At 34.2% G+C, this 144,179-nt stretch overlaps 1 protein-coding gene and 1 long non-coding RNA gene across 3 annotated transcripts; one reads left to right on the top strand and one right to left on the bottom strand.

Moving 5' to 3' along the window:
• Positions 1-12,215: 12,215 nt before the first annotated feature.
• LOC311590538 lies at positions 12,216-15,556 on the bottom strand. Of its 2 annotated transcripts, none has more exons than XR_014776905.1 (3): positions 15,475-15,556; positions 14,012-14,156; positions 12,216-12,402 (listed from the first exon to the last, which is right to left on the bottom strand). It is a non-coding gene; the product is annotated as an uncharacterized lncRNA (long non-coding RNA). The 2 variants fall into 2 exon arrangements; XR_014776906.1 differs by having other exon boundaries at positions 15,494-15,508.
• Positions 15,557-37,923: 22,367 nt separating this feature from the next.
• Positions 37,924-126,925, top strand: SI (sucrase-isomaltase; the record flags this gene model as incomplete). Its single annotated transcript, XM_084769074.1, has 47 exons — positions 37,924-38,041; positions 39,411-39,499; positions 44,918-45,035; positions 45,318-45,427; positions 48,445-48,596; positions 50,074-50,245; positions 54,049-54,148; positions 55,460-55,572; positions 56,280-56,405; positions 58,095-58,226; positions 58,313-58,432; positions 60,943-61,056; positions 66,203-66,287; positions 68,157-68,274; positions 70,006-70,177; positions 73,963-74,079; positions 76,639-76,793; positions 78,021-78,105; positions 80,278-80,334; positions 82,087-82,211; positions 83,116-83,204; positions 85,060-85,109; positions 85,939-86,109; positions 86,342-86,497; positions 91,834-92,040; positions 92,252-92,406; positions 94,392-94,560; positions 97,494-97,590; positions 97,698-97,810; positions 97,896-98,021; positions 99,426-99,554; positions 101,522-101,632; positions 103,747-103,809; positions 105,508-105,624; positions 107,296-107,383; positions 109,109-109,247; positions 112,233-112,366; positions 113,300-113,334; positions 113,421-113,537; positions 115,868-116,016; positions 118,341-118,425; positions 118,508-118,564; positions 119,120-119,244; positions 122,555-122,643; positions 124,204-124,253; positions 124,451-124,618; positions 126,857-126,925. The coding sequence occupies 47 exons, from the start codon at positions 37,924-37,926 to the stop codon at positions 126,923-126,925; spliced, it is 5,436 nt and encodes a 1,811-aa protein (XP_084625200.1).
• Positions 126,926-144,179: the final 17,254 nt, after the last annotated feature.

Below are 144,179 nucleotides of genomic sequence, written 5' to 3'. Positions count from 1 at the left end.
CCAAATATCCAGTCCTAGATATTTAAACTTGTGAATTTTACTGAACATGTCTGAAATAATTAGTAGCATTTTATTTCTTTCCCCCAGAAAACAGAAAAAAATACTTTTAAATAATTTTATTAAAGTAGTGGTACCTAGACATAAAATTAAAGACAATAAACATTTTGAGAAACATTTCTAGATTATTTTTATTATTTTATGTGAATTAGTTTTGCCTGCATACATATATTACTGTTTGATGAACTCTGAAAAAAGGCATCAGATCCCCAGAATTGGGGTTATCAGATGGTTGTGAGCCACCAAACGAAGCTGGGACTCAAACCTTGGTTCTCTCCAACCCCAGTAAGCATTTTTAAACGATTGAGCTAACTCCTTAGCCGGTGAAGATGATTTAAAGTCTATACAGTTGCATATCCTGTGAATAAACGCATAATGTACAATTTATAAAAACTATATGCCAAAATATCATGTGATTTATTTCAAAGAATCAAGGATGACTTAATATTTGAGAAGCAATTAATGAAATCCATGATAAAAACAAACAAAAGAAAAAGAGAATAAGAAATTCTATCAATGAAGAAAAAAATGTATTGGCAAATTTCATCAGGCAAACATGATAAAACAGAAACAGACCAAGACCCAGAGCTAACGTTACAGTCAGCATTCCATACCTGTGGGTAATACACTTATATATTCAATAATGAGAATACGCTAATTTCTTTTTAAAAACAATATATTATTAACCACTAACCACTTATACTCTATCAACTGCACATATTAAGATAAATACAACTGGAGAAGATGTCATAAACTGGAGAAGTTAGGTGTACAGTGGAGGAGTTGGGGGAGGAGGATAATATAAATGGAGTGTTTATTTAATTATTTAATTTAATTATTTAATTTAAAAAATAATATATAACAATTTTAAAAATAAGAGCCAAAATTTTAAAAGTGGCTATGATTTTTAGGAAGACCAGTAAACTCTGTGTCAGAAGATCATTGCTATTTTATTTTATTTCACTATTTTATACATATATATATATATGTTTATAGGAATGATTACTTGGGGTTTTATACTCAACTAAAGGCTTATCCTTCAGAAAGACTGTTACTCTATTTCTCGACAGCAATTAATACCTGATGTTCTTTTTGTAACTTTGCATTGTGAAATTTCTCCCTTTCATTTTGCCCTATCAGCTGGTGCTGCCATTGCCTCAGTCTGATTTAGGCAAGCATAATGTTGAGGTCATTAGTGCAGCTTCCTTGTCATATCTAGAAGACACGAAACTTCAGCAGACTTCCTGTTTCTTTGGCTGTTAGAAACTTTCCTGCACTCTCTTCAGAGATATTCTCTGAACCTTAGCTGTGAAGGATGTATTTAGGTGTGTCATTTGGGGCTGGGCACCCATGATTAGTTCTTCCTTGTGTTTTGAGCAGTTGTGGATTTCTAAAATGCCCTTATTCTGCTTAAAAAAAAATCATCTTTAATGGGTTATAAAAGCTACATTTATCTGTGGGAAAAAGGATATTTATATTTATAACTTAGAACAAAGAAATAATATAGATTTAAAATGGAGAGAAGAGTGGGTTCACCACCCACGGGGAGGCAGCTAGCTTTACAGTATTAGGCAATAATTCTCTTCTGTTGAGCACACCGTAAGCCTAATTGGTTGTCTATTGTTATTCTTATGCTGTAAGTGCATCTTCTCCACCTTTGTGATATCTTGCTGTGGTGGTCAGTTTTGTGGTTTGAATACATTATTTCTGAACAAGATATATTGATTTTCTTCTCTGGCAGCTTGCATAACATCTTCAGACATGTGAGAGCTGCTTCTTAGGAAGGAGGCTTCCAGATCTGATCCACTTTGATTCTTCCAAATCCTGTGTCCAAAGTATATGAAATATATGGTGTCTTCAGCAAGTGGAAGATAACTTTCAATTTCTGCAAGGTCATCCAGGGCAATGGCAATACCGCATGTTGGTTTTGATAGCAGTTATAATCACACAGTTCTTCAGTATGACTCAAAGTCCAGAAATCAGTGATAAGCACTAAGCTTTTAAAAGCATGTTTCAAGTGTGATTTTTTAGCTTATTTCTACACTAATACCACTGTACTCAATGCAACATTAGTACAGAAGACACAAGCCCTTAAATAGAGCTAGCCAGAACCTCTTACGTTTGACATTACATTGTTTAGGTATTTAGGTTTTCTGACTGCTTGAAAGTATGACTTGAGAATTGTTGTTGATAATAAAACCGAAAGAAAGTCTCTTGAAGACTGAAAGATGGCTGTACCTTCCTTGGTACATTTGGCTGTTATAGCCGAAGCAGAGGGAACTGAAAGTGATGGCAGGAAGCTTATCTCACTGAAGAACTGGTTCTCTGGCGACTTACAAGATACAGTCAACTTAGTGTACACTGGAGACCATGTGACTATCATCATTACACTGGAACTTTTACATGTGGGCATGGCCACAAAAGAGAAGAAAGCTGCCTAAACCGAGTCTAGAAGTTAATCAACACATATGCTCACAACTGCCTTGTCTGAACTAAGCAAGTAAATGTCTCCAAAGAAGAGTGTAATTGCCTGTATCAGCTACACCCCAGTTACACATATACTTATTTACACATATGTATTGCTGGAGACATACAAAAACACTCAATCATCATATCTAAAAATGGGTGATTTGAAGGCTGGTTGCTGGTAAAATCCTGAAATCCCAGCACTTGAGAGGAGAACAGGGATCTCAGAATTGTATTATCTACAAAGTGAATTGGAGGTCTTATTGGGCTGTATAAGATAATGCCTCAAAACAAAGCTAACTAAGCAAACGAAAACCTGTGTCTTTACTAAACCAGCATATTATCTAACTAAATATTTGTCTTTATACACACACATAAATGTAGTCCTCACTCGTAATCAATAAGATTTCTCCTTATAACAGACACCATTAAAGAAAAGGACAACCAATCAAAATGCGAAGTTGTATAGCTCAGGGCCATCTGAACTTAACCCCTCCACGTAAAGTTCAGAGATGATTGTAAAAGGTGGAGCATAAAGATTCTAGAAACCAGAGGACTGAGTTTGCTGTGGGATTATGTCTCCTAGTAATGTCAGAAGCTAACCCATAATATCTCATCACACAACTGCCCCAACATATCCTGAATAAAACTGTTAACAGTGCACAGGGAAAGGCCCAGTGTCTCATCTCTCCATTAAGAACTACAGAAAAGACAAATAAAGAATGCTGAGAGAGGAAAAGTAGTTTTTCTGAAGGAGCAGTACACCAGTTAGTTACATAATGCCAAGTGATCAAACCTGAGAACATATAAATACAATTAACATTTATACTGTGCATTTTATATTTGTGTATTTGGGAATACATTCAGATATATAAACAGGCTTGTGTAACATGCATATATGTATATAACAACAATTCAGAAGAAAAGAGCTATACGGGAGGGTTTAGAAGAAGGAAGTGAAAGGGGAAATAATGTAAATATATAATAATATCAAAAATAAAAATAAATAACAAACCCTTTGTGGATAAAAAGTACTTTTATAACATTTTATTTCATTTTTTAATTTTTTTATTAATTTATTCATATTACATCTCAATGGTTATCCCCTCCCTTGTATCCTCCCATTCTTCCCTCCCTCCCATTTTCCCCTTATTCCCCTCCCCTATGACTGTTCCTGAGGGGGATTACCTCCCCCTGTATATGCTCATAGGGAATCAAGTCTCTTCTTGGTAACCTGCTGTCCTTCCTCTGAGTGCCACCAGGCCTCCCCATCCAGGGGACATGGTCAAATATGAGGCACCAGAGTTCATGTGAAAGTCAGACCCCACTCTCCATTCAACTGTGGAGAATGTCCTGTCCATTGGCTAGATCTGGGTAGGGGTTTGAAGTTTATGGCCTGTATTGTCCTTGGCTGGTGCCATAGTTTGAGTGGGACCCCTGGGCCCAAATCTGCCTATCATAATGTTCTACTTGTAGGTTTCTAGGACCCTCTGGATCCTTCTACTTTGCCATTCTCCCATGCTTCTCTCATCTATAGTCCTAATAGGATGATTTTATAACATATAAATAACACGAGTGTGAAAATCATCTCCAAGTAAAAATAAAACATTGTCTATGTTATTTATTAAGGAATGCTGTGTAAATAATGTCTGTTTACTTTTAAATATTCCTCAATAGTATCCTGTATATACAAGTTTTAATTAGTAGTTTTGTCATGATTTTAGTTGTGTGCTTTCCATTTTTTTCAATATCACTAAAGAATTTAGTTTATCAAAATGATTCTGCCCTTATGACGGCACTTTTGTTTCCAAAATATTTTGAAAGAAATTAGGTCATATCAATAAATAATTTAGTCTGTTTTGAAATGGCACTACACCAATATCCTGCTGATCCTTCACTGACTTCTGGAATAATCTCCATCTGAGATGCGCTGGCTGCCCTGGGTCATTAATGTGCTCTTCAGTAAATGGCATCATCTTGGGGCATCCATTTCAGTGGCAAACCAGTGTTTAGTGCTTTTATTTGCTATTAAAGAGCAGGAAAAAAAAAAGAATAGAATGAGGAACTGAACTGATTTTCTCTTGGTACAACTGAAGAGTGGACGCCATGTCTATCATGAGACTTTGTATTTTGATTTGATTCTTTTGTTTGAGTGTGCACTTATGCTACATGCACTTAGGCACGTTTTGCCTCACGTGAAGAAAAGCTGTCCCGTAGTTGGCTGCACTATCTAGAGCATTTTATGGCAGTAATTATACAATTTGCCAAACGGTCAAAGATCACTTTAAAGACATCTCAGGAAAATGTTATTGTATCGATTGTGATAAAAAGGGGACAGCATTAGTTCCAATCTTATTAAAAAGACAGGAATGGAAGGTATGTCATAAAGTTTGATAAGTTGGTCACCTGAAATATGTTTGGTCATTTTGCAACAATGTAGAAAATACAAGCACGAGAATCTTGTATAGCCTACAGTGAAAACTTCCAAGTCAGAAAGCAATGGTGAAAGAGACGTTTGGTAGGTATGGAACAGAGGACACAGCATTTCATACTATGAGATTTAAGGAAAGAATAACCACTAACGTTAGAAAAAAAAATCAATGTTAAATGATTCTCAGGTAAGTTTTCCTAATAGTTTAGTTATTATGAAAGAGAAAGAGATGTTCAAAGTCCATGTGTATTACAGAGTCAGAGTTGCCTCTACGGATGGCAGTCTTTGGGATTATATGTGCTATCTGGACAAGCACCAGAGTTCCCTAAGTACAAAGAGAGTCCCTCGGTAGTTTCGTCACATGCCTTGCCTGAGAATCTGGTGAAGAGGCAGATTCTTGAGCTGCTGACTTCATGATTTTGAGACTTTCTGTTTGGGGCCAAGAAGCTTGTTTTGTTTTTGTTTTTAAATGACATTCTAGGCTTTCCCAATGCAGTATATTTGTCCACTTTAAGGAAATCTTAACACACTTGCTACTTATAGACATGGGGAGGTCACTTGTCTAGTAACGACTCTGGTGCCAGACACTTCAGGTACTTGCTACTCCTTGTACTCAGACCAGATGATTTTTTTTAAACAATAATCAAATTGCTACAGTTATTTAGAATCTGTCAAGATGATAAAATATTAAATAAAAACATCATTGCTACACCACTTATGATGGCCATATTCTTGCATATATAACTGCAATAACTGCTTATAAGAACAATAATTCTCACAAAATTGAAACACAAATTAACAATGTGGCATCACTAAATTATGGTTTTGAATTCATAAGTATTACTTTTTATTTGTAGTTCTAGAGACTCAGCACAGTGCCTTGTAAGGCTACCATTGAGATGGATTCTCATACTCGTGACATTTCCGCTTCCTAATGACCAGTGCAATGATAAAGCATTATCTCACTGTGCTTATTAATCTTGATTTCCTGTATAGATAGTAATTCACCTTCAAGGTGTTTGAAGTTTTTTCTTATATTTTTGGTTGTGAGCTTAGCCTTTAATGGCCGAGCCATCTCTCCAACCCTTGAAGCCTTTTCTTAACTTTTATTTTATTTTATTTTTTACAGAATATATTGTAAGTTGAGATGTAAGAAGCCTAGTATTACTGCTCTGCTAAGCTTAGGAAGGTGACATTGGAAGTGACGGTGTCATATTTTTCTCTTCTTTCACTCCATTACCTGATGTAATGAACCAAAGGAAGAGATCTTTAGTTTTTACTCATATTTATTCTCCCTTTATTTATTTATTTTTTGAATTCCTGATTGCAGTGGATCTATGCATACTGCTACATCTAAAATCCAAAAAAAAAAAAACAAAAAAAAAAAACCCAAAAAACCAAAAAACAAAAAAACCCAGGTCCATGTAATGTTGGTTAATCTGAAAGATAATATAAACTCTAGCATGGTGATTTTATTTGGAAACCTTTGCTGAGCAATTGATTTATATTAAGAGGGGGTGACTTAATTAACAGTTTTGTAAAAATACTTATCCCAGGAATCATTTGATAACGTTGATAGACATAGACTTGGTTAGTCTTAGATGGACCACGGGATTCCTGTTTAAGACGTCCCTATCCTTGCTTATAAGGACATAATATGGTAAGAACTGTGCTAGTAATTAATGCTGGGTTTGTTTTGTAGGTGTATATTTGTATAAAAGCCTTCATAACTAAATCAATGAGGAACCTATAGCCCTAGCTAGCAATTTTGAGAATGTCTAAACAAAGCGTTCTGTAAACTTTCACTCTCTTCTTTTTTATGAGTTTATATTAGTTATATAAACTTTTGGCTTTTATTTTGCCCTGTGTATAATGCATTTTGATTATGTTTACCACTTCTATTGAATCTTCTTCCCCTGTGGTTCTCATACACTAAATAATATACTTTTTTCTCAGCACCTCATGTGACTTCCTTCAAAACTGACACAAAGTAAATCTCAGCAAATAAAAGGAAATTGAAATATTACCTTGAATCCTATCTGATAACCATGATTTAAAGCTGGATATCAACAATATGACTTGATGAGCTGGGATGGACAGAAATGGGGGCTTTCTTTTTCTGAGGGATATGAGAGAGGGCATGGGAGAGAGGAAGTGAAGGTGGAACTGGGAAGTGAGAAAGGACAGGAATATGACCAGGATGTAAGTGAATAATAAATAAATAAGTAAATAAATAAATGTATTAAAGCACTAGAGAAATACTCTATTAATAACTTTATGAAGTAATGGAGAGTTTTAGAAAAACAAAGAAGAAATTATACCCAAAATAAATTGACAAGAAAAACAATTTTAGAATGGAAATCAGTGATATAGAAACAAAGAAATTACAAATCAAGGAAATGAAGACTTGGTTCTTAGAGAAAAATTTACAAAATTATCAAACAGTAGCCAATTTTTTCTTCTTTTTTGAATTACTTTGTTTTTAAATTTTTTTATTTAAGTAATTTATTCAGATCACATATAAATTTTGATACCCTCACTTGTATCTTCCTGTTCCTCTCCATCTCTCTTTTATGTTATTCCCCTCCCGTAGGTCTGTGACAGAGGGGACCTACTCCCCCACTATAAGATGACAATTTAAAGAGGAAAATATAAAGTCACATTTATTTGGTGCATTTAAGTTTGGGCCCAGCATCAGTCATGATATATAGCTACACATTTAAGTTCATCAAGAAACTACATGTGTGTATAATATATAGATTTTTAGCAAAGTCATTAAATTGATAATATTGTCCAGTTATGTTTTTTATCAAAGAATATATTTATTAGTTTATTATACAGATTTGATTAGTCTAACTAAATTTATCTCAGTAGCTTAGTTCAGTTTAATTTAGAGAAAGTAAACAAAAGTTTTCAGAGCTGTATAAATCCAAGGTGGACACAAATAAGTTATAGGTGGAGCAAAAACTCAACCAAAGTTAATACTAATGTACATGGTATTAATTTTAAACTCATGACTTGCTGCAACTGTCATATAACATCTTCAAATTCCATCTCTTCTACTTTCCAAGAATCCAAGACAAGCAAAATCTTCCTTAAAAATATCTAAAGGAAAATTATGTGATAAAATGAAAACCAGGTGTTTCAGGTTATCCTGTTTAATGAAATCAATAGTTAATAAGAAACTCAAAAGTCAATATACTGATAGTGTCAGTCTTTAAAACCACTTTAATTACATAATAACTATGAGGTTCATGTCAATATAACAAACTGCACGTGTACATATCTCTGTGTATTGACAGAATGGATATTGTATTTGAGAATGTATTCTATGTAGTTGTGAATACATTATTAAAATTAGACCAAGATTTCAGCCGGTTGTGGTGGCACATGCCTTTAATCCCAGCACTTGGGAGGCAGAGGCAGTTGGTTTTCTGTGAGTTTCAGGCCAGCTAGGTCTACAAAGTGAGTCCAGGACAGCGGAAGCTACACAGAGAACCTCTGTCTTGAAAACAAAAAAAAAAAAAACAAAAACAAAAACAAACAAACCAAAAAAACCAAATCAAACAGACACAAACCTAACCAAAACAAAATAATTAGGACAAGATTTTATTGCCTGTTAAAATCTCCTTCAGTAAAAAGTATTTATACGTTCTGACTTTCTGAGTCTTATTATTTTTCCTGAAATTGCTTTGAAATAGATACAATTATTCTCATAAATTTATAAAAGATTTGAAAACCTAAGAATGTACAACTTATATACCTAACCAGGAAAGTTCATTAAAGAACTATGATATGGGAAATATTCAACTTTTCATTCAATTGTCTGTTGACTACCAGTATTTTGAATCATGAAGATGGTTCTATTTTTTTTCATTTTCTTTCACAATTTTATTTTATTTTATTTTCGCTGCAAACAAAAGTGAATTTTATTTTTTTATTTTTTTCCATTTTTTCTCCTTTATTAATTTATTCTTGTTACATCTCAATGGTTATCCCATCCTTTGTATCCTCCCATTCTTCCCTCCCTCCCATTTTCCCCTTATTCCCCTCCCCTATGACTGTTCCTGAGGGGCATTACCTCCCCCTGTATATGTTCATAGGGTATCAAGTCTCTTCTTGGTAACCTGCTGTCCTTCCTCTGAGTGCCACCAGGTCTCCCCCTCCAGGGGACATGGTCAAAGGTGAGGCACCAGAGTATGTGAGAAAGTAATATCCCACTCTCCACTCTACTGTGGAGAGTGTTCTGTCCATTGGCTAGATCTGGGTAGGGGTTTAAGGTTTACCGCCTGTATTGTCCTTGGCTGGTGTCTTAGTTTGAGTGGGACCCCTGGGCCCAAATCTGCCTATCATAATGTTCTACTTGTAGGCTTCTAGGACCCTCTGGATCCTTCTACTTTGCCATTCTCCCATGATTCTCTCATCTAGAGTCCCACTAGAATGTCCTCCCCTTTGTCTCAGTTTCCTGTGGGATGGTTCTATTTTTAATCCATTAAATTTCTCAATGTTGTTCTTTGTAAAACCCTAGTCCTAAAACACATTTAGATACAATGCTGATCAAGTGCTTGTTTTAATAAAGAAGTATATGGGTAAGACAGTGCTTCACTATTTTTCTATTCCTTATATAGTTTAATACTTTGATACTTTTTCCATCTCGGAGATCTTTAAAAATACTATATTGCTCTAATGTTAGAGAGAGTGTTGTGTGACTGTTCAGGCAGTAAACTGTCTCAGTCATCTTTTCATTTTGGAAACTGGTAACCTGCACTTCCAATTCACTCAGGGGTTGAGGACCAGGTAGTTTAGTCTTACAATCAAATTTAGTTGGTTAGGGGATAAGATCTTTTTAGATCAAGATAGATAATTTAAGTTAATAGAGATGAGATGTGATAGATGTTGATTTTCACTTATAAATTTAGACCCAACAAAATAGGAAAGATGTTTACTTCAAGTTTGGTAAATACAAATAGCCAAATCACTATGAATGTAACATTTATATAACTCATGATTGTCTCATAATATAAATGTATATGTTAAAAACATAATAAAATAATTTAAATTTTATATGGCTATTTCGGGGGGCAGGCATACCAACTGCACATATATTGAGGTCATAGTGCAAGTATCAAGAGTCTATTCTTTATTTACATATTTTGGTTCCTTGGACTCAAACTCAGGTCTTCTGACTCATCAATAGCACCTTTAACACTGAGCCACCCTATCATTCCCTGGAAATTATTTTTTACCATTTCTCATGAATCAAACAGATTATGTTTAATTTTCTAGATATAAGTTCATTTAAATGTAAATGCCACCAGAAACATTTTTCATATTATTAGAGGTTAATAAATGGCAAATAATTTCAGTATGAATGCAATGTATTTTAAAACCTTAAATTATATCAATATTTTAAGAAGATACCTGATTACTACCTCATTACAAAACACAAACATTTAAATTAGACCAATGTGGTGGTATATACTGCCAGATACCACAGGAAGCTAAGGCAAAAGGTATTTTGAGTTTGAGGCCAGCCTGGGATATATAGCAACTTACAGGCAAACAAAAACAAAACAAGAAACAACCTCAGACAAAGTCTCAGAACCTCAAATAAAATAAAATGAAGAGACAAAATAAGTTAAACACACTTATTTATAGAAAACTTCCAGGCTTATTACATATAACAAGTATCTTGTGGTAATCTTTGATGAACCAAGGCTGTAATATTCCTGGGTATATGCTAAATTGTCATTATTATATTATTATTTTTAGTTCTGTACTTTATTGTGATTCTGCTGGCTGTTTGACATGAGCTTTTAATTGTCCTCCCAACATCCCTCTGTCCTACTCCACTGCTAACAGAAGTATAATTCTATTCTGCTACCTCTTCCTCACTGCCTTTGGTCAGTTAGACTGTGACAGAGCTTGTATCATTTAGTAGGTTCTCCTATTTCCCTTTCTAGAGAATCCTAGAAGTTGGCAATCTAAGGCTGGGTAACTCATAGCCATGGCACTATCTTCAGTGTTGGTTCTTCTTACTGCTTCCCTACTTTCATGGACCAGTTTTGGCTTCATAACTACCACAGCAGTCACACGATGTCTGCAACAGCTTACCCACATCTTACACTTGTCCACACTGCCTACAGCAAGGCCTTCTCCATCGTCGAGCAAGCCATTTTCTGAAGTCCCACTGCACTCTCCCTCATGACTCACCAGTTACAGTTGTATGGCATGCCTTTGCTTGGTAAATTAAGTTATTTGCTATTGTTTATGTTTTAGGCAACATCTTTTTTTATGCCCAGGCTGGTCACCAATTAGCTCTGTAGCTTATGATGACTTTGAAGTACTGTTATATATGGTTCCATCCTCTGAGTGCTAGTATGATTGTACTGTGCCACCATGCCTGGTTTTTGTGGTATTAGGCATTGAACCCACAATATCATGCATACTAAATAAGTACACTGTCAACTAAAACATATCGCTGGCCCGGCAAATTTGTCTACATCTTTAGTCATCTTTGCTTAAGTCTAATCTGTTCTCCCTTTCCAGTGTTTTAATGGCTATGAAAAAAAGGGAAATGAAACTTGTGTTGATAAAGAGCTTGGTTGGAAACCACTGCATGAAAGCACGTGCTTCCTGCATGTGTGCTATCACATTAAGATAAGGAATTCTTCTAAGTTAATGTGACCCAGGGAACTTTGGGACTTTACTCGGGTTATTTCAGATAATGGCAAGAAGTTTTCTAATATCAACATTGTACATGGATCTACAATTTATTATTTAAAATATATGACAGGTTAAACTCCAAAGTTGCCCATAGTTGATGGAAAGAGCATTGCCTTTGGAGATATAAATCAATGAAATTTCCCCTGACTCTGGACATTGAACTATGGAGCTGCTGATCAAGTGCTCAATATATCTCCCAACCCTACCTCTTTGAGTGTACAGTAAAAAGAAAGAATAATATAGTAGTTTTGTTTTTGTTTTTGTTTTTCAGAAAGGACAAGTAGCATACATATGTGACTTTCTTTTCTTTTTCTTTTCTTCACTGATACCAGTCTTGTGCCCATCTCAGATCTTCTAGTTTACCCCACGATCTGCTATGATGGCTCCCCTCATACAACACAGTTATTTGAAGGCATTTTACATTTTAAATAATTTGTGCAATCTAATTCTTTTCATATAGACTTCTTTTTCAGGAGGAAAGTAACGTTAGATAATAACTTGAAATACGCAAGTCATTTCAAGTACTTTGTTTTATTTTACAAATATGCAGATTTCTTGAAAAAAGTTAATACAGAGTCATTTAATATTGGACAATTTTATAATTTAAATGACTTTAAAATTCTCATTTTTTTTCTTGCTTTTGGTGTCCTCATTTCTGGATGTCTATGATGTAGTTTGTATTTATCTGGTTCTTCTTACTACAGGTAGTTTATTGCATATATCTGCAATAATATAAATGTATATGTAAAAAATAAAAAAGTTTAAAAATTATTTGTATATTATTAGTTTTGAAAAAGAAAAAGTGGCTAATTATTTCTTACAAAGTTACATATTCTTCCAGATACTAATCTATGTGTGGATGTTAGAATATGCAGCTTTTCTGCAAATAAATAGCAGGTAGTTTCTGTTTTCTTTTAAATGCTTCAACATGACCAATATAACACTAAAATATTCAGTTTTTCTTGAATGTTCTTATTTTGTGTTTAACGTAAAATGATTTAAGTGGTAAGCCATAGAAAAGCTACAAAATGAGTAATTTAAACTTTTTTTTTATTAATTTATTCTTGTTACATCTCAATGGTTATCCCATCCCTTGTATCCTCCCATTCTTCCCTTCCTCCCATTTTCCCCTTACTCCCCTCCCCTATGACTGTTCCTGAGGGGGACATTATGGTAGGCAGATTTGGGCCCAGGGGTCCTGCTCAAACTAAGGTACCATCCAAGGACAATACAGGTGGTAAACTTTAAACCCCTACCCAGATCTATCCAATGGTCAGAACAGTCTCCACAATTGAGTGGAGAGTGGGATATGACTTTCTCACGTAATTTAAACTTTTTAATCTTATTATAATTCATACAGATTACATTCAGATTGTTATTACCTCACTTGTATCATCCCATTCTCACCCTCCCTCTCTCTTCCCCCTTATTCCCCTCCTCTAGACCTCTAACAGTGGGGGACTTCCTCCCCCACCATCTGACCACAGCCTATCAGGTCTTATCTGCTTTCTCTTTCTCTGTGTGCCCACAAGGTCTCCCCACCAAGGGGAAGTGATCAAATAAGGGGGCACCAGAGATCATCTCAGAGGCATTCCCCACTCTTTCCACAACCCTGGAGAATGACCTGTCCTTTGGCTATACCTGAGCAGGCGGTCTAGGTTAACTGCAGGCAGTGTCCTTGGTTGGTGCAAAAATTTGTACAAGTCCACTTAGGTCTGGATCCGATGGCCTTGAAGGTCTCCTTGTGGGGTTTCTGAAGGCTATGGGCAACTCTGTGATTCCACCTGACACCTACCAGAGTGGTTAAGATCAAGAATGCAAGTGATAGCACATGCTTGCCAGGATGTGGAGAAAGGGAAACACTCCTTCATTGCTGGTGGGAGTGCAAACTTGTACAACCACTTCGGAAACCAATCTAGGTCTTTCTCAGAAAACTGGGATTAGTGCTACCTCAAGACCCAGCTACAACACTCCTAGGCATGTACTCAAAAGATGCTCCACCATACAACAAAGTCGTTTGCTCAACTGTGTTCCTAGCAGCTTTATTCTTAATTGCCAGAATCTGGAAATAACCTAGATGTCCATCAGCTGAGGAATGGATAAAGAAACTGTGCTACATTTACACAGTAGGATACCACTATTAAAAACAAGGAAATCTTGAAAATTTCAGGCAAACAGATGGAATTTCAGTTGATCATCCTAAGTATGATAACCCTGACCCAGAAAGATACATATGGTACATACTCACTTATAAGTGGATATTCGCCCAACATAGATGTTCTCTGATAGATTTTTACCCAGCAGGGGATTGGAAAAGATACTGTCACTTACTGATGGAATCCTGATGGAGTGCTGAAAGTGGTAAGGAAGAATGAGAGGTCGGAAAATATGTAATTTTGAATGACGCTTTTCCACATCCAACTTGCTAGAGACTTCTTTTCTTGTATTCATTCATGTCTTCAGGCTGACACTGAAACTAGAAACACAAATAGATGAGCTACTATTTATTTAGTAGAATGTGCTCTCTATTTTTCACTAAGTTATGATTCAGTCACAATGGCTAAAATTCTCCATTTTTGAATCCTCATCAATATAACCATTTTGATATTCTTGTATTTTTTGTTTCCTGCCCATATCCGACCCAAGTTTGTGCTTTTCCTAATCAATCAAGCTGAAACAGCAGTAGTCAGTTTAATGTGCAATCTCTCCTAATTTCTTTAGTCATCCTAACTGCAAAAAAAAAAAAAAATCCCCTTTATCTAACAGCTACTATGCACCAGTAGGCATATTATTAGAAGGATGATGGGCTAGAGAAAAATGCAGGGATTAATGAGCCACAGAGGATAACTGCAGAGTTATGAAGAACAAAGATGTGGGTAAGGAATATGAGACACAGTAAGAAAGAACGCAGAGGTTGGAATTCATGTTTGCTGTTATAGGTGGATCTACAAACACCAGACTCACACCAATTCACAAAATATACATAAATTTGGATTATATACATGAAACAATTATCTAATTTTAGACATAGTACTTTATTGTAGCAGCAAATGATAAGAATAGTTGAAAAGTAATATTGATCTGCCACTCACAAAGCTAGCTTTCAAAGGATGGTGCACCTTTATTTGAACTAGAACTTAGAATATCAATTTAAAAACAGAGATTTAAGTGAAACGAGCTGCTTAAACTTAAATGTAAACGTTCAGTTGTTTAACAAGGTCTTCTGTCTCCAGGTTAGTTGACTGGCTAGGACAGTTAATTCCCATAGAGATAGAAATGGATATTAACTAATCCAGGTTCATTCTGGCCTTAGAAATACATTCAGAAACCTAATACAGCAATGAGTGCACTCTTCCTTCAATTCTATAACATAAATACAGCATTAAATAGCCCCTTCTGGATTAATCATTAATCCTCATTTAACTATTTTTGTTGAGTGTCTACTATCTAAACATCATATAATCTTCAAGAGTAAGTATTAAATTTAATTTGCATAATTTCTCTACTTCACATGTGGTGTATATGTATTTGTGCACATGAATGGAGATAGTTTCTCTGTCTCTGTCTCTCTGTCTCCCTCTTTCGAATAATCATCAATTAACTTCTTAGTATTTTATGTATATTGAAGAACTGAATATTACAGTAAATTGTATCGGTTCGGCCTAAAATGGCTAATAACTGACACAGGTTCTGGAAAGGACTCTAAAACTGTTAGTACTATGTGCCAGGCAGAATCTAACCTGATACAAAGCTACTGGTAAACTAAACAAACTACTCTAAACCTCATAACATACATATATATCATGCACTTGCCACTATGATCCTTGGGCCGTTTCTCTGTTCAGTCCGGTCCTAGTGCACTCTCAAGGATCTCACCTCTCAACCGCAAACTTGTCCCCGCCCCTATCCTAGGAAGTCCCGCCTTCCACTTCCTGTCTTTCTGCCGAGCTTATTGACTAAACAGAGCTTAATTGACAGTTGTTACATCCACTCAAGACATTGCTCCACAACTGAAGGTTAAAAGACTATCATGATTTATTTATAAATTTTGTTTTACTAACCTTTAAATCAATTTTTGTGCTATTAACTGCCCCTGTGAACTCGAGGTATATCTTCATCTGCTATGCTATAATCCTCTAACATTAATGTGTTTTTGCCACTTTGTAACAGTATTGTCAAACCTATGACATTTCGTATGCTTACTGGCCTAACAGTGCTACATACATACACTTCCATTAATATCTTCTTGAATAGCCAGAAACTAAAAGCGGGGGGAAAAAAAAACCATTTGTTAATGATTTCTTTTCTTCCTATGGACATGGTATTGTTTGTTAAGCCAAAGTCATTTTTGGCTCTGGTAGCCAAAGAAGAAAAGATGACCCTCAATCACCCACCTCTAAAAGAACTGGAACAGCAAGCTTGTGTTCACACACTTGGCTCATGTGGAAAATCTTTTAAGATTTTCCATGCAAAGGAAAGATGTTTATTGTGATATCTTCACAGTACATACAAGGAACGGAATGTAATGATACATACATCATTACATTTTGTTCTTTTTTTACACCCCATTACCCTCTCAGGTTCTTGTCCCTTGTCTTGTTGATCATCTGTCTTCCTGTTTCTATATCACATATATCTCATTACCCTGTATTTTTAATTTCACCCTGACCTTTATATATCTTCTCTCAAGTCTCCTGTATACTTTTATTATAAGCCTTTAAAATCATCTTTATTGGGGATTGTTTATTTATTCATGCTTTCAAGTCACATTGCAAAAGTACTTGTTTTTAGCTCAAGGTTTCTGTAGTGTTACCACTTTAAAGATAGTGGAGCCCTAGGATAATGGAGCCCATAAATGAGGTGTACTAAAATTTCAGGCAATACCCAACTTTATTCAGAACATCAGACAGTTTATACTTTAATGGTTAAGAATGGTGTCATGAGTAAAGTTCTCATGAGTTCAAGCAATATACAATCATGAGAACAAGCTGCATTTGAGAAACAAACAAACAAACAAACAAACATGTTTGCTTGTTTTTACAAAAGATAACAGCAGCAGAAATAATGAGTAATCTGAAACAAACTCACTCTTTTACCCTAAGCTGGGAGGAGCATGGAAATATATTCCAAGAACAACTCCATGCTTTAGAGAATCTGAATCCTTAGTACTCTTGTTTTGCTTTCTTGGAGTTTTCTCACAAGCACTTGGAATTCTCTTCACATGACTCCATTCCTGAACCATATTCCCACACTTTTCTATCTTTTCTAGGATGCATGGGCCTTCTTACAGTGCATTTTGTTTTACCTCCATCTAAAAATTACTTAAATAAATTTAAATTTAAATGTATTTTGATCATACTCTTTATCTCCTCAAGTTCTTCCAGGTCCTCTCCATTTCTTATTCACCCAACATTAAATTCTTTCTCAAAATGATACAAAAGTACAACACACCTACAACGCCCCCCCAAACAAAATAAAACCACATCCAAGATAAAAAAGAACAGCAAAAAAGAAAAACAAACTATCCACCAATCTGTAACCAAATAAAAGCACGCACACACACACACACTGAGGGGTCAATTATAATTTTGGTAATTAATCTTGAATATGAGGCCTATACTGGAGTGGCTGAAGAAAACTGATTTTCTATCTCCCACCAGGTATAAATAACAGTTCAGCTTTTAACATTTACCTGGATAATTTAGAGTTTCTTTCATTCATATTTATTCATTAATTCATTTATATTCATCTATTCATTTATTCATTCATTCACTCACTTTTAAATGTACTGATGTGGCACTGCTTGGAGTCTGAATCAGGAGTTTGAACAAAAGCTTGAAATTCCCAGAGCTCGTTAACTTCACCTTCACTATCCCCTCCAATAGCATATGGACCCTGACTCTGAACTCTAGTTAGAGGCACCTTTAGCCAGTTCCCTCCTCATTAACCTGCTTATATATCTCCCACACTTTCCACCATCTCATACCTCTTGGAGTGTGAACCAGAACCTAGAAGGTTCTTGGTGGCTATTATTAAATGATCTGTTCCTTCTAACGTCTAGATGTCTAAGAGAGGGGCGTCTAACTTCCCTGATTTGGTAAAACTTAGATATTGAAATCCAGCGTGTATTATGTGCTACTCCTCCCATCACTGGCACGTTCTTATATTGACTGATGATATTCTGGGATTCTGGTGACCAAGAAGCCTCCTCTCTCACTTGTGGCTAATGGTCTCTAAGAAATCTTTGAATCTATGATTGCTGAGGTAAATGAACTGATGTGGATTACAGAAAGACTGTCATGTTCAATGAATTTTGTAGAAAACACTAGTGTCAGGTATGGATTAATACATTTAAATAAAAGTACATTTTTTAAATAAAGATTGACCTTAATGTGACATTTTTATATTAACTCTGAAGTCACATTGAGAACTGAGCAGAACCTTGTAATCATCAAATGGAGTCAATCACTTTTTATTATCCAATATTTTCCATATCCTTTAAACATTGGGATTAGGCGTGCATACTTAGGCAGCAAACCTAGATTTTTGCATAGAATCTTTAACAGGCACTAGTTTTGTTGTTAGTAGGAATAGAAAACTTGGGCAATGCTTGGAATCCAGAGTGCCCTAGTTAGTGTTTGAAGACACCCATGCTAAGGCTCTGGGAAGGACTTTGGACTCTGCCCATTCTCTTGCCCTATAACTCATCTGCCTTTGTCTATCATAGTAAATGTAGACAGCAAAGGAGACTCTATGGAATGGTCATTATTTGTAAGGTCACATGAATTTCAAGATGCCAGAAACAATGCTCTCTTGTGGATGTCTCTGAGGTTGAGACTGTTATGCTGCTTGTTTTACTAAGGTGGTAAAACAACTAATGTTATGTCACATCATAGCTTGTGTACAGTTCAAATTGATCAATCCTGTCCTTTAGTATCTTTTACAATATCATGTTTTATAGCCTTTTCACATGTTGATGTTTGACAGGCTGTCATTTGGTTTCAGATTTTATTACTTTTGCATATTACATATGATTCAATGAGTCTTAATTCTGACTGTAGAGAACGCACAAAATTTTATTATCCAGGCAAACTGGTGTCTCCTTCATTATCGAGTAGAAACATTTTGTTTTCCAAGCCTCACATTCATCAATAATTAATAATAACCATTTATTTAATATCTGAATTATTTTAAGAAGTACAGTTTAATAGCATGTTTTCAGATATATTTTATAAGATATGTAAATCACAGTAGATTTAAACTGAACTTCTATCATGTGATTTTGAGACAGAGTAGTTTTCTCGTAAACCTATGAATTATTGTATAGAGGAAATTATAATTCTACTTAGTAAGACTTGATATGAACTAATGATTGTATAAGGAGGACAACATATACTACTTATAGCTATAGTCCATAACTTAAATCACTAAGTAACAAAATAAGATATATCTAATGTTTAATGCATTATATTTAAAAGTAATTTTAATTTGTTGGCTCTGTTTTTTAACAATTAGACTTGATTATATAACCCAACCATCTTATACAAGAGGGAAAAATGTTAGAGGAAAACAAGAATAAACCTTTTGGCATCTGTCTCATGGGACCAATATCTAGGTGTCTCTGGCCTGCACATTGGTCTGGCCTATAAGCTGGTCATCTCCCCAATACACAGGAGGGGAGGATATAGGTTTATAGAGTAATAGGTACATTATTGAATCTATTAGCTTCAAAACTCTTAAATTGGTATTGCAGATTGATGAAATTTTAAGATTATTTTGATTGATGGAAATTTAAGACTATTTTATTCAACTTTTGCTTCACATTGATAAAAATTAAATTGCATATTGTTATTCCTCTTTTGCCTTATGTATTATATGTTGACAAAATATATATTATATGTTAGTAGACTCTTAAGATCATTTTGTTCAATGTTTATTTAATGTATTATTTATGTGCCACTCATCCAAAATGGTAATGTATTATAAAAATAACTATTAATAACCTGTTCAGGAAGATCAGAGATAAAAGTTGGTATTCAGTTACCTATAGATCCTACTAGGTACTAATTTACCTGGTTATAGAACAGGTTTGTTCAGTTTCTTGTATATGTCATCATATTTTATCTCATATATTAATAAAACACACACACACACTGATACAGTGAAAATTCTGAGGAGGGAAAATTCCTTGAGAGCTGAAATTTGTTATATGTATTTGTGCAACAAGGTTGGGCATGTGGCATAAAGTGGATGTGGACGCCAGAGGAAAACTTACGTAAATGAGTTATTTTCTTCCTCCTGATATTTGGCATTAATGACCAAACCCCTTGTGACAACAGGCATTATTTTCTTACCAAGGCATCCTCCTGGCCCAAATGATCAAATCCAATGAAATAATGAAAATGTGAAAGACAAGAGGTAAATCCTTAATATTTTCTCTAATAATGGTGGCACAAAAAAATTATTGGAAAGTTTTAGGAGAAAGACCAGAGAAAAGATGTAGAGTTTGATTCCAGACCTTGAGGGATGAAAACACATTCAAGTAAAAATGTACAGTGTAATGTTATATATATGTGTGTGTGTGTGTTCTCTGTGAGAAGATGAAAGTAGAAATAATAGCAGAGAAAATTCAGAATGCTGTAGTTTAGGTGAGAAGAAAAAGTAGAAAAACAAGTTTAGTTGTTTTCAAAAAAGAGATGACAATTGAAGGATGAGCTCTCTGAGAAATAGGATTGTAAGAAAAAACATGGGTCTAAAGTAATTTTAAAAGCCAATAAAATTTTTTGTTGATCTATCTTTTGATATCCAGCTCAATATTCTCTTGACAATCATGAAAAATATGAAGAGTCCATGTTCAGAAAGCAAAATCTTCTTCCTGAAACACTTCTCTCTAGAACAAAAGCCTATATCAAATTCCATTTAAACCAACATACTTTTAATAAAGCAATAAATTGTCTCTATATAAGATAGCCACATCTTTTCTTATGGAAGAATTTATTTCATCCAAATACCTTATCCCTTTGGCACAGAAGACTTTAGAGAAAGAAGAAAAGTATCTTTATTTTCCAGAAGTTATTAGGTAAACTCTACACAGATATATTTTTATCCAAGATCCAAAATTGGATGTGAACATGAATTTCCCATTTTTATAACCAGTTCTTGATAAGAGCTATATTTTTCAGCTAACTCTCTCTTCTCATAATTTTTTTAAAATTATATTAATTTATTTTTATTATATATTGAGTATGTGTGTGTGTGTCTATATGTGGGAATTGCAAAATGAGTGGTGGTGGCCACAAGGTCAGCGTGTTGTATCCACTGCTGATGGCGTTACAGGCAGCAGTGAGCCAAAAGACAAGGATGCTGTGGAACAAATCCAAGACCTCCACAAGAGCAATATGTACTCTTAATCACTAAGCTATCTCTTAGATCCATTTTAATAGGTTTTTAAATCTGCATTCCATTATTACTATAAAAGGGAATAATATTTGGATCTTTAGGCTAAGTCGTATCTGTGATATAAAGATACTTATACTAAAATGCTTAGTTAGCGGTTCCTGCTTTTTTAAAAACTGCATTTAGTTTTCTGACTTGTTTCTTATCACAAATGGTAAAAAAACAAATATTAGATAATGGCATATGTATTATTTTCTTCTTTTTAGAACCAAAAGATTAGTAGATATGCCTGATGAAAAAGCTCAGTGAGTAAAGCCATTTATGTACAAGCATCAAGGTCAGAGTTCAGACACATAGAACCAGGTGAATGCTAGGAAGAACTGACAGCACATCTGTAAGCTCAGGCTTGGAAAAACAGCTTGAAAAGCAGAAAGTATACCTCAAGCAAATTGGCCAGCCAGGCTAGATGAATCTGGAAGTCGTGGGCTCAACTGAGAGAGCCTTGCACACTCCATAAGATAGCAAATGTTGACAATGACTAGTGATACCCAAAGGCAACTTCTAGCCTCCAAGTTCTCACACACTTGTGTGTAAGCACCTTCATGAACACATATGCCAATACATATGAACGTGTACACACACAATCCTGTATATTACACATATATACTCACACAGAAGCATTTACTCTTTCTTTCAAAGTAATTTGAAGCATATATAATTTTAGTTATTCAAACATTTTCGGTGAAGACATTGATCTGAAGTTCATTTAGGGAACCTTCATTTTGTTGTTGTTGTTGTTGTTGTTCTTGTTGTTGTTGTTGTTGTTGCTTTGGTTTTTGAGACATCATTTTTCTGTGTGGCCTTGGTTGTCCTGGCTTTGCTTTGTAGATCAGTCTGGCCTGGAACTCACAGACATCCACCTGCCTCTGCATGCCCAGTGCTAGGACTAAGGCATGAACCACCACCACTGCCTGGCTAAAGTTCATTTATTAAAATTTTATCACACATCACAAGCATGTTAGGGATCTTATTTTTTTCTTAATATAATGAGGATAATATACTTACTCAAAAGAACCGGTAATGTGTTGTTAGACAAAATAGATCACCCATGTTTTCTCCTATCACTAATGACACATGAAAACATGATTTGTAGGTTAATACAATAATATGGTAAGGATTAACATTAAAAATATGGTTATATGAACATTAATTAAAATATGCACATATTGATTTGATCATAGTACTTACCTGTTGATAAACAGAATAGTTGCACTAAACAAATTGCGTATTATATATTGACAATAGTAACCAAATCTAGAAAAAATTGCTTATGAGTCAAATATGCTATACAAAGGGACGGAAAAAATTCTATTTAATAACAAAGTCTTCAGATTGATTCATGGTAAATATTACTGTTTTAATCACTGATTTTTTTCTTCCTGGTAGATTGTGTTAGATAAATCATTATCACTGGGCTTGAGAGATGGCTCAGAGGTTAAGCGCACTGATTGCTCTTCCAGAGGTCCTGAGTTCAATTCCCAGCAACCACATCGTGGCTCACAACCATCTATAATGTAATCTGATGCCCTCTTCTGGCCTACAGGTGTACGTGCAGACAGAGCACTGTATACATAATAATAAATAAAAAAATCTAAAAAAATCATTATCATTATTTTTATTTCCTGATAGACCGTGCTAGGTAAATTATTATCATAAAAAAGATTTTATTCTTTGTACTTAGAATAGCAAAGGCACCAGCCAAGGACAATACAGGCGGTAAACCTTAAGCCCCTACCCAGATCTAGCCAATGGACAGAACACTCTCCACAGTAGAGTGGAGAGTGGGGTATGACTTTCTCATATACTCTGGTGCCTCACCTTTGACCATGTCCCTTGGAGGGGGAGACCTGGTGGCATTCAGAGGAAGGACAGCAGGTTACCAAGAAGAGACTTGATACCCTATGAGCATATACAGGGGGAGGTAATCCCCCTCAGGAACAGTCATAGGGGAGGGGGATAAGGGGAAAATGGGAGGGAGGGAAGAATGGGAGGATACAAGGGATGGGATAACCATTGAGATGTAACAAGAATAAATTAATAAAGTAGAAAAAAATGAAAAAACAAAAAGAATAGAGCCTGATATTTGTAAGTAACATGTAAAATATTTAAAACTTGCCAAATTAATTTTTTTGATTTCACACTCACTTCTAATAAATGTTCATTTACATAAGTGAATATCTACTCCAGTTTACAGTAATGAAGGATACAGTGTGAGAAGATATAATTAGCATGGATAAGGCTAAAGGAATTATCCGTTATGGTATAATCTGGAGGGGTATCCAAACTGTCTTTTTAAGAGTTAGAACTTGCTCAACTATGTTCATTGTGACAGCTTTACTCTTAATAGTCAGAAATTGGAAACACCCCAGATATCCCTGAAGAATGGATAAAGAAATTATGGTGCATTTACATGGAGTATTAATCAGCTGTTAAAACAATAACATCATGAAATTTGCAGGCAAATTGACACAACTAGAAGAAAAATATCCCAAGGTAACCCAGACCAAGACAGACAAATATAGCACATATTCATTTATTAAGTAGTTATTAACTGTTAGGTAAATGATATTCAAGCTATAATCCATAGTCCTAGAAGAGTTAGGTAAAGAGGAGCGTTCTAATTGGGACACGTGGATCTCCCAGGAAAGAGGAATTAGATTGATTTTTCAGGTAGACTGGGGCAGGTGAGAAAGAAAGGAGTGGTAAAGATCAAGTCAGGGAGGGACTGGGAGAAAGTTCTGGATAGATAGTTGGAACTAGGATGCATTGGGTCATAGAGTAGAAACCTAGTTTCCACTGTAACTTCCTGAAATCTTTAAGTGTAGCCCTAGTGAGGACTCCTAGTAATGGAGCATTCAGGGTCTGAACTAGCCATCTTTTGTAGCTAGGCAAGGTTCTCAGTGGAAACAACTGAATTGCATTCTGTTGAGTTGTTGCATGAGGGTGTGTGTCCAGAGGATATCCTTAAACATCCCAGGCTGATGCTAGGACAGAAGGTCAGTCTCTAAAACTGACAGTGGGGCCACATTGCCAAGGACAACCTTTCATACACCTCATTGAATTTTGAGAGGTTGAGCTGGTATCTGAATAGAGCCTTCATATTTATGCCCTATTCTCTTTGGTACAAGAAGGTACTCTGCAGGCCAAGGAAAGAGAAACCTAGACACTATCCAGCCACAAAACCATAGACCTATGGTCTGTCAGGCCTGCCTGAAAGATGTGCTGGGGCAATGGTAGTGGTGAACTTTTAATAGTGCCATCCAATCTTTGGTTTAACTTAGGGACTATTCCAAGAGAAGGAGGCCATGACCTACATTGCCTGGTTGGCCAGGACTGGATGGCTCACAGACCTAGAGTAGAACCAAATATGAGTGTGGAAAAAATCAACAAAATGATTCTTCTGATATTCTGCTATGCTTATTGGACAGTTCTTTGTCCAGTTCTTTTCAGAGAGGCTTCCTCCTGCAGGTAGGGGTGGGGCAGGTATGGAAACCCATATCCAGACATTAGGTAGAAAGTGTACAATTGGTGCTCTCTATCAGGACTCTCTTTCTCAGAGATTTGGGAATCTTGAGAAAGATGGGGAGAAATAGGAGTCAGAGGGAATAAAGGACACCAGGGGAATATGAACCACCAGATCAACTAAGCAGGGCATGTATGGACTCAAAGAGACTGAAGGGGCAAGCAAGAAGCCTGCATGGATCCTCTGTGTATATGTTATGGCTGTCGTCTTGGTGGATTTTTGACACGCCTAAGAATGATAGCAGGTGTATCTTGATTCTTTTTTCTGCTCTTGGGACTCTTTTTCTCCTATTTGGTTGCCTTGTCCAGCTTTGATACCAGGGCTTTTGCCTTGTTTTATTTCATCTTGTTTTGTTCTGTTAGGCTGACCTCTCTTAGAGGCCTATTTTTTTTTGTTGTTGTTGTTCTTGTTTTATTTTGCTTTTTGAGAAAATGGTGGGGAGTGGATCTGGGAAAATGGGAGGTGTGTGTTAAGATATAAAAAACAGAGTCTGATATGGAGAGTTTTATTCAAGAGAAGAGAAGGGGGAGAGGAATTAGAGCATGAGTGGGCCATAGGGATAGAGAGACAGAGACAGAGAGAACAGAGGGAAAAGGGGACATGGGAAAAGGAGTGCCGTTTAGGGAGTATGTAAGAGAGAGAGCAAGAGTAAGGAGAGAACACAGTGGTGGGTTGATCCTTTTATAGTTTGGCACACATCTGGTGGCAGGTGATGGCGTCAGATGTTGCTAGGCAGCCTAGAGACAGATCAGCTTTTTGCTGATAATAAGTGGACAGACAGCAGGGTGAAGAAATCAATCTTCTTTGGCTGCTTCCTGATGAAATTGTGGTGGTGACAGGGTCAAAAAGATGAAATGTTGGTCAAGTCCAGGAAGAGCAGGCTGCTGTGTTTGCTGTCCAGGGTCTGAGAACATATGTGGCTAGGAGGGGCAATGTAGGTCCATTTGGCACACCATCTGTGAGGCTGGACTGGAGCACCTGTGGGTAGCATTTTTGGTGCTGTCTTGGATGTAGGAAACATGAACGTAGCAGAGTACTGGAACATTTATATGGGCAGGAGACAAAGTTAAGTTGGTTAGGGAGAAAGTTCTCTTTAGGTGTACAAAGGCTTGAACATAGGGAACCTCTTTCTGTTTACCCAATGTCTGGCAGTAACTAAAAGGTGTGGTTTGGATCTGTCCAAGTTTGGCTGCAGAAGTGTGTAAGGTTAGCAGCCCTTAAAGTGGGTGTAAGTATTTGAAATTCTCCAGAAGATATCCCAGAAGGAATCTTGAAGGGATGGGCAAATGGACTATTCCCATGGGGAGTTTGAGTCAGTGAGCCATCAGGGTATCTCCTGAGCAAGGTTTGACACGAAATTGATTCAGTCTGTTCCAGCAGCTGGTCAGTGCTGGTCAGAGAGCAAGGGCATAACCTGAGCAGATATGGTCTCCTGGTACCAAGATTTCCAGCACATGTGAGAGGGTGAGGGGGATCGAACATTGCTGATAGAGGGGAGATGTCACCTAGATGAAGGGTTTGGATGTAGGTTGGAAAGAACAGCAGGAAGTAGAAGGAGCAAAATCTCATTTGATCTTAATTTTAGTATAACTACATCATGTAACCAGTCTCTTTATTTAGAGGACTGGATGCATATAATTCAAGTACAATGGGAAACATTTTAAATCTAGAGTTAAAATACAATTTAAAATCTTGAGCTTGGAACTATGATAATGGATTGTCCAGTGGAATGTTTTTGACCATAGTTAGATTAGTAAATCAGAGCTCCACTGATTATTGACAAAGCTCTGAACAATCTTAATGTAGCAGTAGCATAGCAACAGGAAGAAATAAAACATCTTTTTAGATGCTTTGACCTTCTTAGCTTGCATTTACCAACTTTAAAACACCCTTTTAGATCCTCAAATGGTTTCTTTTTAGCTTTAGTTTTTAACTTAAACTTCTGTATCCTTATCTAATTATTTACAATGAAACCCAGGTGAGATTGTGGTGAGAAGTTACTATACTGTAGCTAAAATAATGGTAAAATGTTGCATCTAATACCTGCTTTTTGAGTTACAAGGTTGACGTATGTAGCCCTGACAGTAGCAGCTCTAAGAGTGAAGCTTAAGGCCTGGTACATTGCATAAGTGCAGGACTGAGGAGGCATCTGAAACCTGTTTTTCTTTAACCTGAGGTCTGTGAGTTAGGCAAGTCTGTTTGCCTTTATATAAGAGATCTAGTATCTAGTAGTTTAAAGTAGCTACTGAATTGACTAACAAAGTAACATGATGGATTACTTTGGGCTAAAGAGCTAATTGCTTGTTCCCTAGCTATCAAACTACCATTAGCTTCTCCATCAATGTGATCAGAGACCCGAGAAGGATAAATTGTAACCTAAATGAACTTATGTATCATTCAAAACGACAGAGATGACTAGTCAATCCATAGCCCATAACCTACACTGTTGTCCCAGGCACACATGGTTTTCATGGCATTATAGGCCAAGGCAGTGTGGCCGTCAGGTATAGAAAACCAGAGACTGTTTCTATGGAAGATGAACATGGAGAATCTGACCTGACCATGTTATCAGTGACATGAGACAATATCTCTCTGGGTGTCCAGTTTGTCCACAAATTAGGCTAGTCCCTAGCAGAGTGCAAGGGATTGGGGGCATGTTGCCCAATGGTTAGCATACCACAATCCAGGCTTGAATTCATCTGTTTTGCCCAAATCCTCTGGTAGATCTTTGGGAACTACTGCTAGTATACCCATATTTCTTTTTATCTTGATAAACTTACACATGTTAAATGTCTTATTCATCAGGTCTCTGACAAGAGTTATGCAACCTTTGTCTGTCTTTAGTTATTTGCTCTAAACTATGTCTTGCAAACATAAACAGAAAGTTATAAACTTAACTTACATTTGACCTTGAAAATATGTATAGTAGTCTAAGTAAAACATAATCTATCACATTGGTCATTAGTATGACTAAATGTATATTCCTGAACACTTTAAAGGATTTAATTATTTGTAAGATCTTAATCATTAAAGGCTAGGACATTAGATTTCGTTCCTGGAAAGTTGGAGCTTCCTTATGGGCCACCAATGTTATGATATAAAATGCCACAGATCTGATGTGGGGAGATTTATTTGAAGAAAGGGAAGGGGAGAGGAATTAGGGTCAGAGTGGGCCATGGTGGTAGAGAGATAGAGACATAGGGAAAAGCAGAAATGGGAAAGGAGCACCCCATTATGGAGTGTGCAAGAGAAGAGTGCAAGACTAAGAGTGTTGGGTTGATCTTTTTATAGTCTGGCACACACCTGGCAGTAGGTGATGATGTCAGAGGTTGCTGGGCAACGTAGAAACTGATCATATCAACTAGCAGCCTAGCAGATTGGCTTGTGATCTAAGAGTGAGAGTATCAAGAAGGAATGGAGAGAGTAGAAATTGTGGTCAGGATGTATCATATGAAAGAATGATCTATTTTCAGTAAAAAGAAGAAGAGGTAGCATTTCAATTTTCCCAAAGTTTATATTTTAAGCAGAAGCCAGATTTTGAAATATTAGATAAAACAGCCTACGTGAGAAGTCATATTAAAATTTATTTATGAAAATTATGTATTACAATATTTACAATACATATTTATTACACATAATGTAGTTTAAACCCAAATTTAATATCAAATATCATTCCTACTTTATATTGTATCTATAGTCCCTCAAACATTCTGAGAAGAATAATTACAAAGTTAATATTATAAGGTTTATTTTGTATATTCCTGATTAAAATTACAGGGAAGCCACTGGCATCATAAAATGCTACCATCACTCTTTGTTTTCATTTAAATTGAGCAATTTCTTTAAAAATCATTTCCTAAAGAATCTATCTTGAAACTTTTGTTCCAAGTACAAACTCCTCTCCACAGTTAACAAGCCTGTATATATTGCTCTACTCTCTCTGCCCTCACACAGTACTGGCCTTTCTTAGCACATGGATATGTAACCATGGTCACAAAAGCTCAAAATGTGGCACTTAATAATGTGTGAGCTGGGTGGTTTCTTGGTCCAATTGCTGTTCATTGATTTAGAAAATATATGAGCTAAATGACCCTTTATACCGGTCTTTTCTTCCTGGAAACATATTCCTGAAATTACTGTTGATGTGGACATAAAAAGCCTGTCTTGTGAGTTGGTGGATGTAATATTATATGGTCATTTATAAAGGTTTCCTTAAAATTATAAATATTTTAAAGTTACAATCATTTAAAATTCTCTTGTCATCACTGTGAGATAACAAATAAATATATTATAAGTTAGGTTCTGGTTTTGTTTTCTATTTCTGGAATAAAACATAGTAGAAAACAGATTAGAGGAGAGAAAATTTTGTTTTTGATTTTTTTATTTAATCTTACAGTTTATAGTCTTTCATGAAGGGAACTCTAAGCAGGAATTCATAAAGGTGTGAACCTTGAAGCAGGAACAGAAGCATAAAGAATGGAAAGTATGCTGCTTACTAAATTTGTCCCCAGGAATTACTACACTGATTTATTATATAACCTAGGGCAGCAGAAACATCTGTCCAGAGGTAATATTTCTTCTGTGAGAAGGGCTTTCCCGCATTAATCATTAATCAAGAAAACACACTACAGCCTTTCCTATAAGCAATCTGAGGGAGACATTTTCTTAGTTTGTTTTTCTTCCCAAATAACTCAACCCTGTATCAAATGAGCAGGTTGATGACAAAACTTACCACCCAGATTTGAAATGTGAGAAACTGAGCTTTTGTGCATATTTACTTGATAGCTTACTATCATTATTAAGTACTTAAAAGAACTGGAATTTAAGAGAAGTTATTTGGAGTCCTAGGAAAAGAGTAATTTAATGTTTACAGTACATCATTTACCATATAAGATTGCCTTTCATATATTTAAAATGTGAATTTTCAAAATAACTTCAGGGTTTTTAGGTTATGTGTCAAAGAAATGTGGCTTCAGGTTTCTAGATGTTTAGGTCAAAGAAGTAAATCTCACTTTATCAGTGATCAGATTAATTTCAGGGAAGTCTTCTTTGCGTTTCAAATCTTTCTCTCAACTCTTATGTGTGCAACTTCAGCATGAGTAGCTATTCCACTATAATCACCTTTAAAAGTCCTTAGTCAATTTGTTTGCTGTATCTAACACGTAGCCAAGTATTTCACAGTTCAAAAGTATTTTCTCTGTAACAAATTTCCTATGAAGTTAAAATATGAAGATATGTATAAATAAAACTGTAAATACATTTTTGAAATAGTTTTAGAAATGAGATAGACTTTAAAAAATATATATCTTCCTCATTATAAGAATATTTTCTCCAGTATTTATTCGTATAAGGTGTTTTATTTTATGTGAATTTTTAGTGCTGACACAATAAGCTTTTTACATGTCACAACTTGAATTACTACTAGGTGCAATGTATTAACCCATTTGCTGCAATGATGATTAAATGATGGGTTTGTATATTATTAGGAGTTATTTTAAGTGTTTGCATTTGAAATAATGAATTTTTTTTTTGTCAATCCGAGTTTATTCAGTCTGCTCTAACAAATAGGCAAAGACTTGGAAGCTGACAAACAAAGTTTCTAAACTATTGATAGTCTCCTCTTCTGTGGTGGTCCTTTGCAATCACAAAGCATGAATCCAAACTCTATTTCAAACCTCATGTCAAGTACCTGTACCAAAACTCTCTGCTCTTTGTTTATCTGCAGCTGTATTCCAGATAGCTTTAGGCTGGTGAGTCTTGAAAGGGAAAAGTCATCATGAGTATAAAACTCTGCTGTACATTCCTGTATCACTCTACAGTGAAGATCGTGGAGGCGCTGTGGACCAAGGAAATAAACGTATTCCTGCTCTCTACATGTTCTCAGACTCACATGCCGCCTTTGGGATGTGATGAGCTGAGGCAGCTCTTCAGTATTGCATACACATTAAGCTGCTGTACGGAAGGAAAGGTCATCCTTTTGAGCAGTATTGTAGGACAAGGATTGAGGGATTTGTTTGAAAACTACGTGCTGTCAGACAAGCTTTAAAGTGTGGATTGAACTTGCATTAAGAAAGTGCAAATCATCTACAGGACCCAATAATCATAGGTGAGAGGTTACGGAAGTCGAGCAGGGTGAGGGAGCATAGAAGTGTGTTGACAATGAGATTAAATCAAAACAAAACAAAACAAAATGAGGAGCCAAGTGCATATGAGTTCTTTAAATAGCATTTTTGGAGGGTTTTGTCTCCTAATACAATGTTTGGCCATGCTTTTGGCTTATACATTATGTTTTCTAATTTTATGTTTTTATGAGGTGTGTGTGTGTGTGTGTGTGTGTGTGTGTGTGTGTGTGTGTGTGTGTGCGTGTGTGTCTGTCTGTCTGTACTTATCTCTTGTTCTTCTACTTTGGTTCAGTTTTGTTTGTTTTGTACTATTCTGAATTTTAAATAACCTGTTTTTCTTCTAATGAGAAAGAGAAGGGGAAAGGAAGGGAGGGAAGAGCAGGGAGAGAAGGAGAGGGAGGCATGGAGGGAGGGAGGCAGGGAGGGAGGAAGAAAAAAAGAGAGAGAAGAAAGCTTGTGGATTTGGTGGGAAGCATTTGGGAGGAGTTGGAAGAGAGGAAGCCATGATCAGAATATGTTGTATGAACATATTTATTTTCAATAAAAAGTAAAGCTATTAAGAACTTTTCTCATATTTCCAAGCTGTTTTTTTAAATATGTCTCTGAAAAAAAAAGTATCTTTTTTGATAACTCAGTGTTTTGAAATATATCTGCGTTATTGCTGTGAATGTTACAATTTGGTCACTAATTCTTTCTACAACTTTAAAATCACCATTTAAGTATAAAGATTTTGTAACATCTTACTCAAATGTGCATATTTTAAATATACTTTTTGGGTCCCTAAATTAGAAATCCTGAAATGTTAATTAATATGTCTAAGCATATCAGTCTCATTTTAGAGTACAAAATTAGCATAGTTCTGTTTTGATTATAGTAGGTTTCACTCACTGTTTATTTAATTTCACTCCAATGTTTACATTTTCTGCCTATTTTCTAACCTACTCAAGTTTAGGTTGGTTTGCTTCACAATTTTATCATTTTTGTACAATTTATATTTCATCAATTGAAAACTTGGGGGCTGGAGAGACAGATCAGCAGGTAAGACCACGTACTGCTGGGATTGTTTCGTTTCTATAAACTGGACACAAACTAGTCATTAGAGCAGTTGGAACCTCTATTCAGGAGTTATCTGTATCATTTTTGCCTGTGGGCATGTCTGTGCGGCGTTTTCTTGTTTATTGATTAATTCAGTAATACAGAGACCACTATGGGCAGTTCTATGCCTTGGTAAAGATGGGCTTGTCCTGTATAATAAGAAGAGTAGCCAAGCAAGTCAGGGAAACAAACAAAGAAGTGGCCTTACCTCCTAGTCTTTGCTTGAGGTCCTGCCTCCAGGTTCCTGTCTTGCTTTCTTGTCTTGACTTCCTTCTGTGATGGGTTGTAAAGGTCAAGCATCATATCTCTTTTCCTTCCAACTTTGCTTTTAGCCACCGTTTTGTCACAGAGCTACAAAGCAAACTAGGACATTTTCCTGTAGAAAAACTGTGTTCAGCAATCAGCACCAAAGTTAGGCAGTGCAAACGTGCCTCCAGCTCCAGGGTATCCAATGCCACTGGTCACTGTGAACACCTGCACATACCAAAGCCTCCCACAAAACATAAACTTTAGAAATTAACATTTGCTTTAAATAGCAACATTCTTTCTTAAAAATCCCACAACTACTGCATATAGTTTGTTTGTAATTGAGTAACTATTATGGTTTTATCAGTCTTAACCTTTTCATCAATTTTTAAACAGATCGTTCAAGACCATTGGTAGAAGGAATGTGAGAAAACGGAGCAAAAAAGAAAGAAGAGAGAAAAAAAAGAAAGTGCTCAAGTGAAAGCCTACCTCATAATATCAGACAGATGGGGATAATTAAAGAGAATGTATGGAAACGTAATCATATACGTTTTATGGAGATTTAGCTTTCTTTAACAAACTTTTATTAACATGTAAACATTACATTTCATCATATTCCTGAAACAGATGTTTTGTGGTTTCTCTTTGTGTCCACTCATCTCCTCTTTTCTTTTTCTATCACCTCATACCTAATAGTTGCCTGTACTTCACTTGTGGCCTGTGGCCTCTCTCTTCCTCAACACCTGTGATCCATCTCACCTTGTGGTATCCTATCTGTATCAGGGTCTACACTCATTCTCATATGCCCTTATGTACATGCACATAAATATTCAAATTAGGATCTACATCTGATAGAGAACATATGATTTTATGTTTATAAGCATGAGTCAATTCAATGTAATTGAAAAAGAAAAAAACAACTACGTAAGATATATGAATACACAAAGGAAAACATGAAAGATAAGAAATACCTATAAAAATCGATCTTGATAGAGGAATAATAACAATAAAAATGCATACATACAACATTGAACTGAAAAAAAAAACTGGTTTTATGAATAGCCTCAGAGATTGAAAATTGATGCTAAGAGAAATAAATTGAATTTTAAAAGTCATTCATGTTCTTTAGTAAGACAGTAGTTTGTAATTTTTGTTGCTGAGTATTTTCCAGTTTATGGATATGTAGGCCTGGCAACTTAAATGTTTCCAGTTAAAGGAAAATATGAATCAAGTCATTATGAATATATTGAGGAAATTTTTATATGCCTCATCTATGTTTTCTGGATTTTTTAATTGTTTTTCTTATTTAATCAATGAATATTGTGTTTACTTCATTTCCACTGTCTTCCTCTTCCAACTGCTTATATGCTTCCTTAAATTTCCTTTCCTCTTTGTGATTTATTTTTTAATGATAATTGAATAAAACATAAATTTATAGCTATATCCTATACACATATCTCTCTGATCTTTAATTAGTGTTCCAGTGCACATGTGTTTACAGTTGGCCATCTCAGCACTTGGGGTTAGATAATGTATTAGGGAGCTTAAGAAAATTTTTGGGAGAAAAATGATTTTTTTCCAGCAGCAATTGATTGCCTATAGCCTTTCCTGTAAGGTGAGACCTTTTGAAATTTCTCCCCACCTTGTTGGCACACCACCTGGAATTGTCCTTATGCAGATCATGTTTGGGCAGCCACATTGCTGAGACTTCTTGGATGCAACTTCCCTATTACTCACAGGAGATACCATATTACAAAATAATCCTCCTCTTTTGGCACTTACAATCTTTCTGCCATATGACAAGGCTATAATACTCATGGTCAAATACACCAAAAATTCTATCTCCTACAGAGATACTTGGTCATCCTTGTTCATTAGTACTCTATTCATAATAGAAAATGGAAACAGCCCAACTGTCTTTTAACTAAAAAATGGATAATGAAAATGTGGTACATATATACAATAGAAATCAATTAAGTTGTAAATATAATTAAAATTATTAAATGTGTAAGAAAATTGGTAGAATTAGAAAATATACTGATACAGATATAAACATATCTATATAGATAATATTATAGATAGATGATAGATGGAAAGATATATAGCTTAAGTGACATTGAGACATATGGAGGGAATAATTTTTCCCATAAGAGCCATAGACTATATAACAAATCAGCAGTGCCTGCCTGTCATGAAAACTTACTTTTGAATTCTTAGGAGAGTTCAAAAGACTCCCAAAGCAATTGAATGTATTTCTATTGCCATTGGTTGTCCCCCAGCATTTGAGTTTAAGGCACCATTGAAAGATCCAACATACTTTGTAAACAGTACTTGAAGGAACTGAGGTGGAAATGACTTACTTGTCTCCTCTGTAAGTGTAGCATGTAATATTGAAAGGTGTTATGCAAGCTACCAAGGAAGAAAAGCAGCTGAATATCCTAGGAGTCATGCTGATCATTGATTGTCCCAGCAATATGTTCCCCAGCAATACGTCAACTACCTAGGGGAAGGGGAATAGGATAAAAGTAGGAGGGAGGGAGGAATGGGAGGAAACAAGTGATGGGATAACAATTGAGTTATAATCTGAATAAATTAATAAAATTAAAATAAAATAAAAAATACACCCCACATGGTTAAATAGTGGCACTTTCATGTAAGGAGTAGCTAATAGCTGTCTGGTTGGACTTAAGGTTCATTTAATAGGAGGGAATTCATGCATCTTCCTAAATATACAGCCAAATACCCACAGAAGAAGAGTTCATAGACCCAGAGAGAATCTACCACTTCCATTCTCCTAAAAAAAGATAGTTTCCAACTGTATCCTAAAATGTATCTTTATACACACAGATGAGGGAAGATTTCACTCCTCATCTCACTCACTTCCTTTCATAAAGAGATGGAGAGAAGTGCAGAGATCCTCAACAGGTCAAACAGAAAATAAGTAGCTATAAGGTCCTCAGTCCATATTAGTACATCTACAATACAATATCCATACACAAGGCAGCTAGATAGTAGAAATACAATCTTATTTCAGTATCTTGAAAGTTTATATTTTATTTTATAGAACTGGTAGCTTGATAATAAATGAAAATATTAGCTATACTTTTATTTGGCTTTTTTTTCATTAATAGTATGAAGTCTTCAGAATAGATCTTCTTCTTATAGTTTAAAAATACTTTTTTGCACTATGTGTCTTTTTTCTTATAAGGTGATTGAATGTGTCTTTATTTATATTCATATTTGTTTTAGTTTCAGCTTGCAAATGGTCATTGTTACATTGGAATTTAATGTACTATCGTGTTTCAACGTTATATACTTTTGTTACATTCACATATTATTTCCAGTGGACTCAGGAGAGCTGATAGGATTTCATATATATATATATATATATATATATATATATATATATATATATATATATATATATATATATTCATATGGTCTATATGTACTATATGTAGAGAGCAATAATCTCAAAATTGAGGTTATATTGAACTTATTTTTCTGCTCCTGGAGACCAGTCTAGGGCAATTCTCATCTTATTTCCTTGTAAGTAGAAGGTTTTCGTCTCTCCCCAGAGTCTGGTAATGATTCAGTCATGCTGGCTTTTTATTGTTTATGTTCACACTTATACTCAGGCTACCTTGAAAGGGAGTTGCTCTTGCCTCTGTGATCACATTATTTTAATATAACTCTGCTGGAAACAATGTGGGAGAGAGTATAAAATACAAGTACTATGTAAGAGTCAAAATAGACTCTCTTGGTGTCAGTAAAAGTGAAACAGTTGTAAGAGATTTCGGCAAATGATTTTACTCTTTCATTAAGCATATTATTAGGCAGTTTCTTTAGCTCTTTTTGGATAAACACATGTGTTCAACAAACTTGCCTGCAGATTTGTGGGCAACATAGGTCTTTTTATTCACAAAAACCATGCTCATTATATCTTCATCTAGCAACATAGTCATAAATTCTAGAAATTTAACACTGTGATCCAAGAAACATTTTCATCATGTATTTTTGTAAAGTAAATTAGTGTCATATATAAAAATAAATATATGTTACTATTCCTGAAGCCTTAGGAGTGATGATTTATGTAATTCACCCTCACATAATCAGTATTTTGTAATGAAATATTAATTTTTATAGTTTTCATTTGGAAAAGCCTGATATTAATTATTTTTCTGTAGAGGGAAATGCAAGCATGAGAATGAATAAGATCCATTAGGGAAGAAACAATTCCAGCACACTGGATGGCTGACAATGCCAGAACCTTAGAAATGCTTCTGTGCGTTGTCCTTTCGTATATCTTGTGGTTCTATGAATCCTCTTGGGGCATTTCAACACTTGTGATGTAAGATACCAGCATGAAACTCTGATTTATAACAATGAAAACTTTCCAGTTAAGTATTTCCTTGTAAATAATTTATAATTTACATTGTTGCAATGTTTCCAGGTGTCAATATAAATGTAACAGTTCAAGAAAAGAGATAAAAGTTCTCAGAACCATGCCCAAATATTGAATGAACTACAGATATTCTTCAAAGAAGAAAGCTAATTTCAAAAATTGATTATTTCCTACTATCTAGATGTCAAGAGCTATCTAAAAATGCAGTTATTAATTAACTTGGCGTGTCAGAGGGATCTATTTATATACAGTGCTTTCAGGGCTAAGGCTTCAGCAATTAAATGTTGTACAGAAGAATATTAAACATTGATAGGCTTGTGAAAGTGCAATAAAACTTTATGAGTAGTCAATATATACCTGAGCAATTTTCTCTGATCATTACTTTAACAACCGTGCCCAACTCCAAAACAACACAGCAAACAGAACGGGCTATGAGCTAAGGTGAGTCTCCAGATCCCAACATGTCACTGTGGTCTTGTGTCTAAGCAAGTAAGCTCTTAAGTTATATTAGAAATTGCTGCACTTTAAAAAATATTTAAGTAGTAATTTTTTATTCTAAGTATGATGCTTTTGCTACAGGCAGAGGAACAAATTCAAATTTTGTGAAATAGAAGCATTTGTTCCTAACTTGCTCGGACAGTTGTGTGTGTGTGTGTGTGTGTGTGTGTGTGTGTGTGTGTGTGTGTGTGCGCTCAAGTATACATGGAATCTTGGTTTTGTTTAAATATGTTCTAGTAGCAGAAAATAGATTCAACGTTTTAAAATACTGAGATAATTCAGGAATTGTGAAAGCATTTATTTAAGAATATCTACGTAGAAGAGATTTCTAGATTTATTAAACATTTAATTATTGCTACGAGACACTTAAAATAACACCCTTCATACTACCATCCAATAAAATATTATTCATGTAAAATTGGTTATCAATTGCAATTTCCCAATAATGTTTTACTTAAAATTAGTATGAGCTGAAATACAATTTCTTTAATTTTCACCCACAGAAAATGGATAATTTTAGAGACTGTTTTTGCATACTCGTGTCTAACTTGGTTTTAATACATAACTTCTACTCTGGTTTTCTAAATAAAGCAAGGTTGATATAATAATACTATGTATTTTCATATCTTGTTGTTCTATTATTGTAGATTTTTAAAAAATATGTTTTTAATTTTTTGACATTACTATATAATTGCACCACATTTCTCTCATTACCTTTATCCAACACTGTCCTCCTTGTTCTCTTGTAAGTTCATGCCTTCTTTGTCTTTAATTGTTGTTGCATACATAAATGTCCACAGTTTTGTTAGCGTAGAAATTAATATATTAAAATGTATAATTAATTATGGCTTGCTGACAAAAACTTGACATTTTAACCTGAACTCCTTTCTTTCCTTAGATGGCGAAGAAGAAATTCAGTGGGTTAGAAATCTCTCTGATTGTGCTCTTTATTATAGTGACAATAATAGCTATTGCTCTTGTTGTTGTTTTAGCAACAAAGGTGCCTGCAGTGGAAGGTACGTCATACTATCTGCTTTAAGCAGTGGGTGAAGTTCGGGTAAAGTTGCTCCATAATAGATGTGGGTTAAAAACCGTATTGGTGCCTCTGAGGTCAAAGTAATGAACTAACTCTCAGAAGTTTTAAGTTCTCCTTTTGCTTCCATGACCATGCTGTAACACCAAAGCAATGCCTTACCCTCTCTCCCTCTCCCTCCCTCCTCTCTCTCTCTACTCTCCCTCCCTCTCTCCAGTCTCTGTTTTTGTTTTCCTTTTCAGAAATGTGAAAAGTCCATGGATGATGTAGACAATATTTTTGTCCTTTCTATGATGTATAAAATAGAGTACATGACAAAGTACAAGAAAGGTGATTAAGCATTCAGGTTTCTAGTGCGTTTTGCTTTCTTAATTAGAGTCGCTGCACATTAATTTGGACGTCCAAACTGTTTCTTACTTTACTATTCTCTCTTGACGAAGTGAGAACGGAAAAAGATGATATATGCTCTACTCATGTAAAACACCTGTTACAGAGCCTGTCACTGTCAGCACCATATTCCCACCCCCAATCGTTAGCAGCTTTATAAAGTCACATTCCTTTCTTGTAGAAATCAGACTATACCTATAATATTTAAAAATATTACTTAATCCATTTGTCCACAAATTTTGGAAATTCTTTGTTTTTAATAGCTGAGTAGTATTCCATAGTGTAAATGTACCACAGTTTCTTTATCCATTCTTCTATTGAGGGACACGTAGGTTGTTTCCAAGTTCTGGCTATTATGAATAAGGCAGCTATGAACATGGTTGAGCATATGTCCCTGAGGGTCCTGGAAAACTACAGGCGAGTCTGGGCCCTGGGGTCCTCCACAAACTGTGGCAACAGCCAAGGAAAAAATAGGCAGTAAACCTCGAACCCCTACCCGGACTGGTCGATGGACATTCTCCATTGTTGAGTGGAGAAGGAGATCTAACTTTCACACAAACTCTGGTGCCCCATATTTGAACATGTCCCTTGGATGGAGATGCCTGGTGGCACTCAGAGGAAAGATAATAGGTCACCAAGGAGAGACTTGATACCGTATGAGCATATACAGGGGGAGGAGGTCAGACACAGACTTAGGGGAGGGGAGGGGAGTAGGGGGGAAGTAGGAGGAAGGGAGGAATGGGAGGATACATGGGATGGGCTAACAACTGAGATGTAATATGAATAAATTAATTAAAAAATATTACTTAAACTTTTCACTGTACTGACCAAGGTTTGAATTTTTAGGTCTTCTAGAATCAAACATTGATTTCAATTTAATTATAAATAAACTGAGTACATTTTAAAAGAAAGTATTCATTAATTTAGAAACATGTAACAATACTTTTAATATTTTCTTTTTCCAGAAATACAAAGTCCTGGAAGGTGTCCCAACCAACAAGATGATCCTGTCAATGAGAGAATTAACTGCATCCCAGATCAACTTCCAACAAAGGTCTGCCAAAAATGCTCTGGATGATTATAAAATATATACATCATTACATGAAGAAAACTACTCAGTATAGAATAATTTAATGTTATTAAAGGCGTAACATAAACTTACTTATGTTCCCATTATTTTTCTGTATAAATACATGACAGAATCGATGTTAATGAGCCTCCTTTAAATTCCTTTGGCTATTTCAAATTAATTTAACAAACTATTGTTGATTTTATAAACTTTCATGAAAAATTCATTGTTCTTTCCTAATTCTTAATGTAGAATCCATGAGAGCACAGCTTCCTTGAGTATCACTTGCATGTTTTAAATTAAACTATTTGTAGTGCAGAGCATTAAGAAGAATATCCAGAAAATTATATATAACTCTATATTTTCTAAATATATTTATGTTTTATTATAGAAAGTTAACAGAGAATATGGTTGCATTCATGTAATTTTACATTGACTCAGACATTTTTAAATAATATTTTTAATTTTTTACATATACATTTATACTATTACACATACATAAAATAAACTACATACATACAGAAGAAATACAGAACAGTCAGGAATTATATTAATGTTACAATCATAGTGCTTTGGCCATTTGTATTTAGGTATTTAGCAACCTTAAAGAAAGCATTTTCCTATCTTGGTGAGTCTAAAATTCTGAATGTAAATCACTATCAGACTTTTTAATTCATAAAATTTGTGAAAATAAAAGTCAGTGAGTCTATGTGTTTTATGTTCATTTTTTACAGTTTCTATAATATTTCTGTTTTAACATAAATTCTACACTCCCCATCACATGATTTAATGTAATATTTTTCAGACCTTTTACGCATCATTCTTTACACAACATTTTCTCATTCATTTATTAGAAACTATACAAATCAGTGATGATGTATTCATCAATAAACTGAGAGTAGTAACTTCTTTTTTCTTGATGAAGCAGCTACACAGACAGTGCTTACAGTTACATTGAGGAGAGTAGATATTCTGATTACTATTCTTCTCAAGAAATTTTGGAAGACTAATACTGAATCTCTTAAAAAGAATATGGAGAGATCGCTCAGAAGTTAAGAACACTGCTTGCTCTTCCAAAGGTCCTGAGTTCGATTCCCAGCAACCACACTTTGGTTCTCAACCATCTATGATGAGATCTGGTGCCCTCTTCTGGTGTACATTGTGGCAAAACACTGTATGCTTAATAAATAATTGAATCTTAAAAAAATAAAAAAAGAACACGAGTCTTTTAGAATGCAATACACAATCAGGCAGTGATTTAGCTTTGATGTCATCTTTAGAATTTTATTGGTAACTCAATTTATTACACTGATGAAGAGTATCTTTATTTTCGTGAGCATAGTAATAATACAAGCTTATGAAGCAAACAAATTCTGATTCAGCAAATATATTTACATTTGTCATTCAAGAAGACACTGTGAGTCCAACATCATGCTACATACTACCAGAGAGGCTGAGGCAAAATGATTATAGGTCTGATGCTAGCATGGGCAATAGAGACAAAACTACATACACATATCTGTAATGCGTCTCTGTGGTAGAGTGTTTACATAGGGTTGTACTGTCTGGGCTTGATTGGAAGGACATGAAGTGAAGGCAAGGCAGAAGGAGATTGGAACAGAAAGGGAGTGTTTTTGATATTTAGATGAAAAACTTTAAATTTAGTAAAAATAGTTTAAGTGAGATTCTGTTATTAAACAACCTGCCACTCATTAAATTTTGGACTAAACTGGAAATTCAAAGAGTTTATCAAAGAAAAATAAATACGTCAGAGACTTCCACAAGTGTGTACAAAGTTCAGTCTTAGCTTATCATCCATAAACTCAATAGGCATTAGTCACTAACAAGTGTCTTAAAATATTTTAATTAAACTTTAAAGGTAATTTTTTTACCACAGAAAACTGATAAAATAAATGATGAATCAATGAAAAATAGAATCTGCCAGAAATCAGGAAAATGGCCTAAATATTCTTTCTTCTTTATCTAACTTAAATGATAGTATATATTTTAAATGGAAAGTTTATTTAAATTATGTCACATGGATTTTTATAATCTTATTTTTAAATTATATGTTTCCAAGAATATTTTCTCAGTAATACATTAAAAAATCTTTAACATACTTGAACTATTACCTTTCCATTATCTTTAGTGATACTCTAAAACAGCAGTTTATTAACTAGGTGTAAATAATTGATTCATACTCTAAATATAAAATTATTTTTGAATAAATATTATTTATCTCAAACAAGGAAGTTAGGATTAAATTAGTCAAATAATTATTTTCTGTTAATTTCCATGTTTTCTTAGTTATAAAAATTCTTTCGAATTTTATATAGGCAAAAATGTATCAAGATTGACAAAATATTTTAAATCAAAATGTTTAAATATGAAACATGATATGTATACAAACCATGCATACTTATTGTTATATAATGACAATTAATGGCAGAGTCAAAATTGTAATGCAAACAGCAGCTATATCCTCACTCAAAGTGTTTTAGCAAGCATAGGATGCCATAACAACGATCTCAGATTTGATAGCTTCTGTACGGATTTCCCATAGCTCTGGGGGCTAGTTATTCAAAACAAAATAGCCATTTTCACTAATTTCTAGTGAGGACTTTGAATTTGCTTTTAAATATACATGCTTAATTACATTACTCCCACTCCCCCTTTTTTTCTCCCAACAACTCCCAGTCTCCAACCCCCATGGCATTCATGGTCTCTTAACCTTTAATTATTACTGTTCTATATACAAACATAAATGAATAAAAGCAACCTCCCGAGCCCATTGGTGTTGCTTGTGTGTGCATGTTTCAAGAACTGAACATTTGGTATTGGATAATCATATAGGTGGCTTCTTAATTACGAAGACTGATTCTCCCCCTTCAGTGGTCATTGATTGCTTGTGACTCTTGACCTAGGAGTGGAGTCTTGTGGGATCTCCCTACCCACACTAGCATATCCTTCTAGAACTGGTGTCCATCTTTTGTGTGGGGAACCATATTGTTCACATTTTATGCGTGTGTCTTCGCTGTTATATTTAGAAGTCATTTTTACCAAAGATCCTGTTCATCCTGAGCCTTGGGTGTAGGTGTTGGGCTGTAGAGGTATCAAATGGAGCTAGTCACTACGCCATTACTTGAACTCTACATTTTTATCAAATTGTAGCTTCCTGTAATTGTCTCTGTGTGCTGCAAAAGAGACACGACATTTGTAAGGAGTGAGGGCTCAGCCTCTTTGTGCATCTCCACAGAGAACGTCACTGCTGTTGTTGTAGATGGTGCTTCTGGCATCCTCACAGAACACTTCTTTAGGATGCACATCAGAAGTGAGGTTTTTTAAAAATAAGACCACCAATGGTTTTGAATAAGTTGAAGTAGGCTCCACGCTGTTTCTTTGCCATAGCCTCTATCCTTCTAAGGACTTTAACACCAAATAAGGTATTATGAGAAGAGGACCCAAGGCCTTCCTTCAATATTTGAATTTGAGAAGAATTCAATTTTTTTATACCACTGGTTCAACATAGTATGTATATTACTATATACATTAGAATTCTAATTATTGTATGCACATGAACTCATTCCACATAAAAGAATAAGAATTGAGGGTTTGCCATTTTATTTATGAGAACTTACTGAAATTATGCTCATTGATAAATTCTCAGTGTGCCTTAACCCCCTTTCAAGCAAATTAGAAAGAAAAATGAAATTAGAGAAGCAAACAAAAGTATTGAAAAACTCTTAAAATTATAGTTAATAGGAGGATCAGCAAACCAAAAAAATCCATTGAATTCCAAAACTAAACTAAAATTAATAAGTTACCTTTAAAGGTAGCATGATTATTAAAGTAATATTATAATTTATATATGTAGTGAGTAACATTTCTGCCAACTATTTATATCAACTTGGAGTCCCAAAACAGGATCTTATTTAACAAAAAGGCTTTGGCAGATGTTTCAATTGGTATCTTTATATGGAAGCACTATGAGGAGTGACAGACAGAATAAATTTTAATAAAGATTAGAATGCAAGACATGCCAACTCTACCAAAGGTCACTAGAAGTCGTGGAAACAAAGGCGGATTCGCCTATGGACTTTCAGATGCAACATGTCTTCCTAGACACCTTGACTTAGGCTGTCCAACAAACAGTGTTATGAAAAATTCATTTCTGTTGCTTTAACACACCTTTTATTTCATGTTTTTAATGGCAGCACCAGGAAAATACTAAAAGAATATATTTTAAGAAGTTTACTATGATTCTACTTTACTAACTTTTCAGTATGTCAAAATATGCTTACAATGTGCTTTATTATTTTATTTTGTTTATGTTTTTTCAAGACAGGCTTTTTCTGTTTATGCTTGGCTGTTGTGAACTCGTTTTGCAGACCAAGCTGGCCTCAAACTCACAGTGATCTGCCTGCCTCTGTTCCTCCATTTTTCCTTTTTTTTTTAAACATAACTTTACACATTTCTTCATTATTACATTTATGTCTGGTTCTACTGTGTCTTTGAACTAAGTTAAAACAAAGCATCTTAGAAAGACTTCTATAGTGTCCACTATTTTCCAGTAGATTTTGTGTTGCTAAGGACTTTTTGATAGGTTACATAACTACAGATGAAATTGTTCCAATAAAGTGTGCACAAACTTGGTGCTATAAGAGATGTCAACTGAACCTTTTTCTCTCTTGTGTGATACATATATGTTTCTATGTTCAAAGCATTTTTATGTGATATGGAGATAGGAGTTTAATAATTCCTGCATTTAATTAACATGTGCAATTTGAAAAATGGTTTTCAAAAAATAGTTATGAAAACATTGTGCCAAAATTGAAATTTTTATTATGTAAATATTCAGTTGCACTGTCAATAATGCACATCACCATGCCAGTCAATATTTTAAGTATGCATTTATGACTTATTCTACTTTATATGATTTTCATGTGTTTATTAAATTTACTATATAATCAATGTTTTATAATATTTATTAAGCATGGTAATTTCTTCTAGCTATTTAAAATAACTCAGCTACTAAAATATTTAACCAATAAATGGTTGAAAATATTTCATAAAACTCTGGGCTGAGAGTGTGGTTAAGTAGTAGAGCAGTTATCTAGCATGCACAAAAAAGGTTGTTTTTAACCCTAGTCATTGCTACAAAAACTATATGTGCTTGAATTAAGTTTAGATTTTTCATTCAAGTAGCCTCATCTGCATTTGATGCTTAATTTACACTAATCTTCCAATATTCTTTGTTAGTATTATGATGAAGGGAAAATATTGATTATTGAGAGGGCAAAATATCTTGACATGTGTGCTTAGAGTGATACCAGTAGGAAAAGCAGACACTAATATATATGATTACAGTGCCAATCATGTTATTTATTAAAAATATTTTGTCAGGCACAATGCGAAGAGCGCGGCTGTTGCTGGCGCCCATGGAACAACACAATCATTCCTTGGTGCTTCTTTGCAAATAACCATGGCTACAATGCTGAGGCAGTAACTCCAAAAGCTACTGGTAAGGAAAGTCCCTGTCATGATAGTTCAATATATGTTCTGAGTTGAGTCTATTTGAACTTGTTCTTTGACGATAGCATCTTCAACAGAGCCTAATAAGTACATATACCATTACTTTTAAATACTATATTGAGATTTTTCACCCCATGGGTGCATCATGTGAAATTTAAAATAGAAACTGTAATTTGCAATAGTAAATAAATTACTAACGTGAAATAAATTATTGGTGATGTTAATATCAATACATTATTTTGAAATATGTGCTCTCCCCACTTTATCTAAGGACTTGAAGCCAAACTGAACAGAATCTCTTCTCCTACTCTATTTGGAGAAGACATTAATAGCGTACTCCTCACAACTCAGAGTCAGACCCGTAATCGCTTGCGGTTCAAGGTTTGCCCTTTATGATTTTTAAAGATTAATTTATTGTTTTTTATTTTATGTGTACAAATGTGTGTGGGTGTGGATGTGCCACATAAAAGCAATACCCAAGGAGTCCAGAAGAGATCTCCTGGAAATGGAGTTATGAAGAGCAGCAAGAGATATTAACTAAGGAGTCATCTCTCTTGCCCTTGTCTTTTAGTATTTTTAAAAAATTTTTATCATAAAGTATGCTGGAAGAAAATATTCAGTTATCCTTTCCATATGTTCTCCACTCTGAAAAATATTTATTCCAAAAATTAACTACAATACTAGTTGTCATCTTTTTTTTTTAAGATTTATTGATTATTTATACAGTGGTCTACATGTACAGCTCAGGCCAGAAGAGGGCATCAGGTTACATCATAGATGGCTGTGAGCCACGATGTGGTTGCTGGGAATTGAACTCAGGACCTCTGGAAGAGCAATCACTGCTCTTAAACTCTGAACCATCTCTCTGGCCCCAGTAGTTTTCATCTTTTTTATACTTTCATTTTATTACACATATATAAAACAAACTGCACACAGCAAGGGGGGGACCATGGTGACAATTGTAGGAATAATGAGTTCTATAAATGTTACATTCATCGTGAATTGGCCATCTGTATTCAACCCGTTTGAAGTATATGTCTTTCCTGTCTTCATCTTATGTGTCTTCTTTTTGAAGGCAATATCAATAGTAATAGCATTGTTTTAATAATTCAAAAATATTTCATATTTAAAAATAGTCATGTTATTTTCTTGAGAAGAATAGGTACTCAAGAAATATTTGTATTAAACGGTAGTCAATGTTGGGGTTGTTACTTAAAATATTTTAAACAATTGTTTATCTTATGTGTGTGGATGTACTGTCTGTGTGATTGTTCTTGCATTATGTGTATGTCTGGTACCCACTGAAGCCAGAGATGCTTGTCAGACTCCTGGAAATGGTGTTGCCTTCTCTCACAAGGGTAATGAGTATTCCTAACCACAAAGACACCTCCCAAGGATTTTAATTTAAAATTTAATTTGAGAAAAGGTAATGGTACTTTATAAATGCAATGGTTAAAACTTCATACTTGAGTTTAAAACAAGAGATATTGGTTTATAAGAAAGAGTTAGTCATGTGTATGTTGTGTCAGGCACAGACACATATAATTTGGAGAAAAATGCTGACTTTGCACCTTTTCAGAAACATAGTCTAAAGTTAAATGACTTAAACTGTTTATAAATAAAATGAGTTTCAGACTGATAAGAATAGAATATGTGTGCTGGAGAGATGGCTCAGACGTTAAGAGCACTGACTATTCTTCTAGAGGTCCTGAGTTCAATTCCCTGCAACCACATGGTGGCTCACAACCATCTGTAATGTGATCTGATGTTTTCTTCTGGCCTGCAGGTGTACTTGCAGGCAAAGCACTGTGTACATAATAACAAATAAATAAAATATTTTTAAAAAGAATAGATTATGTTAAAATGAATATGAAGAATGAATGGGCAGAAAAGGTGGTCTATTCACACAATATATGACAAAAATACCAATTTGAAGTTAAATTCCTTATTCACTGTTGCAAAGACCTGGAATAAAAGAAGTTGTCCATCAACAGAAAGATGGATAATTAAAATTTGATATTACAAATATATTCATGTAACAAGACACATAAACTTGTTTGCTCTTCAGATTATAAAATTTAAAGAAATAATAGAACGTCCTCACATCTATCCCAATTTCCTGGTGGCACTCAGAGGAAGGATGGCAGGCTACCAAAAAGAGACTTGATACCCTATGATCATATAAAGGGGGAGGAGGTCTTCCTCAGTTACAGACATAAGGGAAGAGAATAGGATCAAAGCGGGAGAGAGGGAGGAATGGGAGAATACAAGGGATGGGGTAAGAATAAAGATGTAATATGAATAAATTAATTAAAGAGGACATTAAAAAAGAAATAATAGATAGAAGAAGGAATGAGCAGAGGTAATAAACAGGAAGTGTAAAAGAGGGTATATTGCTAATTGTTTTTAGTTCCAATTTTGTCTAGGTGATAGATGAATGCATAGAAAATATTCTGTACGTCAAGCTTAAAATTCAATGTGAATCTTTACAGTTCCCTTTCTAGTTTCTACATATAATCTAGAGTTTCGTTGAGATGTACAGACTTGGGATCTGGTTAATTTTAATTTACAATTTTTCAGTTTGTAAGTTTTTAAATAAATAATTATTAGAAAAGATAAATAACAATTTCCCTCATGGGAATATCTAAAGATATAGATTGTAGTGGAAGTTTTGGTTATGTTACATAAACATGATTTTGTTTTGATCCAGTGTGGGATGTGAAACGACCTTTAGCTTACCCACAGCTGACACCAATCCATTCCAATCTTAGGGAACAACTCTGTTTTGTGTAGCCCAATTACTTAATATTTATTTAACAAATGTAGAATGTATCCCATGGGAAATGATAGACTGATTAAAATGCTTTACATCTAACATTTCTATTGGATGCCATGCTACCTCATTATAATAATGACCACTATTATTAGAAGGCAAGTGTTCCCAGTTACTGGGAAAGCTGAAGGCGCTTCTATAACCACAGGCAACTCCTTTGGTGGTGCACTTAGCTCAGTATTAACCCTTTTGTCCTGTATAGTCCTCAGCCTTTCCTGGTCCCTAGCCTCACCCAGGGTCTGATATAGATACTAAAAAAGCTTACAATATTAAAGTTAAAAACCTAGTTTTAAACAACATTTAGTAACACTATCTCTCTTATCCTGACAATAAAATATTTATTCAACCATATAGAAGACTCTTAATTATTCATATATAATTATTTCTTAGTAATTTGTATTGATTATCTGTGCATAACCACTAAAATGTTAAATTTATTGTGTGGCAGTAATACATGTTTTATATAATTTTATATATTTATAATATACATTTCATATCTTGTATGCAGTAGTCAGAGGTGGGAATATTACAATCACTTCTTGTTTGTGTATTAAAATCTGGGCAGATCACAGATCCAAGTAAGAAAAGATATGAAGTGCCACATCAGTTTGTAAAAGATGGTCCTGAAATCCCAACTGCTGACGCGCTCTATGATGTCCAAGTCTCACAAAAACCATTCAGCATTAAAGTGATCAGGAAAAGCAACAACAGAATCTTGTAAGTGGTGACTGTATTTTGCATTTGTATCTGTTCAAATAGGTGGCCAACATCATCATGTTTGTAGAGAGTAAGAACATCTTAATGTCCACTCTAGTGCACAAATATTCAAATTTCTCCCAAGAAGCAAAAGTGAAGAGTTGTAAATATTATAATGATAAGATATTTGATTCCCTTGGAAGAAATAAAATGAAATAGAAATCTGAAAATGTCATTTGATGTCAAACAAAAGCAGAGATGGAGGGAATGGCTCAAAATTTTTGCATTGCCAAAATTGATTCATATGTAGGAATGGCTGCTATGTACTTTACCCTCTTTAGTTCTCCTTTTCTAAAACAATTTTAAGAATTAGATGGTTTCTATTCAGTGAAGTATGAATTTCCAAGGCAATATAAAAATAATTTTCTCACACAGATCAACTTAAATTCAAGCTGAACTTTTTCACTTAGAATGCAGTTTTCTGGGGCAAAGAATAATTCTTGGAAAGACTTTGTAAAATTCAGTAGTTTCCTATAAAAATCATCATACATAAAGGTACCATTTTACACACACACATAATAAGTATTATTAATAAATAGTTATTAACTTTAAAAAGCAAGGGCTTATGGGAAGATTTGGAGGGGAAGGAAGTGAAGGGAACTGATATAATTATATTTCAATATCAAAAAATAATTATTTTAGAAGTAAAAGAATTCATTTTTGAAAAAGTAAAAAAAAAAAATGAAGATATAGGCTCTTATGTTACCAAAAAATGTATTTAAATTTAAAAATGCTGAAACTCAAATCTCATTAATTTACTCTCCCTAAATACATTTGGACATTTTTTTTGTATTTTCCTTGCCCTATATCATAGAAAGTACTTTTTTTCTAAGCAGAATAGTTAAGCACACAGAGAGAAATACTTCACTGACTCACATGTAAAATCTGGAAAGTCTAACCATAGAAGTAGACTAACAGGATGCTTACTTATCTTGGCTTGGGGTAGTCAAGGGTAGGAGATATTTGCTAATGCCCTACACATGAAAAAATAGATAGTTTTCAAGAGTTTTTCTTGACACTTTAAATGTTTTTGGAAATACTGAGTTTTGAAATTAATTTTAGCATGAATGGAAACAGGTAAGATGATGAATTATCCAAACACATCACTCATCTCAATGAGCAAAATTTAAACCTTTTTTATTACTTATTGTTTGTTTATATGTTGCATCTATATAATATGAATGATAGTGGTAGTTATATTCTGAGACTGTAAATAGTGTTAGAGGGAAGGATACTTATGAAAACTTGTGTTGATGAAAACCAAGTTTGCTTGATGCCATAAATTCTGTGTGTGGGACAACTTTTACTATTTCTAGTAATGACCATAGCTGAAGGCTCAAACCTTAGAAATAAAATAACTCAGGTGATGTCAACATTAAATTAAGATAAGGGAGTGTTCCATTTATACACACACCTTTTTTTTTCTTTTGTGGTTCAGGTTTGATACCAGTATTGGTCCCCTGGTGTACTCGAACCAGTATTTGCAGATTTCAACAAAACTTCCAAGTTCTTATATTTATGGCTTTGGGGAACATATTCATAAGAGATTTCGTCACGACTTATACTGGAAAACATGGCCAATCTTTACACGAGACGAACTTCCTGGTGATGTACGATATTATCTTGGCATTATAGATTAAATAATTACACTGAAAAAGTCGCTTCATTCTCTTCTATTTGACAGCATTAGTTATGTGCCAATAGTGTAGAATAAATTATTTACATAACAGAAATACTTACCATAGACATGTACTTGATTTTAATTTTTTAAAAATTATAATCGGCTAGAAAAGTATCAAGTTTATAATCGCATTCTCAAACGTAAATGTGTTTGGGTTGATATTCATTCACCTTCTCGGAATGCCTCATTTTCCTGTTCCTCAGCTAGTACCTTCCTACGCCTGTAGTCTTTCTGCTTTTTTTCTGTCTTATGTGTTCCATTACCACTCTCTTTTCTCAAAATCTATTTCTCTTCTTTTTATGGTCACCTTTCCAGTTACATCATGACCTGTAACGTGAGAGAGGGATAGTAAAAAAGAGAGGATGGAGGTTTAAAGCCCGAAATCTAATTTGAGAGGAAACATATGGAAATGTGTGGCATTTGTCTTTTTTTTTTTTTTTAGGTCTAGATTACATAACTTATCATAGTATTCTTCATCCCCACTCTTTTTCCTGAAAACTTCAATAAAAAGCTGAATACAATTTTATTGTGTATGTTATTCATATTTCCTATCATTCATTCATTAGTTGAAGGGCATCTAGTCTGATTTACGCTCTTGCTATTGTGCACAGAGTAGCAGTAAACCTTAATGTGTAGCTACCTTTTTTGGAGGAAATGGAGCCCTATGTGTATATGCCCAGAATTGGTATACATCAGTAATATGATAACTTTTTAAAAATTTGTTTCAGGAACCCCTATACTATTTCCTTGATGCATCTACCAGTTTACACTCCCAACGTCAATGAATATGAGTTCCTTTTACAAACATTTTAATCTAGGATTTCAGCCATTTTTTTTCTATTGTTTGTTAGTTTAATTTTATAACATTTGTGTTATTTTTTATATGTGTATGGATTTTGCATGCACCAATGTCTATATACCATGTGCATGCAAAGGTCAGAAGAGGTGATACATAATCTGGAACTGGAGTTACTGATAGTTTTGGGTGTTCATGTGGGTATGGGGAGTCGAGTTCAGCCCTCTGAAAGAGGCCCAAGTATTCTTAACCACTGAGTAAACTCTCCCCATCTCATTTGTTTTCTTGGTGATAATCAATCTGAATCATAAGAAATAGGATCTAAGAGAAGTTTTAATTTGCATTTTCCAAATGGATAGGGATATAGAACACATTTTAAGATAATTATTGAAATTTTGTATTTCCTCCTGTCAAAGTCACTTATTTGATTGATTATCTCAATTATTATCAGATTTATTCTCTGAGCATCTCTCAATTCTTTAGATAGTCTAATTACTAACTACAATATTTGAAAAACAGCTGGTAAATATTTTTGTAATTCTTAAAATTACCTCTTATTTTTCTGATAGTTTATATGCAATGAAGATATTAATTAATGTCACCTTATGTAACTTCCTGTCTCTGTGCTATTAGAGTCTGCTTTAGAATGTTCTTATCTGTGCCTAACTCTTGAATTATTTTTCTGCTATTCTTCTTTATTAAGTTTTGCATTTATTCATTTAAAAAATTTTTAATTTTAATTTGTTCACTTTACATTTTCATTATAGCTCCGTCCCTTATTGCCTCCTGGTCCCACCCTCCCTCTCTCATGCCCCTTCCCTCCCTCACTCCTTCCATAACATCTGACCTCAGCCTATCAAATCTCATATAGACTGCCTATATGCTCTTTCTCTGTGGTCTGGCAACAGTGCACTATGAGGAGGAGGTACCAGAGTCCATGTCAGAGGTAGCCCCTACTCTCCATATTATGGGAATGACAAGGAGACTGTGCTGCTAATCTACTACATCTGAGCAGAGGGTCTAGGTCTTCACCATGCATGATCCTTGGTTGATGCATCAGTCTCTGAAGCACTACCCTTATCATGCCCTCCCCCAGATCCCTGGCCTGCATTTGTGGGTTCCATTCATCTCCTTGTGGAGCTTCTGTCCCCTCCAGGTCCTTTTATTCCCCCAACTCTTCCATAAGACCTCCTGTGCTCCATCACACAGTTTGGATGTGTTTCAGCTTAGGCTTTCATCTCCCTCTGGGTGGAGGCTTTTAGAGAATCTCTATGCTAGGCACCATCCTGTTCCTTCTCTTCAATTGCTTTAGGGTCTATTCTATTTGCCCTTCTGAATGACAATTAGGCATTTTCCCTTGGGTCCTTCTTGTTATTTAGCTTCTTTAGGTCTGTGTGTTGTAGAGTGGTTATCCGGCATTATGTTGCTAATATCCTCTTATAAAGTGAGTATATACCATGAGTGTCTCTCTGAGTCTGGGTTACCTCACTCAGGATGATCTTTTCTAGTTCATGCATTTGTCAGCAAATTATAAGATTTCTTTGTTAATAATAGCTGAGTAGTAGTCCACTGTGTAAATGTACCACAGTTTCTTTATCCATTCTTTTGTTGAGGGACATCTGGGTTGTTTCGAGTTTCTGGCTATTATGAGTACAGATGATGTGAACGTAATTGAGCAAATGTCCTTGTATGGTGGGCCACTTGTGGTTATGTGGTCAGCAGTAGTAGAGCTGGCTCTTGAGGTAGCACTACTCCCAATTCTCTTGTAGTTAAAGCCAATGAACTTGAATAATACCAAATAACTTGTTCTCCATATGATGAGGTATCTACCTACTTTTAGTCACTGTCCCTTGCAGTCTTGTCCCCTTCCTCCTGATCCACAGTGCACAATCACCAAACACATCCAGTTTTTGCAAGGAAGTCATTTCTTCGTAAATACTGCAACTTCAGATCATTTGTACTTTGCATAATCTATTATATAAAATGTCATGCTACTTTGTAAATATCTTAACTTCAGATAATTTGTACTTCATATAATAGAGTACATGAAGTGGCATGTTACAAAACTTCCCTCATACTTTCCCATAAAAAATTAAACCTTCAGAATTTCTAACAGTTTGTAAGAGGATGATATTCACAATGCTTTACTTCCGCATGGATTAGTTCCTTGTAGTAATATAAAATTCAAAATACTAAAAGATTAACCTCTACAGTAGATTTTACTTAATTGTTAGTTATCTTTATGGGTTCTATACCAATGCTAAAACTATTATTTTCCAAATGAGTAAATAGACAGGTGGTTTTAAAAAACTCTGTCCAAAACTACTGATAAATTCTAGCATTCTCTGTATTTAGTGTCAACAACATTACCATCTAAAATAAACACGAGGCTGAATGCCTCTTCATTTTGCCTTCTATATGGGCTTTTGTTTAAGCTTCTGTCTAAAACCGGTTAGGACGACTTAACTTACCACCAGTCAGCATTTTAGGATTTGCCTGTATTACCTCATGTTGTCTTAACAAATATACTGCAGAATCAGGATAGACATATTTCTGTGCCCTAGGCAAGAAAAAAATGAGTCCTGGTCCCTCTCTCTCTCTCTCTCTCTCTCTCTCTCTCTCTCTCTCTCTCTCTCTGTTTCTGTGTGTGCCATAACAACATATAGACTATTGAAATATATTTATTCTAGTAAAACAAAGAAAGACAAGCAAAATATTAGCACACATTCATGTCTCTTTTTGCTAATATTAAATTATTAAAAAAGTACATTGTACTATTTTTATACTATAGTCATTTATTTAATATAATAAAGGAAGATAATACAGAGTTATAGACAGTAAGTTACAAAAAGCTGGTGAGTTTGTAAATCCCATTTTAGCATATTTTGTCATGTTGATTCATTTCAATATTTAAAATTTGAAACTTCACCTTTCAGAATAATCATAATCTTTATGGCCATCAGACGTTCTTCATGGGCATTGAAGATAACTCTGGGAAGTCATATGGTGTTTTTCTTATGAACAGCAATGCAATGGGCAAGTACAATTTATTCAATAATATTTTTATGTGAAATTAAACATGATATATAAAGACTTGTTTGATTCCAATCACATATATTTGACTTTAAATACAACTTTTTCCAATAATTATAGACTATGAACTTTTTATTGGAAAGTTTTAAAATTAGGTTTTAGTTGTCCGTGTTTTATTTGGGAAAGGTTACATTGTGTTGTGACACATAGTTGATTTATTTCCCATCAACATAAAGCTGAAATACATTCACACAATGCCTTATTGTCAAGATAAGTTAAACACTACTTTCAGAGAAAACAAAACTAAGAAACCGGAAAGGTCTTTATGGAAATTTAAGTGGTAACTTCATTTCAAGTACTGTAGAATCTTTCGTTTTCTAAATGGTGTGACTAGAATATCTTAAAATGTGGTTCAAGTCTCTTCTTGGTAGCCTGCTATTCTTCCTCTGAGTGCCACCAGGTCTCCCCATTCAGGGGACGTGGGAAGGACAGCAGGCTACCAAGAAGAGACTTGATACCCTATGAGCATATACAGGGGGAGGAAGTCCCCCTCAGGAACAGTCATAGGGGAGGGGAGTAAGGGGAAAATGGGAGGGAGGGAAGAATGGGAGGATACAAGGGAAGGTATAACCATGGAGATGTAATATGAATAAATTAATAAAATAAAATTAAAAAAATAAAAATTAAAAAAATGTTGTTCATTGCTAATGAAAAGTTACAATTGTTCAGCAAGAGAAATTTTTGTTCAAAATTATCTGTAAATTACTTGTATAATGTTACGTTAAAACTTCTTTTTTGAGACAGGGTTTCTCTGTGTAGCCTAGGATGTCCTGGACTCGCTTTGTAGACCAGGCTGGCTGGCCTTGAACCCACAGCCATCCACCTGCTTCTGCCTCCCAAGTGCTGGGATTAAAGGCGTGCGCCACCATGCCCGGCCTGTGTTAAACTTTTTTAAAAAAAGAAATTAATTTGTGTTAATAGATATTTCAATAAATCTTAAATTTCAGTAACTAAGATACAATTTTAGCAGACATTTGTTATTATTGGGAGTCAGCATTTATGTTCTGCTCTACGATTTTCAGAGGAGTCATATCAACTCTGGAAAAGGACATCTTGGCAATCCTATCATAGACATTACAAGTGGTAGTCTTCTTCTTTCCCCCCATGTTATTCCTATTTTCAGTAGCTTACTTCTCCTTAATAATTGAACATCATGAGCCTGATATCATTAACAAGATGATCTTTAAATGTGTACAACACTTGTTTTTTCACTATATAAAACAATTTGTATATTTTCCTATTCTTATTTTGCAGAGATTTTCATCCAGCCAACTCCAATAATTACTTACAGGGTTACTGGTGGCATTCTAGACTTTTACATTTTTCTTGGAGACACACCAGAGCAAGTAGTTCAACAATATCAAGAGGTTTGTTTCACACAGAATTTGTAAATTATTTCCCACTAAATTTATTTTAATGAGTTGTTAAATAATTTGTACATATGTGGGCCTTCTTACCTACATGTATTTTGGTTATAAAAATTTAAGGACAGGAATTGATGATTTTCATTCCCCCTGTATAATGAAAACTGCATGTATTTAATGTCTAGTTTTATTTATATTAAGTTTATGTCTAGGCAGCTGAGCTAAAAATTCATTTATTTGATATATTAAACTTTACTTAGTCACCATCATTTCTGATAGATTAAAGCAAAAGAAAGTGTTTAATTTTGGAGAATAATAATAGTAAATAAAAGTTTGGCTCATTCTCAATTTTGATCAAAATAGTAATTGAGGGTATGACAAAATGTGTTCCTTTTGTGTTATAATTTTTTCACCACACTTTCAGTCTTATCTCTAGTTTTCAGTGATAGATAAGTACATCTTTGCAAATGTTATTTTCTTGGCAGTTTCATCAACACAAAATACACAAAAATCTGGGATACAACATAAACTTATGAAATGCTTTATAAGAAAGTTCTGACTGGAAAAATTAGGATTTAACTGTCATTTTGTATTTATAGTATGTAGCAAGACGAGTACTGGATGCATAGAAGAATGCAAGCCACATTAACGTTAGTAGGTCTAATGACGTGTCTCTTTGTTGAAACTAACTACTGCTCCCTTAACCTCAGCTCATTGGGCGACCAGCAATGCCAGCGTATTGGAGCCTTGGCTTTCAACTGAGTCGTTGGAATTACGGGTCACTCGACGTAGTGAAAGAAGTAGTAAGAAGAAACCGGGAAGCTGGCATCCCATACGTAAGGACAGGGAAGGGTGCTAGGGACTTGGGTATTTGAGGAAAAGCATTGTCACACAACAGAAAATTACTCCAAGTGTCAGGATATATAAATGTATAAAGTATATTAGATTGATTGTTTAGAATATTTATGATTGCAAATGTGGTGGGGCGGTAAATTTACTACATGTTCATATATGATGTACATAGGATGATTAAATTCATATACTTTTTTTGTTTTTGTGAGATTATAGTTGTATTATGCCTCTTTTTTTATTAATTGCTCAAAAATATATTTTTGAAGAAGTTATCAGGAGTTGTGTTGAAACAAAGGTGGTTTGTTATTAATTTTTAATTTAAATTTTAACAGTTCATACATGAGTGCAGTATTTAATAATTTGAACTCTCCCTCTCAGTCCTTCAACTTCTGTGTTCACACTATTCCTTCTCAAATCCATAACTTCTTATTTAATTACTGTTACAAACACATATATTTGTATATAAATACATCCTGCTGGGTACAATTAATGTTGCTTGTATGTGTTTAGGGCTGCACACTTAGGATTAAATAACCCATTGGAGGTCTCCTCCTTGGAGAAAACCTATTTCTTTGTCTTACAGCAGCCATTCATTACTGTGAACCTGGATTTGGGTTTGGGTCTTTGTTAGATTTCTTCCCTCCATGGTGATAGTTCAACTGCAAGTGTCATTGTGCTGCTCATTTTCCGGCAACCATATTGTTAAGATTTAATGATGCCATTTCCTCTCTGATAGAGAGACACTCTCAGTTCAGATGTGCTGGTCTTTTGGCTCTTATAATCTTTCTACTCATTCTTCTGCCAAATTCCCTAAGTCTGTAGGGATTGCATTGTGGATTTATCAATCTGGCCTAGGGACACCAAAGTCTGTCATTTTATGAATTTTCACCAGTTGTGGGTTGCTGGTAAGGTCTCTATTGACTACAAAAAGCAGTTTCTTTGATTAGGAGTGAAAGCAACACTTTTCTGTGGATATAACAAATAATACAGTTAGAAATTTTACATGTTAAAGAAATAACAGTTAATAGGAAATATATATATGAACAAAATCATTCTGTTTTTAAATAATACTGATATCATAAACACACATATGCAGATTTGAATAGAAATTACCAATGAAATATGTAAATGAATAGTTATTTAATGCTTCTTTTTTTAATGACAATGTCTTTTTTTTCTTTATTAATTTATTCTTGTTACATCTCAATGGCTATCCCATCCCTTGTATCCTCCCATTCTTCCCACCCTCCTCTTTTCCTATTAATGCTTCTAAACTTAAAAATGTGATAATTTGGGCAAAGATACTGGTTCTATAGGAGAGTATTACCTATATTCTCGTTTTTATAATCAGCACTGAAAAATGTAACAAAAGGAACAATTAATATGAATGAAAACACTAAATAGTTTTCTAAGCAATATTACTTCTATTTTTTATGAAATAAGCTGTTAATTTAGTACCTTTTTTTTTTCTTGAAACAGTGTCTTCCTCTGTAGTCTAGGTTCACCTGGATCCAAATCCAAATATTGAGATTAAATTATAATACCATTCTCCTTTATGACTAGGTTAAGTTCATTGTTATCACTTTCTGCATAAAACAAATAATAGCCCGAACCCCTGAGGTTACTAGAAAGCGTTTTCTACTCTAACTGAAATACATTTTCTTAAATTTCAGGATGCACAAGTCACTGATATTGACTACATGGAAGACAAAAAGGACTTTACTTATGATGAAGTTACATTTAAAGGGCTTCCTGAATTTGCTCAGGATTTACATAACCATGGACAAAAATATGTGATTATCCTGGTAAAGAAAATCGTGTAATAAAACATTTTTATTCTTATACATTTTTACTTTAACATATTGCCTACAGGATCTTATTTCTTTATCAGGACCCTGCAATATCTATAAATAAGCGTGCCAATGGAGCAAACTATCTAACATATGAGAGGGGTAGTGCACAAAATGTTTGGGTGAATGAGTCAGATGGAATTACACCACTTATTGGAGAGGTAAGTTCTCATGTCCATTAAATTTACATGGATCTGACTTCCCATTTTACAAACACTGTAAATGGTGTGCATTGTGTGTGTTTATCTGCTTTTCTCTTTGAATAATTGTGACTTTTGAAAGGCAAATTTAGTCTGATGAAGCATCCCATAAGAGATCATTTAAAGTCAATAATCAAAATTAAATCAGATAAATATGATACACTGTTTAAATTCTTATATTCTCCAATATTTGTACATAAAATTTAATATAAAATACTTATTAATACAATATGAATAACTATTTACCAGGCATGTAGTTTTATGATTTACATGTAAAATTCAAAATAATGTGTTGTTACTGTTGTTTTTAATTATCAATATTATTATCATGCCTACCATGTTGGGTACCACTTGTTGTTTTTAAAATATCAATAGGCCCTAATAATGTTTATTATCAGGCATAATATTATTATTACTTAAGTATGCCTGGCTAGTAATCAATTAAGACACAAACATTCGTTATATTTTAAAAGTGCCTTAGTTAACCTGGGGCAGGGTAGACATTAATCCTCTACTTCCCATTTTGGGCCAGGTATGGGATCTCTGCCTCAATTTTATGCCATCTGCTTCTAATAATGTGTATCAAGCTACCTCCCATTCATAACCCCTTATACTTGCTAATGTTCTTCATCTGGGCCATATCTCCATCCATGCTGGCCACGTGTTTCTCTTCCATCTAGCCCATGGAAGACTTCTCCTCCTAGGGGTCTCTGTCCTTTCTCTTTCCCAGGATTCCTCTTTGTCTCTCTACAAATCCTGGGAACCTTAGCCCCACCTATGTCATCTGTTCTGCCTAGGTGGGATGGCTTTTTTTTTTTGGTCAAAAGGTGGGTTACAGAGACAGCAAGCAGTAATTAGCATCAAAATACATCAGACCATACCCCAACAATTTACTGAAATTGTTGCAAGGAAGAAAACTGAAATATATAAAATTGGATTAAAATTTCAAAGACTATATAGCTAATTATCATCAGAAATCAAATTAATGCCTAGATTATGTTTATATATGTATTTTCCTTTGCATCTGTTTGTTCATCGATCCCTATGCATATGAGTGCAAGCATCTGTGCATTATGACATGGCATGTATGTAAGTGTCAGAGAATAACTTTGGGTGCCAGTCCTTGCCTTCCAACCTGTTTGACATGGGACTGCATGTTTGCTGCCGTGTGTGTCCAGCTAGATGTTTCAGAAGCTACCCAGAACTCTCTGGTTTCCTCTCATCGCACCTTAGGAATATTGGGATTTCAGAACATGTTAGTGTTCTGGGAATCTGAGTGCAAATCTTAGGTGGCAAAGATTTTACCAGACCTAGATGTGCATGTTTGGAGAGAGTAAATATTATTAGAAGCATAGTCATAAGTCGTGTCAAAAGCAAATAATGAGTAGACACGTTGATAATTCACTATTGTGATTAATGAAACTAAATAAAACTACTAGAGGAAATACCAATTTGAAATGTTTATTTATTAAAGCAGTACTTATAATAATGATAAATATGCTATCTATTCTTACTGCAGCTCATGAACAAAATTTTCAGGGCAACATTTCTTCCCATGATTATAAGCTCCACGAGAAATACAAATGTCCCTCCCTCTACTGTCCATTTGATACTATGATCCTGAGCAGAGCAGAAAACAATTCTGTTTATATTGTTTTTAAAACTACGTATAGTTATCCAAATTAATTAAACATTAATTAATTAAAATATTATATAATGTGGTAATTGGAGGAATGAATAAGGAAATATGGCTGGAAAGTATATACCCAAACAAGGCAACATAAAATAGCTTATTTTTGATATCATAGGGTCAAGCCTTGGATGCTCTGAGTTTAAGTTCCTGCTGACCGTCTGTGAGGAGTATGGCCTTGAACATCCCATTTAAACTCTCTGTGTGTAACTTGTGTGACCTGCAAGACGGATTTAATTAACTTACCTCTCTGTAAAATAATGACAAAAATAGCTATCTCTCAATTTCTAGTAAATAGAATGTTAACATCATAAAAATGCTTACAACGTTTAGCAAACCTCTAAGCGTATGTTGCCATAATCATGAGACTTTCTTCTCTGGACATTTTTGCAAGTAGATGTGTTTGTAAATGTGGCCATATGCCTTTAATGAATGAAACTGGAATATGTTGTAATACTTTGGTTTATTAATCTAATCTAAAAGAATACTCAGAAATACATTTACTTTTACTTCATACAGCAACTTTATCCCTTGATTGTTTTTTTTAAAATATTCATTGCTTCTTCTTCATATTTACTTAAACATTTTTTCCCTGAAGGAAATGTAACATAATGTTCAGATAATTTTGAATGTAGTATGAACATGAGTCATACTTATCTATTGAAGTACAATATTAGAAATTTAATAGTGTTAATATTATTAACAACATGTGGTTTCAATACTATTGATTTTAAAATACTCCTTTTATTCATAAGTAAATGTGAATGATCTCATCATCTAGGTATGGCCAGGATTAACAGTGTACCCAGATTTTACTAACCCCCAAACCATGGACTGGTGGGCGAATGAATGCGATATTTTCCATCAGCAAGTGGAGTATGATGGGCTTTGGATTGTAAGTAGTTATTATATACAAATTGTCTTATTTGCTGAACATAATGTGATATATCCATAAACACACACATTTTCTTTTATTATAATTTATCCACATTACATCCAGAGTGTAATCCCCTCACTAGCACACATTTGCAATAGAATGTAGTCTAAGTGAAAAGACTAGTTTTTATCACTTACTAAAACACATAAACATCATACACCTGGAGAAGAAAGGAACAAAATATAAAAACTGTAAATTTAGATTTTTTTCCTCCCTAATATTCGACTTTGTAGAATAATACCTTATATGTAAAGAGTTACATCTTTGCCCGAGAAGGTATTAATTTGGGGATAAACCTAAAGTGGCACAACTCCAAAGCACTTCTGAAAATTAGCGGTAGACAACTGCAGCAGTGGGAGACACTAATGTCCACCATAGGAGGCTCTCTTCCTAGTCAGTGATGGGCTAGAACAAGCTAAAAGTGGCAGTGGTTTGTATTTTAATTCAAAATACATGAAATTTAATTTTTAGATTTTTATGAAGTCACTAAAGAAAAACATACATTTTGGAAAATTTTTGGAATTTTTAATTTTCATAATTTTTATTAATCATTATTTGCCATTTACAGAACAGACACATGAGGTAATGTTCAAGGTAAATCTGAGTTTGTGGTGAGGGAACAATAACCCAACTGGAGGGATAAAAATGCTTCAAGATTCTAAGCCCTAAGTTTAGAATATACTTCTCAAAGATCTAAACACACGGAAAACAAAGGTTTTAGAAAAGTGTAACAACTCTATAGAAAAAAATGGATATTGTAGATGTGTTTTCTTTGGTTGTTTGGATCTGTCACTATCTTAACTCTCTCTCTCTCTCTCTCTCTCTCTCTCTCTCTCTCTCTCTCTCTCTCTCTCTCTCAAGTTACGTACTACTTTATTTAATGAGGAAGTAATTTCCTTAAAATATGTTTATTCACATTATCCACATATCAGGTGTGCTTGAGGAGGCCAAACTGGGAAATGATGTGTTTGTGATGACAGGATTCCTGTGCAGACATCACTAGAATGAGGAGGAGAGAGTGTTTCCTGTAATTCTATGAGGTCACCCTGTTTATATTTACTCAATAGAAATTATAACAATAATATGCATGATGCAATTAAGCTTCAGTGTTTTCATACTATCCTCCAAGTTAGTAATTATAATTCAAGTTTTCTATAGACTCCTATTCCAGTCACAAAACCATTTTCATTAGGAAACAATTATGTGATACTATAGTAAAAAGGCTTGATTGTTGCTGCAAGAAATAACACCCTATTTTCTGAATCGTGAACAACTGAACGAAAGAGCAGAAACAAGGAGAAACTGTATCTGAGAACAGCATTTTCCACTATCTCACTAACACAAACACATTTTACTTAATTTTCAAAACATGAAGTCAACAACACATAATCAGTATTCACTCAGCGCTCAACAGATATCAATAAATCAGCACTTACTACTTAGGAGTCCTGGATGTTTTAGTTTCCAGTTCTTAAATAATTAAATTCTACTGCTGACTTGTTTCTTTAATGATTTTTAAAAACTCTTTTTCACAATAGAATTTTGTTTTCAGTGAAAATATACTTACAGTTCAACTTATTGGGTTTTGTTTTTATGTCAAATTCAAAAAAGGTTTCTTTTTTATAATTGTTATGGTGGTAATTTATTTTTTAATTAATTTATTCAGATTACAACTAAATTGTTATCCTCTCACTTGTATCCTCCCATTCCTCCAACCCTCCCACTTTTACCCTATTTCCCTCCCTTAGGTTATGACCGAGGGGAACCTCCTCCCCCTCTATATGGTCATAGGATATCAGGTCTCATCTTGGTAGCCTGCTTATCCTTTCTTTACTTATAAGTGGGCACTAGCCCAAAAGGCATGCCCCATGAAAGTCTTCACTTACGAGGAGATTAGGATAGATGTGAGGACATCCCACTGGGACTCTAGGTAAGACAAATAGAGGAGATGGAGAAATAGAAGGACCCAGAGGGTCCTAGAAACCTACAAAAGAACATCATGAAAGGTGGAATGGTGCCCAGGTGGTTCTTCTCAAACTATTGCACTAACCAAGGACAATACAAGTAGTAAACATTGAACTCCTACTCTGATCTAGCCCAGAAAAAGTTTCTTAACTTGAAAGATTTGTGATTTTATATTAATATTTTTAGACTTGAAATTTTTAAAGTAAAATAACTTTGACAAATTATGTGAGCTAACTGTAACTGAAAACAGAATTTTGTATAAAATTCAGATACTTGAATTCTATTTTCCTCATCATTCTGGATAAGATCAGTCTCATATTTGGCAAATAGGAGCCTATTGCGTGTGATATGTTTAAGACTAAAACAGTGGTTTGATACTAATACTGATCATCAATACTCACAAGTTCAAAGGCATTTCCCATTGTCCTTTACTTACAGGCATACTTTGCACTCATATAGTGTTATTGTGGTTTAATTTTTAAAAGATGTATTACTCAATGTAGAAATATAATGATTTAGTATACAATGTTCAAAACAAATTGTATCTTCATGAGACTATATACTCAACTATATCTCACAAATAATTGGGGCTATTTGAATAATCATCCCTGAGCATAATGTATTTTTTTAAATTAAATTATTTCACAAATTCTAACTATAACTTGTACTTATTTAGATTATTTATTCATTAATTTAAGCAGTAGTGTCAGGAAAATGTTTCATTTACATTTTAGTCTGTATAAAAATATCTCTATTTTAATTCACAGAGACAAACAGAAGTGAATAAGATTCAGGGCGATTTCTAAAACCTAGGGTAGCTTCAAGTCTTTTACACTCCACTTTTCTCAACCATAGTTACATAGAACACATTTTATGAAGGTATTAAATACCTTTTGTGTTATTAATGAGTAACATGTTTTCATTTAATTCCATATAACGTGTGTCTTATACCTTCATTAGGTTCCTAACTTCAGTACTTACATGAGAGGAGTTTGAGAAATATGTATATGAATAATTGTCTTTAGTATACTTGGGTCAGGAAAATTGAACATTTAGGGAGGTTCTAAAAGAGTAAATAGTCACATTTGGATATTACCACTACAGTTTTGTGGAAAACAAAGAGCAAATTATATATGTAATTACAATGTTTCATATTTATGTCTTTGAAGGTGGCCTGTTTATTACTCTTGTAAGGATCCTACTGATCACTTAGAATAGCAAATCAATCCAGAAGTATTAGCTGTGTGCTTATGACAATTTAGAAAGCAGAACAAAAGTTGGACTAAACTGTCAAAACAGGAGTAATTAGTTTAAAAATATTATAGAGAGCTGGTAAAAAGCAAAACAAAACAAAATAAAGGAGGAATGTGAAATTATGAAGGTGAAAATGTATTTGGAGCTTAAAAGATTAAAATTGAATTAAGGCTTAGGTTATAGAGTTTCCTTTGAAAGCAGCAGAATCTGGAAATGGGGAAAAATTCATAGGCATCCTTCAACGTAATTGACATGAAAAGAAAAGGACATGACTTGACTTGAGAGATTTGATATCAAGTTACACATATATTTAAATATTTTAGCAGAAGCTTATACCACATATTTGAGATATATGAACTAATATATATGTATACATGTGTACATGTATACATACATGATATTAGTTCCAAAGGCTTACTGAAGGAAAGAGTAGATAAAGAAGGGTACTGGGAAGTTGATGATGTTTCCATGTAGTTTGCATCAGAACTTTCTGCCATCCCAGAAACCAGTACCTATCAGAGACACTGGCCCTAACATCCTAGCCAGGACCTGCACTGGGTCCCAGATCTCAGTGACTGGAATACAGAGATTATTATTTCTTTTTAACAATAATGGGATGGGACCCTGCCTTGTAGGACATTCAGGAGAGAGACTCCTGTGGTGACCCGCTGTACAGGGCAAGGTCAAGCACTTTAAGGGAGTCCGTTTTATTTTAGTGCGGCGAGCTTCATAGGGGAGAGGAACAAAGTACATTCCCTAGGATAGGTTCACTCTAAGGACTCTACAAAATCTAACCCCAGGGTGTCATGCTGATGGGCTACCTCCTGTCATCACCTGCTAGACAGTAGCCAGAGGTGATCAGGAATAGGCTTCCTTTGGAAACTTTTTATAAGCAGAGTCTCTGCTCCAAGAATCATTTGCCTCAACTCAAGCTCACTTCGTCTTTCTTTCCCACTCTCCAGATGGAAGTCTGAAGATCCAGTGGTTGTTCAGTCCACAAAGCTGGATGTCTCAGCTAGTATTCAGTGTATGTTAGAATCTTGGAAACATGTAGGCTCCAATACCAGGTGAAGCTAGAACAAAGGAAGCAGGCAAAAAGCAAACACTTTATCCTGTCCTTTATATAAGCTTCCAACAGAAGGTGTGGCCCAGATTTAAGGTGGATCTTAATTTAATGACTTTAAATGATTTAATTAAGAAAAACCCCTAAGGTGTATTGAGCTGCTTGAGTTTTAGTTAATTGCAGTTGTAATCCAATTGACAACCACGAATATCCATCACACATATCTTAAATTAATTCATCGACGTCTTTTCAAAAACAAAAATTTTAACACATTCTTAGAAGAAAATCAAGCTAAATTAAGATTTCTTATAAAACCTTTCAAGGTTTTTTATGATGCTTCTCATATTACACAGACACAGACACAGACACACACACACACACACACACACACACACACACACACACACACACATCCTATGACAGTTTAGGAGCCGTTGACTAATTTAATATAGGTACCAGCAATGGGCCGAGATCATGATGAAAACTAGATAACTACTTGTAAGCATCAAATATGTATATGAATGAATATCTGAAAATGGGCATAGGAAAATTACACTTAGAAGGCTGACAAAAGTATGTAAAAGGTGTTTGTTGAATGTGTAGGTGTGCTTTGTGTCATTTCATAATTCTGAAAAATGAGAGATACTTCCAACATTTAAAAATTTTCACTCCAGTCTAAAGTACTTGTCTCAGCATATTCATCCTGTATATATATATTTTTCCAGAAATAAAACAATTTCAAGGATGTCTTCTTTTTAAATAGCATAAAAAATAAATTATACATTATTTTTAACTACTGGTATTTTTTTCTTTTCTATTTAGGACATGAATGAAGTTTCCAGCTTTATTCAAGGTTCTCTGAAAGGGTGTACTCCAAATGAACTGAATTACCCTCCTTTTACTCCTGGTAAGTTTTAATTTCTTACCCAAAGACCCATGATTGAGAGAAAATTTTTGTTAGCTAATAAATTCTGAAAAATATTTCTAAATCACAAATTTTGTTATAATTTTAAAAATTAATTTATTCATATCACTTCTCAATTGTTATCCCATCCCTTTTATCCTCCCATTCCTCCCTCCCTTCTGCTTTCACCCTGTTCCCCTCCCCTATGTCTGTCACTGAGGAGGACCTCTTCCCCCTCTATATGGACATAGGCTATCAAATCTCTTTTTGGTAGCCTGCTACCCTTCCGCTGAGTGCCACGAGGCCTCCCCATCCAGGCAACGTGGTCAAATATGGGGCACCAGAGTTTAATCCTAAATTAATGATCTTTATTTTCTTTTGTCAAATATAATACACCTAAGGTTACATTGATGTACCACTTAGTTATGTATGTGTTGTATGCATGCATATATGTTTTAATGTTCATATATGTGATGCTCAAGTCCTTCTCTCTTGATCTCTACCTTATATTTTTATTTAATTACTTTCTCTGTGTGTTGTCTGTTCCTGTATATGATTGCATGTGTGTATATATGACCTCATGTGTAAAATAACGTGCCAGTTTCTTCCATGATTACTCCAAATGTTATTTTGTAAATTTGTTATGATTTCTTATGATTATATTAGTATATGCACACACGTATACCTGTGCCAATGTTTGGAACTCAGAAGAGAGCTTTTGCTTAATCCTCCTATCACCCTCTGTCTGTTTTACACATAGGTTTTCTCCCTGAACTTGGGGCTCACATTTTCTCAGCTAACCCTAGTGATTATTGTTCCAGTGCATTGAGTTATAGACCTGTACTGTACGTCCATCTTGTTAGGAGAGTGCTGGACCTAAATTCGGGTGCTTAGTTTTGCGCAGAAAGCATTATTAATTATTGAGACAACCTTCCTCAAAACTCATTTCTTGAGCCAAGATTTCTTCACTAAGCTAGAGCTTGTTGATAGATGTGGTGAAAGACACACACACACACACACACACACACACACACACACACAGAGAGAGAGAGAGAGAGAGAGAGAGAGAGAGAGAGAGAGAGAGAGAGAGAGAGAGAGAGAGAGAGAGAGAGTTTGTGTTCTGGGGATCCATCTGTCTCTGTGTCTCAGTGCTAGGAGGACAGATGTTCACCACCACTTATGGCTCACACGTGGTGCTGGGATCTGAACTGAAGTCCTCATGCTTGTGTGCTGAGAAGGTTCCTTACTGAGCCATCTCCCCAGATCCTAACCATAATTATATTTAAACCAAAGACTGTACTAAAAATGACGAAATTAGTATTTAACAAATGCTTTACAATATCAATGTGTAAATTGCAATTTACTTATCAATGAATATTTCCTATTGTTTTTTATTAAAATGATGTATTGTTTAGTAACATTAAAACACATTTAAATGTAATGCAATTAATGTGTAATGTGTTTAAACTTACTGTAGCTACAATAATTTTTCAATAATCACAGGAATATAAGGCAGGAACCTAATTTTATATTGTTTAAACCAATGTAGTATTTTGTGATTTTTAAATTAAGTGTGTGTAGAACACACTGTAAAAACAGTTGATAATGACAAAATATGATAAATATTGATTTACTTTCACAATTTTAGACACACCAAGACTGGAAAGGTGTTTCTTCAAGGTTGCCACATACAAATAGCTAAAACACTATGAATATAACATATATATATATATATAATTCCTGATTGTTTCATGGTTCTTTTTGCTGCGGGTAGTTTATTTATGTATGTGTAACAATATAAATGTATATGTAAAATACAAAAATTTTCATAAAATATCTCACAAGAATGTTTCTTATATTATTTTCTCAAAGGTATTCTTGATAAAATTATGTTTTCCAAAACCCTTTGCATGGATGCTGTGCAGTACTGGGGAAAACAATATGATGTCCACAGCCTGTATGGATACAGTATGGCTATAGCCACAGAGAAGTAAGTAACATTTCATGCAAGAGAAAGAAAGAAAAAAAGGGCTTTTTTTTTGTAAAACACCATAGTATTGAAATATCTTTCTATTTTACTAATACTGATGCGTTAATTTTCAATAATGATTATTAATTATCAATATTAATTAGGTATCAATAATTACCTGACATTTTTATTTGGCCAAGACTTGCTTAATTCACAGAAATGATTTTTTAAATGTTCTATTAGTTTTCTATAGAAAACAACAATATAGGTTTTTTTTTAAATTAATCATGAAATTTTCAACTGGCTTAAGAAAACGGTCATACAGCAACTGCTCTTTATCCTCCAAAACAAGTGTTTCAACTAAAATTTAGTTTCTAAGTAATAGAGCATAGTTCAATAAAGAACATGGCACAAAACAGAAGCAGGTAACCAGTATACAATGATTCTCTGTTTCTTCGCTAGTGTTCTGAAATGTTCTACAGAGCAGTAACTTATTAGACCCAGATTAATCTCAATATACTTGTAACGTTCTCTTTATGTAAGTGTTCAAATGATATTGAACTCAAACTACTGTATATTGTCTGTCTGTATAGTATTCTTATTTTTCTTTGTGCACACCTGCATATAATAATTACAACCAGAAAAATAGGCTTTGGACTTGAATATAAAGGCAAAGAATGGGGAAGGCTGAAAGGGGAAAGGGAGCAGGGAAGGTATTATAATTTTATCTTAATAACATTTAAAAGTAAATTAATAGGATCACATGCCATCTGGAACATTACTGTTTTGTTTCCTTGGGCTTTTTGTTTGTTTGTTTGTTTGCTTGCTTGCTTTGGCTTGGTTTTTCAAGACACGGTTTCTCTATGTAGTATTGGCTGTCCTGGACTTGCTTTTTAGACCAGGTTGGCCTCAAACTCACAAAGATGACCCTGTCTCTGCCTCCCACGTGCTAGGACTAAAGGCATGAGCCACCAGGCCTGGCTAAATACTACTTTTTAAAAAGTAGGTATATTATTGAATCAAAAAACAGCAGTATCTTATGGTTCACTACAAACAGCTTATAATATGGAAAATTCATGTGAAAGTGTCATATTTTTACAAAGGGAATCTTGTTGTTGTCATTTTTAATGTGCTTTTAGGTTGTTTGCTTGTTTGTGCTTATGAGCACTTCACTTTGAGAGAAATCTATCATCAATGCATAGGTGACAATAGAGGATAGAAAAATAATATTAGACTTTTAGAAAATGTTAAAATTTTCTCAAGTGTGCTAATTTCCAGTACACATTTATGCTTTCAATTTTGTAATAGATCAAACTATTCAAAATATTAGTCCTTTTCAAAGACATTATTTTTTTATTACATTTTTAAAATTAATTTATTCATATTACATCTCGAATGTTAGCCCTTCCCCTGTTTCTTCCCATTCTTCCCTCCCTCCCACTTCCCCCCTTCTTTTCTCCCCTATATCTGTGATTGAGGAAGACCTCCTCCCCCTATATATGCTCTTAGAATATTGAGTCTCTTCTTGGTAACTTGCTATCCTTCCTCTGAGACATTATTTTTATGTACTCAAATGAGCTACATTTTGGTAGCTAATAGCAAAACTAATGCTAAATTTTCACAACATTTTCTAAATATTGTCTTGTGTGAGGAAAAAAAAGGATCAAATATACAAAGCTAGTATTTTTAAATTAATGCAACTAATTATATTTTTGGAGAAATACTTATTTTTTAACTGCGCTGTATTTTTAGAGCTGTGGAAAAAACTTTTCCTAATAAGCGAGGCTTCATCCTCACCCGCTCAACCTTTGCTGGCACTGGAAAGTATGCTGCTCATTGGCTTGGAGACAACACTGCCTCATGGGAGCAGATGGAGTGGTCCATCACTGGAATGCTGGAGTTTGGTTTATTTGGCATGCCGTTGGTAAGATGGTTTACTTCTAGTCAAAAGTAGGCAGAGAACAATGTTTAAAAATTTTAAGTTAGAGAAAAAATTAAATTCTAAATATGAAAAGTCTGATAAGTCTAACAAGCAGCTAGCAAATATATATATATATATATATATATATATATATATATATATATATATATGTATATAAACACCCAAACCCAATTTAACAAGGTAACTTTCACATTCAATATTGAATTTGGAAAGTAAAGATATACATTTTATATATATATATATATATATATATATATGCATTCAAACAAATATCAGCTGACTTTCAGAAAAATAAGAATAAATGAATTTATAACTTAATGGTAGTAATTTTATATTACTTAAACAAAGAGTGTATGGTTTCAAATATATGGAAAAATATAGTCATGAATACTAAATCAATCAAATCCACAAACAGGTGATCATGGTGGGCATGTTGGCAATCTCAGCATTAGGGAAGATATAGTCATGGTCAGACTAGATTTCTGAATATCAAGGACCAGGACAAACTGTGTTCCATAGCAAGACCTTGAAAAATAAAAATTAATGAGATGAAATAAAATAAAATAAAATATATGTAGGCAAAGGAAACCAAAAATCAAACACACAAATCATGCAAATTTTAGTACATAAATTCAAATATAGAAGAATGAAAGTAATTAACGTAAAATGTATAATAAGAATCAAGTTATTTCAATAAATAAAGTGAAACATAATCAAATATACAAAGTGACTATTTGAAAATTTGAAGAAACACATCAAGTTAAATCATGTGCTAGCAAAAAAAAATAGGGTTTCAAAAATTTTTCTTTGAACAATAAACACTGATAGTAAAATATAAGACATGTATTTTTGAATTATATTTCTTACTGTTTTCATTTCTGCCACTATATTTTTGCTCATATTTATCTTCCTTTGTTCTCATCATCCTCCTTGACCCCACACTTCCGTTCTTAATTTGAAAATATCATATGTCTATAACGTCCTTTGATCAAATACACTCTCCTTTCTCTTCCTCCACACTTCCTCTATCACCCCAACATTTCCCTCCCAGTATCATGTGCCAATTGTAAAATGCTGCTCCAGGAGACCAGCACCAGGAATGACAAGGAGAAGAGAAAAGAGGTGGATCCGTGGTAGGGAGAATTGAGCAGGTCGTGCATGGCTAGTTAAGAGAAACTAACTGTTGGTTGGACAACTAGCTAGAGGAAGTAGTTGTTGAGGAGAGGTTGGGGAAAGAAGGAAGAAGAAATACTAAGAAGCTCAGGGGTATGCAGTATAAGGTGAAGGTCTTGATATCTAGCATCTCTTTTCTTCTGGCTCTCTATCTGTCTTCCTCTCTGTCTTGCTTGCTGTCTGTCTGACCCCTTGCTCCTTGCTCACTTACTTGCTTGCTGTCCTTCTGTCTAACTAACTATCTTCTTGATTGCTGTCACCCATTTTTCTATCTCCTTGCTTGATATTTCCCATCATTCTAATTTCCTTGCTTGCTCTTCCCCATCTGTCTATCGCTCTTGCTGTTCTCCATCTCTCTATCTTTCTTCTTGCTCTTCTCACTCTAGCTTACTCTCTCATGTCTGTTACGTGTTTGCCCTCTCTCCTTGGGCCAACTCCCGTATTTTATTGAAATGAAGTTCATGATTTTTTTTTCCATTTTTACAATCACTAGGGCAATCGAAAACCAACAGAGTAACATGGAAATAGAAAAAGTTCTGTAACCTACCACAAAAATCAATCAATTTTCAAGCAATGGTCAGCATGACCTGATCGTTATTTTTAAAAACAATAGACAGGAATTTTTAATCATATATTTCCCTGGGGCTAAGGCCAATATGTTTAAAAGATGGTCCTAGCGACATAGCTTGAGCTAAATGTTCTCTAAAGAGAAAACTTGACCTACTTCCAGTCCCAGACCAACAGGTGTGCTATCTAAGCCTAGGCTAACTGCCAAGGGGTCCTCTATTGTAAAATATCTGTAGATCATGATATTCCAAGTCCACCTTAAAGAAACATTTCTACAAATAACAGTATTTAGCCAGGTAGTGTTATGTCCAGGTCTTAACTTTCTTTTATGTGGTTTCTGCTTCGATGATCAGTCAGAACAACAACAACAAAAATCTATCATTGTCTCAAGCCTTTGGACAGATGCCCTCTTTCAATATTCTCTGTGGGAAAATGGTTTCCCTGTATGATTTTCTTTAGGGCTGTAAATAAAGAGAAAAGAAAGACAGTTTTAGTAGAAATAGTGGCTTTCTAAACAACATTACACCTGGACCATACATAATATTTAGGGGCAGCTGGAGATCTTTGGAACTTTGTCAACAGCTGTTATAGATGTCTAGAGATCCTTTTGACAATCAGACATCTCTGGAACTTATCCTCTATGACTTATCCTCATGTCTGCAATAGTAAAACATACTGAGTTCATATGGTATAGCCAGGATGTACATTGATGTAGGCCAATCTACAGAAGCATGGAGAGCCTCTCAATGGTAGCATTCCCGGTGTAAACTATCTCTTCTTCCAGAGCTATCTGCTACTAACTAGGCATGGGTTTCTTTTGCCCCTCTCTATCCGTGCTGGGATCCTGTTTCCTAAAGCCAATCTTTCAGGTCACCTTCTTGGTCTGAACAAGCCACACGCACTCCAATACCTACCCTCCTTTTATGCCCCTCTTCCTTTCTCCCTTTAAGATTTGTAAAGGTTAGAAGTTACAAATGTATACTAAAAGAATTGAATTAATTATTCAACAGGTGCAAATAAGAACTGCTATTCTAGAAACAAGAACTTTCCCCAAATTGAAATTCAAATTTACTGCACAGTGTTTTGCCTTGCCAGATAAAGAAATAATTAACACATTGAATATGGTCTGTAGGTTTTCAACTAGGTTTATTATTATTAAAAAAAAGACACAGACTCATGTACTTATACGTACTTTCCTAGTGATCCATATCACTGCAGATATCTAAAATAAAATATGAAGTATTCATATGAATGATCAGTTGTACATTAAAAAAACAGAATAACACATTGCAATTTTACATATTCTGTAAAACTATATCAATACCATGTAGATAAAAGACATGAGATTTAAATAAAGTTTTACTATTTTAAAGGAAAATGTAAGAGGATAATTTATGACATGTAATTAAAATAATATCTTAAAACATATTTGTCACAGTCTACACAGGAATGTTATATAAATTGGATTAAAAGTAAATTAAATTTTTGGTACTCAAAAGGTATCTTAAAGTGTATAAGTAGAAAGCAACCAACATATGAGAAAACGATAGTTTCAATTTATATGATTTTAATTGATTAATATTAAATTTATAACGTCTATTGCAAAGAAAAAAACTAAGAATAGAAAACTCTGAGTAATGTCTCTGATAAGCCATACTAAGAGAGAAACTTCCATATACTCAAACACTTTAAAAGACTTCAACCTAAACAGAAACTAGAGATATTAAAGCTAAGCATTGGTGAGACACATTTCATGTAAATCACTGATAAAATTCAGCCTGACCATGAAAAAGAATTCTGAAAATGAGAAATAAGAATGTTTTGGGTGGGGAAGTGAAGAAAGGAATGGGAGTAAGAGCAAAGAATAAGAGTAAGGTAGATAATTAAAAGAAGGATCAAACATGGAGAGAAAAACCAGTTTAGAGGATGTGTATAAACTAGTGGAGTATACTCTGAGCAATGCTAATGGTGCATAAAATGGGATGCCCTAGGCAAGGTAGAATGCCAACACTGACACTGTTGTTTAGGTAGGGGCAGACATCTGTGGATTTGTAGCTGACACAACAGAAGAACTCTGTAGAAGATGGATGCAACTTGGAGCCTTTTATCCGTTTTCTAGAAACCACAATGCTGAAGGCTATAAGGTAAGTGACCCTTGTTTCTCATTATTTGAAACTAACACAACTATATTTTTATTTTATATTTTTCATCAATTAATTTATTTACCTTATATATTCTGTCTCTGAACTTCCCCTCCTTCCTCTTCTCCCAGTCCCTCGCTCTCCTTTCCCCCCAAGTAGAACCCCATCCCTTTCTTCTAAGAAAAGGGGAGGCCTCTCATGGATATCAACCTGCCTTGGCATATCAGGCAAGACTGGACACATCTTCTATTGAGGCTGGTCAACGCTGTCCACTTAGGGGAAAGGGAGATCCAAAGGCAGGCAACAGAGTCAGAGACAGACCCTGATCCTGCTGCTAGATGTCCCATATGAGGACAAAGCGGTACATTTGTTATATGTGTGTGTTACAGGCCTAGATCCATCCCATGGATGCTTTATGCTTGGTGGTTCATTCTCTGTGAGGCCTTCTGGGCCCAGGTTAGTTTTGTTGGGTATTTTTTTTAGTGTCTTTGAACTCTCTGTCTCTTTCAATCCTTCCTCCATCTTTTCCATAAGACTCCAAGAATCCTGCATAATGTTTGGCTGTGGGTCTCTCCATCTGTTTTTATCCACTGTTGGGTAAAGCCACTCAGATGTCAGGTATGTCAGTCATGGGTTGGCTGAATGGAAAGTTTTGTGGGTGGCACAACTGTCTTTCTAAAAAATGTTCTTCCATCTTTATAAATAAGGTAAGGTCAAAAGTATGAATGTGTTTTACCAATAAATGTTTGAAAATCCGTTCTCAATGCCAATATGTTTTATGTATACAATGGACAAATTTGGAAATCACAGGACAAAATGTATTCATACCATTCTTTTGTCTTGGATTCTGACTGGAATGTTTCAGTTTGCATTATAACAAAATATCACATTCTTGCAAGATTCTTAGCTGTGTTTTATAAAAGGAAAACAGAAATTTCAAGACACTTCCAACATGATTTGATCCCAAAGTTATTTTGTGATGATTATGAAGAGTTCATTGAAGAAGTCAATAAACTTAAAACCAACTTTTAACGAGTCTGAGCTGGTAGAAATAAAGTGGCCGAAAAAAAAAATCAGCTATTCTCACGTGAAATCGACATGCTGTGGGCTATCATGAACTTTTTACATTGTAATTTCTTCATATCACATTTTTTTTCTGTGGTGGCACATGTCTTTATTTATTTATATTTGTTTATTGTTTTTAAATTTTTACTTTACATCTCACGTCCCCTCACTATTATCTTCCTGTTGCCACCCACCTTCCCTCTTCTGTCCTATTCCCCTCCCTTAGACCTCTGACCATTGGCGTCCTCCTCCTCCACCTTCTAACCACAGCCTATCCTGTCTCTACTAGATAGTCTATATCTCCTTCTTCTGTGTTTATGGACGCGTTTTATAAAGAGAAACATGTTCATATGTTGCTCTCATACGAAACCTTAGCTCCACTGAGGAGTGTCAGTAAAAGAGGTCAAGCTTTAAGGGAACTTCAGACAGCAGAGCCACAGTGTGCACAAAGATGATTCTGAGGAATACATGTTCATAGGAGAGATTTATATAACAATTCTGCACTCATCTGAGTTTTCCAAAAAGTAGATGACATGCCAGGATATGCATAGTAATGACTAGTTGGTAAAATTCACATAAATGACAACATAATGATGAGATGAGTGGTAAGACTTGTCAGTCCTCTGTTCAAGACCGAAGCTGAAGAAAAGCTGTGATGTATCAGGGAGAGTCACCCAGCAGCTGGGTTCTAACAGACGCTGCCAGCCTCGTGGGAAAGAAGTTAATGTGGACAGGACCAGTGGAAGACTCTTGAATCCCCAGAGTAGAGTCGGCCATAGCAGCGTCACTGTCTATTCTGGGGCTGGGATTACTAAACAGAGAGTATGGTTTCACTGTAAACTTAATGGGATCCTTAGTAAATTCTGTGCTCCTCTAGCCAAATGTGTCAACAAGCTTTATCCTTTCAGTGCTCCTTGGCGCTGGGAGGAACTTGTCTCCTAGGTAGAGGGTTTTTGGTCTCAGGAGAAGTTTGTTAACTGGCCAGGGAATGTTGTTCTTGTATTTCTGAACCCTAGATTATTTCTCTTCCTTCTGAGGTCAGTGGCTGTACATAGGAGATAATCTTTAGCATATTCCTTGCCTGTCCTTGCGTGTACTACACGCATGCTATCGGTCAAAGTATGCCATGTAGCTGAGCACAAAATCAAATGTATATATTGTGTCTGGAATGGACCGCAGGTTATTTGGCAAAGGTCTTGAGAACATGAAACATTGGAATCATACAGAAACAACTAAAAATTTGAGCTTATGTTTGGTTATTTTTCATCTTTTCAATTTGTATACTTAAGTGAGAAGTGCATACTTTAAACCAGAGTTTAATTAAAATACAACTGAAGATACAAGGCCTGCAACATTCAAACATAAAGACGTAATATTAGGGATAATCCTTAGCTGTTCATAATGGAGCTCAAATTCAAACAGTAACCAAAACGGTTCGTTTTTAAATGTTTCTTTAATTTCACATTTTCCTTTTGTGTTTCTTTTAATATGGTACAGGAGCAGGATCCTGCATCTTTTGGCCCAGATTCTCTTTTGGTGAAGACATCGAAGCACTACTTAACCATCCGTTATACTTTACTTCCTTTCCTCTACACTCTATTCTATAGAGCCCACGTGTTTGGTGAGACAGTTGCAAGGCCCTTTCTTCATGAGTGAGTATCGAGAATTCTGAGGAAGAATTGTGATTTAAGGGGTTAGAAAACTGTCTTGGGGGTTTAGAAATCTCACTACGTAAACAACGGGGCTTGAATTCTAATCTCAAGAAAACACACAAAAAGCTAGATATGGATGATTTTTTTTCTGTAACTGCAATATTAAGTAGCGCAGAGAGAGAGATGGACTAAAGAACCAGCTGGTCTGCCAGTCTAGCCTAGTCTAAATGTTGAGCTACTGGTTCAGTGAGATACCTTGGTCAAGGCAATAAGACAAAGAGCAAATAGAGGGAAAAAAACTTTCTATGGTCTCTACATGTGTGAAAGGCCATGTGCACTTGTTCACTCATGTGCATGCACCACACACATACATTATAAACATGTACATACACACACACACATGCACGCACACTGAACAATTGCAATAAAAGTATATTTGAACACTAATAAAACAAAATCAATATGCAAAGGGGATCTTAGATATTATTTTTTCTAGTTTATAGAAACATTTAGGATATGCATAATGGTTGTACAAAATATAATTAATTTTCTGGTACACAAGATTAAACTATAAATGAGAGTAAAATCCTGTATATGTAGCAAATACTACATGTAAACCAGGTTAAGGAGACTTTATTAATAGGAAAGGTTAAAGCTAATGTTACCAAAAAAATGTAACAATCCTGTATGTTACAATACATCAGTAGTGTGGTTTAGTACAATGTGACAACTCTGTGTTGATACAGTAGATGAATAGTGTGTTTTAGTTACAAAAATGTACACTGTCTACATGCTTTTATGTTACAAATAAACATTATGTTTCCCTGGAAATGACTTAATGCTCCTTTTGTTTGAGAAAATATTTAAAATAGTTTATGAAATAATTCTGAAACCTGCCTTACATGAAATTTACAAGTATCAAGTTGTTTACTATACTATAAAAGAAGCCATATGTATGTAGCTACTTTTTTGGTGGTTTTTTTATTAAGTATGGAAAGCACTAATGCCTGCTATTCCTTCCTCATTTTGAATCCTGCTTCTGTCTCTTGTCTGTCTTCCTTCTTGTATGTCATAGGAACTACATTAGAACTATTGCATCAAAATGATGTGTTAAAAATAAATTTAAGATAATGATTCTCAGGGAAGGACTGAAAAGATAAAGAAAATAAGCATTTTAGTTCTGTTTGTTTTGCCATATTATGTCTCAAATGTTCCAATTGTTCTAAGGTTTTATGAAGATGAAAACAGCTGGATTGAGGACACTCAGTTCCTATGGGGCCCTGCACTACTTATCACTCCTGTTTTGAAACAGGTGGGCTTTACAGATGTTTTATATTTTTGGCCTAAAGAAATTTTGCTTAGCCATATAGGTACATGGATCTTATGAACCTGGGTAAAACTTATTATTAAATGAACTACTTCAAGCTCACAATCTCTCACTGAAATTTAAAATGCAAAGGAATTTTGAAACTTATAAAGTTGTAGTATACTTAGATTATTAAATATGTAATAAATAATATAAAAATAATAATTATAATGGTAATAAATATAAACAACAGAGAGGAGGTTGTGTGTAGTCAGTTTTATACTGAAATTTATATTTATTGCATTCAATCAAAGCTCATAATAATAACCAGCTTGTACTTACGAAGCCATAAACTGCAATATTTCTAAGACATGAGTGACACTGCCATGTAAAATAGCCTATTTTAAGACTATGTAAAACAAAACAGAAGGATTAGATACATTTATTTTCTATTTCTAAACTCTAGTGTCAATATAGTTATGTAGAAATGAACATTTTATATCGTGGCAGGCATGTGGTTTATAACAATGCAAGTGCATACATGAATTATAATTGCCACCTAAATAGCATCCCCTTTGCCATGTAAATGTGTGTTTTACAGAATAATTTAAAGCTCTTAATTCAGAACTATTGGAGGAAAATAACAGAGAAACTTTTTTCCCTATGGAAAAATAGAAAATCTAAAACAATACTTGGAATATCTAAAAATCAAATATCCAAAACAAATTTTAAACAATAAGAGTCTTTGTTAAGAATTAGGATTTATCTGACAAAGGTCTAATATCCAAATTATATAAAGAACTCAAGAAATTAAACACCACCAAACCAAATAACCCAATTGAGAAATGGGGCTTGGAACTAAACAGAGAATTCTCAACAGAGGAATATCAAATGGCTGAGAAACACTTAAAGAAATGCTCAACCTCCTTAATCATCAGGGAAATGCAAATCAAAACAACTCTGAGATTCCATCTTACACCCATCAGAATGGCTAAGATCAAAAATTCAAGCGACACTACATGCTGGCGAGGATGTGGGGAGAGAGGAACACTCCTTCATTGCTGGTGGGAATGCAAACTAGTACAACACTTTGGAAATCTATCTGGTGCTATCTCAGAAAAATGGGAATAGGGCTTCCTCAAGACCCAGCTATTCCACTCCTTGGAATATACCCAGAAGATGCTCCAGCACACAACAAGAACATTTGCTCAACCATGTTCATAGCAGCTTTATTCATAATAGCCAGAACATGGAAACAGCCTAAGTGTCCCTCAATAGAAGAATGGATAAAGAAACTGTGGTACATATACACTATGGAATACTATTCAGCTATTAAAAACAAGGAATTCCCGAAATTTGTGGATAAATGGATTGAGCTAGAAATGATCATAATGAGTGAGTTAACCCAGAAGCAGAAAGACTCAAATGGTATATACTCACTTATATCTGCATATTAGCCCAAGGGGCATGTCCCACCAAAGCCTTCACTTACCAGAAAACTGAGACAGAGGGGAGGACATTCTAGTGGGACTCTAGATGAGAGAATCATGGGAGAATGGCAAAGTAGAAGGATTCAGAGGGTCCTAGAAGCCTACAAGTAGAACATTATGATAGGCAGATTTGGGCCCAGGGGTCCCGCTCAAACTAAGGCACCAGCCAAGGACAATACAGGCGGTAAACCTTAAACCCCTACCCAGATCTAGACAATGGACAGAACATTCTCCACAGTAGAGTGGAGAGTGGGATATTACTTTCTCACATACTCTGGTGCCTCCCCTTTGACCATGTCCCCTGGAGGGGGAGACCTGGTGGCACTCAGAGGAAGGACAACAGGTTACCAAGAAGAGACTTGGTACCCTATGAACATATACAAGGGGAGGTAATCCCCCTCAGGAACAGTCATAGGGGAGGAGAATAAGGGGAAAATGGGAGGGAGGGAAGAATGGGAGGATACAAGGGATAGGATAACCATTGAGATGTAACAAGAATAAATTAATAAAGTAAAAAAAAAACTAACCATCCCACCTCCCCACAAAAGAAATAAATGTAATGATGTAATGATGTAGAGGAAACTGTCAAAAAAAAAAAACCTTTAAAAAAAAGAATTAGGATTTAAAATTGTATATAGTATATATGCCTACTATTTTTTGAATATTTCTACTGATTTTTTTCATTCAGGGAGCAGAAACTGTGAGTGCATATATTCCTGATGCTACCTGGTATGATTATGAAACGGTAAGTGAGACTATATGTGTATATATATCACAAATCCATTTTCATACATACAGTGCATGAATGTTTGCAAGTTTTGAGATATTTGTAAGAAATAATTCCAAACTGGAGGGTTGTGTAAAAACTACTGCACCATTATTCTTCATTATACATGACTCAGGTTTTTAATATCAAGTCATATTTTAAAATACAAATATATTTTTATTTAAATGGAATTAATAGAGTATTTTAGAAAGGAATGGAAACTTATTTATTACATCATAACATGTTTTTCTTTTTTCCAGAAAGGCTTATATGTTTTTAAATAAAAAATTAAGTCATTTTAATGAATTTCATTGCCCACTGGAACAGCCAAAATAATAGTATTCACAATTTTCTACACACAATTCCTTGATATATATACATATCTAGAAAGTAAGAAATAGGCTTACTAAGAGTTCTTCAGATTCAGATTATTTTTAATTTGAAAATATTTTTAAAGTGACTGTATTTCACATATTCCTTATTTGGTTGTTCAGGACTTTTGTTTGAAAGAATGTTTGAAAATACTTTCCAAAAGCAAGAAAACTTTGTGCACATCATTTTCCTATTACTATTTTAAACATACACACACACACACACACACACACACACACACACACACACACAAACACACCACACACACAAACACACCACACACAGATAGATAGATAGATAGATAGATAGATAGATAGATAGATAGATAGATAGATAAAGGGATGTGATAGCATTATAAAAGTATTCATTGTGTACTGAACACATAAGTTGATATTTTCACTTCAAACACTGCATGGTGCTTTGATTGACACATAAAAATTATAAATAAAAATGAGCTCAGCGTAATGTTTCACAGCACGTATCAATTCTGTACTGGTCAAATCATTGTAGTTACTATATTTTCCTCCTTTATCATTACCTGCTGTTTGTTTCTTTTCAGCTCTCCATATTAATAGTTATTCTTGCTTTGAAGTAGGAAACTTGCAATTCTGATCCTCCATTTTGAACAATAGTTAACAATTCTGGCATAGGAAATGGTATTTATTTATTATATCTTCCATCAAATTGTATTTTGGTATCACCTACAAAAACCTCCTTTTGCTTTCCCTTCTGTAAAATAAGACAGAAGTTATCTAATGTTTTTTACAGATTTGCCTTATGACTAAATTATATTATTTTTAGAATGTGTACATGATAGTGGAAGGAATGTTTCAAAATTATATACTCTTATACTTATGGCTGTACTATTCTGATAGTAATTTATATAATCAGCTGCATGTTCACCAGTTGAAGAATGTATAAAGAAAATGTGGTTTATATACAATGCATTCCTATTCACACATTAAAATAGTGAAATCTTGTCTTCTGCAGTACAATGGTTAAGACAAGAGGGAATTCTATTGAATGACAAAGCCACAGGGAAGATGAATGTTTTTAAAATGCAAATGGCAGTCTGAATTAAGAAACATGTTTACTAGGAGCATGATAAGAGGAGAATATAATATGGGTGTAACTGTTAATAATTGTAGGAGGAAAATATTTCTCTGTATGTTATTATTTTTAGTTTAGAAGAAAATGAGCTAATTTTTCTATGCATAGAAAACAGAATGAAAAATATTTTCTGTCTGTAGTTATAAACAAATAAATGATAAGTAAATAAAATATATAACACAGAATCATTATAAAGCATGCTTTAAAACATGCATCAATAATAAAAATAATGTGTTCTTTAATGATTAGGGTGAAAAGAAGTCATGGAGAAAGCAAAGGGTTGACATGTACCTTCCAAAAGATAAAATAGGACTACATCTCAGAGGAGGTTATATCATCCCCACTCAGGAGCCTAATGTAACAACAACAGCAAGGTAAAATAAAGGACCATTGCACACTCGTAAATGGTCAGGACTCTTTGTGTCATATGAACTATTGCTGGTACCTGGACTTCAAATTCCATGTATGTTGGGACTCAGACTCTTACAATTTTTTACCCCAAACAGTAACAGTGCCTAGCCTCTATTTTCTGAAAACGTTTACTGTGGAAACACTAGGAGTACATCAGTTTGTGTTAGCAGATTCATCCTTGGGTTATTTGTGAAGCCATGTCATGAATATGTTCTCAAAAACCAGTGATAGTCGAGATCTTCCTGAACAACAGAATCAAACTTTGGTTAACATATATTGCATGTAATATGCTCTGTGTAGAACAGTTGCTCAGACTCTATACCCTCAGAAGTATTATTTTATGGTGACACAGCATGAAGATGCTTAATTGACTTCATGAATCATTTCTATGATAACTGCTTTCATTTTTGAAAATTATTATATATTTCTATCAACATTTACAATTATTGCTATCTTAGTTATGGCTACTATTACTGTAATGAAATACCATGATGTTTCACTGATGGTTAGATTTTGGTGCTGATAACCGAACAGAAGTCTTCATTAGTGCACAATTTTTTAACATGAGCAATGTCACATGTATCCCAAATTGGAAATTCATCAGACACCTTTACTTTTTAAATTTTCATTAGAATGTCACATTTTTTTTTAATTTGCAGATGTCATATTCTTCAACAACTTAATACCATAATTTATATTGTTTTAAAGTGTATATAAATTGTCTTTGCTCATATGATATTCATATGAAAAGGTACAAATACAAACATTGATAGGTTTCTGTGTTCTTATTGAAATATATTTGTTATAAGTTATAGACTGATCACAAAATTATTTTTAATTCTATACAAACCTCATTTTACATTGTAGCCGAAAGAATCCTCTAGGACTTATTGTTGCACTAGATGAAAATCAGACAGCAAAAGGAGACTTCTTCTGGGATGATGGTGAAAGCAAAGGCAAGTCTGGCGTAGCGAGCTCTTAACTATCCATTCTGATGACTAAGTGTTTTAGGTTTATTCATATGAAATACATTCTTAACGATAATTTAGTATGTCCTTATAAAACTTGACTTGTATATGTGATTTATATCAACATTGTGGAGTGTGCATTGTAAAATATCTGACAAATGCATGAGATATTTGTTACATTAATATTTTACCTTTCTACAGCTTACCAAAATTTCAAGTATAGGAAATCTTCCATGTTTTCAATAAGTTATTGTACTTTTAATCATGAAATTATATTAATGAAAACCATAATCAAAACCAATACTTTTAGCTGTAATTAATTAATGTCAGTTTCAAATTATTTAAGCTAAAAAAAATCCATATTCACTATTTGGAATCATTTAGTTTATTCTTTGAGAATTTAATATAACCAGAAACAAACAAAATAATTAATAAAACAATTATGAATCATCTTTTTAAACAATATAATTTATGCCTGTTTATTTTAATTTTTAGATATAGTTAATCATTTATTTTTATCTTGAAAAATGCTTAATTCCTTTATATTAAGATGAGACACTTAGGTAACAGTAGTTTATTATGTGTCCACAAGTATTTTCATATAGTACCCCAGTGAACTCATTATTTTTTAAATATCCTTATATTTTATTGTCTTCACTTTTCTTCACATATTACCTCTAAAGTTCAGTTTTCGTACAACTTCGTTAGACTATTTTAGCAGAAGTATGACACAGATATAATAGTTTTCTTGAATTTCCTTCACTAAATATATTTATTTATAGGATAAACTTTGTTTTTAGCATCTCTCTAGAGTCATTCTTCTTTTGAAAATATTAAGAAATAATATAGAAATCTGAAATAAAACTGTATTGTGTCATGTCTTCATAGAAAAATAAATAATTTTATACATAAGGTATTGCTTTATAAGATATTACTTTTTGTCGTTGCTTTAATAGTGGAGACAGGGTCATATATATCTCAGCCTGGATGCATTTCTGGCTTTCTGACTTCCTGCCTCTAGAAAACTGGGATTACAGGCTTCGGCCAATACATCGACGAGAATAAGTTTTGTCTTCTGAATTTCTAGACCATTTTTCTAGTTATGGAATATTAGACCAGATAATATGTGTAATACATTTGTTAATTAGAATATTAAATACCAAAATGAATATATTAATTGTTATTTAAAAATTACGTTCCTGTAGATGATATTTTTAGTTTCTGATATTATGATGTAGCTGCATTATAGTTGCATCATTTTTCCTTTTCCTTTTTTCCCTCTACTCTCTCCTCTATTTCCCTTCACGTTCTCTTTCAAATTCATAGCCTTGTGTTCCACAGAGTTTTGCTGCATACTTACATACATATATACACACATATGTGTGTGGATTTCTTGGTGTGCATGTTAATATCTTCTGCTCATTATGTATAATCTTGTTTGTAATATATGTTTTCAGAGCTGACCATTTCATATAGGATAACCAGTTACTATGCTATTCCCTGGAGAGTGCTTTCTCCCACTTTCTGCATTCCTTAGTTGCTTGTAGTTGTTTGTGTAGGGTTGAGGCATCAAGAACATCCCCCCCCACATACATGATAGTCATATTTTAATTGTATCTACATCACCCTGAAGCTCTTCAATTCTCCTCGGAGCTTCCCAATACATATCCATCTAAATTTTCTGCTCTTTTTCTTACTACCAGAATTAACCACCAGAGTCAAGTTATTAGAAACGTAAAAGGAAACATTAATATAATGTCAAAAGAATTCAGTATTTTATAAATGTAAAATAAGAAATAAATTATTAATTTTTATCTGATAACTATTTATTTTTTAATTTTAGATACCATAGAAAGAAACATCTATATTTTATATACATTTTCTGTTTCTAATGTAAGTATTTGGGGAAATATAGGTATTTTTAATATCAAGTTCATGATTTATTATAGGCTACTTCCGTGAAGTACTTAAAATTTCAGTTTTCAATAAAAATCAGAAAAATAAATTGCTGAATTAATTGTTAAATTTAACTTATTTCATTATGAGGAAACAAAAGTTTTTATTAACTGTATTAGAATAAATTTATAATAACAGTTGTGCCTTGTAGTCTTTGTATTTCTGTCTACTGTAACAACATTCCCAGTAAAATATTTTTCCAAATCCTATATGTTTTTAAAAAATATTTATTTATTGTATATGAGTGCTTTATCTGCAGAATAGGGCATCAGATCACATTATAGATGGTTTTGAGCCACCATGTGGTTGCTGGGAATTGAACTCAGGACCTCTGGAAGAACAGGCAGTGCTCCTAACCACTGAGCATCTCTCCAGCACCAACATATCCTATATGTTTTAATTATGTCTATTACAGGGAAAATTTGTTCATTTGGGAATAAAGATAAAAGAAATATTTGCACATTTAAGTTTTTTTTTGTAGTGAATAAGAATTTTTTCCATTGAAATTAGACTTATTTATTCTAACAATACTTAATTATCGCTCAATATAAGGACTAGGATAAGAGGTATTATATATGACTGACCACAATTAATTCTAAAAATAAAAATTGGGGGCATATTTACGAACAAAATGAGTTATTTGGACCATAACAACTGGTGGAATGGAGTGGTGGTGGACTAAACAGTTTCCATTTTCTTATTCTCTCCATCAATTTAGTTAATATCAAAGGACTTGACATCTAACATTGTGTACTGTTTTCCTTAGAATAACTTGATTGTTACGTGCACACATTCATCATATTTAGAAGGAACTGCTCTTGCATTTAAAACAATCAGAGTCCTTGGGCTGACAAACACTGTAACAGAGGTTACAGTAGGAGAAAGTGACCAGCAAATGGCTGCTCATCCCAGTTTCACTTTTGATCCTTCCAATAAGGTAAATTGGTCACTTTAAAATCTCTGATATGTTTTTTTTCACGTTGTTGAATACTCATCTTAGAGTTTTACGTATTCATGTAATGGGTTTTTTTGTATTTATTTTCTTTTATTCAAAAAATACATGAGAGTAATAAATAATTCTTAAATTTTGCTGTGTGCTATATGTTGACATAGTTTTAATTTTACATACATCAAGTTAAAGAATTAATAATAAATGCATTTTTCCATAGGTTCTCTCAATTACAGATCTCAACTTTAATCTCGGGAAAAACTTTACAGTTAGATGGAATCAACTTTTATCAGATGCTGAGAAATTCTCTTGTTACCCAGATATGGGCACAGCAACCGAGGAAGCATGTGTACAGCGAGGCTGTCTATGGCAACCGGTAATCATTTTTTCATGTGGATAAAAATGTGGCTTCCATATAGTATATCAGTGAGACATTTTAAATTCAACAATATATAAACTACATTCATTTATGATTCATTTGGTATTTGAAAATTTCAATAGACAAACAGGCAATCAAACTTTACATGGATTAATTCTTTAAAGACCTATCTTAGCAAATGACAAATGAGTAGCCCAGACAAATCACTGAATGATTAATTTTTCCCTTACAAATAACATTATACTATATGCTGACTACAGGACACTGGTTAAATTGGCAAGACATTTTGTCAGCAGCAACCAGTATTTCATAAAAAAAATTCTTAACATATAAAAAAATCTGGATATGTGCCACTAAGGTGTATGTTAGCTATTTTTGCCACACTTTGGGAATAAAAATAATGATGGTGACTGTGTACAGAAGGCGTTTGTGTCTCTGCTCCAGTGAAGACGAGGTAAAACCATTTGCCTAGATGTAATTATCATTCACTTCTCAACCTTTGCTTACATCTCTGAGTTTTGAGAGCAGGCATCAATTATTCTATAACAGAATTAAATAGCATTATAATATAATAATATAATAGTAATTAAATAGTAGATCAACAACAATAATTTAATTAATTAATATTAGTATATATAATAATACAATTATATAATAGTAATTAAATAGTATTATAGGACTAAAGCTACAAGACATCAGCCATCAACTTCCCAGGGTGATGTTTTTATGTGAAATAAGTCATAATTTTTGTTTCCAAAAAAATGCTCCCTTTCTTTTTTCATGAAAAAGAACTGCACATTGCTTACTGTTGTAGCAGTAAGCACTAGGAGCAAATAGGTATGTTGTAAGTAATAGAAAATTTTGAGGACAGGAAAAAATTTGAAGTTGAAGTGAGCCATCTTCTGATATTTGCTACTCATTTCTCCTGAATCTTATTTTTTTTAATTAAGTCACAATGCAAAAGATAAATAGGATCAGTTTTACTCAAGCACAGATAACTTCTAAACAGGGAAGTATATTGAAATACACTTTCCCAGAACAGGAAATATTTTAGAGAAAATCAACTGGTAGCATGAAACAGTGACTGTTCACTAGCCATGACTTACAAATAGAAAAAAAGGCTACCATGTCTGATTCAGGATTAATGCTGAAATAAGATCAAGAATTTGTTTAATAAAAACATGAAAACAGATCATTTAAATTAATCAGATAGTCCTCTTTTAGAATAATAAATCAGCTTGAGAGATGTTGCTATTAAGTTATACAAATGCCAAGAGTGGATTTCTATTTTAATGCTGTCATCAATTGTTGCTGTGTTGAAGAAGCAATGGGAGAGCCAGTGATTTAATTCAGTGTGGTAATATTAGAATTAACCAGTGATTAATCTTACACACATCTTAACAAAAAGCCAAGAATGTTTTTTTCACTGAGTGTTGAAAAACGAACTGTCTCTTTTGCGTTCTTATTTTGGAAGCTGCTAACCTGTACTTCCTGTGTATTCAGATAATTAATTTTATTCCTTCTCAAGTCTCTGATGTGGTTGAAGATGAGATAGTTTAGGTTAACAGTTAAGCTTAGTTGTTTAAGCTAAGATGTTTTTAGGTCTAAATAGATGTTTTAAGTTGATCATGACAAGATGTGATGGAGATTGATTTACATTTAAAAATTTAAATGTACCAAGATAGGAAAGTTATTTTCTTCAAGGTTTCCAAATATAAATAGACAAAACACTGTGTATGTAATATTTATATAGTTCCAAACTGCTTCATGGTTCTTCTTGCTTTAGGTAATTTATTATATATGTGAGTAATAACATAAATGTATATGTAAAAAAAGGAAAAATAAATGAAATAATTTGGTTAAAAAAGGAGAAAGGAGAAAACTAAATATCAGTTTCAAGGCATTCATTTGGACAACTGGAAAACAAGCAGAATATTAATAGATATTAAGAGAGCTCTGTGGTTGAGCAGCAGGCTTGGAGGAGAAGCTTCTGTTTTATATAAATCAAGGTTAATATTCATAATAGAAGTTCAAGTACATCTGGCTAGTTACACATGCATCTAAATCTTTTAAATGACACTTTCTCATTACATATGGGTATACGTGCAGTGCTCAAAGATGTGATGTGATGAGCTGAACAAGGGAGTGAACATGAACAGAAAAGAGAGGACGAGCTCAAAACTAAACCATGGGTTCTTGTAGTATTCCATCAGGAAAATAAAAAAGTAACACAAGTATTAATTTTAAAAAGATGATTCTTCTCATGGAAGTTAAAAATGCATCTTAGGGCAGATAAAAATTTCTACTATTCAAGTTATTGTTATATATCTGTGAGATAAAAAGGTGAAAATTGATCTCTGGATTTGGTAAGGTGGAAGTCATTGCTGTTATTATCAAGTAAAATGCAGAATGGAGTTCATAGCTGATTTAACTGAGACTAAAATAAAGTGAAAAATAGGAGATTATAATTTAGCGAATATGATAAATGTTTCATTTTTATATAAAAAAAACCTTGAAAGTAAATATGAAGCTACAAGGGTAAGTTTTCTTGGTTGACAATCAAAATGGGAGTACAGGCAGTTGATATTAGAAAAGATCTGAATAGAAGATAAGCCATGTAGTTGAAACTGTGAAGGTGAGAGAGAAATTTCTTCAATCAGAGGAGCATTGGATGCACAGCTAAAATGTGTCCTACTAGATATAAAACAGTCTATATCATGTAACGGGAAATGATATGGTACATAAATGTGATATTCCATTCTGCATTTTATTTTGATTGCTCTCTTTTTCATACTCAAAACCAAGGAAAACCATAATGTCATGATAAAAAATAAGAAATTTGTTGGTCAGAAGTGAAGAATGGACATTTTCATGCAGGGTTAGTGACAGGATGAGCTTCACAGAAGTCAGCAATTGGTTCTGTTGTTATTTTAGGAAGAGCGAGTGATCAACATGGCACTATATTCCAAGTCACAAGCATGTATACTGCTGAGGCAGAATACAAAGTATTTCTTCGAGCACTGTTAATTTACATTGAGAATAATAATTGTAGTAAGGGCACATGGATTAATGTCAACTGAAAAGGGGCAATTTAGTGATGGAGAAAGATGAAAGATTAATAAGGAAGGAGTGAAAGTCAAAATGAGAGTGACAAGGTAGCATCAAATGGTTAGTTCAGCTGTCCTCAGACTGTGTGTAGATCATGTTTTTTATTCTGATGAGAAAGAAAACGTAAATGTATCTCCGTAAGACAATACAGAATGAACTCACTGATATTATCAGGAAATCTAGATCGAGATATATCAGCGACTCTTCTAGGTCCTTCAGGTAGTCAACAGTCATCATGTTTGTTCTTAAGCTGACACCAATATTCATGAACCCTAGATGTCTTTACTGATCTAAAATCATTTAGAAACCTCACATCTAAATTATGCATAACTAATACTCTCAAAATCACAGCCGCTAGTTTACTTCTAAAATATACAGATTTACTGCCATAGAGGCAGCATAGTGTGAAAGCAATCACTTTTCAGTCACATATGTTAAATTTGGGCAGTTAGCAATTTATTGGGAAGTCCAAATTGTTTATTTATTTTTTCTCCTGAATACTTACATAGGTTTTAAAGGTTATTTTATGAATTATTTCTCTTTTTATTAATTTTATGTGGATGCACATTTTGCCTATATGTGTATGTATGTATACATATAATCATGAACATATATACATACACACATAGACACACATATGTATATATGATCCATGGGTGTGGTGTGCAGTGCATGCGAAGGACAGAAAGGAGTGTAAGTAGCCATGGGTCTGGAATTTCAAAAAGTTGTGAGCTTCCATGTTGGTTCAGGGAATCAAACTCATGTATTCCAGAATAGAAACCAGTACTCTTAACTCGTTATCCATCTCTCCAACACTCCCTAATTTACTAACACTAGAATATAGTTACTCCAAAAAGTAAATTCTGATGGGAACTATTATGTAAAGAGATAGAGTCATAGGGGAGGGGAATAAGGGGAAAATGGGAGGGAGGGAAGAATGAGAGGATACAAGGCATGGGGTAACCATTGAAATGTAACAAGAATAAGTTAATAAAAAAAAAAAGAAAAAGAAAGAGATAAAATGAAACTAATAAAAATAGCTTTGATAGAGACATACACTGGAATTGTCCAAATGGGACCAATTTACAAACTTCATTTTTTAAAATATATTTCATTAGTTTATTCTTATTACATCTCAATGGTAATTCTATCCCTTGTATCCTCCCATTCCCCTCTCCCTTCCGTTTTCCCCTTACTCCCCTCCCCTATGACTGTGACTGAGGGGGACCTCCTCCCCCTATATATGCTCATAGGGTATCAAGTCTCTTCTTGGTAACCTGCTATCCTTCCTCTGCATTTTTAAGAGCACCAGTGTTCACATTAGAGAAAGGTTACTTTAAAATGAGAATTTAGCACCTATGATTTGAGTAGATTAAGAAAACTGGATTTATTTTTTTCTTATAAACAGAAACTGCATTTAATGTTATTGCTGTCTCAGATTCTTCCACATTTACCTTAGGTATTTGTCTTCAAAGTCTATTATAGCTATTGGTATTATATTTGTAAGCTGCCCACTACAAGGAAGATGAGAGGAAAAGGCCAATCTTGGTGTAGTTAATTTGTATCTCCTTCTTTTAATGAGTTTGATGGCTTTATAAAATATATAAAAACAGACTGAAATATAGAGAATTGTATTGCTTCTTCAAAAATTATAATCGATTAATAACTATGGAATATTTATGAGAAAGACTGTGTTAAGCTATCTTAGTGTTCAATTCCATAGCTATCAACTTCTCTTTGTGTATTATCTTTATTGTGTCAAGGAGAAGAAAAAAATATCTTTGCTCAGAGTTCAAGGTTCAATCCCTAATAGGAAACAACCTTCAGATTTAAACATGAAATCATAAAATAGACTGTATTTGTATTATTAGAAATGGAAGAAAAGAAACTACTACTTTTTATTTTACAATCATTTTCAGAAAGAGAAAGTAGCAGCATTATAAAGCATAAAATCAAATACAGGCAACAATTTATTAGAACATTTTTGAAAGCAACACAATTAATTTATATTACTTTGCAATAGTTGATCTGTTATCCCTATTGGTCTAAGATTAGGTTCAATATGTAAATATGTGATTAATGGTGTAATATAAAGCTCAGGTGAATAATAGATATTTTATGAGTCATACAATGTGTTACTAAGCTTTGGTAAGCTCTTTTTGTTTGATTTAAATTCAAAGTTACAATGTTTAAACTTTCTAATGTTGAGCATGTACTGCTTTTAGGTTCAAGGGCTATACAATGCACCTGAATGCTACTTTCCTGCAGAACACAATCCCTACTCGTTAATTTCAACTCAATATTTGCCAACGGGTATAACAGCTGAACTCCAGTTGAATCCTGCAAATGCCAGGATCACCCTCCCATCTAATCCCATCTCCAATCTCCGTGTGGAAGTAAAATATCATAAAAATCACATGTTACAGTTTAAGGTAAGTTTAATATAAATTTTTAAAGGAGAAAATGTTAAAATTTTAGGTTTCTACTTAATCCACTAGTTTTTGCGTATGAAACGTTAGGTACAAGATGGACATGCAAAATTGGACAACCATCCTAAGTGCTCCTTTTGAGAAGATTATTTACATGTACTCTACCAGTAGTAGGAACAAGTGGTCATGATTTGTCACAATTTCTCTGCAATAGATTTACGATGCCAATCATAAGAGATATGAAGTTCCTGTACCACTAAACATTCCAGACACCCCTCAAAGCTCTTATGAAGAGAGGCTTTATGATGTAGAAATCAAAGAAAATCCTTTTGGTATTCAGGTTCGAAGGAGAAGCAGTGGAAGGCTTATGTAAGTAATTAAAGTATTCTATATGAATGAAAGCATATTAATATAAAAGAGCAAGATGGTAAGAGTTGGAGTTGAGTTTTTTCAAACTTTAACATTTTAAATGGCATATTCCTAGGAACACATAAAGAACTCATTTAAAACTTTATAAGTATGATTACAGTTGTTGATTAATATTAGATTCAATATTATAATAATATAAAGAATCATAGCAGAATCATCTTAAATACATGGTGAGTGTTTGTTAAATAAAAATTAGAAATGTATTATATAAATGTGAACCTGATACATAGTGATGTAAATAAATTGAGAAAAAAACTGTATTAATATTATGGTGAATGAATTTACTTTTAAGAGCACTGTCTTCATTTTACCAATTACAACACATTAAAATGTTTTTTTTTTAATTTAAACTCACCATGCCTTCTTTTAAATGATGTCAGGATGCTGTAAGTTATCATTAGTTTTTTTTTCTTTTGCCGTCTTAAGTTTTTGGGTCATCATTTCAGCTATAGTATATCTCCTATACGATAAAACATCCTTTTAATTTGTGTTCTCTCTCTCTCTCACCTATGTCTGTTCCTAACTTCTCTCCCTGTGTAGCACAACCTATTTATTGTTCATATCAGGACTGCTTATCCTTTTGATTAAGTGACTAGTCAATTTGCTTTTAAGACATAATGAGAAATATCAAATCTTTTTGTACTTAGAGGTCAAAACTCCTTCCTGTCTAGTGTCATCTTCTCCGAGTTATTTTGTATTTGTATATTCTAGAAATAAACAGCAAGTCTAGATGAGATTCCTGTGCCTTATAAACTATTCCATTATGTGTTTTTCTGTTTTGTTACAATTTTCATTTTTAAATCCTAGTTTGGCCAAAATTATACTGTGTTTTGTTAAGTAGCTGATGTTAGACATGCAGAATTAATAGTTCTATTGAATTTGATTCCAAACTATTTTAACTTACATGCATACATGACACTGTGTTCTTGTGCACATTTCTAGACTTCTATATTTATTTAAGATTTTTTTGCCACATATGAAATGTATTTGGTATTTCTGTTTAATGGTGATATTATTCATTTATTATTCAACATATTTTAAATAAATATATCAATAGCAAAATGTCTAACTCAAAAGAAAAAGAAAAAGAAATCCCTACTATGCTAGATTAATAAAATTTTACTATAAAAAATAGTGTAAAGTGTTGAAAACCAAAATCATTTGTGAAACAAACACTTGGGGTCTGTTAAGATACTCCTTTTTATGCAGTAGTTTCAAAAATATTATAGAAGCTTTGAGAATACTTTAGGTTCTTTTCATATAATATCTCCTCTTGTTGACCTCACTCTGTTTTCCTCTTTTTAATTTTCCTACAAATAATTAAAGTAACAATGCATTCCTTTTAAATATATTTTTCTTACATGTCATCATTATAAATACAAAATTGAATTAGAAAACATCTGAGTGTAGTAACTGAGAAAATTACAATTGAAATATCTATTCTGATTATAGCTCCTGGTAGGACTTATTTTTAAAATTATAAAAGTTAAAAATAAAAACAATTATTATCATAAAGGATAGATAAAATATATGTAGGATATAAATCAAGAAATAAGTATAAGTTTGCTCAGTTGTATTGTAAAATAATATTGGAGTAAAGATAAATACATGTGATTATATTCTCCTCTTATATTTCAAATAATGGTACCTCAAACAAATTTTATATATTAAGAAATTAACTTGATGAAAAGAAAAACATAGTAATTTCCTTTATTCATTAGATACCTGGATGTAATCAGGGATACAAGAAAAATTATCCCTTTTCAGATTACGAAAAGAATTACCATTATTATTTACAATGTTACTTTGTGTTTGCATACAGGAAATGTATTTGTTTGATTTCACTACAAAAAAATAATTATAGTCGTTGCTTTTTTTATTATATACATATTTACTGAGATAGACTTGTTTCTTTTTGTTTTCAGCTGGGATTCCCGTCTGCCTGGATTTGCCTTCAATGATCAATTCATTCAGATATCAACACGTCTGCCATCACAATATTTATATGGTTTTGGGGAAGTGGAACATACAGCCTTTAAGCGAGACTTGAATTGGCATACTTGGGGGATGTTCACAAGAGATCAACCTCCTGGAGTAGGTACCCATTAGTGGTTACCAAATGAGGCAGCTAAGATAGTGACAAGGAGCTAGTTCAGTTCTCTGCAGGCTGATAACCCAAGACTGAAACACTTCATGTAAAGAGGGCTAGAGATTTGCAGAGCTGATAGACTGGATTTCTGAAAGAAAGAAAAACATATCAAAAATCATTAAAAAGGTAGAAAATATACAATTTGTAGAATATTTTTAAAAAGCATATTGAACATTTTTTTTAAATTTTAGTTCTTTGATTTTATTTTTAAGTTTGGAAATGTGTTTATTGTTAATTTACTTTTTAAAAAACTGATTTGGTTAGTGCTTCCCCTATACAAATGGACATAGGGTCATCTAACAGAGCCAGGGAAACCTACCAGTGATAATTTGTGAAGAGTGATTCTCCCTTCATAGCAGCATTAACTGTTCCTTACTCCTCACACAAGGGTAGGACGCTATGGCTCTCCTCCCTGATCCATATACAGATCCTTTAGAGAAAAATACAGTTGCTGTAAGTTTGCGTGTGCAGCAACCTTGATATGTCCAGAGGATGGCATTTGACAGAACTACTCTCCATCACTGTCTGGTACATCCTTCTTGTCTCTTTTGAAATTAGATTTTAGCTATGAAAATTGATTTAAAGATATAAATGACCTAACATTGACTAAGTAGTCATAGTTGCTTATTATCACCACTTTGAACAAAGGTACATCTTTGAACCTTGTGATTAAGCACATCACCCACTATGATAAGTTTCTATAATTAAAGTTCATAGCAGCTCATATCTATGGAGATAAATTTTAATTTGAAAAGCAATGTGCGGAGAGAGTAACACTCCTTCATTGCTGGTGGGAATGCAAACTAGTACAGCCATGTTGGAAATCTATCTGGTGCTATCTCAGAAAAATGGGAATAGGGCTTCCTCAAGACCCAGCTATTCCACTCCTTGGAATATACCCAGAAGATGCTCCAGCACACAACAGCCTAAGTGTCCCTCAGTAGAAGAATGGATAAAGAATCTGTGGTCCATATACACTATGGAATACTATTCAGCTATTAAAAACAAGGAATTCCAGAAATTTGTGGACAAATGGATTGAGCTAGAAATGATCATAATGAGTGAGTTAACCCAGAAGCAGAAAGACTCAGATGGTATATACTCACTTATATCTGCATATTAGCCCAAGGGGCATGTCTCACGAAAGTCTTCACTTACCAGGAAACTGAGAAAGAGGGGTGGACACCCTATTGGGACTCTAGACGAGAGAAGCATGGGAGAATAGCAAAGTAGAAGGATCCAGAGGGTCCTAGAAGCCTACAAGTAGAACATTATGATAGGCAGATTTGGGCCCAGGGGTCCCGCTCAAACTAAGGCACCAGCCAAGGACAATACAGGCGGTAAACTTTAAACCCCTACCCATATCTAGCCAATGGACAGAACACTCTCCACAGTAGAGTGGAGAGTGGGATATGACTTTCTCACATACTCTGGTGCCTCACCTTTGACCATGTCCCCTGGACGGGGAGACCTGGTGGCACTCAGAGGAAGAACAGCAGGTTACCAAGAAGAGACTTGATACCCTATGAGCATATACAGGGGGAGGTAATCCCCCTCAGGAACAGTCATAGGGGAGGGGAATTAGAGGAAAATGGGAGGGAGGGAAGAATGGGAGGATACAAGGGATGGGATAACCATTGAGATGTAACAAGAATAAATTAATAAAAAAAAAAAAAAGAAAAGCAATTTGACAACATGACCCTTTAAAAAGCAGCATCAATAGGTGCTCTGCTAGAGTGCATGACATTCCTAGCCATGGTTTTTGGCCAGGTTTACAATATTAGGTCTGAAACTCTCCCAAGGGCAGATCTCAAGTTCAATCAAGACAGCAGATGTTCACTTCCGTAAAATATTTTGTCAAAATTGCCCAACGTGTAAGCCTATCATTTAGGTGACAACATTGGATAAAACCATTAATGTCTTTTCTGCATCCAAACACCTTGATAGAACCTTCTAGAACTTATGATAGCTAATTTCTTAACCTTTCTAACAGTATATAACAAAACAGTCTTAGATTACTCCTAGAAAAAATTGATTATATATTTGATGCTAACTCTCTGTATCCTACAGCTAAAACTGTACATTTATGTGGTCAGATTACTACTTATATCCTTATATGCTTTGATAACAGAGCAGATTTCATGGATACCCAATACACAGAAAAATAAATAATATTAATTGTCATCATGTCAAATATATCAAAGATATGTGTTTTGAAAACTAATTCACCATCATTTTTATTTGTAATTGATACTTGAAAGATATATTCAGTAATAATATACTAATATTGCATTAATTTTTGTGATGATGTGCACAGTCAACTGGTATCTTTATCATGTTGGAACTGTATCAACATCTATTTAAAGTAAGGTGGTATCAAAATTATTTCCAAAGAACCCTTCAATATCAACAAAAATATTATTAGACTAATTTGATCTTGTTTTCACATGCTAATATATTGCTGAAATTCTAGTTAGGAAATCCAAGTTGCAGTCCAAATATGGAAGTTTGTATTTTGATACACATTTTTCTCAGCAGTTTGATTATTTGTATCACTATGATTATTCCAGGCCATTTTATTTGAGGAAAAGTGATCACTTACAAATAAAGTGAGACACCTAAATTCCTGCAGGAAACATAACTACTGTAATATCAAGGTTGCTTGTCAGTTATTGACACATTGTTTATGCATGCTGCAATTTTAATTTGCATGCTCTATGGAAGTATCTATTAAAATAAGTAATTTTTAAATTATATATAATTATTTTATTCAAGTGGACTTGAATTTGCTAATCTGGAATATGTTAATTCCAAGGATAAATTGATTGAGCTAATATGCTATTGATCTTAGATTTATAGTATTTTTTTTATATTTCAGTATAAGCTTAATTCCTATGGATTCCATCCTTATTATATGGCTTTGGAGGATGAGGGCAATGCTCATGGAGTTCTGTTACTGAACAGCAATGGAATGGGTAAAGCTATTATTTCTTAAATTTCTCATAGAAAATGGGTAAATGTGATATAATAGCAAATATCTCACACAGATAAAAATTAAGTAAGTCTTATTTTGCGTTTTCAGATGTTACATTCCAGCCAACTCCTGCCTTAACATATCGCATAATTGGAGGAATCTTGGATTTTTACATGTTTTTGGGACCAACCCCAGAAGTTGTAACAATGCAATACCACGAAGTATGACTGCATATTCATTAAAAACTGTAACTCTTTATTAATAATGTAAAATACTTCTTTTATCTAACATATCATATTTTCAAAGGTAATTGGCTATCCAGTCATGCCACCTTACTGGGCTCTAGGATTCCATTTATGCCGTTATGGATACAGAAACACTTCAGAGATTAAACAACTATATGAAGACATGGTGGCCGCTCAAATCCCCTATGTATGTATATAAATAACATATGGCTCTTATAAAGAAAGAAGGAATATTTAAGCACTATAATCTTTAGGATTACATTAAAGATCTAGCATTCTATGAAGTAGATGTTTAAATTTTTATATATTTTTGCCAGATATATAAGTAAGGTTCTATGATATTTCCCTTACCCACTTTCCCACTTTAGAAAGATTCTTAACTGTTATAAACAAACCTTTTTACACCACTTTTCTCTCATAAGCTGTAGATTGCTTAGTCATATGTATTGTATGTGTTCACTTTATGTTTGAGTAATCTATAGCATCACTAAATATAACAAATTTGAAGGAGTTTAACCTGCATCTATGTGATTTTAGGCCTAAGATAACTAGGTGGAATACATAAGGCTAAATGGCAAGTTTCACAGAATATGTTGCTTTCATAATGCCTAGGAAATCAGTTTATAGTACTAATATTAAATAATTCTAGTAACACATAAACACAGCAGTATAGAGGATAGCTATGTAAAAGCTCATATTACATCAATTATCTTACCAAATAACATTGGTTCTATATTATATCTAATAGTGCTGAACATATTATTGAAAGAAAAACAATTACAGATATTGATAATACAGAAGTATGTAAACCGATATTTGAAACTGATTTTTTCAGTATTACTCTAATATTACTGCTGCTCCTCTCTCCCCATAAACTGGAGAAATTTAGAATAGTGTTGATTTAGAGAAAAAATTCCATGATAAAGTTAAAATTTGAAGGCTTAAATATATTTCCAAATATTTAAATGTAAGCAATGCATCCCCTAAAATTTTAAAAATCAATTTAAAGTATTTAAGAAGAAAAATTTTATAATAACTGATGGAATTTCAAATATTATTTATTTTGTTACTATTAAAAATATCTTAATTTATCCTGATATGATTATAGTTGACATGAGTACAAAAGTTTTTCTTTATGTGTGCATTGGAATTTCAGTTTTCAACTGATCATATTACTATAATATCATAGCATTAAAATTGTTTCATCAGCTAGACACAGTGGTGTGTGCCTATAATCACAGCACTCAGGGAGGCAGAGGCAGTTGGATCTCTGTGAGTTCCAGGAGAGCCTGGTTTAACAAAGCATGTCCAGGACAGCCAAAGCTACACAGAGAAACCCTATCTCAAAAAAAGAATCATTTTGTGTCTCTTTGCCATGGAAACCAATATTGAAGTATTGCTGGTTTAAAATGTTTACTTCTCAAATAAAATTATTGTTGACCCATTCACCAAATCAATCGTGCATACAAAAGTCTATTTTCCATTCTTTATCCCCTTTTATTTTTTCTTTAACAGAGGTCTTGCTATATATCTGAAGCTAGGAACAACGTCCAAAGAGATCTTACCAAATTATCATTATTCTTTCTTTTAGGATGTTCAGTATACAGACATTAATTATATGGAAAGACAACTAGACTTCACGATTGGTGAACGATTCCAGAATCTTCCTGAGTTTGTTGAGCAAATAAGAGGGAATGGAATGAAATATATTATTATACTGGTTAGTATCTACTTTTAATTGAATTATAGTGTATGTTTGTATTTACTCTTCTAAAATGAAGGTATGAAAGGTTATTCATAAAGAAAACAATGTACCATAGGACATAGGGCCTGGTGATGGCTCAATATTTAGAGAAATTTTCTTTTTGAAGAAGCAGAGAGTTTTAATCTCAGCACCCATACTGACATATAACTCCAGCTCCATGGGAATCCAATACTCTCTGCAACACACATGACAGAATGGCGCAAACACACACATACACATGGCCGCACACTCATGCACATACAAACAAATGCAAATTTTAAAATAATAAGAAAAGCGTATCTAGTATGGAGATATAAGTGAGTATATACCATTTGAGTCTTTCTGCTTGTGGGTTAACTCACTCATTATGATCATTTCTAGCTCAATCCATTTGTCCTCAAACTTCGGGAATTCCTTGTTTTTAATAGCTGAGTAGTATTCCATAGTGTATATGTACCACAGTTTCTTTATCCATTCTTCTACTGAGGGACACTTAGGCTGTTTCCATGTTCTGGCTATTATGAATAAGGCTGCTATGAACATGGCTGAGCAAATTTTCTTTTTGTGTGCTAGAGCATCTTCTGGGTATATTCCAAGGAAGGGGCATGTCCCATGAAAGCCTGCACTTACCAGGAAACTGGGACAGAGTGGAGGACATCCTATTGGGACTCTAGATGAGAGAAGCATGGGAGAATAGCAAAGTAGAAGGATCCAGAAGGTCCTAGAAACCTACAAGTAGAACATTATGACAGGCAGATTTGGGCCAAGGGGTCCTGCTCAAACTATGGCACCAGCCAAGGACAATACTGGCCGTAAACTTCAAACCCCTACCCAGATCTAGCCAATGGGCAGAACATTCTCCACAGTTGAGTGGAGAGTGACGTATGACTTTTGCACATACTCTGGTGCCTCATATTTGACCATGTCCCCTGGAGGGGGATGCCTGGTGGCACTCAGAGGAAGGATAGCAGGCTACCAAGAAGAGACTTGATACCCTATGAGCATATAAAGGGAGAGGACGTCCCCCTCAGGAACAGTCATAGGGGAGGGGAGTAAGGGGAAAATGGGAGGGAGGGAAGAATGGGAGGATACAAGGGATGGGATAACCATTGAGATGTAACAAGAATAAATTAATAAAAACAAACAAAAAGAAAAAAGAAAAGAAAAGCGGATCTAGTTTTCCAGAGTATCTAGTTTTCCTTCTATTAACTTTTTTCTCATATACATTTTATTTCATTTACTTAGGCTACTACCCACTAACATAAAGTAAGGTATATGTTTAAAAACCCAAGTCAAATGACATGTGCTAAGAAAAACTGTGCTCTAGTTATCATTTGCTTAAATTTGGAGAAATGATGTTAAATATTTTGTCCCCATATACTTTTTATATGTTCTTTTGATTTCCTCTGCTCTTTCTCATTTAAAAATCCCATCACTGTTGGGTTGAATAAAAATAATGAAGGCACAGTTTTTGAATTATTTTAGGGAGCAATTGGACAATTGGGAAACTCATCAAGCAAAAACGAAACCAAAAAGCACATAATAAGCTTGTTTGAGTTCCTAGAAGGTTCTTTTGAGATTTATTTTGAAGTGGAATTATTTATTTTTCTTTTATATGTATACATTTACGTTATTACACATATATACAGTAAACTACCTACAGTAAAAAGAACCACGAAACAATCAGGAATTACATAAATGTTCAATTCATAGTGTTTTGGCTATATGTACTTGGCAACACTGGAGAAAAAAAAATCTTTCTTTTGAGAAGTTTTTAGAATACAGCTGTGACACTGGTGTTTGGTCATTACTTCCAGATAAGGGCAGAAGGTAGGAATAATGAAAAGCGCAAAGTTGAAGTGTCTATGAATGGCCAACCAACACATCGTGGATATGCTCAGTTTGTGTTTTGCTTTAATCGTGCACTGTTATTTAAATTTTAGGATCCAGCAATTTCAGGAAATGAAACACAGACTTACCCTCCTTTTGAACGAGGAATAGAGAAAGACGTCTTTGTCAAATGGCCTAACACAAATGATATTTGTTGGGCAAAGGTACTCACTATTCCTAAGCTGAATAATTTTGAAAGTACTGCACATTGTATTCCATTAATTATTTTTATTATGATTCTTCTTTGACATATATATGTATATTATTACCCATGAATAAAATAAGCTACATACAGTAGAAAGAACCACCAGAGAACCAGGAGTTATATAAATATTACATTCACAGTTATTTGGCTATTTGCATTTGGCAAACTTCAAGTAAACATCTTTCCTATCTTGTTGGGTCTAAATTTCTGAATGAAAATCAATATCTATCATACCTACTAATTATCATCTCTATTAATTAAAACATAGATCTTGATCTAAAAATATCTTAGCCCCTAACCTTACTATGCTTAATTGATAAACTAAGCTATCTGTTCTTTAACCCCATCAGAGATTTGAGTAAGGATAAAACTTAAATATCTGAGTGAACCTGAAGTGCAAGTTAGCAGCTTGCAAAATGAAAAAATGATTGAGACAGTTTACCGCCTGCACAGTCACTCAACACTCTCTATACCATTTCAGTATCATCTTCAACCTTCTAGCCCAATTTTTCTGACAGACATATTTGTGAGGCAGGAACTATTGAGGACTTGCTTACCCTGTCTTGGCAGAGTTCAGCTGTTGAGTCTGCCTGCATCTAAACTTGCCTATTTTTAGGTTGAATTCTCTCTGTGGCAGAAATGAGGACATTTTGACCAGTGGCTGGTTTGCCACATTGGAAGCCAAGTCCATAAGGAGGTTCCTTGATTCTCATGATCTACTGTGAATCAGGATGAGTGTTCCTAGGAGTTAACTTGTCTTGTTGTCAAAGAATCTTTAGAATAATAAAATTATCTTCAAATGCCGTATTTTGTAAGTCTCTGAGGCTTTTAAAGACCTTATTTAACTATTTTTACCTCATATACCTATGTAATCATATCTATGTAGTAGACCTAGAATATATATTATTGTGATAAAATTAGACTGGTTTTTTGACATTAGCATGATTTGCATCAACATAAAAATTCAATACCATTGAATTAAAAAATAATCTTAATAACCATTTTCCCCAATTTGGAGGGTAGGGCTTTAAAAGTATTATTTGCCCTAAATCCGCGTGAAGAAACCTTAGGATAACAGTGTCCCATTTCCTCTATGGGAGGTTGGATAGGTTTCTGTTTACTCTCTTTGTCTACAGATGCTTATTTTCATTGGGAGTTGGTTATAAGTATTATTGGTCTTTTACAGAGAAGAAATTAGTTTGGACTCAGAGATGTCTTTCTTTTCCTTTATCTTTCTCTTGTAGGTTAGGAGATAGGAGCTGAAAAGAAAAAATGGGGGATGTAGAACTATAGAGGGAGGATAGAACAAAAGGTAGATTACTGAATCTACTCCTCATCTCAAGGCCTTAATTGTTACTCCATTAATTATTTAATAAGAATATTCAGAATGAGATAATAAAACATAGACAATAATTAAATAGTATATGTATTATCTGATCTCATCTGAATAAGGAAATCATACAAATCCTCAAATTAAATATTTTATCATTAAATTGTGTTTTACTAAATTTTAAAATAAGTTCTATGTTTTCTAATGAAAATTCCAATGGTAGTGTGGCCACTCCTGGAGCTGTGCTGTTACAAACACACATTTTTACTTGTATTAAAAATATCTTATTGATAAAAAGAATAGTTTTAGATTTTGTTGTTAGGTTTTTTGTTTTGTTTTGTTTTGAGAGCTAAACCTATATGACTAAAATGAACAAGTAATGTCATTCACTGAACATTACAAGCACTGACACTGAGATCAAGTGAACTAGGGAAACCTCTGAATTTTTCCTTATAGGATTTGTATAGGTTACACAGCATGAGGGGATTAAAAGCATGAAAACTCTTTGATCCTTACATCCAGGTCAGACTGCCCCTGGTGTAGGAGAAACCAGCAGGACAGCTCTGAGGGGCCAGAAGAAAGTTCTGCCTAGAGTCAGAGACTAGCTGAGTAGGAATTGGGGAGGTTATGGCTTATGCAGATATGAAAATCGTTTTCTTGCACAAACTATGGGTTGACTAAAGCCAGTTTATATAGCAGTAACATTTTAATCATCTTGAACTATTATTAATACTATCTCATAGGTTTGGCCAGATTTACCTAACATTGAAATCGATGAGACTTTAACAGAAGATGAAGCTGTTAATGTAAGTTTTATATTGCTGAACTTTATAGCTAAAAAAATCCAAAATTTTGAATTAAATGTTATACTAGCATATGATTGAATTGGAATATTTATTTTAAAAGGAGGAAGCTTACTCTTAAATATTTTCTACTGGATTTTTAAAATTGCCTTTACCTAACATTTCCTAAATATTAAAATTTATGAGTAACTAGCTGAGGCAATTGTATGTTTTATATTGCTTTAATAAGACAATCATATGTAGGATTTTTATCATATGATAATAATGCTTAATGCTTTCAAACCTAAGGCAAAATGGTGGGATGCCTACTTAATATGTTATGTTTTCTCCACTACACAATAAGCCAATTCAAGCTGAGGTAAGAGTATATAAAGGTAAGTTTATTGGGGTTAGCTGTAGGGAGGGTTCCCTAGTATCAAAAGCAGAAATCTTGAAAGGTGCTGTGCAGGTAGGAAAGATAGAAAAGCATAGGGAGGGGGAGGGGGCAGGTAGAGAGAGGAGAAAGAGAGAGAGGGCATAAAGAGAGAGGGGGTAGAGAGAAGGAGGGAGAGAAAGAGGACAGAGAGAAAGAGAGAGAGAGAGAGAGAGAGAGAGAGAGAGAGAGAGAGAGAGACAGACAGACAGACAGACAGACAGACAGACAGACAGACAGACAGACACAGACAGACAGAGACAAAGACAGAGACAGAGAGACAGAGAGAAGCCGGAGGAGGGGAAGTGTTCAGGGTGAAGGTGCAATGCCAGCCATGCTCTGTAACAGGTAGGGACTGAAGGATGCTGGGAGGAACCAGAAGCCAGGTCCCCTTTGGTATGTGAAATAGCACCTCTTCAGCTTGTCCTACTCTGAATCACAACAATCATGAAATTTTATTGTAAAGATACTTTACATTTATTTTGTTGTTGACTCTCCTTTATCATGCAGCATAATACTCCTAGATTCTGTGATGATCAATGTAGTATTATCATGCTCATCTCAAAGTAAAAGAGATTAAGACTCAAGACGTCACAAAGACAGAGCTCTACCTGAATCTCCCTTTCCCCTTCCCAGCAGTTATCAGATGCCAGGAGGTTGGACTTTGTACACCCTTTCCTTCCCCATATTTGGATTTCATCTGGCTTAAGCTTGCACAAACCCCATGATGGTTCATATGTGAAACTACTCTATTTTGCCTAAGGGAAAAAAAAAGTTGTATTAGTCATCTACCTCCTCTTAGGATAATTTTGCCTGTCTTTCACAATGATCCCTGGGCTCTCCTCTTTTTTTTTTTTTTTTTTTTTTTTAATCGGGTCATCTACTTTCTTTCTTTCTTTTTTTTTTTTTTTTTTTTTTTGCATTTTTTTCTCCTTTATTAATTTATTCTTGTTACATCTCAATGGTTATCCCATCCCTTGTATCCTCCCATTCCTCCCTCCCTCCCATTTTCCCCTTATTCCTCTCCCCTATGACTGTGCCTGAGGGGGATTACCTCCCCCTGTATATGCTCATAGGGTATCAAGTCTCTTCTTGGTAACCTGCTGTCCTTCTATTACATCACTTAAGATTTGGAAGTGCTCTCTCTTTCTCTTGGCACTTCCATCCTTGTCCCTACTGCCACTGGATGCTGGAGGAAAGCTACATTCATTATTACTCCTGTGTAACCAGTGTGCGTGTTCCCTCGGGACCTTTGAATATGACGGGGGAATCTCTCTTCTTTTGCGTAGGCCTCCAGAGCCCATGTAGCATTCCCAGACTTCTTCAGGAACTCCACCGCAGAGTGGTGGGCAAGAGAAATCGACGATTTCTACAATGAAAAAATGAAGTTTGATGGCTTGTGGATTGTAAGTGAGCTATTAATATTTTTATCTTATATTTATTCTGCAGTGATTTTTGCCAATATAATAACGATGCCTATAGAGCCTTGTGTATGTTAGTTTACTCTTGTTACAGAGCATTGTTATATAAAATACACACCTTTAAAAATTCAATATACATGCATTCCTGTTACTTCCTGGATTTCTCAACTTAACAAAGTAGCCAAAATAGCTTCTGCTTCTAGCTATGAAAAATATACATTAACCACTTACTTTATTTTATCCAATGCAAAAGTGTCACACTCAGCTGACAGTGGTGACACATGACCTCCCAACACTCAGGGAGGTAAAGGCAGGCAGGTTGCTGTGACTTTTAGGCCAGGCTGGTCTACATAACTAATCCAGGGTAGCCAAGGCTACACAGAGAAACTCTGTCTTGAAAAAAATCAAAACAATAAAACAACAACAAAAATTTTAAACTCAAATATTAACAAATGTAATGCCTTTCAAACACCTTCCTTATCTTAGAAGAAACTTTACAATGTTGTTACAAATTTTAGCTGTATAGTTTTAAGATAGAACAGAATTAATCTCCTTTCCTGTAGGTAAATATTTAATGCAGAAGAATGTACATGATGCTGCCCACCTTTTTAAACTGGCATTCTTTGCTGTGATGCCTCGCCCATGAATATTTGTATTCTTACTTAGTTTTTTGACTAAGGAAAATATAATGTAGATACCTATGGGACATAAAATTACATGATGCTTAATATATAAATCAGAATTGACACTTGTTTGATATTCAAATATTTAACATAAAAATTTTTCATAAATATGTACTTGATAATTATGCAAAGATTAGAGACAATAACCTTTTCTCAGGTAAAGGAAGTCCTTTAATGATAGCTATTCAGGTATCAATACATATTTCGTGACCACAGAGACTCTAATCCATGTGCTCTGTAGAGATGCTTTTGTTGCTTCTTGGACCTTTGGCTGAGTGCCGGTATAGAGATGCCCCTAGAAGTTGTTTATTTTTAAACTACATCTTGCATTTTAAATAGAAAGCAGTTTATGTCAGTTTGAAGAAGGGATAAGGGGTTAGAAGTAATTAGACAAAAACTATTATAATTTACCTCGTGGAAGCATAATACTCAATTCACTTTTATTTGCATAATCTACAGCGAGAAATACAATAATAAATGTTTCTAAAATGAAGCATAGATTCCACAAATTCCTTTAAATATTCCTAGCTAAATAATATTTTTAAATGATATATTTTATAAGTTTGGAATGTGGAGTAAACAAAATGCGAGGAAGGATAGCAGGCTACCAAGAAGAGACTTGATACCCTATGAGCATAAACAGGGGGAGGAAGTCCCCCTCAGTCACAGTCATAGGGGAGGGGAGTAAGGGGAAAATGGGAGGGAGGGAGGAATAGAAGGATACAAGGGATGGGATAACCATTGAGATGTAACAAGAATAAATTAATAATAAAAAAATTCAAAAAAGCATTTAATTTGTTTGCATGCTAACATTCCAATAAATTACCACAGAACTCCCTACTTCCCAGATAACCCAGAAAGTCTCAAGATCATGACAGCCCTATTTTAGTCTCCTGAGTTCTGGAATTAAAAAATTGTGCTACCTATCAAGATTTCAAAATTACTCTTCATAACCTGTTGTTTTCTCTTTAAGGATATGAATGAGCCTTCGAGTTTTGTAAATGGAACAGTTACAAATGTATGCAGAAATGATACACTAAATTACCCACCTTATTTCCCAGGTACAATTAGATGGCTATACTTTTTACAGTACTGTATCATTATTGTTTTTTATTGTTTATGGTAAACTCAGTTTGTAGTAAGTGGATTTATTCTAAGTTTTTAATAGTCAGTCACACAGTACAATATATCCAACCTCTTGTCCTATGTTCAACAACTCAACACTGTTTTGAAAAAAAAAAGTATTTCTGTACTCATATTTCTAACCTAATTTAATTTTTATCTTGTGGTTTCCTATGGATTTTCTAAACTAAATTATTTAATTTCCTGTACTCATTAAAAATAGCTTGGAGTGATTATTTTTAGGAAGGAGAAAATGAAAGAGAAATATCTTCTGCTTATTTTTCATCTGATGGCAGCTACGGTCTGAAAGGAGGCGCACACACACAAATAGAGTTTGTGGAAGACAACAGTGGCTTTGGTTCTGAGATCTGTGCTCCAATTGTAATTTTTTTTAATGAAAGAGTACTGAATCAGTATTTCATTTAAATGAATAAAAGTGGCCGAGATTCCATGCAAGGAGAGATAGATTAATGGTAGAGTGCCAACTGCTCTTTGGGAGAACCACAGTTCCTTTTCTACCCACCTGGGGTAGCTAAAAACTACTGATATACCTTGTGATCCAGAGGATTCAACGCCACTTTCTCATCTCCACAGGCACTTATATTAGTATGCACATACACACATAAATAAAAAATTAAAACTAAATATAAAAATTGTATGCAACCAACAATGTACTCATATTTTAGATATTTATAAATGTATAAGATTCAGCTACTATGGTACAGATCACTACAAATACTTAAAATATGTATATGTATACTGTCCAAATAACTAAAAAACAGTATTTTTTAAATCTCCTAATTTGTTGACAAAAAGAATATATGAGTAGATGAAATTTATGCTTTGTTAGAAAGAATATCAGTTTTCTATGGCTTATATGGTGAGTATAACTAAAAAGGTGGTATATATTGTTTCAGAATATTTATTTATTTATTTTTATTTAAATGTAATATTGTATTATTTGATAAGTTCATGCATCCCCATAATGTATTTTTTTTTCTGATGCAGGGTTTCTCTGTGTAGTCTTGGCTGTCCTGGACTCACTTTGTAGACCAGGCTGGCCTTGAACTCACAGCGATCCGCCGGCCTCTGCCTCCCAAGTGCTGGGATTAAAGGCATGCGCCAGCCTATAATATATTTTTCTCATACTAAAACCTCTCTCTTCTACCTCTACTCTTACATTCTCTGAACTTTGAGACTTATTTTTAATTATAATTTGAATTATAATAGAATCACATAATTTACCACTTCCTTATCTTTTCTTTAAAGCCTCCTAAGACTCAGAGTTTTATAACCCAGAGAATTCACATTGATATGGAGTGAAAACTACACTTACCTTTTGATATGAGGACAAGATAACCTCTTAGATTGGAGTTACAAATTACATTTATTTAGAAAATTGGCAGTAGTATTATTCAGAATATTTACAAAATAGGTTTTTCACATATTCATCATAAAAAAATGTTGAAAGGGTACAGTGCTCATCATGGCAATATCCCTGGGTTGATTACTATCCAGATCACACATGTGTTAAAGCATGACTCTGCTCATCATTACAGTCTTGTAAATCATGAATAATCCTTAAATCTGAAAACTAAAGAATATATAGTTGTGATCTCTGCATTTCAGTTCATGTTCTTCAAGGCGTTATTATACTTTTCCAGAACTCACAAAAAGAGGTGAGGGGTTACATTTCCGAACCATGTGTATGGAAACTGAGCAGATTCTTAGTGATGGATCATCAGTTTTGCATTATGATGTGCACAATTTATATGGATGGTCACAAGTAAAACCCACTCTGGAGTAAGTAATGTTTGTAATTTTCCCCTCTACTTTTCTGTTTTACTTCTTTAAAAAAATATTAACAATATTAGCTTCAAGGATTCATACTTCAAGTATCTTGCTAAATTTCGTTCTATTTAAATTGTTTTTTTTAATGTATTTATTTTTTTATTCACTTTATATACTGGTCATAGCAGGGTCCCTCCTCTCTTCCTAGTCCTACCCTCCCTCCCTTTCCCCAAACTCTCTTTCACTATTCCTCACAAAAGGGGATTACCCATCCCATCGCCTCCATCCCAGCCTATCAAGTGACATTGGGACTGAGAAGATTCTCTTTCCTTGTGGCCTGGCAAGGCAGTCCCACCAGGGAGGAGTGATCAGAAAGCTGGCGTCAGAGTTCAAATCGGAGACAGTCCCTACTCCCCTCACTAGAAGATACACATGAAGCTTTAACAGCCATGCATGGTTCCTGATTGGTGCTTCAGTCTCTGCAAGCCCCTCTGAGACCTAGCTAGTTGATTCTGTTGGCCTTCTTGTGGGGCTCCGGTCACCTCCAGGTCCTATTCTCCTTTCCCCCACATTTGCATAAGACTCCCAAAGCATCTGTTCAATGTTTGGCTGTGAGACTTAGCATCTGTTTCGAACCACTGCCGGGTGGAGCCTACCAGAGGACAACTCTGCTGGGATCCTGCCTGCAGGAATAGCAGAGTATCATTAATAGTGTCTGGCTTGGCTCTCTCCCATCACGTAGGTCTCGGGTTGGGCCAGGCATTGTTTAGATGTTTTCTAAATCTCTGATTTTCTGCTCTATATTCATCCCTGGATATCATCTAGACAGAGTAAAATTTGCACTGAAGTTTTTGTAGGGAGGTTGATGTTCCATTCCCATATGTCCTCTTCAGACACTTTGGCTCCTGCTGCTAGAAGTCCCTGCCAGAGTACTTCTAATATTCTCCCAGGAGCCTACTCTGACTTGAGTCTCTAGCTTGTCACAGAGATGCCCCCTCGCCCACACGTTCTCTTTTCTCTGCAGGCCTTCTCTCCTCCTGAACCCACTCCCCAGGTCAGATCTTTGCCCTCATATCTCTCTGTGCTCCTTCTCCTACTTTTTTCCCTCTCTTCTACCATTACCTCTGTATTTTCTATTTTTCATTCTGAGTGATATTTGAGCATGTTTTCTTGGATCCTTTTTGTTACTTATCTTCTTAGGGGCCATGTATTATAGTATGTTTATCCTGTACTATATAGCTAAAGTCCAAGTATATGTGAGCATACACTATGTGTGTCTTTCTTGGTCTGGATTACCTCACTCAGGATGATCTTTTCTAGCTCCATCCATTTGCCTGCAAATTTCATGGTTTCTTTGTTATTAATAGCTGAACAGAATTCCATTGTGTAAATGTACCACAGATTTTTTTTTTTTTTTTTGTCCATCCTTCTCTTGCGGAACATCTAAGTTGTTTCCAGATTCTGACTATTATGTATAAAGTGCCAATAAACATACTTTAGCAAGTGTCCTTGAATGGTGGGGAATTTTGGGGTATATACCCAGGAGTGGTATAATTGGGTCTTAAGGTTGAAGTATTCCCAATTATCTAAGAAAGCACAAAATTGATTTCCAAAGTGGTTGTACAAGTTTGCACTCCCACTAGCAATGGAGCAATGTTCCCCTCTCTCCACATCCTTGGCAGCACGTGCTGTCACTTGATTTTTGATTTTAGCCATTCTGACAGTTTTAAGTTGGAATTTCAAAGTTGTTTTGGTTGGCATTTCCTTGATGACTAAGGACATTGAGTATTTAAGTGCTTTTCAACCATTTGAGGCTCCTCTGTTATGAATTTTCTGTTTAGTCTGTTCCACATTTTAGTTGGGCTATTTTTATTTGTTGGTGTCAATTGTTCTTTTAAACTACTTCTTTCAACTTTTATTTCTATCAAACAAGCAATCTACATATCTTCATTATGGTCACTATCATTATGTTCTTATTGTTTTTGTTTTTTCATGTTATTACAAAGAATTCTGTGCCATTTTAATATGACATATATATGTCATACACACCTATACATGCTAGTATGTGTATACGTTATATTACATATGATATATGTATAAGTCAGAACAAGAAATAGTTGAGAAAGCACTTGAATGATTAAAAATGAAAAGTGAAAGTGAAAAGATAAAAGAATGCAGATAGTAGAAATCAATGTATTATTACAGTATATATTAAATTGGAATATATTTTAATATTCAAAAATCATTAAAGCTACTCTCTAATGATAGAGAAAAAAGAGAAGAAAAATTGTAAACACATTAGCATAAGACATTTCTTCATGAGATTTGATAGGATAAATTCCAGAACTGAAGTACAATGATTACTATAAAAGATAGTCCATTAAAGTATTGCATTCTTTATATACAGTAAATCAGAGGATGCCTTTGCAAATACATTCAGAGTAATATCTACAATAAATATTGATAAATTATATCTAAGTAGAACTGCATTGAGTTGTCATATTTAGACTTCTCTTAAATGTTACAAATTTGATTATTAGCTTAGTTAATACCATTTTTTGTTAACTTACAAACATCAAAAGGTTAAAAAAAAAAGTTACATGTTATATGTACATGTACCTCTAGTAAAAGTTAAAAAGGGAAGAGAATTGTCTGCCATGCCTGGGAGGGTATTAGTACCCAGTGAGTAACAGGAACCTGGTGTCTTTAAGTAGGTGCTATGTCTTCATGAAGATCTCTAAGTAGAAGTATTTAACCCAGTCGTGGTGACACAAGCCTCTAATCCCAACATTTTAAACGCAGATCTCTGAGTACGAGGCCAGCTTGGTCTACAAAGCAAGTTGCAGGTCCACAAGAGCTACACAGAGAGACTCTGTCTTGAAACAAACAAAAAAGAAACCAAACAACAACAACAACAAAAAACTAGCAAGAAAACAAACAGACGTATTTAAATAAAACTAATGATGTAAACATGCAACATATTTCTTCATTGTTTAGTGCATTACAGAAGACCACTGGCTTAAGAGGGATAGTCATCTCTCGGTCTACATACCCCACTGCTGGTCGATGGGGGGGACACTGGCTTGGAGACAATTATGCAAACTGGGATAATTTGGAAAAATCACTTATTGGTATGTAATAATTATCTTTTATCACTGTTTTTTATACTTTTCAAATTTTTTTATTTTCCCTTGTGCTAGATAAGTGTCATTGCTAAATTGTATGAAGTAAAATATTCGCATTATTTTTATGTGACAGGACATCCCTGAAACATCCCTAGTCAGGGAGGTATGAACAATGATCCTTCAGAGAAACAAATGACTGATTATACTTAACTAGTTTATTCGTATAAAATATCTTTATCTGGTTTGGACTCTGTTTTCTGGTTTAAAAGGCAAAAGCTTGAAGATACACTATTCTAAAGCTAAGAAGGAAGTGAGTAGATACTCTCTGCTGTAGAATAAGAATCACTGATAGATAGTAAAAAATGAAATACATCCAACTAATGTGTTTTCTGACAATAGATACATTGCAAATGGCTATATGATTTCTAGCTATGAATAGACAACAAATGCTTTGAATGTAGACTTAAACCTTATTGACTAATGAGAGATTCCTTAAAACCAAGCATAGAATATTTATTTAACAAAGAGCTGGGAAGGTACATGTACTCTATTTTCTTGAAGCTATCAATTTAAATATTATAAGAGTAATTATATTTGTATTATATGGAAAAATAAATGGCTAAATAGGAGCAGAAACGTTTATTGTTAAACTAAGAAAATGAGGAAAACACTAGCACTTAATCTTTTGCCATAATCATTTGTTTATATATTATTTGTGCTTCAATTATGTTATAGTGTTATCACCTTAATGCAAATTATCTCTTTTTGAGAATATTATTAACATTATTAAGCACAATAAGTATTTTAAGATAATACTTTATTAGTAGTACCATTTTTTATTTAATAAGAACTGATATATGAAGACAGCATCTTTATTAATAAAAGTAAAATACTAAAATAAAGGAAAACAGTTTTCTAAAATTTCATTCTAATTTTTAGGTATGCTGGAATTTAATCTTTTTGGGATACCATATGTAAGTAGATCTACTCATTTTATATTTATAGTCTATACCTACTAGGAAACAGTAATTAATATGCATTAAATATAACTATCTTTTAGGTTGGGGCAGACATATGTGGCTTTTTCAACAATTCAGAATACCATCTCTGTGCCCGTTGGATGCAAGTTGGAGCCTTTTATCCATATTCAAGAAATCACAACATTCAATTTACCAGAGTATGTAATTACCACATTTATGTTATTTTGCTTTATTTACTTTTTACTGTGCAACCTTAGATTGTTTGTTGTTGTTTCAATTATATTTTACTTGACAGTGTTGTAGATGAATGATTCAAATCTTTTCAGATATGAAATACTACTTAGTAGGACCTGAAATATGCCCAGAGACCATGGCTTGTTTCGGGACCACATATACTGTAGCCATTCTATATGAGTTTGGAAGAGTAAGGAACAAAATGTCTGACTGTACAACTTATTTCAAACTGGGACAGAGCAACAACAAAAATTCAACTTGAAACTAAATTGATTAAAAGTATAATGCATTTGCAATAATGAATAAAGTGGGAAGATTTAAAAGCATGTATTTAAAAGAGCAAGTTGATAAATTGAGAAACAAGAAAAATAGCATGAATTGTAGGTACGGACTTTGGTGCAGTGGCAATCACTGAGAATTATTAACTAATTTCATAAGGTTTTTGAGTACTAAATTAGGCAGTCTCTAATTTGAATAGTAAGGGGTTATATCCTATTAAGCATTAGTTTGAGCTAAACTTTTAGTTACAAGTGCAGAGAAAAGTGGAACTGAGCAGAAAGCATGCCAGTCAAAGGTGGAGCATATAGAACATCAGAAAGACATAGTTCAAGTGTATTTCTTATAGACAGATGCAGGCTATACTGAGAAAATTTTGTACCATCTAAATTTACTTGAACTAGAGTGGGTGGAATTATTTTTTAGTGGACAAAATCAAGACTACGAAGCAAGTTAGGGATACATTTTGAAGCAACTTGAAAAGCAAGCAAATCATCGAGAAGCACATTGAAGACATATGAAATTTTTAATAAAAACTTATTACTAATTTAGGAGACTATCACATTGGAGGAAAAGGGAAGGGATTAAGAAAGTCTGGATAGGGAATGATTTAGGGAATATTTATCGAAAATATATTCTTAAATATTTATTTCTTATCCTAATCATTTATTATATTCTAATGTGATTTATTTATATTATATCTATTTGTATTTAAAATATGTTTAAGTCGAATAAATATGGGTTAAGGGGACTATAATTAAAGAGATGCATGGTGGTTCTGCCTAAATGGTAGTCCCTGAGGGCTTGGATAAGGAAACATTTGAACAGTGGTGTCAGAGAGGAAAAAGAAATGTTTGGAGCAGGAGAATTCCAGATATAACATGCCATATTTGAAAGTAAAAGATGCTAACAGTGGTGAAAGTTTGGAAGAAAGATATCATAGAGAAGGAAGAACAAATTAGAGAAACATTTGTAAGCAAATATTCCCAGGAAACTCAGCTTGTTGAAATATGAATTCATGTAATAGAACTTAACATTCAATGGTTTAGATATATGTGCTACTGTATTCACAGAACAATTGCTGATATTAAGTAATTTGGCAGTATCCTATGATCTTTTCCTTTTTCTATTTACTTGACTATGAAACTATTAAAATATACTATGTATTAATAGCTAATATATTATACATAGGATTTTGCATAATATTAATTATTGGGGTAGTGAAATTTCAAGTCATGCTTATTTTAATAGTGAATTTGCTGGGGAGAACACCAGGTTATTCCAGTTATTTCCAAAATCTAATAAACTTGGATTGTTCATACACATGATGTAGCTCTAAAAGACATCCCATTGATTGCTATTAACACACATAAGAGACATGTCCTTTGCAATTATGAGGAAGTGCAACTTGTGTCCATGATACTAGCTAAGATTTATAATAATCATTCTCTCTTGTGCTTAGCTGATATGTACAACGGTACTTTTGTAGATTTTTAATACTACACCATCAATATTACTTCTTTCACTTGAAGTATATATTGCAAGTGAGACTGAAAAGCATTCGAGATGTATGTGCATATTCCTTCTGTGCTATTAGTAGTGCTGTAATATATTCAATTCACATGTGACTATGCGGTGTGTCAGGCCAGTAGGATGATATCCACTTGTCCCTTGGTATTTCAGGCTACATTTGGGTAACCAACCATATAATTTGCTTCACAGACTTCACATATCAATGCTGGAAATTACCATAGTCAACAATGTATTTATCATCTTTTAAAGTATGAGCTATGCTTTCTATATTTTTACTTACATTATATCAAATTTTTTGCTTACTGTATATTAGCTTATTAAACTACTTAATATGAAATAGAACTGAGACCATAAAGGATCTTCGTAATGATAGTAAATAGCCCGTGATATTGTTTATATTTTGCTACTTTTATTCTTCAAGAATGTATTAAAATATTAAGATTCAAACAGTGAGTCATGACTGTTACATTGTGCTTTGTTTCAGAGGCAAGATCCTGTTTCCTGGAATGAAACTTTTGCTGAAATGTCAAAGAAAGTTCTAGATATCAGATACACTTTGCTGCCTTATTTCTACACTCAGATGCATGAAGCCCATGTTCATGGTGGCACTGTCATCAGACCTTTGATGCATGAGTAAGTACAAAATTTATTTATTTCTTCCACAAGTAGCTCTCATTTATTTTAATCTGTTATATATTATAATACAATATTTTGTAGGTGCTGTATTATATAATTTGAGATAAAAAGGGATGTAGGTGAACAAATCCAATAAGCCCACTAGTGCAATCAGTGTAAAAAAAATGCTCTAGTTATTAAAACGGTAATTGTTACTTTAAAAATATCTCCTTCATTTATTCATAAGACACTTTGCTGCTTAACTCTCCTATATTAACTGAGTCATTAAATGAATTGGCTGGCTAGATATCCTTTATGATAAACAAATAATACTCACAACTGTATAATTTAAGAACTAGTACTCGAAATATAATCATCAGAACAATAAATTTCAATTGTATGGCTTCACTTTTAAAGATTTAAAAATGTAGCAAATAAGAAACCGCAGTGTGCTCAGCCCTAAATGGGACACCTGTACAATTCCTATTCTCAAGGCCCAGCAACCAGTGCGTGAGAGGGAGAAAGACTGGAAGAGTCAGAGGCTATGAATGACAATAGTAAAACAATGTTTTATCTATACAACAGGGCAGCTGCACATAAGGACTCAGATGGTTGTGACCTTGTGTGCAAAACTTGTGCAAGCACAAAGCAGACAAAATATGAGAATGGAATAGGAAAGCAGACAAGGAGACCCTTCTCTGGGCTGCGGAACTATTAGTAATAGATGACTGTTCAGAGATTGATAGTGTGTTTTATGTTTATAGTCCCTGTTGTGTTGAATATGCTCCAATGGATAACCAGAGACTCAAGAATATACAGGTGGCACATTTTTGCAACCAATGTTTTTTTTCTTTAAATCATAAGAAATGATAAAGGGTTGGTAGGGGTAAAATAAAATTATGTGAAAACGAGAAGAAGTAGCCTTTGGGAATATGACACAACCAATATTGTGAGCCAAGAATATGGCTGTATGCTCAGCTCACCTGCTGCCATCCTGCTGTCTCTCTCTTCATCCTGTTGGAACTCACGTTCTCATGTTTCCATTAATCCCTTTTGCGTTTCTAACTCTTGAGAGTTTGATTCTGGATTCTGAACAGCTTGCTGTCCTGGTGAGAGTTCTTCAGTCTTTGTCTCATGGGGAGTTCCGTGAGGGCTAATCTCCAAGGACCGCTTTTTAACCAGTAATTTTGGTGCTAATGAAACAAAAGCAAAACTAAGCCAATTTAAAAAAATGACTCATTGCTTAACTTCAATAACCTAAGAAACAGGAACATTTTGCTGGTAACTATTTCCAAATCTGTAATATTTTTCTATGATTATTTATTTTCTATGCTAGAAATCTGCTTACATCTTTGATGCCATAATGGCATGTCAGCCAATATGAAGGGCTCTAAGGCGATCCTTCATCCTTCTTCTGTGATGCTTTAAAGTCATGTTTTGAACTATAGATTCCATATGAAGCACTGTAACTCCTACTTTCTATCTTCTCATTATAGTCCTTTACCTGCTGAAGAGTCATCTCTACACCACTGGGCCTTGCTACATTTTTTTTTGTTTTGTTTTAATTTTTAGATTGTGTTTGAAACAGGCTTTTACTTTGTATACTTGGAACTCACTGTGTAGCTCAGATGGTCTTCATCTCATGGCAATCCTCCTGCCTCAGCTTTCATATATTGGGATTGCACTTGCAAACGTACATATCTTATTTTAAAATTTCTACTGATTGTAATAGAAAAAAATCCACACGATGAAAGTTTTATAATCATTTTAAGGCTATCTATCAATGCTGCCTTCAATTTCCTTGATCACTTACAAGACAAAGTTAATATTTAAGCTTCTATATTAACTCTTCGTTATAAACTTGCCTCCATAGTGACTTGTCATTAAGTTGTTCAAATATTTCTTTTTTAAATTTTATTTTATTAATTTATTCATATTATATCTCAATGGTTATCCCATCCATTGTATCCTTCCATTCCTCCCTCCCTCCCATTTCCCCCTTACTCCCCTTCCCTATGACTGTGACTGAGGGGGACCTCTTCCCTCTGTATATGCTCATAGGGTATCAAGTCTCTTCTTAACAATCTTTTTTGTTAGAATATTTAGACATAGTTTGACTTTACTCAGAATATCTGTACTGCTCCACACTGTGTTCCAAGTAACAGATATTTTTGTCTTAAGTATTTTTAAACATGGTTTTCAGTCGAATACACACACACAAAAAAAAAAAAAAAAAAAGAAAGAAAGAAAAAAGAAAAAAAAACTTTACAACAACTGGAGTCTCCAAAATCATTTATTGAAAATTTCAGGTTAATTGAATATTTTGTGATTATTTTGTTAAGGTTCTTTGATGATAAAGAAACCTGGGAAATATACAAGCAGTTCCTGTGGGGTCCAGCTTTTATGGTGACTCCCGTCCTTGAACCTGTAAGTATGGCCATGTATTGTATTATCAGAATGATATAATTTAATAGCAGATGATTTCAATGACTGTCTTTTTCACTTCCAGTTCATGAACAATGTGGAAGGTTATGTCCCTAATGCTCGGTGGTTTAACTACCATACGGTAAGTTTAGAAAGAATTTTGAGGAACTAACTAAACAAAAATCTATCTTGCTGGATCGTTTATTCATATAATAATTTATATATATGTTTATTTTCCACTTGAAAATACAGAATTAGTTATATGTAGTCAATTATTGTTGAATCAAATTAACATGCCATGGTACAATTAATTTATTTGGCTCCAGTGTGTTATGCAGTCATTGACTTGTTTTAGCAAACAAACACAAAAATATATACTATATTACAAATGTCTGTTGCCTCTTTCTGTTGTAAAATAATGTTCATTAAAAAATAATGGAGTTATTTATATTTTGAGACCTTACAAACTCCACACTTTTATAGGAGATCTGAAAACAAACAATATCTATGGGGATGAAAATGTAACAAGGACCTAACGGTACACTTTAAATGAGATGATTTCTTTTAAGAAAAACATGGTTTTTTTGCTAGCTTTTAAGTAGAAAATTGTGACATTTGATTTCATAAATGTGCCTTCTTGAATTCTTGTGTTACTAATAATTTCATTTCTCATTCCTCCTCTTCTTCTCATTACCAGGGGGAAGATATAAAAATTAGAGGACAAAGTCAAACATTTCCAACACCTTTTGATACAATCAATCTACATGTCCGAGGAGGTTATATTCTACCTTGTCAAGAACCTGCACAGAACACATATCACAGGTATGTTAACTGTTTTTAAAACTGTAATTCCATTCTTTAATATATCTAACTGTAAAGGTCAGCAGTTCGAAATGATCTGAGCTTTTCCAAGGTGATCCTTCTTTAAAAATGTGGGTGCAGGCCGGGCGTGGTGGTGCATGCCTTTAATCCCGGTACTCGGGAGGCAGAGGCTGGTGGATTGCTGTGAGTTTAAGGCCAGCCTGGTCTACAAAGGGAGTCCAGGACAGCCAGGGCTACACAGAGAGACCCTGTCTCAAAAAAAAAAAACAAAAAACAAAAAACAAAGCGGGTTCTTAGTCATAAACAGAAGGCATGCAAGACGAACAGACTTGGATGAACTTTAGTTCTCTCTGCTACCTAGTCCCATTGGGATGACAGAAAGTCATCCTGGTAGATGCTTCACTTGAAACATTGAGTCAGTTAAGCATTCAATAATCTTGGGTAAATTAAAATTTTGTCATGAGATGCAAACAACGCTATCCATCCTTAGTTGGAAATGGACATGATTTCTTTTTATTATAGTGAAGAGTAAATATAATAACCATTATAGTAATTCGTAGTATTTTAAGATCTGACCTTATCTCTCAACATCACCTACTTAAAAATTTCTTTAAAATGTAATTTCAAAAGAAAAGTTGCTAGTATCTCTCTACATTCAGTATGTTGAAGACTAGTGGAATATTGTTTTCCGGTGTTGTATCCCCTTTTCAAGTAAGCTTTCCCTCAGTAAGTAAAAGTGAAAACTCATGACCTCTCTTTATAATATGCGTAAGTGTTCACAAATGAATACTCTGTCTATTGAATGGCTGCTTAAGCGAGGCCATCATCTTTTTATTTTTAGCTACGACATAGAAATAACTTCACCTCTTAAAACATTCTTTTCTGATATTTAATTTTATTAATTTATTTTTGAGGCAGCGTCTTATATAGTACAGACAGGCTTTGAACTTACTACATAGCAAAGGAGAACCTTGAACTTTTGTTTGTCCTGTCTCTACTTCCTGAGTGCTGCTTGGATTTCAGGTATTTCCTACCTTCCTTAGCTTATATAGGGTTAGATCTCACTACCAGGGCTTCATATATACTGGGAAAGGTGTCTAATTGAACTGCATTCCCAGACCCAAAAATAATATTTTTTAAGACTTTCTAGAATACAATTCTGTATTGTAGAAGGGTAAGAGGATGTTACAAACGTTTCAATGTCTTTGCTATTTTCATAGCCTTTTTTTTTTATATCACAAACAGCCCCATCATCTTTGGTGAACTTGCATGGACACATAACTATTGTTCAATGTCAATAATTTATAACAGGGTTTATGCCTGCTCTTTTATGAATCTGTGGTTTTAAGCAAGTGAGTAGTATCACACAGAGTAGACTCATTGCTCCAAAGAGCTTTTATTTTCTATCCACTCAACCCCATGTAACTCATGACAATCACAATCACGCAGCATTAGCATACACCATTTGTATCTTATGGAATGACATGTTTTTTAAACTATACAGTATGTAGCTTTTAAAATTTACTTTTATTCACTTAGTAGTGCACTTATACAGTCCCTCCATTTCTTAACATTTTACCTTACTTATTTATATCACTGAATAATATTCTATTTTTAAGTCTATATTATTTGGAAGATTTTCCTTTAATTTCTATTTTGTTTCACAGCCTCTATCTCTCCGTTTCTCTTCTGTGGTATATTTTCTGACTTACACTCTATCAAAATATAGATATCTATTAACAATAGCTAATTAATAATTAATATTGTTGATATACATTAAAAATATTGTCAACAGTAGTTTCTTCATATTACTAAGTTTCCTGGAGATGCAAGACCAAGAATAAAGTCTTATTCTGTGTGAAGACTAATGGAGCTACACCTGTTTTTAATTTCCCTAGTTTTATTCATTATTTAATCAAACACCAGGTCCTTTCTTTTAAAATTTATAACAATGCCTACGAATATGTCCAACCTCCAAGGATCACAAATATATTCTGTGGCATGTATGTAAGGGGGACTTTCTTTTCACTTCTTACTCTTTCATACGCCTATTTTTCTGGAAAGCTACATGATGGTATCCTAGAGGCCATGAAGAGACTTCTTAACTGCTTGAGCCATCTCTCCATTTAAACACGAATATGTAATTTGTACCATGAAGAACTTTCCGTTTCAATGAGAGAGGTCTTTCTTCTACTTTTTTCTGTTCATGTGCTGAGGGTCACAAGTTATATGTGGTATTGGCATTTTATACACACAGAGTAGAGTCTAATCTCTTAAGTATCTGTAAGCTCTAGCTTCAACCAGACTTTTATTTTTGTTTTCAAGAGATCTTCTTGCTATGTAGCAGAAGTAACCTTTGAATCTATGATGATCATGCCACAGTCTCTCAAATCTGGGAATATGGGATTAAAGTTATATGTCATTACAATTATAAATAAGATTTCATTTATCTAAGTAAATTTTAATTAAAACATGTCAACATTTGTGCTTTGATATGCTTATCTAAAAATTAAATATGAAGTTACTAAAAAATTGGGCTTTAAAATTCTGGATATGTTAGGAAATTTCTGAATAATATGTCTTTCAATATTTGTGATTACATAGCAAGACAGAAAAAATAGTTTGTAAAAGAAATACTTTTTTAAAAAACAAGTTGATACTCTCAAACCAAGTTACTTCTCACACACTGCTATAGAGTCAGCTGTGTTTAATTTATAAGTAGACCTACGTAGGCATGAGCTGAGAGACACTATCAATTACAAAGTCTGAACTTGGAAGTATCTGGTTTTCTTTTCATTATTTTTATATGAAATTTACATTTGAATGATTTTTACATATAAATGTGAAGAAATGTTAAGCTTACAATATTAAAAATTCTAGTACTAGGGCTGCGGCTACAGCTCAGTGGCAAAATACTGGATATCCCTGTGTCTGAGCCTTGTACTGTGAGGGAAATGAAAGTAGGAGCGACAGAGGAAAAGAGAGACTGATTAAAATAGTGATGCATAAAAGTAAGGGTGTCTATAAACGTAATGCCTCTAATTACTCTGAGCGAGTGCTCTTCTTACTAACGGCAGTAGGTGAGCTCTTAGTGTCAAGTGACACTGGCAATATTTTGCATTGACTGTGGTGAATTTCTTCTCTGTGTCTCTTTTTCTCTCTTTATACAAGGGAGTTTCTTCATTTACTCTGCTACGATGTTTGTTTTCTTAATGTTCATTATAATTCATTTTCTTATTAACCATCTCATAAAATATCCTTCTCTGAAAACATAGATAGCATTACATGCTTTTTTCCCCCCCACTTGTAGTCGACAGAATTACATGAAGCTCATCGTTGCTGCAGATGACAACCACATGGCACAAGGAACTCTATTCTGGGATGATGGAGAGACTATAGGTGAGTGTGCTGCTCACCAAACAAATGGAACTGGCAGCACGCACCTTAAATTACATGGCGTTTCCTATTGAACGCAGGCCTATATTTAATGTTTTAAAAAGTACAGTGATAGCTGGAAAGAGCATACAAAAATGTTTTTAAAAGTAAAGGCTCCTCTCTTACTTTAAAGATATTTATTCCCTGTACTGAAATATAAGCTAAGTGAATTGCACAGGGATGGTTTATCTTTAGCAGAGGCTAGCACAGTGGTGTTTCCATCGACCTGGACAAGTCAATGAGTTGAGCATGCCACATTTCATGTTGCATAATGGATGCAAAAAGCATGCTCTAAAACTTGTAGACACTCTGCAGAGCAGGATGAGATAAGTCCAGTCTCCTTACTGTGTTGCTATTGATTTTGCCTTCAAAATAAACATTAATGTGTTTTTTTTTTATCATGGATGTTTTTGTTTCTTATTATTACCTTAACATGAAAAACAATCCTAAAGTTGAATTTATTTTCATTTTTATCATAACGGTGTCTCAACATATGTAGCTGGAATAAAAAGCTAAGCCTCTCAATATAGACATGCTTTGCTCTCCATTGACATCAGGAACATATAAAGGTCTTGTTAAGAGTGCACAGAGTGCTTGCCTGGAAAAACAGGAGAATCTGATTTCTGTTCCAAGAACATACTCTTTTTGTTTTGTTTTGTTTTGTTTTGTTTTCCCAAATAATGATTGTGTGCCATGAACTCCCACACTGTGGAATTGGAGACAGACTTGATTTTGGAGTAAGGTGTAAGCCATGTCATCTATGTGACAAACTCTGGGCTAGCTGGAGAACCTGTCTCAAAGTATAAAACATTGGAACCATTCACCTTTCAAAAACACATGAACACAAATACATATACACAAATACATGAAAATCTACATGTCTATGTGAATATGTAGACAGAAAATGTTTGTGGCAAAATATAAGATTTAGAGTCAGCAAAATTAATACCATGTTATTTTCAGAAGATTAATAATATGAATATATCATTATTTTCATATTCTAACATGTGTGAATAGTTATGGAATTGAAAGACATAAGGTTTTCAACTTTATGCCAGTCCATGTTTCCCATCATAAATATAACTGTAGTTCTCTTTTGCCATCTTATAAATCTTTAGTTATTGTATAAGTACAAGGAAAATAATATTTTTAAGTTTATTCATTTGCTTAATTGCCTCAACAAATTTCTTCATAACAAATTTCTTCACTGAACAATGAGAGTTTCAATAAAAATAATGATTATAATAATGGGAATACACATATCCTATCACATTTCTGTTATTGTACCTAATATTTTCCTTATAGGAAGTCTTTACTGAGTGTTAGATGCATTATGATTATGGCAAATTGGATTTAAACTCATAGTATATATAGCATTTTAATGTTTTGAGTGTTAATTTGACTTTAACAATAAATGCATCAATAGAATATCATCATTTCCTCCTGAAAAGAAAAATAAGTATGCTAATATTTACAATTGTTCTCTAAAACATAAAATCAACTCACTTTTTTCTCTCTCTACAGACACTTATGAAAATAATCTTTATACCCTGATACAATTCAATTTAAACAAGGTATGTAATATCTTCCATAATCATATTTACTAGATAATGTATGGAGTTTTACTCTTTCTTCATAATATAGAACACATTACTTAATATACTTGGATTACTTATTTGCTGTTTAATGGATTCATTTTGGTTTACAGCTATGTAGTTTTTATTTAGTTGGAATTTTAATAGAGACTATTTCTTTTTCTTTGGCTTTATAGACAACTATAACAAGCAAAGTATTGGAATATGGGTACAGAAACAAATATGAGATGATACTTGGAAACATCTATGTGTGGGGGAAAGGAACATCCATTGTTAATGGAGTTAATTTGATTTATGATGGAGTTACACAACCAGTTACATTTACTCACGATGCAGACAAGGAGGTGAGTGCCATAAGAATGTTTTTTACTCTAGCACACCTCTGTAAAATGATTCTTCATGGTCAGCTCTGAGACCAAAGAAGAGAATTACAAATTAACTGTGGTGTCTGCCATTTACTTATTTTGATCTTCATATTTATTTGAGTTTTAATATCCTCAGGAACTAGTCATACAAATCAATTTAATTACAGCTAATTTATACTATTCACTACAGAAACTAAGCCATATTAATTTAGACTAAAATTCTATTTGCTATCTGCTGGAACAACTCAGCAAATAATATTTTTACTAGTAAGATCTTCCTTTGTGCACTGAATATATCTTAGATAAAAAGCCTCCATGTTTCAAAATTAATGTAGCTCCCTTTAGCACTATTAATATTGTCATGAGAGTGGCAAGAGAGACTCTGAGCCAGGTGTCGGGAGTCCTGTGTCAAAAAAGCACCTCCGCCTGAAAAGGTATTTTATTTTCCACTATAATTATAGGTCTTTCTTCCAAATTTGGTAAGTAAGTACACTTATGCAACCATTAAATTACTTCACATCCAAGTTCTGTGAATTTACATCCGATAAATTTGGACTTAATACAATATATAGTTAATAAATCAGTCACCAGTGTTTCCAATGAGCTAGGTCATGTGTTCATTACTATAAATGTGAAGAAAACATCCTTTTTGAATTTGAATTGGTATGGAAATGGCCACCAAGCAGTCACTTTAAGTGAATATAATTCACAGAGTACCAGATTGACCCCTCCCCCAATCAGCTTTAAGAAAGACAGCTTTGGACAAGGTTTTGTTCTAATGGATTCCGCAGGCTGTTAGTGTCCTACAGCACCAGAGCCAAAGGCTCTTTTACTTGAGTCTGAACACTTGCTGTGAGGACCCTGATGTCTCATCTGAATGTTTGGTTTACTGCTCATCTTAGTCTCTCTACTACTTAGACATTAAACTGTCCTAAATTTCTCTAAATTATTTCAGCATTGGTGATGAAGAGTAGGTTGAAATATTTGGTGCCCTTTGTTGGTAAAAGTTGATAGTTTAGTCCCACAAATGTATTTTTTTTTTGTGAAAACTGTACTGGCTTCTAAAATTCCTATTAAAAATGATAGTGATGTCATTCTTGGTATGAGGTAGAAGACTAAGCAATTGTTTCCTTGAAAGGCAAATTGGTTTTCCATAATCCAGGTTTTATTGCCTGTTAATCAAAGCTTAAAGTAAATTGAATTGGATTTCCCATTGTTTAGTGAGCTTGAAAGAAATATTACATGCTTTTTTATTTTTACACTTATTTAATAATAGCAAATAAGCCTCATGGTTTTACTTTAAAAATAAAGTGCATAATAACAGCCGAACATGGTCAAATAAGGTATTCTGACATGTTATTTCATTATTCATTTTGGACAATCATATCATGTAAAGCCATACTTTTTCAAAAACAATTTATTTTATTAATTATAAACCTTTGCACAAATATTTTTAAATGTCAATATAATTACTTCAATGATTTATAAAACATATTCATTTTAAATAGCAACTGTACTCAGTTCTTTGTAAGTCTATGTCAATAAATCTCGTGTGAATATATACTTCAAAACACTTGTGCTGATTATCCTATACCAAATGATCAGCTATGAAAACAAACATATACATTATACAGAATGAGAAGTTTTTATTTATGTATTTATGAATATGTTTGTAAATAGCAACAACTAATGTAAAAAGAGGCCATGAATTTGAAAAAGGGCAACTGGAGTATATAAGGGAATTAGGAAGGAGGAAAGAGAAGGAAGAAATTAAATAATTATAACCTCAAGAAGTATACTGTGTGAATCACAATACCATTCCCTGAGTCTGTGTCCTAGACTAGATGAAGACTAATTGACCTGAGTAGTAGAAGAAATTGCATGTATCTGTTATTGCCGGGATTCACTGTGGATGTAACGTCGTGTGACATGATGTGATATTGCTATGTGATATGATGTGACTAGCTGCTTTAAGTCCCTGCCACGTAGACTTTCTGGCTGTGATCGACTATAACCTGGACTGTGAACAAAAACAGCCCCCCTAACAACACACAAAACAAACATCATGTATGAATGTCAAAATCAAAATAAAGAGAAGCTATGTCTGCTGATTTAGAGATGATCTGAGAAGGAGATTGTGTTTGTTATAAAAGAATGACAAAAGAACCCTGTAGTTTCAATTAAGCAATTAATTGCAATTTTACCTTTTATTTTAAGATACTGACAATTGACCTGAAAAATTTGGGTGTTACTCTTGATCAACCAATTGAAATCAGCTGGTCATGAAGATTACCATCAGTTTGGGTTCCTGAGGAGGAGCTGATACCAAGTTCATGCTTCACCTCCGTCTACTTCCATCTTTACTGACTTCTCACATTATTACAATAAAATTAACACAGTCTTTATCTTAATATTTCTTCATTGTGTACATCAAAAGAAGTGCTGACTCATTCTATGAATGCAACCTGGATGCCACTGCTCAGCAGGCTTAACAGGATTTGAATAATTATAGTACCTTTTAAATAACCTTTTAAATAGACCTGTAAACTTGTTTGCTTGTAACTAGGATATAAATTCAAGGAGGTGATTTTTAACTTAACATTTTTTGTAATTATAAATTATATAATAATATATTCAATTGTGTAGACCTAACTTATTTTAAAAAAAATCAAAATATTTAATCATTTTGTACTATGTATATTAGAAAATAAAAGGTGTATAAATACATTAAGATATGGCTTCCTTTTCTTTAGTTTTCATTTTTCATTCAGGTTGGGATGCTAAATGAGTTAATATAGCATTGTATTTTAATTAAGAACATCAAATATTCAGAGCTTATGAGTCTCAAAACACAATGCCCGCAGGTCCTGCAGTGTACAGTATACCTTTGCATTGGTAGATGTCAGAGAAGAAGGTAAAGGAAGCATCTTCCAAATATCTATTCATTAAAGGGCATAAATATTCTCATGAGAATGCCACACTCATGATCTAGTTACTTGCAAAAGATGTTTATCCAAATGTCATCACTTTAGTGTTCAGAGTATACAAATATCATAACTCCACTGTTTAATAAAAATATTTTTTTGTTTAATTTAACTTAGCATGCAAGGGAAAAATAGCATTATCTATTCTAAGGCATCCAGACTGTAGGGATGTCATTATTAAAGTAGATGTCCGTGTTATTTTTGAGTTTTAATATTTTAATACGCCTACAGTAATCAACATCAAGACTGTAATTGAGAATATAAACACAAAATTTGGTAGAGCGGAATATAAAAAAAAATACCACAGAATATAAACATATTAGAAAAACAATTTCTATATTCTGCTTTTTAGGAAACAAACTCATAACTGAAATTAGGACTTATTTCACCTAACATGTTACCTAAATAATCATTATTTCTTAGGAGCAGATGAGAAGAATGCCGTATGTTTATAAATGTTTTAAAAAATCAAAGATGATTCTTTCTTTATGAAAAATGGATTCTTTCCCCATATAACTCAACTAGTTTCCCCCCTGTACTCCTTCAGTTTCTCCCCCCATCCCCTTCCCTTCAGATCCATTCTTTCTGTCTCTCACACTCTCATTAAAAAAGAACGGGCTTCTAAATAATAAGAACCAAACATGGCAAAATAAAATATAACAATATGAAGCAAACGCTGTCATATTGAAGTTGGACATGGCAATGCAACAGGTACAAAACTTATAGACCTGCTCATTCACATAGTGAGGAGTCATATAAAAATACTAAGCTAATGGCAATGATATATCCCCACAGGACCTGCCGTCGACCACTCACTGCAGACCTTGTGCTCGTTGCTTCAGTCTCTGAGTTCATACGTGCCCTGCTTAGTTTGTTCAGAGCGCCTTGTTCTCGCTGTCTCCTCCAACCCCTTTTTGCTCTTACAATCTCTGCTTTCTTTTCTGATAGATTACCTGAGCGACAGTGGGAGGGAGTTAATGGAGACTTGAAATTTAGACTTTCTCTTTCTATAATGTCTTGCTCTCTACATGTATTCACCTCTGCTGCTAAAAACAAAATGCCTCCGATGATAGATAAGATGCAGAATATCATTAGGAATAATGTTATTGATTTTTATAGACTAGTTTTATTTTATTCTACCCCAGGTCTTCACTTTATCTAGTTTCTTGTTCTTGGTTATCCAATCAGTGCCATGTACGGATTTCTTTCGTGTGGAATGGGCTTTATATTAACTCAGACATTGGCTGTCCACTTCCGAAAATTCTGGACCACCATTGCCCCACCATATTTTTTCAGGCAGTACAGAGTATAGGTCAAACATGTTGTGACTGAGTCTGTATCCACATTTCTTTCTCGGTAGTCTGTAGAGTGTCTTCCAGCACTGAAGAGATACAAACATAGAGGTGAAGCCTCTGGAGAACCCAGGTCATCTTCTCCGTGTTCAATGTGTTGTGTGGGTACTGTCCTCAGCATTGGGGCCCTACTGTCAGTTTATTACAGCAGCAGGGTGGGTTGTTTGGGATTTACATGGAACTCCTTTGAAAAACAATTCAGTTTAGTGCACCTCAGTCTCTCCACTGGAAGCCTCAGCTTCTACAGTGCTACAAGAGATGGCAAGTTGAGACTTTTACACAACAGGGACATATGCTCAACCATGTTCATAGCAGCCTTATTCATAATAGCCAGAACATGGAAACAGTCTAAGTGTCCCTCAGTAGAAGATTGGATAAAGAAACTGTGGTACATTTACACTTTGGAATACTACTCAGCTATTAAAAGGTTTCTATTTTTATTTGTCCACTTTACATCCCAATTGTAGCCCCGCTTCCTCATTGCCTACAGATCCCGCCCTCCCTCGGTCATACCTTTTCCCTCCCTCAGCTAGTCCTCAGAAACTAGTATCTGAACTCAGCCTATCAATTCTCATCTGTACTACCTGTATCCTCTTCCTCTGTGGCCTGGCAAGACTGCCCTGCCAGGGGGAAAATCAATGTGGGCGGACCATAGTCCATGACCCTCTGCTTGGATGTAGTAAACAGACAGCACAGTTTCCTTGTGGGTCCCACAATATGAGGTGTAGGAGATGCTTCTGACAAGTTGAAAAATTTTAAAGGTTTATTTATTATTTACACAGTGTTCTGCCCCCATTTAAAAACAATTTTGTGTGAGTGTGTGTGTGTGTGTGTGTGTGTGTGTGTGTGTGTAATTTTCTAATCAGAGTACCTTCATTTTGCCTTTTTATCTTCAAACCTGCCACATCAAGTATTTCCTTCTTCTCATGTTCCTTTCTTCCTTCTTTCTTTTATTCATTATTTACACAGTGCTCTGCTTGCACATATACCTGCCTGCAAAAAGAGGGGATCAGATCACATTATAGATGGTTGTGAGCCACCATGTGGTCGCTGGGAATTGAACTCAGGACTCTGGAATAGCAGGCGGTTCTCTAAAGGTAAATATTTAGAGAGTATATTGATACCAAGTTCAGAAACTAATGAAACACCCACACTTGCTTCAACATTTGTTTTTGATGTTTCAAGCTAGTATTTGGTCAATTTTTCTAACCCAAAACACCTAAACTTGACACTTCAGTGGTTTCATACGTAAAGCATGGGGTGGGAGTATTAGCTATTTTTGGTAGGAGGTCTATGTGGCACAACAGTCTCCATATATAGAGCTCCTGGAGATGCAGATCTTAGAAGTCAGTCTTTGTACACACTAAGCAATTATCTACAAACACTTATACATGAATTCTAGTAGGAGGCTTTGCAATCTCCTTTGACTTTTAAAATTTACCACTGGCCAATTGTTTTTGGATTCTATCATAGGCCAACAGGCTGTGCTTGTGTCAAAGGTATGCAATGGTACACTGTTATGATGTCACTCATTCATGGATATTTTGATCAAGGCATAACTAATTATGTGTGACTTTTTTTGTAGTTAGAAGCATAACATAATACTTGAGACCATAACTTATAGTACAACTACCAAAGAAAACAATAAGAATAAATACAACAAAATTCAGCTTGTTTTCACGACACCTTATTCTGGTTAAAAGGAATTAATAAATAGTAGTAATATAATCAGGGAAAAGAATTCACAGATATTGAAAGTAGAGTTACAAAAGCATTATTTTGAATGACGAGCATTTATAGTAAATAAAACTAAATGCTTGTACTCCTCTCTCCCCTTAGTTCTACCTTTGAGATGCCCTTGCACTGGCATGAAAAAGTACTTATAGTATTAACTTGTTATGTGTGAAGAAATGAGAAATATGCTGTTAGATAACACCATTTTGGAACCACAACTGGATGAGAGATAAACAAAACTACTCATTTATATTGTTTACAATATTTATTTTCATTTATGTGTATTAATGTATATTTATGAATTCACAGCATGTGTGTCCAATTGCTGTGGAGGCCAGAGAATGGACTGAATTTCCTGAACCTGGAGGTGCAGGTGACTGAGCAGATGCTGACAACCTGCATTAAGCCCTATGCAAAGGCAATTAAGAGCTTCTAACTGTTGATCTATCTATCCTTTGCCTACTTAGTCATGAGCAGGCCAGAAGACAGCTACACTGGCCAATCATCTGTCATCTTTTCTGATGCTAATATCTTACCTTTTCTCTAATTGCAGTTTTCTGTATTTTGTTCCTTTAAAAATATAGTTAAGAAAAAATAATAGTGGTATCCTAAATTATGGAGACAGGCCACTTAGAGCAAACCTCTTCCAGTTTCATAGCATAATACCAGTCTTATAAGACTCCAGTAAAGTGCTTTTCCAGATGCACTCCTTGTCTTCAGTATTTGTTTCATATCCTTCACCATAAAGGAACTCAAATTTGTTTGACAATGTGCATCTCTACAATACTGGCATCATGTTGGACTACAATTACAAAGCAGGAAACCAAAGATAAGCATATGACTTTTTCTGATTCTTAATGATAATTCTGAGCTTAAGTCACTTAAAAAAATAATTTTGTATGCTGTGATTAATTAGTAAAATTGTGTTAAATTCAAATACATTATTTACTGATTCAAGGTGAATAGGAATAAATCCATTTAAAATTTCATTTCACACATAAAGTGTGAAATATTCCATAAGTAGTACTATGGTTGCAGTACACACACACACACACACACACACACACACACACACACACACACACACACACACACACAAACACACCAAAAAAAAACAACAAACAAAAATCCCCCAAAACCAAAACACCCTGAAATATATGCTTATGAAAATGATTTCAGATGAAATGAATAAAATCCTTTTGTTCTATCCTTCCTCTATATATCTATATCCCCCTTTCTTTCTTTAAAGCTCCTATCTCCTTACCTACAGATGAAAGATAAAGGAAAAGAAGGACTCCTGAGTTCAGAGACTCACAGGATATTACATTTAAAGGTGGCACTCAGAGGAAGGATAGCAGGCTACCAAGAAGAGACCTGATATCCTATGAGCATATACAGGGGAAGGAAGTCCCCCTCAGTCACAATAATAGGGGAAGGGAGTAAGGGGAAAATGGGAGAGAGGGAGGAATGGGAGGGTACAGGGGATGGGGTAAGAATTGAGGTGTAATATGAATAAATTAATAAAATATATTTTAAAAAGATGTTATTATTACTCTAAAGATTCTTTAACAACAAGACAAGTTAACTCCTAACAACCCCAGCTGACCTCAAAAAAGATGGTGAGAATCAAATAATCTCCTTATAGAGTTGGTTTCAAATGTGGCAAAGATGTCACTGGGCAAAATGTCCTCCTTTCTGCCACAGACAGAATTCTGCCTAAAATTGGGCAAGCTTAGATGCAGGCAGAGTCAATGGCTGAACTCTGCCAAGACAGGTTTGGTAAGTCCTCAATAGTGTCTGCCTCACAAATAAATCTGGCAGAGATATTGGGCTAGAAGGCCAAAGATGAGGAGTCAAAATTATAGAGAGCGTTGGGTGACTATTCAGGCAGTAAACTGTCTCAGTCATTTTTTTTCATTCTGGAAGCTGCCAACTGGCACTACCAGTTCACTCAGGCATTTAAGTTTTATTCCTTCTGAAGTCTCTGAGGGGAGTTGAAGACTGCAAAGTTTAGTTTTACAATCAATTTAGTTGGTTAGTGGATAACATCTTTTCAGATACAAATAAAGGATTTAAGTTAATAGAGATGAGATATGATAGATATTTAATTTCATTCAGAAATTTAGACCTAACAAGACATGAAATATATTTACTTCAAGTTTGGCAAATACAAATGGTGAAATCCCTATGAATGTAAAATTTATATAACTCATCATTGTCTTATGGTTCTCCCTGCTGTATGTAGTTTATTTTATTCATGTGTAATAAAATAAATGTATATGTTAAAATCAAAAACAAGAAATGAAAAGCCTATACATCACAAAATTTGAACATCTATATGAAATGAACAATATTCTTGCTAAATTCCACTTACCAAAGATGAGTCAGGATTGGATAAACAAATTAAATAGTCGTATATCCCCTAAGGAAATAGAAGCCGTCATCAAAGTGCCCCACCAGGACAAGAAAGTTTCAGTGCCTAATTCTATGACACCTTCAAAGAAAAGCTAATACCAATACTCTTCAAACTATTCAACAAAATAGAAACAGAAGGATAATTACAAAATTCATTCCATGAGACCACAATCACCTGTATACCTAAACTCCACAAAAAAAAAAAAAGAATTTCAGACCAATTTCCCTTGTGAACATTGATGCAAAACTACTCAATAAAATATATACAAACTTAATTGAAGAACTCATTAAAAGTATCATCAACAATGACCAAGTAGGCTTCATCCCAGGTATGCCAGGCTGGATCAATATATGGAAATCTATCAAGGTACCACCCTATGAAATAACTGAAAGAAAAAACCACAATATATGGTCCTTAGATGCCAAAAAAGCATTAGAGAAACTGCCACACCTGTTCTTGTTAAAAGGCTTGAAGTGTCAGGGATACAAAGCACACACCTAAACATAGTAAAGGCAATGTACAGCAAGCCTATAGCCAACATCAAACTAAACGGAGAGAAAGTTAAATCAACTCCACTGAAATCAGGGACAAGACAAGGCTGTCCACTCTCTCCATAGCTCTTTAATATAGTAATTGAAATCCTAGCTATAGCAATAAGGCAAATAAAGGAGATCAGGGGATATAATTTAGCAAAGAAGTCAAAATATCACTATTCACAGAACACATGGCACTATACATCAATGACCCCAAAATTCTACTGGGAAACTCCAACAGAAGAAAAACACCTTCAGCAAACAAAATTAACTAAAAAAACTGTAGCCCTCTTGTATACAAAGGACAAATGGGCTGAGAAAGAGATTAAAACACTATACCCATAATAAGAGCTACAAAAAAAAAAAAGTGTCTTGGAGTAACTCTAACCAAGCAAGTGAAAGGCTTTTAAGGAAAAAACAACTTCAAGTCTCTGAAGAAAAAAATTGAAGAAGATATCAGAAGATAGAAAGGTATTTCATGCTCATGGTTTGGTAGGATTAACATAGTAAAAAATGGCCATATTACCAATGTCAATCTACATATTCAATCCATTTCTCATCAAAATACCAACATAATTCTTCATAGAACTTGAAAGAACAGTTCTCAATTTCATATAGAAAAGCAAATAACTCTATATATATCTAAATAATCCTGTAAAATAAAAGATCTTCTGGAGATACCTCCATCCATGATCTCAAGTTTTTCCATAGAATAACAGTAATAAAAACTGCAAAGTCCTGGAGGGGGAGATCTGGTGGCACTCAGAGGAAGGACAGCAGGTTACCAAGAAGAGACTTGATACCCTATGAACATATACAGGGGGAGGTAATCCCCCTCAGGAACAGTCATGGGGGAGGGGAATAAGGGGAAAATTGGAGGGAGGGAAGAATGGGAGGATACAAGGGATGGGATAACCATTGAGATGTAACAAGAATAAATTAATAAAATAAATTTAAAAAGAAAAAGTCCTGGCATAAAAACAGAATGTTGGATCAATCAAATCAAATCAAAGATCCAAAATTAAATTCACACACACACCTACTTGATTTTTGACAAAGGAGCCAAACCATACAATGGAAAAAAGAAAGTGTTTATTGATTGTTGATCTTAGAACTGGAGCTGTTGGCATTCTTGTTCCTGTTCTAGTGATTTCAAGGCTCCCATTTTTTCTTCTAATGACCTAGTGTTTCTTCTTTTATGTGGATGTCTTTGATCCACTTGGACTTGAGTTTTGTGCAGGGTGATAAACATGAATCAATTTGTATTTTTCTACCTGCAGATATCCAGTCAGTTCAACACAAACCAAGGATGGTGAATGAAGAGGACCTAGGCCCCAAACCAAGATGTAGCCAAAAGGCTGCTCAGTCTCTATGTAGGTGTTCCCTAGTAATGAGAGCAGGGGTTGACTGTACCATGGACTCTATTTTCTGCTCTTCAATTAATTCCCCTGGTGCTGTGGCGCCACAGAAGAAGAAGATGCAGGCATTCCTGATGTGACTTGAAAGGCTCAGGTAAGTTAGTAGGGGAGGAGAGCTTCCCTGTTCTCAGGACTAGGGAAGCCACATCGAGGGGAAGAGGGAGGCTAGGATCAGGAATATATGAGGGAGGTAACTATGATCAGGATGTAAGTAATAATAAAAGAATAAAAAAAGTTAAGATAAAATTAGAAATGAATTGCCAGTATATGATATATATATATTCTAAAACCTCAATATTTAGAGATATTACATGTTAATTTCTTTATTATAACTGTCCTCTGATTGACTCTAAATAGCAGTGTATTGAAACAGTGCTGAGACCTGTAGCCAAACATTACGCAGAACTCAGGGAGTCTTGCAGAAGAGTGGGAGGAAGAATAGAGTGACCCAGAAGAGAGAACTCCATGAGAAGACTAACAGAGTCAACTAACCTAGGTACATGGAAGCTTGCAGAGATAGCAGCACCAACAAAAGTGCTTGTGTGGACTGTATCTAGGCCTGGGAATATACGTAGCTGATGAGCAGCTTGGTCTTCAAGTGGGTCCCTTAGCTGCAAGTGGGGCTAAAGCTGTATCTGGCTTGGACTCTGTTGCCTGCTTGTGGATCACTTTACTCTAGCTGGGCTGCCTTGTCTGGCCTCAGTGGAAAAGGATACTCTTAGTCTTGGTGTGACTCAATATTCCTGGGTGGATGGTGGGTTGGATTCCCTTTTCTGAGGAGAAGGAGAGGGGGTCTAAAGGGAGAAGGGTGTGTAAGAGGGTGGAACCAGGAGGAGAGGGGGGAACTGGCTGCCATTGGGATGTAAAATTAATAAATAAATCCACTTCAAAAACGGATTTATTTTAAAATATATATCCTATGTATTATATTGCATTGAAATTTTCAGATAAAATATTTACAGACCAAAATTAACTGTAGTTTTTCATTATGCACCTGTGTGATTATGTGCATGTGTGTGCAGTGCCTGCAACGGCCAGAAGAGGGTATAGCATGTTTTAGAGATGGAGTTACAGGCACACGTGAGGTGCCCAATTTACGTTCTGGGATTAGAACTTAGGTCCTCTATGAAAGTACCAAAATTCTTAACAACCAAGTCATCCTGAAGAACCTAAATCATACATTTCAATACATATTTGTATATTCTTTTCTCCAATCCCCAGACTGACTGAGAACTCTTTGGCAACATGAATTATTCAATGATGTGCCCTTAACCCTTTGAAGAGGACTAAGCATTGAAAACAATATTGGGAGTGAATTAAATGACTTTTAAATTCTCACACTTGAGGTTTGTAGGTTCATGCCCATTTCAACGAAGAGGGAAGTCTGAAAATTCAGACAGCAAGATGTCAAAACAGACATGAGAATTTAAAGGGCAGGGCTGCGTTCTACTTCGCTCTGGTGCCCTTTTATGTTGTTAGAAGAGCGCAGATAGCAAAACAAAAAGGTGTTTTCTTTAACTGATCGTCATAACTTTTTGTAGACATTCCTGGTACATTCCTTTTCTCACTTTTTCTCTATTTTCAAGGATGAATTTTTGACCTGGAGAGATGACTTTGCTGTTAAAAAAAAAAGGTCTTCCAAAAGACCAATAATCTAATTCCAGCACCCACTTGGAGGCTCGCACCATCTGTATGTCCAGGTCCAGAGAATCTGATGCCCTCCTCTGGTCACAGTGGGTACCTCATGCATCTGGTGTAAGACAAGCATACAGGTAAAACAATCATACTCCTGAATTTTTAAATTAAAAATGAAATAAAATTTAAGTGATAAATATTGAAGAATTAGAAATATTTATTTTGTCATTGGTGAAATTCTCCACCTGCTTAGTCGTATATATGATAAAAGTTCACTGACAGAAGGAGCATTCGAAGTCCTGAACTTCCAAAATATAAAACATTTATGTTTTCACCTTGAAAACAAAGTTTATTGCTATTTGGTTCAATGCATGCTAATAAGTGTAAATATTTAAAATAAGACTTACTATAGTCTTTCATCTCTTTAATATTGCTAATTTTAAAAGTTGATTTCTTTTTTATAGTTGTTTTTCTTTTTTCTTTTTTTAAATTAATTTATTCTTGTTACATCTCAATGGTTATCCCATCCCTTGTATCCTCCCATTCTTCCCGCCCTCCCATTTTCCCCTTATTCCCCTCCCCTATGACTGTTCCTGAGGGGGATTACCTGATTTCTTTTTCTCAAAATGACAAAGTGTTACTTAAGTAAAAATGTAACCCTCATGCTTAATTTTATATTTAAGATTGAAATTCACAAAACATCCAAGCTCCATACAGTTGTTTTTCTTGTTTTTTCCTTTGGTTTTTGCTTTTAATATTTTGCTCTTTTTGCTTGCTTTTTATTCTTTGCAAAACAGCTTTGTAAATTTAGACAAACATAGGACTTTGTGATCAAAGACTCATAAATATGTATAGCCTTAATCTTTGCTATATTAAAATGCTTACCAACAAACAGGAAATATCTGTGTAAGTATATATATTTATTTATATATACATATGTAGATAGATAGATAGGTAGATAGGTAGATATAGATAGATAGGTAGATATAGATACATGGCTTAAAACAGCACCTGTGATCAAGTAAGGTTATATACTAAAAACATCATCAAGGTTGAGGAGTTTCAAACAGAAGATAACATCGAGAGATTATAGTTAATAGAGTTGCTTGAACATAATCAGAGGCATTGTAGATCCTCAAAAGCAGGGAAAGAAAATGCAGTTCTTTGGAGATTAAAAGGAACACACACACACACACACACACACACACACACACACACACACACAGAACAAATATTTTGTCGGACAGAAAAGGACAAAAACATAAATTTCTGCTGTTGTACTGAACATGCTGTTCTTCTGACACTTAGAGTTTCTGTCATTTGAAATGCAAGCATGTGATGATTATGCATGCTATTATTGTTTTGGTTATCTGTGTGCATATTTAATATTTTGTGCATGTGATTTTTATTTTCAACCACTCCCTCAACTCCTGCCTCTATCTCTTTCAGATGAAATACCACCTGAGACATCTACCACTCAATACTCTCTTATTTTTTTCTTTTCTTTTCTTTTTTTCACTAACTCAGTGATTCTAATTTTTACTACCAATATATTCCTGGGTATGGCTATGTCTACTACAGTGTGGTCTTATCTATCATAAGACATGCTCTTTTTAAAAAGGGTTCTTCCTCCCAAAGATACAACACTGTTCATAAGTCCTTAGAGATGTGGTTATAAATCCCTTTCTACTACATGCTAGAATGTTGAAAATTTGATCCCATGTAAACAACACAGTACATAATGGGTCCATATATGCAGAGATCCTATCATGTCCAGAAGACAGATTTTCGCTGTTGCCACAGGGCATCAAGCTCCCCAAATGCCATGGTTACCAAATACAAAGCCAGTGCTAGATGTATTATATTGTTCCAGGGGTTGTTTTTCAGATATATCCTTCAGAGGCACTCCCTCCTCAAAACAGCATAGACTGTTTTTACTGCTCTTTGTTTCACAGCAGAGCTTGTTAATGAAGCTCTATTTCTGAAGACACCACATACTTTGAAATCAGGACATTGGGAAATTAAGTTGGTACTGACCAGGAAGTTTAGTCAGGATGTTAGCTTTCATAGCATAGGAAGGTTCTAGCAGCGCTGCTGGATGTACAATGTCATCACAAGTCTTAATATGCACTGCAATAATTACCATCATGACATGATATGCCCATAGACAAATAATATTATTAATGTCATGGGGATAAGTATCTTCTTTCTCAGTGGATTTAAGACCTACTCTACAGGGGAAAACAGGTTTCTTGTATTTCCAGTTAGTCCAAAAATACATGGTTGGGAAAAATCAAAGAACCCAAGAGGGAACATACTAATAGTCTTAGACTCAGAGAGAGTATCAAATTTCCCTATAAACTGCTCTCTCTATAGATTAATGTAGTTCCTATATATCATCAGATGATTTCATTTTGCAGTAAACCTTGGTTAATGAATAAACTCACAACAGTTCAAAAGATAGTGGAAGGCCAGTTGCAAACGTCTGCATCACACTCTGTTCTTAAGTTTCAGAGACCATTGTGATACAAGGTACAGAAAAGTTGTTTAAGCCAGGGCTTGATGATGACTGGAATGAAGCATTGTCTTTTTTTAAAAAATCACAAATTGAGTCCAGTTAATGCTGCACATATGTAAAGGACTATGGACATTTATTCACTGTAGATAAATAACCTGCCAATGGCTGCCAGAATATTTTTCACGAGGAAAAGTATATAATATCTATTGACATAAATTTATACCCTATTTTAGGATGTTCCTCAATTAATGTAAGGCAAGACTTAGGTTACCTGAAGACATTTAGACATTTTCTAACAGTTACCTTGGATTAAAAAAAAGTTCAATTCTAGAAATTCTAGCAATTCTAACTGAATTGATCCACCTGGTGTCAATCTAACCGTGACAACCTGTTCTAATCTTCTAGCTCTTTCTTATTCTCTAGTTTCAACTGCATCTACTGACATGCACTGTGCTGCATGAACTTACAAAGGAACTCAACTCCACTGCACTGCATTCACTGCAGTCACTGACTCCCTGCACTCACTGCACTCACTGCAGTCACTGACTCACTGCACTCACTGCACTCACTGCATTCACTGCAGTCACTGACTCACTGCACTCACTGCAGTCACGGACTCACTGTACTCACTGCATTAACTCTCAGTTAACTGGCTGAATTGATCTGAAGTGCTTTGAACCCAACTCCTTCCCCCCTGTTCTCCTCTAAATCATTGCTCTTTCCTGGGTTGTTCCCGTAAGAGTTCTATTGAAATAGTTATCTGATTTGCCACCTTGCCTGTCCTTCAATAGATGATGTTGTTTAAGACTAAAGATGTGTGCTAGGAGTTTTTCTGCATTCCAGCTGTATCACACAGACCTAGACAGTTTTTGGAGGTGATCAGAGCAGCCATGTGGCTGGATTAAAATTCCTCCACAATGTTATCATTAATAAGAGATTTTAATCTAATGTAATTTATCACTAGATATGTTATTTTCTTTTGCTTGCCAGCATACAAGGTAGAAATATAAAATGTGATATATAAAAATCAAGATTTTGATTGTTTTATAGTCTAGTTTATATGGAGAAAAGATGATAAAACTTATGATAAAATATATGTGAGAGTATTTCTCACTACTCTCATTCCTGACACATTGATGTGCACCAAGCATCATTCACTTTAAACCTGAATGAACTCCTGCACCTTGAACATGTTATTAGGAAGAACACATTGATGTGATTTTTAAAATGCCCTCTATAATATTATAAACATGTTAAACAGTTTTTTAAATATGCTATATAATTATTTTTGTGACAAAGGGTCTTACTATATCCCTGGCTGGCTGGGAACTATATATCCAAAGATAGACTCATCCTGTGTGGATAATTTTCATGTCCATTTCCCTCAAGTGCTGGACTCCAAGATATGTGCTACCATGCACAACTTCATTCACTATTTTTCATTATATTTATTACTTAAGAAAAGTTCAATGCATTGCCACTTTCATATAAAAGAACATTATGATTAGAAAATAATTTGAGATCATTGCAAAACACTATACCTAGACGTGTTCACATTTCTAAGAATGCAATATTTATATATCGAGGGGACTTAAATATGTTTTTGAATATTATTTAATTTCAGCTCTAGAGTGGGACCAGAAAATACAAATAGCATTTATTTCAGTCTGTTCTGTTTCTTCATATAGTTATAACTAATACAAAGTACATTACTACAGTTCTTAAGGAAATGTACAGAATTGTAATTGTAACAGCTAAGGTGTTGCAACTTAATTTCAAATGGTCACAGAAAGTACTTATTTATCTTATTTTTCAAGCTACATTAGACAGTATAATTAGGTCATCACTGTTTTTATTGCCCTCCAATAAGGATGCAATGTGACTCTTCCCTTAACTATAATCTTTTTTTGAAAACTTAAAAAAATACACAAACAAGTTTCCCCCACTGTGCACTACACTGTTTATGTTCACTGTGGCTTCTTAGCTTTTTCCTTTAAAAGTGAATAAACTTTAGAAAATCTATTCATAGAATTAGAATTTCAAATTTTCATATATGCAAATTATAATAAAATGTAAGTTATAATCTTTAAACCCACACTAAGACTAGAAAGGAGCAGCTCACATGGAGACACAGGAGACAGCCTTGGAGCTGAGGCTGTGCTGCTAGTTCTTCTCCCTTTGGAAATGAATGTGAACCTTATTCCTATAAAATCCAAGTATGTATGTGATTGAGATTTATGCCATGGCAAAATAGAAAATTATTGTGCCAGAGACTCTCCTAGTCATTATTACATTATCTAAACCAAGAATGCAGATGAGAGTTTTTAATGGAATTTCATTTTTGATATTTATATTTTCCCTTCTGGTTTGAATTTCAAGGAGTTGACCTGAATTATTTAAAGGTGATCTTGCTGTCTTTTCAGACTCTGAGGAAGACAAAACCCCTTTTACTCACTAGCTAAAACCAATTCTTCAGAGTCAAAAGATTACAGGGCAAGTTCTGATATCTGGCTATTTATTTTTTAACATTTTGGCATTATTTTTTATTTTTTGCTTTTATTTTTAAATTTTTAACATTTTTTATTTTTTACATATACATTTATATTATTGCACATATATACAATAAACTATCTATAGCAAGAAGAACCCTGACACAAGAAATTATATAAATGTTACATTCTTAGTGTTTTGGCTATTTGTAGGTAAATTTTCATTTCTTTGAGACCCCCATCTCTCTCTCCTATCTATAGAGATACAAAAAAAATCATTTATACTTTAATGATCGAAACTACCAGATGAATTACCATAGTATTATTATTAGTGAAGAGCATTACCAGCTCTCATGCTGTTTTTCTTTTACCTTTAATAGTAAATGAACCCGGGGAAACCTATTTCTTGGACTCATATATCAAATTTTCATATATACATTACATTCCTCAAATCCACAGTAAGATCATGAAAGTAGCAGCTTACATGGAGGCAAAGGAAACAGTCTGTGTGACAAAGTGACCAGTCATGAAATAGCCAAATGATTCTTAAATGAATATATACAACCATCATCGATTTTCATGTATCTACCAGAGCTACCACTCTTTCATAAGACTACAAGTATCCTGTTTCATTTAATGTAATATTTTAATAATAATCATTCACCCGTGTCAGCATCTATTTATACCTTCTTTGATCCTTTCATACTGCTGTGTTCTTGAAGAGATTTACTTACCTCATACATAACCGCATCATTTTATGTGTATGATTATATGACTTACATTGTCTGCAGTTCCAAATTCCAACTGACAGCAGTTGTCATGGAGAAAGTAGTTCAAAGTTTTATAATAAAATTGCATCTTGGTAACTTTGATGCATTATGCAGTCGTTCTGAATTTTGAGTTGACTCATTAAAATCATAAGAATCATGTCACCTTTGAAAAATTGATGGGGTGGTGACTTGAATGAGAATAGTTCTATAGGCTCCTATATTTGGAGGGTTGCTTTGTAGTTGGTGGAGCCCAGTGAGAATTAAGAAGAGGTGTGGTATTGTTGGAGGTGGTATGTCACTGAGGGATGGGCTTTGAGGTTTAAAAATCATGTGCTATTTCCACTAAAATCAGGGACAAGACAAGACAGCCCACTCTCTGCATTTCTCTTCAATATAGTACTTGAATTTATAGCTAGAGCAATAAGAAAACTAAAGGAAGTCAAGGGGATACAAATTAGAAAGGAAGAAGTTAAAGTATCACTATTCATAGATGATATAATGGTGATGAGATTATATATATATATATATATATGTGTGTGTGTGTGTGTGTGTGTGTGTGAGAGAGAGAGAGAGAGAGAGAGAGAGAGAGAGAGAGAGAGAGAGAGAGAGAGAGAGAGAGACCCCAAAATTCCACCAGAGAACTCCTATAGTTAATAAACACCTTCAGCAAAGTGGCTGCATACAATGTTAATTTTTTAAAAATCAATAGCCTTCCTGTATACAAATGACATATGGGTTAAGAAAGAAATTGGGGAAACTACACCTTCATAATAGATTCAAATAATATAAGTTATCTTTGTGTAACTCTAACCAAGCAAGTCAAAGACCTGTATGACAAGACTTTCATGTCTCAGAGGAAAGAAATTGAAGAAGCTATCAGAAGATGAAAGATCTATCATGTTCATGGATCAGTAGATTAATATAATAAAAGTGACCACCTTACCAAAAGTAATCCCCCTCAAAATACCAACACATTTCTTTTCAGACTTTTAAAAAAGTTTTAAACTTCACATGGAAAAAAAAAACAGGATAGCTAAAACAATCCTATATAGTAAAAGAACTTCTGAAGGTATCTCTATCCCTGACTTCAAGCTATACTATAGGACAATAGTAAAAAAAAAAAAATCTTCATGATACTGGCATATAAACAGATTGAAAGTCAACAGAGTCAAATCAAAGACACAGAAATAAATGCACAAGTTAGAGATGTTTGACAAGGGAGCCAAAAACTTAGAATGGAAAAAAGATAGCATCTTCAATAAATGGCATTGGTCTAACTATATATATATACATGTAGAGAAATGCAAATAGATCCGTATTTATCACCCTACACAAAACTCAAGTCCAAGTCATCAAGTCCAAGTCAACATAAAACCAGATACACTGAATGGTTTAAATGAGACAGTGAGTAAGAACTTTGAACTCATTAACACAGGAAACAACTTCCTGATCAGAATCCGAAAAGCTCAGGCTCTAAGATCAACAATTCATAAATGGGACCACACAAAACTGAAAAGTTTCTGTAAGGCAAATCACACTGTCAATGAAATGAGAGACAGTCTACAGATTGGGAAAATATCTTAACCAATCCTTCATTCAACAAAGGGCTAATATCCAAATTATATAAAGAACTCAAGAAATTAAATGCCTATAAAAAATAAACCAATTGAAAAATGAGACAAAGAGCTAAA

Source organism: Acomys minous (genome assembly GCF_964271855.1).
Source record: "Acomys minous genome assembly, chromosome: 19".
NCBI classification, from domain to species: domain Eukaryota; kingdom Metazoa; phylum Chordata; class Mammalia; order Rodentia; family Muridae; genus Acomys; species Acomys minous.
The sequence above is the reverse complement of the archived record's forward strand: the minus strand, read 5'-3'. Positions and strand labels throughout refer to the sequence as shown.